The sequence below is a fragment of the Anthonomus grandis genome, chromosome 9 (assembly GCF_022605725.1).
Source record: "Anthonomus grandis grandis chromosome 9, icAntGran1.3, whole genome shotgun sequence".
Taxonomy (NCBI): Eukaryota; Metazoa; Arthropoda; class Insecta; order Coleoptera; family Curculionidae; genus Anthonomus; species Anthonomus grandis.
In genome coordinates, this window is record NC_065554.1 from 8,768,248 (window position 1) to 8,912,426 (window position 144,179).

At 31.7% G+C, this 144,179-nt stretch overlaps 3 protein-coding genes and 1 long non-coding RNA gene across 5 annotated transcripts; 1 reads left to right on the plus strand and 3 right to left on the minus strand.

Moving 5' to 3' along the window:
• Window positions 1–1,631: 1,631 nt before the first annotated feature.
• On the minus strand, window positions 1,632–2,872 carry LOC126740791 (uncharacterized). The gene is made up of 2 exons (XR_007662001.1): window positions 2,505–2,872; window positions 1,632–2,108 (listed from the first exon to the last, which is right to left on the minus strand). It is a non-coding gene; the product is annotated as an uncharacterized LOC126740791 (long non-coding RNA).
• Window positions 2,873–16,589: 13,717 nt separating this feature from the next.
• On the minus strand, window positions 16,590–31,811 carry LOC126740462 (enhancer of rudimentary homolog). The gene is made up of 3 exons (XM_050446493.1): window positions 31,601–31,811; window positions 26,170–26,355; window positions 16,590–17,244 (listed from the first exon to the last, which is right to left on the minus strand). The coding sequence occupies exons 1-3, from the start codon at window positions 31,601–31,603 to the stop codon at window positions 17,113–17,115; spliced, it is 321 nt and encodes a 106-aa protein (XP_050302450.1). The 5' UTR covers window positions 31,604–31,811; the 3' UTR covers window positions 16,590–17,112.
• Window positions 31,812–39,219: 7,408 nt separating this feature from the next.
• LOC126740363 (NADH-cytochrome b5 reductase-like) lies at window positions 39,220–40,934 on the minus strand. Of its 2 annotated transcripts, none has more exons than XR_007661880.1 (2): window positions 39,522–40,934; window positions 39,220–39,460 (listed from the first exon to the last, which is right to left on the minus strand). XR_007661880.1 is itself a non-coding variant. In XM_050446342.1 (2 exons), the coding sequence occupies exons 1-2, from the start codon at window positions 40,815–40,817 to the stop codon at window positions 39,908–39,910; spliced, it is 846 nt and encodes a 281-aa protein (XP_050302299.1). In that variant the 5' UTR covers window positions 40,818–40,934; the 3' UTR covers window positions 39,220–39,907. The 2 variants fall into 2 exon arrangements, 1 of the variants encoding a protein (XP_050302299.1); XM_050446342.1 differs by having other exon boundaries at window positions 39,220–39,937; window positions 40,002–40,934.
• Window positions 40,935–56,210: 15,276 nt separating this feature from the next.
• LOC126740694 (zinc finger MYM-type protein 1-like) lies at window positions 56,211–57,449 on the plus strand. The gene is made up of 3 exons (XM_050446822.1): window positions 56,211–56,237; window positions 56,369–56,643; window positions 56,723–57,449. The coding sequence occupies exons 1-3, from the start codon at window positions 56,211–56,213 to the stop codon at window positions 57,447–57,449; spliced, it is 1,029 nt and encodes a 342-aa protein (XP_050302779.1).
• The last annotated feature ends 86,730 nt before the right edge of the window (window positions 57,450–144,179 follow it).

A 144,179-nucleotide genomic window follows, 5' to 3' on the forward strand; every position in this document is an offset into this window, starting at 1 on the left:
CGAATAATCGCAATCGATCTTTTGTTAGGTCCTCTTTTATTTGGATACCCGTAGATTTCAACAATTTTCGCTGTTTGAGAACTGATGCCCGGGCTGCTTCAGATGCAAACTGCACTAGTGCTGCCGGCGGCTTATTGCTTTGCAATTTTGGTGCGATCCTATATCATTTTTTATGGCAGAATTTGGAATGTTCGCTTTTCATTTTGTCATTAAATAGTCTAGTTACTTTTTCCTGCAGGTTTTCATTCTGACCAGATTGAAATCCAAAAATGCGAATGTTGTTAATGCGCAGGGACTGTTCTTGGTCATCCAAACTGGATCTCTCGAATGTCACTGGATGAAAGAACCATGATGGCGGCAGATAAATAGACAGGAAGCAAAATATAAAAAAAGGGCCCTTCCGCTACCCTTAGATCACAACACTGGTACTAAAAACTCACTTTAAACCTAACTTTTTACAAAAATTGTAGAGCAACGAAGACTACGTGTTGTTCGTTAGCACGCCATCTTTACGGAAAAGGCCTTATATACTCTAAGATTTATCAGAACAGCGTTAATTTTGAAAATGGGTGGATGGTTTAAGTTATGTCCATTACCTAAAGTTTACCAACAGAATTAAAGTATTAAAGGAAGCATTAGCGTTTTTTACATATTCTAAAGCCTTTAATATAGCCAATGCTTCTGCTGTGAAAATGGAAGCATTTTCTTTACATCTAAAATTTATTTGAATCTTTAATTTAGAGATAGTAAATGCGCATCCTGTGCCTTTTTCAGTCTTAGAACCATCTGTGTAAACTTGCAAGTAGTTTGGAGACTTCTTAAGAGTATCCATTAATACATATATTTTTATTTGTAACACAATCTGTAAAGTTGGGTAATAAAATATGTGGTTCAAAATAATTGATTCCATATGGTAATCTATAAAACCCATACCCATTATTTATGTCTACAAGCTGATGCTTAAGATATGCTTAATATTTACGTAGGCTTCCGCTAATGGTGGACTATTTTTGTTAATTCAATATTTTATTATTAGATTGGATATTCCAAGCCTATGGATTTTTTCAACAAGGAAATTATTGGATAACTGTAAATTTTTAAACAAAAATTTTTCAGCCAAAATTTTTCTTGGTATATGTAGAGGTGGCTTGTAAGTCCTGTATTGGTGTAGAACGCAAAGCTCCTGTAACTATTCTTAACGCTTTAGATCGAATATGGACTTTATTTAATGTGGTTTCGGTAGCAGAACCAAAAAATATTGCTTCATTATCTAGTAAGGATCTAGTAAAAGTTCTATAAAACATAAGAGATGTTTTGGGATCTGAGCTCTTTTCCGTTTTTTTGAGAATGTAATCAATATAAGTTTCCCAGGTTAATTTTTGGTCTAGGTATACACCTAAGTATTTCGTTTGTTTTATCCATGGTATGTTTGTATTATCAAAATATTTTATATTACTTATTAATAAATGATGTCGAGTAAAAATTACAAAAGCTGATTTTTTTTCCGATACATTAAATCCATTATTTGGAAATTTTTTGTTAAACATATCTATACAATTACTAAGGGCATTTTTACAATTTTGTGGTTTTTTTGTCAAAGTTATAGAAATAAAAATCGTCCGCAAATTGAATTAGTTTACAATCATTTATTTTAAGCCTAGGTATACAGATTAAAAAGTAAAGGGCTAAACACTGAGCCTTGTAGATGGCCTAAAGAGGTTATTTCATATTCGGATATATTATTTCCTATTTTAATTGCTACATGTCTGTTAGTAAATAATCCAATGAGATTATATGCAAACCTCTCAGGCATGCCCAAACCAATGAGTTTTTCTAATAAGACATGTGGAAATACATTTTCATAGTGGCTCACCTAAGGATAAGGCTGCTTTGACTAAATACAAAAATCACAAGTGTTTTTAACTCAAATTCGGTACAGTTCCTAAATTTGTTATGCTTTATCCGCATAATAAAAGGAACGAGTTGCTGGTGGTTCCTAATCCACTCCCTAAATGAACCACATTCTCGACAAAAAATCTTGGGATATAAGAGCTTGGACACGCTGATAATGGTAGGGATAGAGACATTGCACTCTACATTCCACCAACCTGAAAAAGAAATTATTGTAGGACTAACAAACATAATAGACAACTTTTTAAGACATTTAAAAAATTACCGTCAGGGCTAATTTCCACCTTATTGTCGCTGAACGTGATGATGCGTCGCTTTACAAACACAAGTTATCTGAACAGTATTATTTAATTCATTAATTATGATTTAAAAGGGCCACGTCGCACAGTTTTGCTTGGCAACGCTTAGTTGGGTATCAGCCTTAATGCAGGCACGGATTATTACTTCTTATTTTTAAAGGATTTTTAAAAAATAAGTTAGGTTATGGTGATTTTATTAATTAATTTAAAAAATCCTGGATCCTCTCTTATATTAATCTGAGAATAGCAGTTATAAAATTGTAAAGTTAAAGGAAAATGATATGTATTACTTACTTAGGCTCTATGTATTTCCGAGAGCCTGGAAACAATTTGAATGCTCCTTGTTGGGTCTTTTTCAATTAAATTAAGTGCATCTTCCAAAATATGGTTTCCCTGAGATCTCCCCTGTCTATGATTACGTTCAAATGATCCATACTAATTAAATATCTATGGGTATTTCTAAAAACCCAATGATCAGGTACTGGACACTAAGGAAAAATTATACGATACTTCTGTACCACTTTCGCAGTCTCGTAGTTGCAAAAACATATACAAAATTAATCAATTTGTCAATTGTCTATTTGAAAATAAGTCCATAAGATTTAAATAGTTAATTTTAGTTAATAGAATTAAAAGTTATCAAATTATTGACATTAAGCTGTTATTTACCTAGCAATGCAAACAACCAAAACGCGTCATACACTTTTAAGGCTAACTATTTATTTGTATCTTGACTTGTAAACGGTAAAATTGAAAAAAGAATTTGTAATGACATTATCAAAATCATTTTTTGCGAAAAGAGCGAGTCCTGGCAAGGGGCATCAAAAGTACCTTATTCATTATGAAAATTTTAGATTTTCAAATTCTGTAGCCCAAATTATGAAACACTTTTATAACGTATATATTAATACGTGGTTAAAATATTCATATTGTTACAGGTTTAATCTCCAACAGATATATTAACTGATTTATTTTTTTTTTTGCCAGGATAAAGTAAATTTCAACCATAGTTTCATTAAATAATTTATTTAAAAATTATATATATATAAAATTATATATACTACACACACACTACTTCTGGAGGCCTCCTAACTGGTTGATCTGCTGCTGCCCTTTTGACCCAAACGTATAGCTACCAACAACGGAGCCCCATTCAGACCAGGTGAGCCCTGCTGCCAGTAGAAGAGACTCAGAACTTCAGGTACCCCCTTTTTGGCTTAGTTTCTTCAGGTACTGATTTATCGGCTGGCCGTAATTTATAGATAATTTTTTTTTTGAATTAATATGTAGAAATGGTCACAGATTTTAAATTCAATCTAGCAAAATTGTTTATATAGCAACCATCATTGATTTGATTTGAAATTGGGAACTGAGTATATACGTATATGCGAGGTATTATCAGATGTACAATATTCAATAAGTATTAAGTGCTAAATTTAACTTTATTTTCTTTCATAATCTTAAATTTCATAATTATAAATTAAGTATTAGCGTATTACTGTATTTTTTTAAAAATGAGGTTATACATTAAATTAGTTGTCAGTTATGACATTGATTAATCTTTCAATACTAAAGCTGGGGTTACCGATAAAAAGCTGCGTTTTCTTTGCGTGCCCTAATAAAGGCTAATAATATTAACCCTGGAACCCACATTTAGGCATTGTGCGAGAAACAGTGCAATAAATTTGGCGCCCAACGTGCGGTTAATTTCAGGATGCCCTGTATGAGTTTCAATCCCAGCACAGTTGCTGGGCGCCAAAAGTTCTCAGCGCTGATTTTAAATTAATTTATTAAAATCTTATTAACACATGTTTATTCAATTATTCCAAAACGTTCGCCAGTAGCTCTAAATTCAATGACAAAATATTCATTCAGTTAGAGTTCATGCAATTTGTAAATTTCAATTGATTAAAAAATAGTATTGAACGCAATTTTGATGTTTCATAAATATCATTTAAATTGATTTTTTTTTTTTAATTTAAGAGCAGTTAATTTATATACATAGTGTTTCAAATTCGGTGCAAATATTTCAAGAGCGTATTGTTGGGATAAAAATAAATCTTTTTTTCCTATAAGCATGTGTCCTAAAATTCTCCTCCTCAAAACTACAGCCTGCGGAAATTGTTTGAAGAAAATTAATAATTTGAAACCATGACTCCAGTTCTAGCCTCAAATCTAAAAATTTTCAGGTCCTCGTTTTTTGGGTGCTCTTTTAATTTTCCGTTCCAAAAATGGTCCAATTTCATGGAAGAATTCAGGGAGGCTTATCCTTCTGATGGTCCCTATTTTATGTTTTCGATCAGAAATTTAAAACTCTAGGAACACTATCTTTTTGAGATTTGAAGCCTAACTGCAGTTTTCAAAGTAATCGATTTTCCTCAAGCAATTTGTGCAGGCTATAGCTCTGAGGGGGTGCAATTTAGAACATATGTAGGACTTGGACATGAAAAACTCTTACTTTGACTCGAACAATACCTTCTTAAAATATTTTCACCGAATTTTGTAAGAAATACATTTTTTTAATATAATTTAAAATACAATATTATTATACATTAGAAGATATATTAAATTTTTATTATTTTTTTTCAATAATTTATATTTAAAAAAATCACAGGTAAAGGCATAAGTATAGTAGGTTCATTTTTACAAAATTGAAAAGTTATTTTTATAAAAAACTGATCCTAAATATGGGAATTCTATGACTTAATTTACTACAATGAAAAGCAATATAAATCACTTCATTTTTTAACTAATTTTATAAATTAAACAGCTTGTAAGTTTCTTTTAGCCAAATGTAAAAAAAATAAGCACATTTAAAAAAAAATACAAATAATATAAAAACTATTTTTTTTATTAAAATAATATATTAATATCTAGAAGGAAACCATCGAGATATTTTATTTTACAATTTATTGGTATTTTTTATTATTTTTATTAGGTGTGTTGAACGAAAAAAAAAAAGAAATCAGGTTTTTAAATATTTTTTTATTTAAGAATTATTTTTATTAATAACATAACAATTCTAGTGGTAATTTTCTTATTGAAAGGTAATTATACAATGTATGGATATTTTTGTTTTTTTTTTTAAATTAGTTATATATTGCAAAAAAAAATGCATTTTTTACATATAATCATGTATTTATGTACTAAAAAACATTTAATTTCACACATTTTTAGCAGCAGTTTGATCCCTGACCCCATATTGTACAACCTGTAAATATTATGGTAACAGTGAATAAATAACACTGATGTTGAATATAATTATTGGCGCCCAACAGCTGGGGTTCTTAAAATCTTGACGTAAATTAAAGCGAAAGCCAAAATCGGCTAAAATTTATAATGAAATGCTTTAAAAGGTTCATTTATTGAAACTTTTCCACTAATAAAAATCTGCCTAAAATTTGTTTCAAATAATAATATTATAATTTTTCTTCTAAAATTATTATCAAAATTGCCTTTTAATACCTAAAAAATTACATGTTATCTATAGTTCAGAACAATTTTTTAATACATTACTTAGAATTACATAATTTGAATAATAATTTCTTAAGAAAGCATTTACATTGGATAATAGAGTACCTCTTGCAGATTAATAAGTCTAACTACAACAACTCTTCACTTTTCACCTCACCTCACTTCACTTTTGCTTTGCACCTACTGCACTTTTTCACACTAATTACAATAAATACAATTTTTAATTAATACAATGGCAATTAAATAAAACTCTCGTATAATGGTACTTACATGCTTTAACGGGATACAGGGTGAGTCTCCAGGAGCCGCATCGATCTATAATTAGAAAAAAACTGGAAATATGATAATAAAGTGACTAAAGTCATTGGGGGCAACTCGGTGAAAATATTTTCAAGATGGCGATAATTCCGGTTGAGACGCAACTAGGGTTCTACATTAGAATCTAAATACTTTTTGTGTATTATTTATTACATTTAAGTTTTTTTTGTCAAAAATGAGGTTTGCAGATTATGTTTTATTACTAGAGTTTCTTGTAGAGGAGAGCCAATTATAATAGATTTTATATGAAATTTCAATAAATATTATTACAGGCTGCAAATTGGTTATAATCTTTCACTGTTTACTATTGGTTTATTCTTCTGCTCTCTTGTTCGTACGAATTTAAAATTTTTTGAATGTTGTATAATTTTCTTGAATTCAGTTTTTCACATGTCCTTAAAATAACTTTACCATATTCTGCATAAAGAATAAACAAAGATAGCCATAATAATAATAAATGATACAGTTGTTCATATTATTTCTTTGTTTTTTTATGCCAAAATTTCCAGAGAACAAAAATTTTAATTATTTCAATCTTATCTTGTATCCAGTTATTGCTTAGAGACAAATAAAAACTGTGTTAGTATCACATGAAATTCTAAATTGTAAGATGGTAACTGCCGACTGAAGATGGAATGAAGATCACTTGCTCTAAATCCACTGAAAAAAAAGCGAGTGTTACTAGTGGGATATTAGGAAGCCATACTATCTGATTGTAGAGTTTCCTTGTCCTTTTCCGCATTACGGTGATTTAACGGAGCTGGTTGAGATAAATAATTTTTATTTGCCTTATACTTAATTAGTTACCTAGTTTGTTGGCTATTACGTCACTATGTCAATAAATATTAATTAAAAAAATACTATTCAGCTTTTCTCTTTTTTACTAATCATTCCGCCTTATCAAGTGCAAAATGCAAAAATGTCATTAAAACTTGCCGGAATACCTAAATATGTTCCCTTCGGACTGTATAAAAGTAAGTATCCATGCGATGACTTTGATTTACAGCCATTACTTAAATTAGTCCCAGTAAATATATGTTCTGCCTTGCTGTATCATTAATTCCTAATGTCTATATACAGGGTATCCCAACTCTATTTACTCACGATTTTTTTTCGCCCCTGTAAATGATATGAAAAAAAAAGTTGATATAAAAAGTGCTTGTTCGGAAATACTACTTTTGTTGACCGTATTGGTAAATGTACAGAGTGTTTTAAAAACAGAGTTTTCATTGTCAAGTAAGTTTTCTTAAAACGCTGGAACGCCCTATAATGTTTGCAAATGCAATGCAATGCAAATTTTTACTATTCGTTTAATTCTACATACAAAATGTATAATACACTATAAGTCAAATATTGATGGTTCTTGAGATAATTACTCAGTATGATGATTTTATTTAATTCTTATTTAATCTACTATTAATACGGCTAAGAACGATTATAAAACTAGAATAAATTTTAAAAAAACTTATAATAAATGTTCAAACTACTGACAGTTCTCGGTTTGACAGACGTGTAATTTTGTTTTTTAAATCCTCAAAATTTCTTAGCTCTTCAGTATAAAATTGTCTCTTTAAATATTTCCACAAAAAAAAATCTAGCGATGTTAAGTCAGGTGACCGGCCTGCCCACCTGACAGAACCTCTTTTTCGGATCCAGTACCTTCCAAATCTGTTGACAAGGAAATTTGATACAATCTGCGAGTTATGAGTAAGGCACCATCTTATTGAAGCCACATATTACGTCGTTCTGCTAGAGAGTTCCAGCAGCATGCATATGTAGCGTAACTTATCTCGAAAACCACCAATATTTGACGTCTAGTGTATTATACTTTTTTGATGTAGAATTAAATAAAGAGTAAAAATTTGCAACTAAAAATAATCTAGAAACAAAATAAGAATAATTATTTTGTACCCTTATGGAGACTAGAAAATGTCTTACGCTATTCGCTAGTGGCTTAATATTTTCAATTTTTGACTAGTCCTCTTGCCCACTTGCACTTTTTCTTTTGCCTTTCTTTAATACCGGAAAATTAAAACAACACGTTTTTAACTTTAATCTTGCAAATATTTAAACAAACATCTAAGTGACACAGGCTATTTTAACAAGCAAAACTAGTTGTGGCTTAAATAACTACCGTAATCTACGAGCGAATGTGTCTATTATTTTTCGCAGTAATGGCGCAGTTACTAGAACATTAGCCATGGCACATAGACATAGACTCTATTAGCGATACAATCTTACAAAATTTCTCTAAAGCACCTTGATACTCCTAAATACTAGAAATAGCTAAAAATACAAAAAGGATATTCTCAATTTAGTTCCGTAAATGATACGGAAAATACCTAGATTATTGTCACACAGAATTACCATAAAGCATTTGGCTGTTTTTTATAACTTTCTCTCTATCTCACAAGGTCTATTGCTCTGCTAAAGTATAGCAATTCCCTAGGATTGTTAAAATAGTCATATTTTGCCACCACAAACGTTCATAACTTAGAAAAATAAAAAGCCAGTTAAAAGCCACCAAAGGGGGCTCAAGTGATATATCGTCTGCAATTTGCAATCTTTAAAATTTGGTCGACTTATGGTCAAATAATTTTTATGTCAATATTCAGTATTTGTTTTAAGAAAAAATTAATAATGCAGTTTCGAGTTTTTTTAACTGTGTCATTACCATCAACGATAATTTCATTTCTTTTATCGGAAGGGCATAGTTTGGACAATTTTTAGGTCCAGTATCTATTTATAATTTACATGTACCAAATTACCAATATTTTTACAATAATTCATTAAATATAATAATTCATATATATAAATCCTTACCGGACTAATATTCAGACTTTTTATTCTTATACATACAACTGTATACGTCAAAATGCCAAAAATTAGTAAAACATTTTTTTATTTAATTATTTTTTTAGCATTGAATTAATAATTATATTTTTTTATTGATAATATTAACATTTTACATTTTCGTCTTTATTTATATTTCTAAAATACAATAGTCAAATTATTGAATAATTATAAAACACTCAGGTTCTTTATCAACAAGCGTTCAGTAACGACCTAAATTGGAGCATATTCTCAATATTTTAAGAATATTTGCTGTTGGTTCCCAATTAAACATTTTCATTCTATTTAAGTAAAGCTGTGACTGTAACAAAAAACTTAATTAAAGTAAACAGTGAAAAATCTGTAATAAAAGAATAATGAAACTTTTTCCATTTGCTATACATTTTTTAAATGTTCGTTTTGGTTCGACAGTGAATTTGTATAAAAGTTGTCCTTCTAATAATAGAAAGAAATTAAGCTAGCTTAAAAAGCAATCATAAAATAATAGTAGTATTGATAATAATACTCCTTATTTCTTTCAACAAAAAGATAGAATTACAGTCACAATTACATATCTGCGAAACATAAGTAATACTTAGTGTTCATTAAAGTATTTTTCCACTCAACCCTTATAACTAATCTAATTAATTATAATAAATAATATTACAATTAAAACATATAATGTAAATTAACAGAAGTAGCTATTACTTATTACTAAACCTGGCAAAAATATATTTTTTTGTTAACAGAGAGAACAAAATACTTAAAAAATTAAAATTCAGAAATAAACTAATTAAAAAAAAGAGTTAACAGAAGACTAAGAACTAATTATTAGATTACTATTCATATAATAGTACCTACAGACAAATATTTTAAAAAAGAGAAGAAAAATGATCAAAAAACGTTTAGTCTTTTAAAATTTATATTCAATAATTGAAAAAGATGTTTTTAAAATTGTTACTAAATATAGATACAAGGTGAAGGGCGTGCATTATAAAAATGCAGTCTCTTATTGATGGGAGGGTCAGAGTTCCCATAAACCTAATATCAAAAGTATGCACATCAGCTCTAAATCTAATTTTTCCAAATAAATCAGCAGGATTTTTATTAACCAGAATTCTATGATATAGATTATTATAATGACCGGCTCCTTAAAAATATTTAACAATTTGGCCCCCTTAAGATTATGACACAGGTTGATGTCTTCTTATCCTATAATCTTAAGACAATAACTTTGTATGCTGTAGATACGTTGGGCTAGAGTTCCTGTAAGGCAAGGACTATAAACGATATCCGCATAGTCAAAGGTTGAAAGGATAAAAGTGTTAGAGTTTAGTATATTTTAAAGATTTAAGCTTAATGAAGAATTTGAATTATATATTATTTCAATTTAAACAACGCTTTTATAGACATTCGTCAACATGCTTCTTGAACTTGAACGAAATAGATGCATCTTTAATGAAAAGCGAAATTTATCTTAAAATTTTCTCCCACAATCTACATTAATCTGTAAGCACAATTTTCTTAATTTTAATTTTATACTATTTGGGAAAAAAACACTGAAACTCTCTTATCTATAGTATCTACTTAGGTTATTTTTTCGCACAAAATAATCAGACAAATACGCCTTATTAAAAGACTAATATAACTTATCCAACCAAAGATTCGAGCTAAAAACCCTACAATAACAGACGAACGCTCTAAAAAGCGGTAGTATAGCGCTTTTAAGATATGACCATCTCACATATATTAAACACAGGTATATGAAGAGAGTGCGAATTTTTGGTTCCCTGACTTTAAAACTTCATATTCAATATTTTTTGATAACATTAATGCTTAATATTAAAAAGTAAAAGGTTATTAAACCTATCTTGGGTAATTCGATTCCACTTTTTAAGTCCCCGCATTGTCGAAAAAGATCTTTCACACTTGATCCAATAGAAAGTATCAGTGCTTCTTGAAGCAGTCTGAATGTGTTAGAAAAAATTCCTTTCATCACAATAGATTTTACGTTTGAAAACTTATCGGTGCAGTTTTTAATTACCTACATCTTCGCGAATAGGAAATATTTGTCAGTATTAAATAATTTTTATAGTGTTAGTTTCACTTTCTACTGGATCCATTTCAAAAAAATTATCTGCTATAATAAGCTTTTGACTAATTTCAAAAAATCGTATTTTTATCTAATTGATAATACTGTCAAGCATACGATAATATCCAGAGAAGGATTAGCCAGAATTGTTTTATTTCATTAAAACTTGTTCCTGTACATGTAGCAATATATTAATTTTTAGCATGACCTATAGTCGATATTACTGCATATTGATTCAAATTGGTTGAAACAGACTTTTTTCTCTTGGATGATCTTTATTAATTCGATAAGAGAATATAATTTTCTTGTGCATTTTTTAAAATCTTTTCATAGTCCATTAAATGATTCTTCATTTCTTTTACTTTCCAGAGTTTTTATAGTTCCATTTATAATTTTTATGAATACTCCTAACGTATTTGCTTTGATCTGCATTTTGTTGCTAAAGATAATGACAATTGTCAAAATTTCGGTTAGTAAAAATAGATTTTCCAAAAATTCACATGGCTGGTTCTCATAGTTGATAAAGAGACCAAGGGCCTATACAGTTTTTCTATTTGAATTTTGTTTAATTTCGTTTTTTAAAACTAAAATAATTGAGGCATATTTTTTAAACGAATCACAGTTATTGGTTTAAAGCTCCATTTTGTCTGAAATCCTACTTAATTTAAGTATACTTGTTCCCAATTCTTTTTATATATCTTTCAATGCCTTATATGGTTCAATGAGTCCGGAAAGTGACCAAAAAAAGATTGTAAAATATTAAAAAACTATTTTGCTCCCTGAAAGTTATTACAAGTATCAACTACAACGAGATTAAGTCTATGGGCCATACAATAAACCGCCTCAGGATATTATTCTTTAATCTCTGCTTGTAAGCCATTAATACTTCCCAACATAACCCTTGCACCGTCAAAAGATTGTGCAATTATTGACATATCTTTTAGACCCACTTTATCCAAAAATGCTATAATTAAATTACACAAGCTTGATGCATCACGGTGTTGGTAACATTCGATGAATCCCAAAAAGCGTTCTTCTATTTCGACATTATTTATGAAACCTACTCAAACTGCTAATAATAATGCGGTAACTAATACCTATTTAATGTTCTTTTTTTGCTAATATTAAAATATGTGTGCCTATTAATTTCTCCATTTTTTTTGGGGGGTGCTAATATATATATATATATATATATATATATATATATATATATATATATTATAATCCCCCTAACTTCGCCACTAATTGTAGCAAAAGTTTTGTTATTTTATTGAAACGTACAATCGTTAAGAATTGTTTTTAACTTCTAAAATTTACTAACAATTTTGCTTTTTTGTGCTACAATATAATGAACCATAAATTGAATACAGTATTTGCACTGTCCTTACTAGCGATATTCTATTGATAAAGTAATCAATTTGAAATATATATACGTCCATTATTAATTTTACTTTCATTTACACTATTTAATTATTTGGAAAAATGTATAAAACAAGAACTGAATAATTAAATTCACTGCAATTTAAATTTCGAAAGTGAAGCTCTACAACCAACGGGACGAAAAGTATCAAAATAATTCGTTATTTATTACCAGAAAATAAAAATCATAAAGTGTGTAAGATTAGTTAATATAATTTAGATACATTTTTCCCTTCATGTATAATACTTTGTGGCAAAAGACATTACTATTAGATTATAAAAACCAACTACGTCAATGTAAATATCTAGGTGGACTAACCCTAACAAAAACAAGAATCATGGCAAAGCAACAGAGGGAAGTCAATAAAGCCATGGAGGAGTGGAACGCAAAAGCCTTATTATCATTTAAATGTCAATTTAATCTAGAAGCAAGCTAAAATTATAAAAAGATGTACTTACTATGGCGATTTCAAACAGTTTTATTAATTTCGATATTTATTCCAACGTTCTGTCTCAAACCTTTCACCATTATATCAAGAACTTTCAGGCAGTAATATAAAGACTAACAGCGTTGATTGAATTGGGTATATTCAATCCAAATATTCAATCAACGGTGACAGTTTAAAATCTTGAAATGGCCATACATTAGAAACGAATAAGTGAGTAAAAAAACACCGAAAACATTTTCTGTGAAACGAAGGGAGAAGAAAAACAAGCATTATCGCATTCTTATCTGCAACCCCTTGGATAGGGTGAGATAAACCCCTAAAATCTTAACTAGAAAGGAGGGTATGGGATACATCGTCTTGAAAAATGCTTTCCAATGATACCATAGAAAGTCAATTTCAGAAAATTCTTCTCTATTTATAAAGGAAAACAATAAAAAAAAAATTGAAATTTTTATTATAATTTAATCAAATGTTGAAAATGATTGTTATTTTGAAGACAATAATAAAGCCTATTTTCTTCACGTACATTTACAAGTTTTCTCTGGATATAGCAAGGCATTCAAGCAAGCAAGGAGTTGCTTTAGTGACTAGGTTGTGTTTTAAAAACCACAGGCAATCCCACAAAAAGAAGTCAAGGGGTGTTGGGTTCGGGGATCTAGGTGGCCATTCAATAGGACCTCTTCTTCCAATCCACTGGATAGGATAATGATCATCCAACCATTGCCTAACGGGAACTACATAATGAGGAGGTGCTCCATCCTGTTGAAAGTGTAGTAAGCGTTCTTCTAAAGATCCAGCCGAATATGGCGTTGGTTTGTACATCAGTCACGTATCGAGATTTAAAAAATGTTAATATGTTAGGCCATTATGATTCCTTAAAATCGATTTCCTCGCACAACATTTTTGATTTAGATAATATTGATGCTAAATTTAAAAAGAATAAGACTATTGAATCTCAGAATGATTATAAAAAACTTAGAAATAATATTACTAAGCCGATACGTAGAGAAAAATACATTTTTAGAGCAACATCTTAATAATGGAAATATTAAAATATTCTAAAAGCATTAAAGAAATTTAATACTTTTTCAAAGCAAAAAAAAAGCTATATAATTAGTATAGCTTATAATTTATCTGGTGCGTTATTTAATCCTAATGACATTAATAATTTTTTTGTAAATAACATACTACCAATCAACCGGGGTTATATCGGACAATATTTTTAATTATCTGTCTATATTTCTTTTATTATACAAAATTAAAGCTAACAAATTCATTCTATAATAAGAAGTCAACCTAGTAAACATATTTAAATAAAAAAATATTTTAAAAATTGTCAGGATTATTGTTTTTTTTTAATGCGTCCGATATAACCCCGGCTTTGGAGGAATATCGAACGATACCATTTTTAGATTGAAAAATTATAGATTTAATTAAAAATATTTATCGGACAATAAAAAAAAAATTACTATGTAGGGTTAAGGATACAGGGTGATGTAGGTATACCTACTTAATCCCTTAACTCTGTAACTGCAGACCTTCAAACACAAAAATACCGCGATGAATTTTAGGCGCAGTTAAAACACTGTGGACTTGTTCAAGTTTGATCTTCATCTTGTCTTCAACGCCCGGAAAAGCAAAAGAATCTTTGTGACCCTTATAGGATCTAACGCAATTCACATCAATATAACTTTCTGCAATCTTTTCAATTTGCGGAAGGAATTCTGTCTGTTTGAACAGAGAAATGCAAAACATTTTCTGAATGTTTCTTTCTTGGTCCCTTCATTTGCCAGCGGGGACGTTAATTTTTCGACTTACGTTTGGGTCTCTTATAGTACTTTTTACATAATATAAAAAAAGTAAATAAATCATCGTGAAGCGACTTGTGATTCTCACATCTACAGGCCTATTATAGTATATGTTCCTTCCAGCCGTTCGTATCAGCGCCAATAAGGTTTAAATGGCAATGGGAATCACATGCCGCTTCTCGCGGTGTCTATAATTCTTCCATGCTTGAGAATCATAGGGTACTTCACGCGGCTATAACAATCCATTTTCTGAGAATCACGTTATGATGCTCATGGCAGTTAACCTGTTAAGTCACCCATTTTGCTATTTATTGCTGAATTTGTCAAATTTTGCTTCCTGCCAAAATGATAAGCCTACAGTCGGCTTGGCTTTTTTGTTTCCGAGTACAACTAACGAAATTAGGTTGTATGCGTCGGGAAATATGTGAGGTGGAAGCCCGTTCCTCAAAGAAGATGTTCTCCAGATGAATGAGTCCCGATACAGCGACGTCCTTGGGGTAGGCAGGTGGACTCAATGTTGATGAGCCGCAACTGCTAGACACGTCCTTCTTGCCGGAACAGCCCTGGGTGGAATGAGTCTTGTATGCCGATTGAGGAGAGGTTGGTTAGTAGTCCCTCATGCCACACTCTATCAAATGCCTTGGAAATGTCAAGAGCGACTGAGCGGGACTCGCCGTGCTTCTCCATGGCCTCCATCCATAAGTGTGTGACGTAAGCCTGAAGATCGCCGGTGGATCTAAGCTTTCGGAAGCCGTATTAATGATCGCTGATTAGTCCAGATGATTTCAGATATCTTAACAGTTGTTGGTTGACTGCTTTCTCCATAATCTTCGATATTACTGGAACTAGTGCAATCGGGCGGTAATTGGAGGGCATCGTCTTCTTACCCTTTTTGGGTACAGCTTGCACTCGAGCAGTTTTCCAGCTTGTTGGAAATTGGCCCTGTTTATACGATGCCGTGAACAGTCTATATAAGGGAGGAGTCAATTCGTCTGCACAACGTTTTAGTATTAGGGCTGGAATTCCATCGGGTCCAGAAGCTTTGTTGGTGTCTGCGCTTTTAAGATTTTTTTTTATAATTCGTTGGGGAAACGAAATTTCTCCCATCGATGAATTCACCCTTGACAAATATGGCGGTGTTTTGCCTTGCGAGTGCAGAGTAGAATTGGACCCGAAGAGTTTACCCAGTAAGTTGGCTTTTTCCCTTGCTGTTACCGCGATAGCACCATCATCTGCTGTTAGGGGTGGCAAGGCCGACTTAGTAAATCCTTGACTAACGGCTTTCGATACCGACCAGAAAGATCTTGTTCCATTTGGGCAGTTTAGCAGTTTGTTTTTGATCCTGTTGTGACTCTCTTTGCATTCATCAATAATTCGCCTGCAGCTATTTCTGGAGGCTAAAAAGTTCCTCCGATTTTCGATGGAAGGATGTTGACGCCATTTGCGATATGCTGCGTTTTTAGTGTTTACTGCCTTTTTGCAATTCAGGTTGAACCATTGCTTGTTGTTTGATCCGCATTTAGTAGAAAATGGGATATAAGCTTCCATTCCTGCCAAGATCGTCTCTATAATTTGATTTGCACATTCTGAGATGTTATTGGTTCTAAAGCAGACCTCTTTCCAAGGGAATGAGCCAAAAAAATTCCCGAAGATGGTTCCACTCTGCCGATTTATAGTGCCATACCTTCCGCGGCATCGGAGGATCCTGCGTTTTAACCTCCAACTGGCAAGAGACTGTTATCAATTTGTGGTCCGATGTTCCTAGGGGGGCATGTACTGATACAGTGTACGAGTCAGGGTCTGAAGCCAAGACCAGATCTAGGAGACTCGCGAACTTTATAAAAACTATTATAAGATGTATATAAAAACATATTAAAAAATTCAAATAACTGCATTTCATTACCTATCTTAAAAAAAAAATCATAAAATAAATTTGTTCAAACCAGAATAGTCCCAAGGATAAATACCAAAAAAATTATCTAAGACACAAGTTTGAATAATATTTAATAGTTTTTATGAAAATAATGAAATATTCTTATTTATAAATAATAAACCATATTTGAGCCATAATGAGATACATAACAAATATTGTTTAACTTTATTTAAATTATAAAGTCACAAAAACCCCGCGAAAAAAAGGTTTATTCATTCAAAAAAATATATTTTAAAATGAAAACAAAAACACCGTTATGCATCTAAAAGTCATGATGATTTTAGTAAATAAACCAACAACAGTATTCCAATAATATTCTTAAATCTGATCAAGATTTAATTTTAAATATGGGAAAGTTGTTGCATAAGTTGGAGCGGTCACATACGTATATGTAAATTGATTTAAGTGCATTTTTTGATCCCATTAGTATTAAAAAAAAATTTATTTAAATAAAAACTGCCCCTAAATACTTTTACTCTTGGCTCACAAACTAATACTAAAAGATCCATTTCCAAAATCACACTAGAGCCCTAGAGAATTATGTATATGACAACAAGCAATATACATATAAGAAATCTTAAAAATTATAATCAGTATGGCCAGCAGCCTGTCGAAGCAAAATGTAGATTTTTTCTTTTATCCAGTCTTTGTTGTAGGGAGCATATGTGTTTGTTGATTTCTGGTATACTAAGCAGCTCAGGTCTGAAAGCTGAAAAAATACAAAATAATATTGTTTTGCTTATACTTACCTAAATTACTTGAAATAACAGTGGTAAATGTAAATGTATTTCTATTCTATAAATGTTGTTTTATTGGAAAAGAACACATTTTAAACGCAAATAGAAGTTATACAGGCAATTCTGATCATACACTGTTTGGAAACGTGGTATATTGTTAGATTTTTCTTGTCAGTAAAAACTGTTTAAATGCATAGTTTTAAAATGTTAATAAATTACAACACAAAGTGCAGCAGTAGTTAACCCTTTCTGTCCCAACGCCGCATATATATGTTTTTTAAAAAGTGGGTCTGTAGTCCCAGCCGCCGTATATATACGTGCAAGGTGTTATGATCTCAATTTACCAAAGCCGAAAATATGAATTGCTTATAAAAATTTAGACCCAATGCCGTAGAAATATGTCCGAAAATGTTAGATTATTGTCCTCAAAGCCGCAAAATGTTGGCACCTAAGACAGGTCATGCGGACCCACTGCCGTATATATTTGTTCACTTATTTTAGCACTGGTGGCAACACTGTTACATGCATAGTTCGAAGGTGAAGCTGCAGGTCGGTTGAACGATTTTGCGTGTTGAGAATTCAGTTTTAAAAATAATTTCGGGCACAACAGTCACAATCGCGCGCGTAATATGAGTAAAGCACGTGGTTCGAAGCGTAAAAGGTATGATGACTGTGGAGACTTTTGTGGGCTATCAAACCAGGTATATGACGATATGCTGGAGATGTTAGACTCCGATGAAGAGCCATATGTCTCTAGTGGCAGTGAGTATTATCCCGATTCGGATGAAGATGACGAGATAAATGAAGTTATATTTGATGAGGTCGAAAATAGCAATAATGAGTTATCTGACGAAGAAAATCCCGTTGATGGTGAGAACAGAAACACAAATAATAAGTCACCTGAAGCGATTCAAGATAATTTGGCCCTAAAACAAAATTTGGTTCTGAAATGGAATAAAACTCCGATTATTCCCGTAGTGCATGATTTTGATGATAGAGAGACCGGCACACACTTGGACTCCATATAAAATAAGTCAGATGCTTAAGGTTATTTTCTTTTATTTATGGACTCAGATATAGTTGAGATTATTGTCTCTGAAACCAACAAATATGCTTCCGAGGTTTATGCAAATAAAAATAATAAATGGCGCGAAACTGATATCAACGAATTTTATGTGTTTTTGGGTGTTATGTTCCTAGCCTCACGACATGGAAAAAATAGAGTAAAGGAAAACTGGTCAACTGATAAGTTGCTTCATACACCAATATTTTCCGAAATAATGTCAAGGAATCGTTTCCAAGCAATCCTTGGCATGCTACACTTTTCAGATAATGCTGAGCAAAAGAAGGTGATTTTCACAAACTGCGAACAGTGCTCAATAAAATTACAACACAGTTCCAAAAGTACTATACTCCATTTAAAAATCTTGCTTTTGACCAGAGCTTAGTTCTTTTCAAGGGGCGTTTGAGATTTAAACAGTACATAAAGACCAAACGCCATCGTTTTGGAATAAAACTTTTTCTAATATGTGACTGTGAGACAGGATATGTATTAGGTGTTATTGTCTATACTGGAAAATCGACAGATATAACTCTGTTCCAAGACCTTGGAATATCAGGCTCAGTAGTAGCAAATCTTATGGAACCATATTTGAATAAAGGCCATAAGGCGCGCAACATAAGACTAATTCCTGCGGGACAGTCCGTGCTAATCGTAAAGAGATGCCCAATTTAAATCAAAAATTATCTAAAGGCGAATCTATCTCGATGTGTGCTGAAAATCTGCTTTGCGTGAAATGGAAGGATAGGCGTGATGTTATGATGCTGACTACTTTTCATGAAGATCACATGGTAACGTTAGACAAAGTAGATTTCAAGACCAAAAAGTCCATACAAAAACCAGCGGTTATAAATTACAGCGAAAATATGGGTGCAATAGATCGATCAGATATGATGTTGAGGTCCACGGAATGTGTAAGAAAGACTACAAAATGGTATAAAAAGCTATTTTTCCACATGGTTGATCTGTCTCTTCTTAACGCACATGCACTCTATTTGACCCAATCTTCAGAAAGGCTACCTCTTGCAGATTATCAACTTACCATTATAGGGGCACTTTTTGATAGGTAAGTTTGTAATAATTTTTTTTTATTGTGTACTTATTTCTTCATCTTGTTTCAGACATAAACATGAAAAAAACAGAAGTATAAACCCTTTAAGAAAGAATCCTCAAAGGCTCAAAGGGCGACATTTTCCACAACACAAGTTCAGTTCCTGATAAGAATGTGAAGCGATCTGTCGTTTGTAGCCACAGAAAAGACCAGGAAAAAAGATGCGAATCGAGATACATGTGTGCAAGATGTGGAGTCGTCCTTTGTGTAGTGCCATGTTTTGAGGCCTACCACACAAAAGAAAAGTTTTAATGTTAAATTACATAACATTTTTTTTCAAGTTAGTTACATTTTTTAAGTTGTTTCTGCTCTCTGAGTACTTTTGAAAAGAAACCGTTTAAGTTTGTTAAGCTCATTAAAAAAAAGTTGTTTGGTCATTTATTTGTTTATTTATATGCGACGTATATATAAGGCAATAGGACTCTAAGCATGGAAAAACCTTTGGGATTGAGGGACCAACATACAAATTAAGGTCCGGGATAGAAAGGGTTAAACTGTAAGTTCCTTTTATCTATATTTTAAAGGCAGTGCACACTTTTATTTATTACCATCAAAAACTGAATGCATCTTGTTGATACAACAATAATATAACACAGAATGTTAATTTTTTTGCTCCTTGGGAGCATACCGGCCATGGTATCACATATTGGTAAATGAGATTTTCGAGCGAGACTGCCACATCGCATCGCAGCATTTCTTAAGATGAAAAATAATATACTAACATAAATCAATAAATAACAAAAACAAATTAACCGAGAAAACACAAGAGAAATATGTTTTCTGAAATTAATTTATTTATCATTCAACAACAAATGTAATGAACTTTAAATGCAGTTTGAGCAGAGTTTGAGTTTGCCTTGGAAACATTGATTTAAATGAGAATAAGTTCTTGGGAATAAGTCATGACAACAAATTGTTAAAAAGTTTGAAAGTCATATCAGAAGAGTTGGCGTCTAATTGTTATGCCCTTAACACGTTCGCTACGATACCACTCATATGTGTCTGGTAGTCTTGTTTATGTTCTGACGGTAATCATGCTGCCATCTATTACATTCCGACGGAAGCTGTATTTTTTGAACCGTTTGTCTGATATCGGTGTTACGAATAGCTTCTTGATGCTCACGACGAGTATAACGTTTTTAGGATGTGTAGTATTTACCAGACACAAATGACCGGTAACGCACTGAACAAAAATAGTTTTATCCCTGCGCGGTACCAGATATAATAATATGTGACTGGTAAAACTTGTTTACACGGTTTGTGCAGTATTGACTTTAATTTCTGTTAGTAATGACTTCACGAGTTCAAAAAATATTTGATTTATTAAGACAAAATGTCAGTGGTGATTGTTCAAGAAATAATGATGATGTATATGTCCCAGATACCAGATTGGAGGCAAGTTTTAGAATTTTATTTTTTCTCATAACTGCAATTCCCATATTTGCAAAATTTTCAATATAGAATTCGTTTGAGCCTGTAAGAAAAATCTAAAGATGTACCTCAAGTGATATCTAATTCGCCTGCTGCGGTCGAATTAGCTGAATCGTGTACTGAATTGCAGGTAAATTTTATAAATGTGTAAATATGTTAGATACCTTTAATATAAATGTTGGAAATTGATTTGTATAGCAGACGGTGGAATCAAACCCTTAGCCTCAACGAAGCACCAAGATCTAGCTAGTTCTATTGAGATACAAGAGACATCTGCTATAAATGCTTTGAGTAATTTGCAAGGCAGATACAGTTCAAGTGAAAATGAAGATTCTGAAAGTGAACAAGAAGATCCATTTGCTGGAACTCATTCAAGTTCAGATCCTGATTACGATCCTACGTCCCCCTCTAGCTCTTCAGATGATGATTCAGTGTCCTCTATTACCAACGCACATGATGGCAATGACTCTTTGTATGAGGTAAATAGCGAGGATGATCATATAAGCGAGGCTAATGAATTTCTAGGTAATTTATTTAAATCAGACTGTATAAATCAAATAAAAAATACTGTATTTATGGAAATTTACAAGTAATTAGCGCCTTTACTTTCGCAGAAAATCTTCAAACAGACGTATGGATACCAATGGACGTGAATAATGCACTGAATATGAATGAGTACTCTTTTCCACAAAGTATTAATGTAGCTTCTCAAGACTGCAGTAGTTCCTTAGCTACATTTAAACTATTTATAGATAAAGATGTGATCGGTTTAATAGTAGCTGAAACAAACAGGTATGCTTCACAGCAGATAAGTCCAACAAGCCATAATAAGTCTCGTCTCAAAGTTTGGATAGATACAGATAAGGAAGAGATCTGCATGAGGTTAGTTAGAATTCCAACCATTAACCAACCATACCCAAGATACTTAAGTTCTAATTTTGATAAATATTCATACAGGGTGTGTCATTAAAATAAGACATTTTTATTTTTATTATTATTATTTTTTTAACTAAAGACTTACGACGCCATTGGATAAACAACTGTTTTAGATCAACATAATAATCTATTTAAGTTTTCAGATAGCTTTCTTAGTTTTTAATTCTTCTAATGTTCGTGACATCACTTCGAACACTTTATTTTTGATAGAAGTTTACAGAAAAAAATCCAAACCTAGAAGGCCATGCTACAGAGAGACTCTTAGAACATTGAAAAGCTAGAATTTGCATTGTCATGGAACTATGGGCAGTTTGTTTGCTTGCTGTTAATATTTCTGAATTTGATAATATTATTTAAGCAGGTATATGTTACTATTATTAGTGATAGGTTGAAGTTCATTATGAACTAAATATTGATGAGCTTGATGTGCATACACACAGACACATTATGTCCATTGTATGCACATTACATCTCATAATAATTGTAAATTAATATGTAATTGATTGATTGAAAAATAAATAAAAATATTTAAACTTTAAAAAGCAACATCGAAATTTCTTTTTTGCTTGACATGAACCCTAATAGTGCATAATGCCAAGAAAAGTAACTAAAATTTTATAAAATTTAAAAATGAACTTCTCAAATTTTTTCTTCTAAAATTTTTCCTTAACTGGTCAATTATTGGAGATTTGACCCCAAACCGACATGGTTTCTGTGTACCAATTTTGTAGTGATAGGGCTTGTAGTGCAAAAGTGGAATGTAAAAGTAGATTCAACAACAAAAGATATAAATGTCTTATATATGCACTATATTCCAATTTAATGACAAATCCATGACAATAAGCTTATTAGACCTCATATTTTTCCAAATGAGCGAATTTTTTTTCATTTTATTCAAAATGTTTTATAGAGCAAATACGAGGGCGGGTCAATAAGTCCGTGACTTTTTGGATAAAAGACAGGTTTTTATATAAAAAGTTATTTTATTTTTCAACATAGTCTCCTTTGAGTTCTATACACTACCTCCAACGTTTCTCCGATTTTTTTATTCTTTCGGAAAAATACGATTTGTCGAGGTCATCAAAATAGGCATTTGTTTGAGAGATGATTTCGTCGTTGGAATCAAATCTCTTTCCGCCGAGCCATTTCTTTAAATTTGGGAATAGGAAATAGTCACTGGGGGCAAAATCTGGAGAATAGGGCGGATGAGGAAATAATTCGTAAACTAATTCATGGATTTTTGCCATGGAAACTGCACATGTGTGGACCCTTGCATTGTCCTGGTGGAAAAGAACTTTTTTTTTGGCCAAATGTGGTCTTTTTTCTTTCAGTTCCTCATTGAATCTATCCAATAAGTTGGTATAATATTCTCCATTGATTGTTTTCTCCTTTTGAAGATAGTCAATGTGGATTATACCGCGTGCATCTCAAAAAACGGTCGCCATGACTTTATTGGCTGACAAACCCACCTTTGCCTTCTTGGGCGCCGATTCACCCCGAGAAATCCACTGTTTTGACTGCTGTTTGGTCTCCGGCGTGTTGTGGTGGATCCACGTTTCGTCCACGCTGACGAAACGACGCAACAATTCGTCCATATTGCGGTTGAATAACGCCAAACACTCCTGGGAAATTGTCACACGGTTGCGTTTGTGGTCGATTGTGAGCAAACGCGGCACCCATGTTGCGGAAAGCTTTCTCATACCCAAATGATCATTCAAAATTGAAGCTACTGAACCATGTGAGATGCCTGCTTCCACAATCTCTCTCACTTTCAATCTCCGATCGGCTAAAACCATATCGTGAATTTTTTTGATTGTTTTGGATGTAGAGACCTCGACTGGGCATCCAGAACGTTCGGCATTTTCCGTGCTTGTACGGCCACATCGAAATTCAGTAAACCACTTCTTTACCATGGAAATGGATGGTGCAGAGTCACCATAATATTTATCAAGCTTAGCCTTGGTTTGAGTGATGGTTTTTTTCCATAAAAAATAATGCTTAATGAGCACACGAAATTCACTTTTTTCCATTTTCTTTACAAAACGAGTGGTAGTCTGCTATCAACAGCTGTCAAACACAAAATAAATGACGCAGCTTGTTCAAATTTTGACAGGCGACAACTGACAGTTCTCTGTTGACAGGAGCAGAGTTGCCATTTCCATTAAAGGGCGGGAAATTCAAAAAGTCACGGACTTATTGACCCGCCCTCGTAGTACCAGTCAGATGCAGCTTTTTCACCAAATAGAGGGAATACCCAAAAGAGCCAGAGATTTTTCAGCCTGTAAACCAAATTGTTTTTGAGAGCCAGTAAATGCACAGAGCAGAATGGTGGACATTTGGGCAGTTGTGATTTTTTCTTATCGAGTATTTAAGGACTCTAAAAGCGGCAAAAGACATTTACTATAACAGGAGACTGGCAAAGTCTGGTAATGTCGCTAAAGAATCATGGTCGATTGTTAATAATCTGAGAAATAAACCTTCTAATTCCAATACTATCTCTACCTCTCCTGAGAACCTCAACAATTATTTTGTAAATGTAGCGAAGAATCTAATGAGTACCATAGCTCCTACCCACGATCCACTTTCTTATCTTTCTAGTGCAGATGAGAATTTACAGTTTTTTCTTTACGCCAATTGTATTACCTGAGCTTCGCAGTACGATTAGGGAAATCAAAAATAAGAGCTGTTCTGGAACCGATGGACTCACATTGAACATGTTTCTAAATCTGTCAGAATGTACATTAAACCATCTTACAAATTTAATCATCCTGTCTTTTCAAAAAGGAGTTTTTCCCAACTGCCTTAAGAAGGCAATAATAATCCCTCTACATAAAGGAGGAGATAAAGATCAGTCGTCCAACTATCGCCCAAGTGCTCTTCTTCCCACACTATCAAAAATGATTGAAAGATTAGTAAAAAAAAGGCTCCTATCATTTCTACTAAAATTAAATTTTAAAATACTCACTCCTCAACAATTTGGATTTTTAAATAACAAATGCACAAATGATGCTATGTTTTCCCTTTTTAATAATGTATACTGTAGCTTAAACAACCAACATCTTACGGCAACAATCTTCTGTGATTTTCTAAAGCTTTTGATTGCGTAAACCATGATATCTTAATAAAAAAGTTGCAACACTACAGGTTTAGAGGTATGCCCCTTGAATGGTTTAAGTCATGTCTCAATAACAGGAATCAGTTTGTGAGGATTGATGTTATGATGTCTTCTTGCAACCCAATAGAATGTGGAGTGCCTCAAGGTTCAGTGCTTGGCCCTATTTTGTTTCTCATATTTATCAATGATATCGCTAGTCTGAATAATAAAGGAAGAACCTGCCTATTCGCGGATGATACTAGTTTTACCTGGAGTAATCCGGATATTGCCGAACTTCATAAAATCATATCAAGTGACTTAACTTCAAGTTAACTTAAGTAGTGTCACTCAATTTGACAAAATTTTCAGACTTCAAAAGAGAGCTTTGCGTTATACACTAAGACTTGAATGAATTAATTATAATTAATTCATTCATTAATTCATTCGTTTGTCTAATTCGCAAGCACGTTTCATTAAATTCAGATAGGCCATCCCATAATTATCCTCTCAGAAACGCGGAGTATGATTTATATCTGCCTACTCCACATTCAGAATTGGTAAAAAACTCTATATTGTACAAAGCAAAAAAAATGCACAATCATTTGCCATTGAACATCAAGTCCATCACATCTTTTCCTACTTTCCGTAAGGCATTAAAATCATTCCTACTGGAGAGAGCCTTTTACTCTGTAAACGATTTTTTTAATACTTAATTTTAACTTCACACACACAGACTGATTTATTGTTTTTATATGTACTGTTTTATGTAGCTATATCTATATCTTACTTTTCTTTTATACTTTTTTAATGAACACTTTTGTATATTTTTATATACATATATACTTTTTTGCTTTCTTAGATTTCCCTTTTTTTTTTCTTTTTTTGACATTGTATACATGCAATTGTATATTTTTTAATTGTGTTTTACTTATTTATTCATACTTTTGACCACATACAATTATTGATTTGTATAAATTTGTATATTTGTTTTACTAGTTTTATTTTATTTTTGTGTGTTTTGTTTGTCTTTTTGTTTACTTTAGTTATCAGCTTTGTCTAAAAATTGTAAAATTTTTTGACAATAAAGCGATTGATTGAATGATTGATTGATAAGTAAAGTGTAAGTTTGCTAAACCACCCTGTCAGCTATACAGGGTAATAGACCCATAAATTATGTGAACTTCCTGCCTCACTTCTATTTGCTTTAGTTCCTTATAAAATACCTATATATTATGAATTTCTGAATAAATGATTTAGCTAATTACCTGATCAACAAAATCAAAAAGCTGGGAGATATCATAAGTGATAGTTGGTGTATTTGGATTTCTTCTTTTTAGATGTTCTTCATATATCCTGCATACTCCTTCCATGCAGTCATTGACAGATTCATAGTCAGAATATGTTCTTGTTTCTGGGTTTGCTCCTGGTTGAACCAATAAGATTGTATGAGACTGAAAAAGATAATGTTGTAGATAACCAAGTTTGTGATCAAAATTATATGACATTGTTTTCTTATAATAATAATAAAATAAATATAATATTAACCTGTAGCTACTACTGATGGGTCCTGAGGACCCATCCTATTTTTAAATAGGGTATATTTTTTAAGTTTGGCAACATTGGATACTCGCTGTCTCTGTACTCCTCCGCAATACCATATGCGTGATTTCGCCGGCATAGATTCATACTTCAGTATTTATCTGTATTTTTTTTAATCGTATTTTTCAGGTATTTATCTATTTCACAAGAATAGGCCAATAACTAGTGGCCATAAGGTATAAGTTAATAGATATAAAATGTGTTTTTTTACTATCTTTCAGTAAGTGCAACACAATGGCGTCCAGTTCTAGGGCATTGTCAGAAGATGCGTTAAGAAATATTTTAGAGTCTGAAGACTTTTGGGAAAGTATGGAAGAGTCAAACCAAATAAGCTCGAGCAAGAAAAGTGTATCTGTTGGTGTTCCAAACAGAGAAGCTGTGTTAGAGGAACTAGAAAGATTGGCTAAAGAGAGTGACGAGAATGAAGAGGACAATGAAATACTGAGCAACCACAATTCCGAAACAGAGCAAGAAAACTCCAATTCAGAGGAAGAAGAGTTGCCCATCAGGAACAGTTGGTATGGGAAAAACAATACCAAATGGTCAAAAACAGCAGGTATTAGAGGTAGAACCCCTGCTCATAATTTGGTTACTATCTTGCCTGGCCTTATTGGCCCTGCTCATAATAATCCTCCACGTGAGCCTGTAATACAAAAGTTAGTTGATTTTACCAATTTGAAGATAACCTCCACCAGAGAAAACTATAAAAAGTCTAAAAGGTTTGCTTAGTCAGAAACTAAATTTTGGCCTTCATTTACTGAAAATACCAACATATGTGAAATCAAGGAGTTTTTTGGGTTGTTGTATCTTCAGTCCATCTTTAAATCTAATCATGAAGACGTCCGTTCTATGTGGGCAACAGATGGGACAGGAAGACCTATTTTTCGTGCTACTATGAGTCTGGCCAGATTTTCGTTTTTATTGAGCTGTCTCAGATTTGACAATGTAGAAACCCGAAAAGAAAGAGTAAAAACTGATAAGTTGGCCGCTGTGCCGGAATTATTTGATGAGTTTGTAGCTAGATCAAAGTCATGTTATTCACCGGGAATTTTACCTAACTGTAGACGAAATGCTTGTACCGTTTCGAGGAAGGTGTGGATTTTGGATGTATATTCCGAACAAACCTGCCAAATATGGAATTAAAGTGCAGGTTTTGGCTGACGCTAAAACGCATTATCTCGTAGATGCAGAGATTTATGCCGGTTCCGAAATAAAAGTTGATGGTGCAAAAAAGCCTACATTATCAAATCCAACAAGAGTGGTTCTTAGGCTTGTTGAGTGTGTTAAAGGCACCAACAGGAACATCACCGGGGACAACTGGTACAGTTCAGTGGAACTCGTCGACGAACTCAAGAAAAACAGTTTGACGTACGTGGGAACCTTACGAAAAAAAAAAATCTGTACCACCTGAATTTTTACCAAACCGAAAACGTGCAATTCATTCATCAACGTTTGGATTTACTTCTTCAACCACAATAGTGAGCTATGTGCCAAAAAAAATTATATTACTTATATTACTTTCTAGCATGCATCATGACAATTCTGTCAACGAAACAACCAAAAAGCCAGAGATAATTCATTTTTATAATGAAACAAAATCTGGAGTTAACGCATTAGATGCGAAATGTGCGTTGTATTCAGTATCCAGAAGAACTAACCGTTGGCCAATGACAATTTTTTTTGCTATATTGAACATTGCAGGTGTACATTTTCGAGTATTGTACCAATTTGCATCAAAAGGTAAAGAAATAAAACAATACCCATTTATCAAAACTCTTGGGAAGCAATTAATAGATGAACATTTGCGACTCAGAATGGCCAACAAGAAGGTGCACTCAAATGTACGAATCCTCATTGCTAAGCAGCCTCAAGTACCTCTTTAAAAAAGTAAAAGAAAAAGGTGTGCCATATGCCCCACCAACAAGGATAGGAAAACTGCTATCCAGTGTGACATATGTAAGTTGCCCATTGGCAATCAATGCTGCAAAAAATTGTGCCCTAAGTGTTCTGAAAAATAATTTTAGGTTTTTTTTTGGTTTATGTAGTGTAATATACCCAAGTAATTTTAAATTTTTGAATAAAAGTTTTTTTTTATTGATTTTATGGCAATTTTATTATTATGGGTCCTAAGGGCCCATCAGTAGTACATATGTAATAAAAATGTGTCGGTAGTAGTTCAGGGTTAAGAAACTAATCCCAGACTTTGATTGTTTTATGTAAAAGTATTAAATATGTATTTTAAATTCTTACACCTAGGCATCATAAAACAATATAGTTTTGTATTAGTAGGAAATAAGTAGCTTAATATTTATGCTCTTAAATACATTATACATTAATAAATGTGGCAGGGATACAGGGTTCTTGGTCCTTCAAAAAACCAATGTAAAATAAATGTATTGATAGGAATGTCTCTATCATAAAATAAATCACTATTACAACCTACCTATCAATAAAATGTAACAGATTAAAATGTAATTCAAAAGTGAAGTGAAAACCAATTTTTATAACTTTAAGATTCTTTAAATGAAAAAAGTTTGTTAAAATATAAAAAGGGTGTTAAAGGAATTTACTTAATAGTTAAAAAAAATGAAGAATAAAAATTTGTGTCTTAATTTAGAACAAGACTGGGTATTCAAAGTTAGAGTCCACTAATAAAGACAATCCAACCCAATCTGATTAGCAGCAGCCATTGATCTATTTACAAAAGTATTATCTGATTGTTTATTACCAAAAAAATAAAAACATGAACTACAATTAAGTAATCAGTACAACACTCAACAAAATTACCTGCTGAGGCTACCAATTCCTCACTCTTATATAAATGGGGCTCTATTATTCGTCCAACACTATATTACCTTCATCGCATAACTACAACGCGCCGTCAAATTATCAATCGTTACAGAGTATGATGTTTATAAATCATTTTCGCAGATTAAATCAAAATGTATGGGTATTGATGGGTTAAGTTACGATATGCTTCTGTTTAGCATTGATTTCTTGGCTCCTGTGATAACATCTATTTACAATAAGAATGGCGAATATCCTATCATGTGGAAAACGGCATTAGTAAAGCCACTGCCCAAGACTACGCATGTCGGTAGTCTGGATGAATTACGACCAATTAGCCTCTTGACGATCCTTGGGAAAATGCTTGAATGACTGGTTTCCGACATGATAAACAACTTTGTTTACTCTCAACACATACTGCCGGATGTTCAGTCTGGATTTAGAGCTTGTCATAGCACAGCAACGGCACTTAGCAGGGTTACTAGCTGCATATCTAAAAACATGGATGAATCAAAGGTCTCCTGTCTAGTACTTTTAGATTATAAAGATTACAAATAGGGGAAGTCTTTATGTCCAATAAAAATGCATGTAGGTCACTCAGGTAAATGTATTATGCATTTCGGCTGTGTAAACAGTCATCATCAGATACAGAACATTACAAAAAACATATATGTTCACCAAAAATTTTTTTGTAATCTTTATATATACATTCCCCTACAAAATACGGACTTCTATTCAACTTTTAGATTATAGTAAGGCATTTGACCTTATTAACCATGATATGCTGATTGCTAAGCTGCACTTTTTTGGATTTTCTGATCAAGCTTGTGGCTGGTTCTCATCACATCTAAGTAAAGCATAGAAGGCAGGTTGCGGACCTTGATGGGGCTAAGTCTGACATTCAATATCTTCAACATGCAGTGCCTCAGGGGTCCATTATTGGTCCCATACTTGTTGCCCTTTTTACCACTGACTTACCATCTCAAATTCATCAATGCTCATCACATCTATAAGCTAATGACACTCAGCTTCTATGTTCATTTTATCCTGAAGATTCTTTCGAGGGACTTGCTGGTGTCAATGTTGATCTGAACAATGTCTCCGACTGGTCTTCTGGGCATGATGTATTGCTTAATGCCAAAAAAAGTGTACACCTGATACCCAACCCAACCCAAGCCAACCCAACCCAATGGGTCCGAGGCCGTCAGAGCTAAGTTCATTAGGTTCAATTTTACAACCATTCATATAAAAGGAGTAATTATCCTGTCTGTTGAATAAGCTAGAAATCTGGGCCTTGTAATGGAAGTTGCGATGAATTTTCGGCAGCATGTTTTAAAAAGCTGTGCTCTGTTTACTTAAAATTGAGAAGCCTTTATTATTTTCAATATGTTCTTCCTGACCATATTAAATACCTCTTGGGAATCTAGAATCCTTAATCCTGCCACTGCTAGGCTACTGTAACTCAGTTTACTACAGCTACCTTACAGAAGAGTATAAAACTAAAATACAATTGGCTCAAAATATGTGTATGAAAATATATTTTTCATTAATGGCATATCTCCATTTTAAGTGCCAGTTTGACTAACATTATTAGATTTGATTGTCATAAATGCCAGAGGTAAATTTGGCATATTCACCATTGTTTAAAGTCGATTAGGCATAAGCACCATTTTTTCAGTTTTTTATCTATTTTAAATAATATGATAAGCTGACATTATAATATTGTTAAAACTAATAAAAAAAATCACTAATTATTTTGAGCTACTCAACATCTAAAAAGAACTGCTATTAACCAAACTAATAAGTTTTTGTGTTTTCTGAAAAACAAAGGAAATGTCGTTTATGCCGTTCTGGCTTGGCAGCGTCGATGTACTGTGTAAACCCAGTAATTGAGACAAACTAATTAAAAAAATAATAAATCTTGCCACCCAAACTGCCATGAGTACCAAAAGTTAAGTTAAATTAAGTTTGGAGTTATGGAAACATTAAATGAAATTTTAAATTTCTGAGTGTTATTAAAGAGTTAATGATATTATTGTCTTGCTTGCTATAAGATGTTTCAATAGTTCCATTTTTGAACCAGAAACTTAGAATATGAAACAAGGTATTGCTAAAACTATAATAATTGTAAATCTGGGAAATACCTAGTAATTATTACATAGAACTTCCAAGAGAAAAAGTACATCATAATATATTATTTTACAGAAATTTTACAGTCAAATAAACATTGGTCACATTTTTAAGTTAGGATTCTTTTATTAGGCCTTGTTTTGTTTTACTTATTTGGATGGGAATGCCATTATAACTTACCATTTCTAATGAATATTTCAATTTTATGAGAATAAGGCGTAAGAGGCTTCTTAATTGTTAAAGGCTATACCTAACAATAATGGATATATTCCTTCTAAAATAAAAATATCCTGGAATCGGAACCACCCTAACTCAGAAAAATAACCAAATCAGAAAAACGAAGAAATTGGTGCTTAGAAAACCCACACTTATAGTTACAAATGTCAATGTCACTTATGTGTCACTTGTCGTCACTTGAACACGGCGTCTTCGCACTTACACAATCCCGACTCAGGAGCAAGAAGTCTGGAGGATGGAGAGATATCTTGCCTGTCTAGGTGGGCCAAATCCTGTATATAGTCGCCTTCGCTTTTATCGTGCGGGTTCAAAGGTCACCACGTAATATAAATCAAATTGAAAAATCAGTGGCTGCCAAAATGTTATTTCCTTGAGAGTTTGACAATACCATAGAGAAATGAATATTTTATATACTTTTAATTACTCTATGACAATACATTGAACGCCGTCATGTGACATATTAAAGCCGCGTATACACCTTAGATCATAATTATTAACTGACGTGATGCCTTTAGGTTTGTTCTCACAGCAGTAAGAAACAAGTTTTCGACAAATACACATGCGCAATAGAGTAAAATGCGTTCGCACAGGAACTTCTGATCGGTTTCAAATCAAAAGTTTGATGTTCTTACACAAATTTCTGATCGTCATCTGATAGTCAGACTTGTTTTCGGATTTATTTCAAGCAAAGTGTCAGAGAATTCGTGTAGCCAGTCAACGCCGATCTTCGGAATATGAACATAACCTCTAAATTGTTGTTTCTATTTTGTCGTTTTGTATAGTCCTTGATATTCGTTTTGAAAATTGTATTTTATATTTTTGGATTAGTCTAAAAATAAACATTAAGGAAACAAGTGCTTTTGAATTGTCGGAAGAATCTGATCAGAATTATGTTGATTCCGACACAAACTTTTAAAGAAGATTTAATTGAAGAATGGATAAAGCCCAAAAGTGAAAATTATTTTCATGAAACTGTCTCCCAATTTAATAGAATAGAATTTCTCGAGCATTTTAATTGTATATATAACATTATGAGTAAGTCTTGAAGTAGCAAATAATCACACAATCTTAAACTCTAATAATAATATACAGCTATTTCAAGGTTGTAGTATAATTTTTGTTTTGTTTATGTTTTATTTATTTTCCCATTTCCCACTGGGATAAAAAAGTGAGGTTATTTTTCTTCTCCACTCAAGTTGTAATATTTTACACATACGCATCAAGAATGGTTTGGAAACAGTTTCAAACTTGTAAGAAATTTGCAGTGAGAACAAACCTTTTAACGCCGTAAAAATGTCTGCGGAATACTACGTATCCGAGATTCGACATGTAAAACATACGTTAGTTATTTCCTTTCATGACGTGAAAAAGCCCATAAGTATAAAGCCCGTTGGGTATACGCCTCATCGGTATATGCCTAGAATCCCCGATATTCTGCTAAGTTGCCAGACATAATATTTACTTTTCTTTTTTGAAAAATTGTCCGAAATAGACGGAATTCTCAATAACAATTTTTCTTTACGCAATAATATCTAAATCTAAGCATTTTATATTTTTTATGAGAGCAAAAATGCCTCCCTAGCCTTTGGTTGTTACCTAAATTTTTGAGAAATTAGTATACGATTTAGCATGACCCTATGTATGTGCATAACATACTAATTTGTCGATTTCAGGGCACAGCGTCTAATTTTTAACGATTATTTAAACTTGTCTTCTTCTTTGTTTATGTGTGATTGTGTTTTTTTGTAATAATTATTGGGAAACTATACATTTTGGTATAATGACAAACAATTAATTTGTATTGTGTGTGATGCAGTGCTGTCAGAGACCAGAAAACTGCTTTTTTTGTTTAAAGGCAAGTTCATTGCAAGTTCATGCAAGTTCAAGTTAAAGTTCTCACTTTTAAAATGACATTTTAATTTTATTATTTATTTGTCGTTCGAACCAATCTATACGTTGATGCACAGAAAATTAAAAAAGTTGTGTTATCTTTTCTTTTATATCAGTTAAAAGTCAAAAAAAGATAAAAAATAACTAAAAAAAAAACTGGTGGATGCGGCGGGCATTTCTATCTCCCAGCGCACTCACCAATTCATTTATTTAACTTTGTTTAAAAAAATAAATAAGAGGCGAGCTACGACAGTTCTTTAAAATGTCGTTTTCTTATGAATATTTATTTATTTACACATTACAAGGCAAAAAAGATTGAAAATAACTATTAAAAAAATGGAGAATGCGCCGGGCATATTTATCTCCCAGCGCATTCACCAATTTATTTACTTAGCTTTGTTTAAAAAAAAAAATTGTACTTTTTAATCATACCTAAATAATAAACGAAATGCAAAAAGAAAACTAATTATTTTAATAAGGAAAAAGAAAATAAGGGATTGCTTAGAATGTACAAGAAGAAGTAGCTAAAGCGCTTGGAATTAGTTTAAGGATGGTGCAAAAGGTTGTATATGAAAACAAGAACAATCTTATTTCCAAGCAGGAAACAAAGTGTAAAAGGAAGAAGCCGAAGACTGAAGATTTAAGTGAATGTGTAAAAATGAAGTAACAAATTTGACTTAAAAAAGAAACTAATTATAACTATCATTATCACTAACAGATTCGGAAAACTCTTCGTCATTTTCCGAATCTTCTTCAAATGGAGCAATGATCAATGGTTCAACTTGGATATCGAGTACTTTTTCTCCCTTCCACCAGGTTCTAATAATGTTTTCTGTGTGATCCACTGATTTCCGCCAATACTCCTTTGTGATGCGATTCAATGCCTCATTCCAAACAGCTTCAACCTGGTCAGATCTAAGCCCAGCACCCACTTGCTTCTCATAATAAGATTTTGACCCTGCTCATATTAGCTCAATGGCATTAAACTGACAATGGTATGGTGACAATCTTAAAACTTCATGGCCATATTCACGTACTATTTCGTCAACAGCATATATTTTTGGTCTTTTTAGCGATTTTGCAATTGAAAGAAGTTCGGATTTTAGCATATATGGCAAGGGATTCTGATTTTCTTTTACTAACCATTCATAAATTTCGCTTTTTCTCCAACTTCCATTTGGTTGTTTATTCAAAATTCTTGAATGATACGACGCATTGTCTAATACTATTAAGGAAGGTTCTTGCAAGTTCGGTATTAACTGTTCCTTTAACCATTTTTCAAACATTTCGCAATTCATATTGTCATGATAATCCATACTTTTAGACTTAGAAGAAAAAATTAAACTTGCACCTGGAACGAATCCCGTTGAAGACCCGGCATATAAAATAATAAATCGTTTTCCCTGACCACATCCTTTTTTTCTTTTCACGCTTTTCACAGATTCATCTTGCCAAGATTTTATTCCACTCCCGTTTGAAAATATCCAAGTTTCATCTAAGAATACCACTTTCCTTAACTTTGATTTTTCATTTTGTGTATATTGTCTTAAAAATCCTATTCGTTGGCTCACAATATTTGGTAGTTCACACAAATATCTTCTATTGCAGTCTTTTTTATAGCGAAAACCTATGCTTTTAATTAATTTTGATAAAGCAGAAAGTCCAATTTCCAAAGTGCCGCGTTACTTTAAAACATCCCTCAGAAATGGCAGCGTTATATTTGTTTTTAGCCTATGTAGTTCATAAATCCTATCCCTTACTTCCATTTTTACACATTCACTTAAATCTTCAGTCTTCGGCTTCTTCCTTTTACACTTTTTTTCCTTCTTGGGAATAAGATTGTTCTTGTTTCCATATACAACCTTTTACACCATTCTTAAACTAATTCCAAGCACTTTAGCTACTTCTTCTTGTACCTTAGGCAACCCTTTATTTTCTTTTTCGTTCTCGAAGTAATTAATAACCTTAAGTACCATTTTTTTGGCTTGAGGATTTAGAAATCCACAAAAAGGCTTTTTCTTTTCCATAATTTAAAATTTAAATTATCTTGTGACAAATAATGTCATCCGTCAATCGAAACGAGACAAGCATGTTTGTTATGAAAGTAATTGTTTTAGAACCACTGACATTTATCATTTTATCTTCTTTTAATACATTAACGCTGCATATATCTGTTTCGTTTATCTGACGCGTTGTAGTTAAAAAACGTTGTTGCGCAAATTGAAATGAAACGTAACTACAAAAGTTTGTCGTTGATAATCTGATACACCCGCACGATAGGAACGATTTTGACTATAGCAAATTCGCTATTTCTACAATGTTATTCTCAGACCGGCGGTTCCGCAGTAGCGTAGTGCGCAACGCTCGCACGGCCTATATAAATAAAAATTAGCACGTAATCAAGCGCAAAACGTGCGGACGAAGACCAGATAATAGCAATAGATATCTCTCCTCCATGCAGTCTTCTTGCTCCCAAGTATAAATTTATCTTAACACAGTACCAAGGAGACTGGATGTAAGGAGACTGATCACCGCGCTTTTCAAATAAGGTTACGCGTACCCAAAATTGAACGATAACTGGATGAGCAGAATAGCCACCTCGGCGCTGTTGGTCAGAAGTGTACCTCTCTCTGATTAGTTACTCTGCGCGTTGTTTTTTATTTTCATTCACGTCAATTTCAAGTTTTCATAAAAAAATTATTGATAAACAATCGTTTTAAACTCATTTCCATTGGGGATAACGTTCGCGGTTGCACGATCGGCTCCCGTTCGTGATTTGTCAGAAGAATTTCTATCAGTTTGTACGCAACCACCACTTCTCTATATTTTTAGGTTTTGTGTTTCAATTTAGGTTATATTATTATAAAGCTTTGTAGTATTGTTACATTGTAGTTAACATTTTTTAGATTTTGTATACTTACTTGCCTTGCCTATCATTTTAGTATTCTCTTGAAATTATTTGTCTCCATCGACCAAAACAATGTAAAAAATTCTATATTGGTCCATGCCTTTAAAAGCACTCACGTTTGTTGACATTTAAATCAGTTTTTCCCCTTAAAGAATTAAAATATAGTCATGTCAGGTTAGAGTTTTTATTGTTGTCAATCAAAGTGTGATCTCAATTTCGTTTCAATATTACTAAAATAACAAAGTCAATAAAATTACAAGATCCATCAATATCTTTTACATTTTTTTAACCCTCCGTTAATAAGGTGGGGTATATCGTACCCCAACCTACTTCATATCTCTATAATTTTGTCCGTTGCAAAATACGTAGCGCCATCTCGTAAGTACCTTTAAATATAATGTCAAGTGTTTTGGAGCGCGTCACTCACGCGTCAGTCGCGTGTGAGCTTTGATCGATGCAAATAAAGTGATTTGGGGTATATCATACCCCAGCTTACCATTCTCGTAAGTTTTTTTTCTTAAATTCTTTGATTCTTTTAGAGGTAAGTACGACATATTATATATAAATTATTATTTTTATTATTATTATTATTATTATATAATATAATAATTACGTATAATATTAATATGTTATAAACCTATAATGATAATTATTATTATTACTATATTGATATTTTTTGTTTACCTTGAATTTCATTTGTAGATATTATGTCTGCTCGATGGTCATATGAAAAAGAGCAAGAAAAGTTGTTGAGGCTTTGGGAAATTTCGAATAATTCCTTAGAGGTACCCGAAATACTTGATGAGGAGCCCATTGAATCCGGCTCTGAGGGCGAGTTTGACGACCACGTTAGCCAGCGTTCTGAGGAGTCTGATTCTGCGCAAGAAATATTAGAATATTACATTGTTGAGGAGTTTTCGCCTGAAGTAAAGTCAAGGTATTTATGGGGAGTTGACAAAAAACTAAATGGGTAGCTAATCCAGGAAATAAGGCTGTGCGTACACGTCAGGAAAATATTATCCATCGTCCGGGACTAAAAGGTGTTGCTAAAGAATCCAAAACCCCTTTTGATTGTTGGAATATTTTTATAGACGAACTCACTCTATAGTTGAATGTACTAATCGGTTAATTCAAACGAAATCTGAAAACTATAATGACAAATCGATCGTACAACAAACAACAGCTTTAGAAATGAAAGCCCTTATTGGACTACTATATATGTGTGAGGTGGTTTTAGGGCTAGTAGGTTAAATTTAGATGAGCTTTGGGCTAGCGTTGGATCCGGTATAGACATGTTTAGAGCAACGATGCCCCTAAAGACTTAAAATTGATAAACTAGCTCCAATTCGGGCAATATTTGATCGGTTTGTAAAAAACTCTCAAGCAGCTTATGTACCTTCGTAATATTTAACAATAGACGAAAAACTTGAGTCTTTCCGCGGTAGGTGCGGATTTCGGCAGTACATATCAAACAAGCCAGCTAAATATGGCCTCAAGGTATTTGCACTTGTAGACTCAAAAACATTTTATGTAGGGTATCAAACTTAGAAGCATATGTAGGCCAGCAGCCCGAAGGTCCGTACGCCCTTAGCAACAAACCGGCTGACATAGTTCTGCGATTGGTAGAACCAATTAGGGAAACAAGGCGAAACATAACGTTTGATAATTGGTTTACAAGTTATGACTTGGTAATAAAGTTACTAAAAGAATATAAACTTACTTTAGTAGGGACGCTGAGAAAAAATAAAAGAGAAATTCCTGGCGAATTACTCACAACAAAGCGAAAAGAAAGAAGTTCCAAATTTGAATTTCAATCAGACGTAACATTGGTCTCTTATATTCCAAAAAAAAAATGGAAATGTTCTCCTTTTATCAACTCTCCATCATGACAACACAATTGATCCCGATTCTAGGGACCAAAATAAACCAGAAATAATAATGTTTTACAACATGACAAAAGGAGGAGTAGATACGATAGATCAATTGTCTGCCACTTATAGTGTATCAAGGAATAGCCGCAGGTGGCCACTAACTCTATTCTTTTCCTTACTAAACTCAGCTGCTATAAACTCTTTTGTAATTTTTTATTGCAATACGAATGAAAATCTAAAACGGCGCTTTTTTCTAAAAGATTTATCTTTGAGTTTAGTAAAACCGTTCCAAATGAGTAGACTGCAAAATCCGCGAATAAGTCTAGCAGTGCAACGTAAGATTCCGATATACATATATGTACAATATACATTTCCGATATAAAGATCGCAAATCTTTTTACACTTGTAGGGCCTGTAATAAATTTGTTTGCCTGAGTCATGCAGCGCAAACATGCGACAACTGTAGCTCTATAGATAGTACATAAAACAATGTATTAGTTTATATTTTTCTTTAGTTATTTGTAGCTTATACTTAATCAAAAATTAATTTTTAAGTAAATATTTTCAAAATAATATATTTTTAATACCTGGTTGTGTCTTGTTCGAAATTTTTGTAAAAATGTGGGTCTTTTGAAAATAAACTTTTAATTTTTTTTTGGTTGGTTATTTGTCATGTGTTTTATTTTTATTTACTTTCAGACCAATACAAAAACATTATTTATTGATAATATTTAAAAAATGTTTAGTTTATATTCAAAACGTGTTTGTTTTTTTATTGGGGTATGCTATACCCCAGCTTACCAATCTTGTGACAATTACCAACCTTACCAACGGAGGGTTAAAGTAATTGTGAATAAATGAGTGAAAAGATAGATGAATAAAAACAAAGTTAATTATAATACCAATGTACATTATTTATTTACTCATATACACTTGTTTTTAAAAATATTAATACTTAAAATATATATATTTATAGTTATATATATTGGTTTTATATCACATTTAATAAAATAAAAAGTAAATTTTTATTTTATTACTGTTGCATCATTCCTTGTTTAGTTGACTTCTTTCCTGAGGTGGTTCAACAATTAAGTATAATGTGAACTTGCAGAGTCAAAATGTTGGTTTGGCATCCTGAAGTCAGTATTAATAGCAATAGAGTTACAAATATTTAATCTTTTTTTTTTGTTCTCACATAATATATTCCTCTCACAGCTCCTATTTTGTTTTCTGGTTTCATTTTCTTTAATTTAATACATTATAGTAAAATTTTTTTTTATGAAGCCGAAATGCGTTGGGTTTTGTTTTTTAGTCTAGTTGGTTCACTTTAATTTGTATCAGTTTAATCAATTTATTTTTACGAAAAAAAAGACAGTGTGTCAAACTTAATTTAGAAGTAGTAGAAAGTGACAAAATTTTTACTATAAATTGAGCCATTTTAACAAAAATATCTCACTAAATTAAATTAGCTTTAATAAAAGATATAGGAATGATTGCATGCAAACAAACAAAACAAAAGGTAAATATTTGGTGATTATAGTAACCAAATGAATATTAAAAATCCATAATATTAAAAAATTATTATATCATCAGACATGACATTACAGGACTCTAAAATAAATTTAATATTTTCACTAAAAGAATCACTTCCACATACCAACACTTTTAAACTTACATTTTTCTGAAGCATTACTTTATTCAAAAACTGTTTAATATCAGCGATCCCTAGTCGAGAACCTTTTACAACTTCATGGTATTTTTTAGTAAATGCTTGCATATTTAACTTCGAAATAAATAGCTCATAACTAAAATTCCAATAATCTCTCAATTTATATAATTCATCTCTAAGCAATATATTGTCTTGGTCACAACAGAAATATAAAGTTAAAAAACTCAAACAATCCTCATTTAGTAACATCTTTGATATAATTGTATAAAATGGGGCAATGCCTGTTCCTTGGGCAATAAATAGTATATGTTTACATTTATAATCGATTTTGAATTTGCCATAGGGTCCCCGCCATAAGGTCTTAGAACCTATGGTTAATTCCTTAAAAAGCTTTGACATTCGGCCATTATTATATAACTTTACTAATATGGTGAAGCAGTGTTGGTCTAGGTCCTCTACATACAATGGAGTATATGCTTTTTGAAAAATATCCCCTTGTACTTCTCCTTTTAATAACAAATACTGACCTGGTTCATATTGAACAGACAACTGATCAATGTTGTGTTCAAGACTTGAGTTTTGAAACTGTATAAATCTGAATGTATTTAAATTACAATCTTTGGTATGCTTTTTAACATCTATTAACTTAAATAAGCTAAAAGTTGTAGGAGATAAGCAGGTATTAAAGGAATTCTTTAGTTCTTGGTTTTTTGAGGCATTGTATTTCTTCAACTGCTCTTCATAAACATCTAATATGCAGGGATTACAGCCCGAGCCACAACAGTCTGATTCACTGGGTTTTACTGGTTCTTGCATGATCATGATGTGATCGAATTCTTATTTTATTTATATCATTATAATATTCTTTATTTCTGCTTTTATTAAATTTGTTTATATTTTATATTTTCCTAACCTAGATTAAAACTAACCTAAAACTTTAAAACGGCAGTGTATACCAATTAAACTATTTCATGTGTGTGTAAAGCTAGCGTGCGAGAAATTTACCGTAATCAAGAACGCAGCATATATCGTTTGACACCAACCTATTAATAGTCTGCGCCCGCTTTTATTTTTTTGTTATAATGCCCATATTTCCTAAAAGTCCCTAGAAATTTTAATAATTTTTTGTCCAGATATTAACAATGAATAACTAAATCGATTTGAGATGGTTGCATATATGAAGACTGGAGGTGGAAGACATACCTTTGATACAGGTCAGTGCTGCCAACCGTACGGTAATTACCGTACTTGTACGGTATTTTCAGCTAAAATACGGTATACAGTCCAAACATGCTTACCGTACGCAGTTGTACGGTAATTTAACATTATGAAAAATGTACCTATATTTTTACTATTTATTTATAATTTTATACAATATCGAAATGACAAAAAAGGCCTTTTTAGGCCATGAAACCAAAAATTATTGAGTAATTATTTTTCCTTATAAATTATAAATATGACAACACCGATTTAATGTGGCAACATCTTATTTGTTTCTGACGCTCACGTATAATATTGATGACTTCGGGGAAATACCAAAACCAAACCTAATAAAGAAAACTTGACCCTTTAAGTTTTCGGCGCATATAAGGTCTAAGTAGTTAGTCTGGCTTGTCATTTGTGTGTTACCTCTTTTTATTTATGTCTGATAGTGATTCAAGTGATGGAAGTGAATCTATCCAATCAAAAAAGCCGAAAACTCAACACCGTGCTCAGGTACATTTTAAAATAAAAATTAATGTAGTGTGTAGTATTAAAATGTCATGTTTTTTGTTATAGCAATTTAAGAACTCGTGGATTGCATTGCCTGAGTTTAGTTCTTGGCTTCGTTCTGTACAGGGTAATACCTTTAAGGGTAAATGTGTTTTATGCAATGTGCAATTCGTTAGTGAATTGCCCACCATTAAAAAACATGAAAAATCTGCCAAACAAAAGTAATACTTTAATTAAAAATAAATCTAGTGCAAACATTTTAACCCAGTTTGTACAGTCAGCCAGTACATCATCAACTCATGAAAATAATGTTAAAAGTGCAGAAATTCAGCTTTGTGGGTTTTTAGCTGAGCATAATATTTCTTTTGCAACAATGGATCATCTATTTCTATTGTTGAAAAAAATGTTTTCGGACTCAAAAATTGCAAAAGATTTGGCTGTTCGAAGAACTACATCTAGGGCAATTATAACAAATGTTATTAGTTCAAGCCACAAAAGTATATTAACAAATAAATTAAAAACCGTAAAATTTAGCATTTTAACCGATGAATCAACCGATATTGCAGCTGTAAAATCGGCATGTGTAGTAGTTCGGTATTTTAATGAGGAGGGTGGAAAAATTATAACATCATTATGGAAACTAACTTCTGTATTTAATAACAAAACAGAACACAATAATGGACACATTTTATAAATATGAAATACCGCCAAGTAACATTATTGGATTTGCATCAGATGGTTGTAATGTTATGATGGGCCAATACAACTCGGTTGCATCAAGATATAAACTCTGTCCAGGAATTTTCGTTTTCAAATGTATATGCCATTCTCTGCATTTGTGCAGCAGCGAAGCATGCAAAAGTTTACCAAGATCGGTTGAGGATCTTGCCCGAAACGTTTACGCTTTTTTTAAGGTAGGACAGGTCTTTTACAATACTCTTTTTACAAGTTGTATTTATACATTTATTCTTTATAGTCGAGCAGCAAACGACAGTGTGAATTCAGGTAATTTCAGATCTTTGCCGAAGTCGATGTACATAAAATTTTGCATCCTTCACAAACCCGATGGCTTTCGGTTGCCGCAGTAGTGCAAAGAATGTTAGAACAATCGTCAGCTCCTTAATTGTTTTTTACATCGAAGCTATTAGATCAACGTTTACTGGCAGTCGAGCAAGTACACCAGGCTCTGCATGATCCATTTACAAAATTGTATTTTATGTTTTTAAAGCATGTTTTGCCCAAAGTTAATACCTTAAACCAATACTTTCGGTCCGAAAAAGTGTTGGTATATAAAATGCATGAAGTTATGACTAACACTTATTAAGAATTCCTGCTTTGTTTTATGGTACGTTACGTCACAACAACCGATCTTTCATTAATTGATCCAACAAACAAAACCTATTTTATGCCTTCAAATCAATTGTACCTCGGGGTAGAAGTTTTACATGAAATAAAAAAGAAGGAAATTTCAGATAGGCCTTATTTGCTAGAGCACTTTTTCGAACGATGTCAACAATTTTATAGTGTCCTTTGTACCGAAATTAAAAAAAGATACGATTTCGATGATTCATCCTATCAAAAATGTATATCTTTTCTCCAAATAATGCCATATCCCATAAAATTCGGGAACAATTTCCATCTTTAACAGGCATATTAACACAAATATACAGTTCTATATTTGTGTTCTGTGTACATCACTATAAAGGGGCGCAGTAAGAGGTTCTAAAGTAAGAAAATGACCTAGGATTAATGCAGATAAATCATTGGGCGCTGTGCTGATTGAGGTTAAAGGGCGCGAGTTCAAATTTGCCTCAACTTGGTTTAAAACTTTCATAAACTCTTCATAAGTTAAGAGTTGAGTTCCGATAACCATATTTAAATGCGTGTTTTAACGGATTATACTCCAGTCTCCCACAATCCACCAAAATTTGGACTGGCAGGTAGAATAAAATGCCAGTTTACAGGTTGATCACAATTAATTTGAATTAACTTATTATTTGTCCAATTAAAAATGGCCTCATTGTCGGAGTATAAATTATTACACCGATCGCGCTGAGGTACAAAGCGGCGTAGAGCAACTATAAAGATTTAAGTCACTTTAGCTTTTAACAAATTCTTTCACTTTATATATGGAATCTACTTAACATTCTGAATCAACGAAAGTTGTGTAATCTGTCAAAAGCATGACTGTCAGTTTACAGAATACTGCTGTGGCTGCTAAGCTCAAGTAATATATTTCTCTGATATTGCTTAATCATTTTCTATAAAGTACAAAGAGCAGTACATCATCAGATAAGCATCATTTCTAATGGTGTACTTCAAAAGTCTGTATGCCTGATGATGTCCCAGCACAATAGTCATATGACAAAATAGATCTGTAAAACCTTATAACTGTGGATATCAAAATAAGACCAAGATTTGGTGTGTTGAAATTACCCCCTTAAGCATGGGTTGAATTAAATAGACCTTAAAATATTGTATTATTCCTTGGTGAGGAATAGTTTCGAGTACTCTAGCTATCAACGTAGTCTTAACTCCAAAATACTAGTATCTCTCAGATACTTATGCAGAAATTATGGTTCAAAATAATTTTTTACGTTTTGCATCTTATTTTGTTAAAAAAAAAAAACATTTGTAAGAAGGCTTAGTATGCGAAGACCCGAAACTATAAGCCCAATGTATTTGATTTAACCCTACAATGCATGATTTTTTAAATTTATTTCAAAAAAATATTTTTGGTTAGGTGTTAGTGCTGTGAATGGGTAAAAAATATTTAAAAAAATCTTTTGTTTTTTTATTATATATTTTTTTAATTTTGTTTAAATGTATCACATATGCTACAACACGCACTTATGATACAAAAAAAAGGAAAAATGGTCTTAACAGTTTATTGATAGAAGTTACCAAAACAATTTTTATTTTTATTCAAACATAGGTGAACTTTGCATTTTTCACAAAAAATTAAAGAAAATCCTTTGCAGCCGGGTATTTTACATCGTTGCCTGGTATTACTCCAGTTCGGAATGTGACCAAAGTTGTCAGTTCTTACATCTTTTGGAGGAATTGCGGTTGAAGATGATTTTTTCTTTTTCTGTTCTAAATTTCGGTCAAGTGAAGAAAATGGCCTTCCCCTCTTTTTTGAATCATTCTGCCCAACGTTGCACAGACAATTGGCGATTTCAGCACGAAATTTTTCCATTGACATTGTGGCTGTGGTTCCTATTTTCCTCCGATAGAGAAGCCATGCGTTGATGATGGTAATGTCAACTAAATGATAAAAAATTCTGCAGTACCATTTTCTGGTTCTCATTGAGATTTTGTAACGCCCTAAAATACTATCTAAAAGATCCACTCCGCCCATATGTTTGTTATATTCTAACACTAAGTTTGGACATGGTACTTCCACTCGTTTTTTCTCTTTTTTATCAAACCGTTTCACTTCTTGAACTGGAGAAGAACCCATGTATGTAGAAAGTAATGTGACTGCTTTATTATCCAGCCATAAAACTGAGGCAAAAGGAGTATTTTGAAAAGAAGTTACATATTCTTCGAAAGAACCTCGCGTTTTTTTTTTGAAAACAGTATCACTAGAAAATTTGCAGTTGGGCAAACGATTCCTTCTCACTGTTCCTAGCGAAAGAATGCCATTTGAGAATAAATATGACATCAGAGGAATTCCTGTATAATAATTTTCAAAATAGACAATGTAATTGCAGTTTTTGGGAATTGACCGGCACAAGCGTATAACAACGTTTGCTGAAGCCCCAAGGTCAGGCTCATTTGGAAAACGGTATTTCTCAGAATGTTCTTGGCCCGAGTATATTTCAAATTGGTACGCATATCCCGTAACACCAGATAAAACATATAATTTATAGCCCCACTTGTGAGGCTTTAGTGGCATGCTATATATTTGTGTTCTGTGGTGGCATGTACTGTTTCATGTAGTGTCGGGCCTTTGTAGCACACATTTGCTCATCTACAGATAGACACTTTTCAAATGGAACAGTTTGGAACGTTGTGTTCAAAGAGTCGATAACTGGCCTCAATTTATGCAGACGATCATGATCCGCATGATCTTTAGGAAGCATTTTCGTGTTATCATTGAAATGTAGCATTTCACAAATTTTTTCAAATCGATTGATACTCATGGTGTTTTTTATTTTTTCGAATCCATATTCCTCAGACCAGTATCTTCTGATATTTGACATATTTATTACCGACATATAAATGCAGATACCAATGTACTTCTTTATTTCTCCAGTCGTTATATTTGCCGGTTTCGAAATATTTTTTTGATTGCTGTAGAGGTTCGATTCTTCAGTGATTTTCTCAAATAGCTCATCGGTAAAAAAGTATCTGAAAAAAAAATCAACAAATTACATACTAAACTGCAAAAGGAATAATTGACTTATTAGGTTTTACCTGAAGAACTGATAGGGTGTTGATGACTCCATTATATTTGTTGGAAGATTTTCATTACCTCTAAATGTTGTACCTTGAACATTTTGTTCAAAAGATGCTTGCTTCCAGCAAATAGATTTGAATGCGTCTTTATCCAGTGTAAAATTATTTTCTTCTGTACCGTTCGCGTCTTCATTCTCAGATATTATTTCGTCGACAATATCTGCCTCATTATTATTTTCAGCGTTCGAATTGGTTAGTTCTACACCATCTAGTTCATGCTCAAAAATAATTGGAGTATTTTCAATGTCCAAATTGGCGTAATCCACAGGATCTTGAAACTTTTGAGCAGCCAATTCTAAGCAATTATCAACGTTTTCACTTAAATTATCTTCGTCCAATTCTTCCAGATCATCGTCACTTTCAAGAAAACGTTCTGCCAACTTTTCCAACTCCTGGATTGTCCATCGCCCTGAGATTAAAAAAAAAAATCATAAAATGCCTGTTGTAGCATATTTGCTACATTTTATTAGAATACCCGGTAATTTATTTTTATGAATTCTGGATACGCACTGATATAACAAATAGTTTGAATACTTACCTAATTTACCAAATTTATCGAGTTTGCCTGCCAAAACCGCTTCAAATGTTCAAAAAAACACAAATTTACTACGTCAGACACACACACCAACCGCCAAAACAACACAGCTGACATTAGAATTAAAATTCTGTACTTGCTGCGCCATCTAATGCCAGCAAAGCGAAACCCGATTTAAAGTGCGTATATAGTATGCTACACTATGCATTTAGGTGTATCATAAAACATTTAATGAAAATAGAATTCTTCAATATTTTATATGTAGCAGATATGCTACATGATGCATTGTAGGGTTAATTTTTTTGTATAAATTCATAAATGTTATAAATGGAATCATTTGCAGATCTAATTTGCTGTCAGGTCTATACTTCTATAATCTATAATCTATAATCTACTAAATCGTAGGCTGCGATATTTCGATTTGCAATAGAATTTTCCAAAAATGTTTTGGTTTCAATGATTTATTTGGCTAAAGTATGATAAAAAAATGTCAAGTTTTCCGCTCGCTTGAGTTTATAACATTTTTATTATGCCTAAATATGAAATCACCGTACATACTACATTTTGTAATAAATAAATCATAAATGTGAGTTTTACTAGTTTTGGACAAGTCTATTGCAGATTTCTGTATAAGTTAGGACGATACCCACGAGAGGGCGCAACAGGTTATGCTTGGGTTATGTTACGTCCCACTTGAAATAGAGTTGATCCTATAATCGAGTTGAGTAGTAAAAGTTGAATATTTGGGTTATATTCCCAAATATTCAATTAACGCCATGATTATGATTTTATTTCTGGCTAAATGTATAGGCAACTTGTCTAGGTTAGGACGATTTGCACAAGAGGGCGACATAAGTTCTATTTTCGGTAATAAGGGTATATTTCTATATTTTTCATAAATAGAAATAGAGGTTAACACTAAACTAACTTATCAGTATCAGTTGCTAAATAGCGCAAATATTATGTAATTACCAATTCTACACTTACGAGTTCTAAAACTAACGCAGAGACTGTAATTTTATTCATTTCATGCAACTATTTTACAGATGTCTGTACTCTGTTTACGTTTAACGGTGGATTCAAGAGGGCGTAACCGGTCGTGTTTTGGTAATTAACCATAAGTTTATATTCTATAAATGGAAATGAGAGTTTTTTTTTTTTTAACTGGTAACGAGTTACACTATTACACTGACTTATTTTTTTAGAAATTCTACCATTATAACTTATGGCTAAAATTAATTATCTAAACTATTTTTGGGGTAAATACTTATTAATGATTAGATTTTCATTAAAAAATTCCCTTTTTTTTAGCCAACTTCAACGTGCGGCCATTTCAATTAAACGAATATACTTTCGAAATACGTCAAATTCCGTGGCCCTATATATATTAAAATTGATGACGTGACGTTTATTATCATAGATTGATGCTATTTAGATACCAGTGAACCGTCGGCTGAAGAGCGCCCTCTGAATGTCGAGAAATAGTACTAACCAGAAGTGAAAATTGATTATGGCGCCAAATTTTATTTTCGCTCTACTATACCGTGCGCCTAAAATTAGTGAAAAATGTGCATGTGGTTCTTTCGAAAACTACAGTAGGCAGATTGGAAAAATAATAAACTGGGACTTTTTTTTATAAGGACTTTATTTATTTAATCTCCATATTAAGTCCTTGGCTTATCACTTTTTCCATTTGCGTAAAATAATTTGTGAAAAACCCATAATATTTCCCACTAGATACGTTAGTCTGGGTTTTAGAAATTAAAAAATATTTGTCTAAACAAATATAAAATATATATAAACCCTCAACTTAAATTAATTAGAATATTTATTGTATCAAAAACCAAAGTTTGTACAGTAGAGTTTATAATAAGTGTTACAAAAGGTTATAGTAAATGTAAGAAGTTAAATAAAAATTTAATAAAATCATCAAGGAATTACCCCCTACTCAATTCAACAGTAATGTTCCTTAGTAAATGTTATAACAAATTAGCATTGAAAAAAAATTACATAAGACAATATAAAAGGATATAGTAAATGTACAAAGATCTGAGAGAGAAAATTACCTTTTAATAAATTTATGTAATATCTTTTTTTTAAAACCTTTTTTCTTATTTACTCCATAAAAGATCTTGGCTATTTCATTGTTTCTTGTACAACATAAAAAAAATAAAACACATAAATAAATTCCTAATGAAAAAATCATAATACAATAGTTATATATTGCAAAATCAAAAAATTACCTAAGCAAAATATTTATCTATATCCTCAGCTATTCTCAACTCTCTAGCTTTTAGAGACCGTAATGTATCACCTTGCACTTTATTAGAATTTTCATCTAGAAAGTAGTTGGATAAAAAAGCATACAAGCAAAGTTTTATTGACGGGTTAAAAATACATTTTAATAACAAAAAATTACATGAACAGAATATTTACCTCTACCTAACACCTTCAAATTTTCAGCAACATTCTCAAGATTATCGATTTGTTTGTAGTGTTGTCAATCGTTTTGATTCTAAAAATAAACCTTTTAAAAAAAACATTAAACAATGGAAAGATATAAAATAACAGGTAAGTCTAAAACTATAGAGATACATACAAATGTTAATATACAAAGAAATACAGTTTCATTACTACCCAATATTTCAAACTAATCTTAGCTTAAAAACTACCAATAGATATTTGAAAAATATATATTTGTGGTCAAACGTAAGCCTGTTTTCAAATTAAGAACTTAATCAAGAAAAAATTGAAGTGGGTTAATAGCTTTCCTTTCTCCTTAAATTACTTAATGTAATCAAAAATGAAAAAACACATTTTTAAATGGAATGTTCTATACATCTTTGACTGAAATAGTAGGATATAATTATTTTCATTCCAATTATATTATACAAGATATCACACAAGAGTGGTGTCAGTTTAAGCGGCACACTACTAAGTTAACTGTAATATTTTTTTACAATGATAAAAAAACTCGTAAATTTACAGCCAGAAACGCAGCAGTTTGTTCTTCTCATCCATTTCTCACTTTTGTTGTTTAGATTTGCACTGGTCATTTTCACAAAAAATTATTGCAATACCTACTCATGCAAATGCAATATGTCCCCAATGTCTATATTGAATTTAAGGTTTTTACTATTTATTTCTCAGTTATAATAATTATTATAATATAATTCATTTTTAAATAAAAAAAAACAGGAAACTACAGAACACCACACTGAACTAAACACCCGGACAAATTTTGTGCAAAATATGAGCACGAATCAATGTTGTTACGATTTTTCGCAAAATTTGATTAATGAAAGTTGGTTTGTAAAAGTAAAAAGAAAGCTTCTGCAAAATTCTAGAAGCTAAAAGGCTAGGAAGAATGGCCGTATTTTATATGACACATGAGATGCTTCACAGTCAGTGTAGTCTCGAGGCGGCAGTTTCGCTTTCTTACGCCATCTATATATCGAGGAATAGAAGCTTTTTTGGCATTATCCCGATCGCCTGAGCCTTAAAGCTCTGGTTTATTACTGGTATGAGCTATATCTGCTATAGGCACGGTACTTACACAATCATTTTTAGAAGTATTCATGGTCGAAAATTTAAACCACCCTGACTAATGGTTTAAAGGCTCGGTGGTTCAAAAAATAGACCATATTTTGATGTTGCTTTGCAATGCGCTGCCGAAGCACAAAATTTAAACCAACTATTGAAGCTCGCTCCGTGGACATTTTAACGTTTTTTTTTACTTTGGCGGTTAGATTTCTTATTCGGTGGATAGCAGCATTGATGAAACACCTGTTACGAATTAAATTTGAGGTTAAAATAAACAAAAATTAGTGTGTCTAAATTGATAAATACTATTAGATCTTGCAAAAAGTGATAGCTTACATCATTCCAGCAAGTATAGATATTTAATTTACATATATTTATTAGTATGTTGTAAAAAAAAACATTGTTTTTATGTGGTCTTTTTTTACTACCACCACTCCACTTAGAATATTGAGTTTCACTAATTATAAAATACCTATACAATATTTTCTTGCAGGTATACTAAGGCTAACCTAGTAAGGATGGATTGGGTATGTTCCATATGTAAAGTCCATTTGTGCTTGGGAAAACGTAAAGAGTGTTTCCAAAGTTATCATGCAACGTAATTTTTAGTACCCAAGTTTGTATGAGTTTTTAAATAAATTTGTTATCTTACTCTTAGTTTTTTTATTTTGTGTCGCGGTGGTCCACAATATGATCCACCGAATTATTCAAACTTAACAAAAAACTGATTGGCAGATTTTCATTTTTTTATTTTTTTATTATTACTAATGTATTAAATTACTACAATTTTACAAAAAATATAAAAATTCATAAAAAAAATATTTTGGCTCCACTAGGTATTTTTTTACCAACTAAATTAGGCGCCGCTAAGAGTTAACATACTATTCAATTATTACTCACTTGATTTAAAAAAAAGTAAAGTCTTTTCTTTTTAGAAAAACAATTTATGTGTTTTAGAAATTATCCAAACAAGTAGCTATGCAATTATTTTTGATTTATGGAAGTCATTGTGTTTAATGTAGGTATTATATTCATTTATTCTTGTTGTTAATGGTCTACAGATTTTTACCTTAATAGTCATGCAACAGTATATACAATTACTACAATCATAATTTTTTTAATATAAAACGTTTTTATATAATTTATTTTCATCAAAATATTTAGTGTACAAATAATTTTTCCACGATTTTTAATAATTAAAATTGAAATTGATATATATTTGTATTGATTTAATATTGATTTGGTGTAAATTGTGGTTTTAAAATGTTATAAATTTTATTTAAATATCCAGAAAAGGATGTTGATTATCGTTCATTAAAATGAATGTATATTTCGGTATAGTTGTATATTTAGAAAATTCCATTATAATAAAGCCACTATATTTCTTTTTATCAAAAGTATTTGCAATTTCTAATGCTAGCCGTAACTGTACCTGTTTTGTTGGTAAAAAATACTTTTATGTTTGAATTAAGTAGTTTTTACCTGGTAATAAGTTAAAAGTTCCAGAAGTCTTAAGACATGAATAAACTAATTTTTTCTTTTCTAAAATATAATATTTTTGTATAAATACAAATAAGCCATCTACATTCTGTATATATGCATCTGAATTTTTTTTATATTAAACTTGAAGCTCATAAAGAAAATGTGGACTTTCCGCGACTGAATGACATTACCAAGAAAGACTATTATCCCTTACAAAGAATTGACGACACCCTGGATACACTATCAGGTTCACAATGCTTTTTAACGCTAGATCTAAAGAGTGGATACCGGCACATAAAAATGCAACCAAAAGATAAGGAAAAGACTGCATTCTATACTGAAACAGGACTTTGGTAGTTTACAGTCATGCGCTTTGAACTATGTACAGGGTGAGTTTTTCAAAGCGCGGAGTAGTATTATGCATTGATGATATTATTTATCGATGACGTGCTCCTGGACTATTATTTGGTTAAGCATTCTTCACATTTTAAAAATATTTTGGACTATACAGGGTGTTCCGAAAAAGCAGGGCACTACAAAAGTTAATTTTTTTAAATGGAACACCCTGTATTGCAAAACATTTTTGAATTCTTTGCGTAATTACCAATCTTTTAATCAGTCTATGCAACAAAACCAACTACAAGGGAGGATATGATTATTAGAATTAGGGATGCCTGTCAAACCGTAACACCAGGAATGTTATACCATGTTCGACAAAATATAATTAAAAGAATTAATATTTGTATCGAACAAGAAGGACATATCTTTGAACATTTGTTGAACAGAAATTAACTTTTATTATATAAAAATAAGTGAATTTAATAAAAAGAAACGTCCATAAATTTGTTTCATTTTATAAGAAAAAAATAACACGAAATGAAGAAATATAAGTATATTTCAAAAACTATTAGAGATAGGGATAGAATATTATTAATAAAATTTATAGGCTCTTAGGTAAGCTATTAGATGACATGAAAATATACAGGGTGTTTCATTTAAAATAAGAGAGATTTTTATATTTAAAGTTGGGCAAGTTTGGCCTTTCAAAAAAAACACCCTGTATAACAAAATGAATAATTTTACATAGCACGCATATCAAAGTAACTTTATTTTACTTCTGATAATAAAAATTAAGTCTGTATTCAAAATTTAGGTGCTAAATTTTAATATTAAAGAGATGCGTGCAAATTCTAAATTTTTAACAAAATTTGATTTATCTCCTAAACTATTAGTTTTTGGCATATTAAACCATTATCAAAAAAGATTGGTAATTACCCAAAGAATTCAAAAATGTTTTGCAATACAGGGTGTTCCATTTAAAAAAATTAACTTTTGTAGTGCCCTGCTTTTTCGGAACACCCTGTATAATCCAAAATATTTTTAAAATGTGAAGAATGCTTAACCAAATAATAGTCCAGGAGCACGTCATCGATAAATAATATCATCAATGCATAATACTACTCCGCGCTTTGAAAAACTCACCCTGTAATGGTCCAGGCACCTTTGAAAAACTTATGAAAACTTTGTTACGTGGAATGACTTGGGAATCATGCTTGGTTAGTCTGAATAACGTCATATTACTGGGAAAGACATTCGAAGATCATTTACAGAATATTCAAGAGGTATTCGTTAAGCTCCGAGACGCCAATTTAGTTCTAAAAAATTTTGTTTATTTCAAAAAGAAGCTCAATACCTCGGGCATGTAATATCAGAAAATTGTGTCAAGACTGACTGATTGACCAAAATTGGCAACGACCTAATAACAAATACCAGTTAAGAAGCTTTATATATATCTTTGTACATATTACAGAAGATTTGCAAGAAATTTTGCTAACCTTGCAGAACCTCTACATAAGTTCACAAAGGACAAGGTGGTATTTAGTTAGTTAGCAAACTGTGAACAAGCGCTTCAATGGCTAAAACGAGCACTGTGCACATCTTCAATTTTAACGTATTAGATTCCTGGACAAACTTTAATTCTGGACACAGATGTAAGCAATGTTGGAATTGGAGCCGTTCTTTCACGGAAATATGAAGATGGCAAGCAAGTGACAGCTTATTTCAGTAAAACGCTATTAAAGCGAGAAATAAACTATTGGGTAACCAATGGCAGCAGTAAAAGCTCTTGAAAATGTCCATACATATTTGTATGGTCAACGCTTCATTCTTAGGCTGTCCATGCTTATTTAAATGGCTTTTTTAGTTTAAAATCCCTAAAGGAAAAATAGCAACGAGGCTTTAACGGCTACAAAAGTATCACTTTACAATAGAACATAGGAAAGGCAAACATCATTAAAATGCTGTTGCTATATCCAGATGATCTTATATGGAAACATGTCAACACTATCTTAAAAAGGAATTGAAGCAAAAGCCAGAGATATTTGCTTATCCTGGATTGTTGATCCTATTGATAATCCTGGTATTGGCATTAACAGTTCTGAATTCTAAGCAAATCAACTGAGATACTTGTATATAATCTTTTCTATTGACATATCGTTCTTCTAACAATGAGTCTACTAGAAAAAGCTCGGCAACAGTTATCGTCGATGATGAACTTCGTTTACCTTCGAGACCCGACAAGGCTGAAACCCTTGAGGAGAAGTTCGTCGACTATCTACAAGAGCATTTGCAAATGGTCCATGAGCACGAGATAAACTTTACCTAGAAAGCAACAGAATCGAATCACGTTATGACATAAAATCGAATTCTACCGGCTCTAATCCTGGGAACAGAATCTAGTTATATAATCCATAGCAAGTCACCAAAGCTCCAGAAGAATTGGGAAGGTCCGTTTTATGTGGTAACCAGAGTCAACGGCGTGGTATACCGGATTCAGCGACGTCTGGTAACGAAGATGAAAATCATAAACATCAATAGGCTAGCGCCTTATCATGATTCAAGTGGCTCCCTTCCTTTTGTTTGACCCTGTGGGTGTGGATTAAGGCAGTGTTCTGAAAATATAAATATGTTAATTATTCTCATAGTTTTTTACTATTTTGTTCTTATTTTGTAGTTTAAGCTGATTAGTTAAGTTTATTTAGGGTTCTACTTACGCTTTGTTTATTAGTTACACCTATAGTATTTAGTTTTTTAGTTCATTTTGTTTAAAGGCCCCATTTCGGCCCCAATTTAGGTGATTTTATTGTAAATCCTGGTAGTTTAAATTTTCTAGAAATTGTATACCTGAATACTTCAACCATCAGTATTCTTGTAAAATGATTGGTCTCCATCGACAAAAACAATGTTGAAAATTCTAAGCATTTCCAAATTGGTCCATTAATAGGGGTTGCGTTTCGTAACATTTTAATCCGCTTTGTTGTCTATCTTGGAAACAATTAGACGACAGTCAACGAGGCTCAGGTAAAAGTTTTGACGTTGTCAATAAAAAAGAATGAATTCCAGACATAAAAGAGTATTCCTAGAGTAAGTGTGTTCCTGAATTAAGTTACAATATTGGAACGAAATTCGGGAACACACTTTTATTGTCAACGTCAAAATCACTAACTTAACTCGCTTTGACTGTCGTTTAATTGTTTCCAAGGTAAAAACTGACTAAATAATTAACTGAATGAAATGTCATGAAGCGCGTACTTTTTAAAGCCCGATGAAACAGTTTCGAAATATTTAGAATTATTTTATGTGTTTTTGCCGGAAGAGACCAAAAATTTTAGGAGAATACTGACAGTCAAAGCGTACTTACGGCGGGATAAGGAGGATATATCCCTTATAAAAATATAAAATTAAAAAAAATCAAAAAACTTAAATTATAACAAAAAATTAGATTATTCTCTACATGTTCTTTTTTTTTTAATAAAAAATTATGCAATTAAAAAAAACACAAATTTTCTTTGCTTGCATCAGCTGCAAGAAGACGGACGCGATAAAAATTTTCCGTCTCCGATTGCGATTGCGTAATATGTGGCAGTGGCTGTGAGTGCCTTCACTGCCTTCGTTCGCGCGATGCGGGCACATGGCTTAATTTTGTTATTTAAAACGCAGAGTGTGCGCTCTCGTATCTTGCGCAACACGTGACACGTGAAAGCAAAAAAATGAAGCAAGGAAACCTATTAAGTTTTTTTAAAAGAAAAATTAACGTGGATGATGAAGAGGAGGCCTCTACATCACGATTGGATTCATCTATCAATGTGAAGAAACATTTTAAAGGTAATTCTGAATCTGCCTTATCTTCGGAAATAAATTATCCGCACCCGCAGGATATTGCAAATTTTCTGAATTCTGGTTCCGTATCAGATAAAATAAAAATAATTGAAACACTTTGGATCCCGCCACCATCATACACTTTCCCTTTAATAGATAGATTTAAAGACCAAAAGTTCAAACTGAGATTCCAACACAAGTGGCTCACATAATTTAATTGGCTTTGTTATTCCGCAAAAGAACAGGCCGCTTTTTGTAAATTTTGCATATTTTTTGCTATTACTGGAGGGCAAACATTAGGTGCATTAGTGAATGTAAAAATGGACAATTGGAAAAAGGCAAAAGAGGTACGTGAGTATTAACGGATTATACAGGGGGTCACGTCGCTTAAATAATATTTTATAATATCATTATTTGTCAAATAATTCATACCAGTCAAACATAATAAGATAATAATACAGTACTTTTTTGCTTACAGATATTTGTTGCCCATGAGTCTGCAAGATATCACAAAGATTGTATATGTGCCTACGAAAATTTGGAGAAAATACAAAAAGGGGTTCAAGAAGAAGTTATAGATTTACTGGATGAAAAAAGACAAGACACAACAAAATCGGAAAAAAGACAAGAACAAGCAAAGCAAAATCGGAATAAAATTCGGCCGATTATAGAAGCAATTATATTATGTGGTCGTCAAGAAATGTCGTTAAGAGGACGCACAGCTACGGGAAACTCTGAAAAAGTCAAAAAAAAGTGAAACTTACATTAGCCTGAGAATCCAAAATGAAATTATTAGCAGTGTAAATGTCATTATAAAACAACTTGTTTGCAGAATAAACAAGGCAGAGGCGTTTGCTATTCTTGCCGACGAAACAACAGATATTTCTGCAGTCGAACAAGTTAGCATATGTGTAAGATACGTGAGTGATAATAACAACATAAATGAAGATTTTTTACAGTTTATTCCAGCTGATAGTTTGACAGGTGAAAATTTATCAAACACAATCTTAAATAGCCTGGAAAGTTTTGGCGTGGATTTAAACTACTCGGTGGGGCAAGGGTACGATGGAGCCAGTAACATGTCTGGAAAATTTAATGGAGTGCAAAAATGTATTCGACAAAGATGTCTAAAGGCTATTTATATACATTGTGCTGCACATTTATTAAATCTGGCCATTTCCAAAGCATGTGAGGTTCAACAAATAAGAAATTGTCTTGGAGTTATTGAAAAACTATATACTTTTTTTAATACTCCAAGGCGCAAAAATGTGGTTTTAAGTAAAATCAAAGAATCAAATGAACATCCATCTGCAAAAACCCTAAAGAGATTATGCGCAACTCGATGGATATCCAAATATGAAGCAGTGCAAGACTTCATGGAACTTCACAAATACGTCGTTGAAAGCTTGGAAGATATATCTGCTTGGAGGGATTCTGGGGATGCACCAGTTTTGCGTAATAGTCTTTTTGATTCCGACTATTTAATAGGCCTCCAAGTAGTTAACCAGATCTTTAGTTTTGGTTTGCCACTGTCGGGTTCTGCAAAAAGTGGACATTGATTTAAAAGAGGCTGTAATGGTGACTGAAAATGTAATTTTATGCTTAAGGAAGCTGCGACTAGATGCTGACAAACAATTTGAAGGGCTTTTTAACAAAGCAGTGGTAAATTTTGTATCCTTTTTTTTTAATTTGAGATTATTTCACTTTTGTATTTATTTTTAAGGAAGTGGCGTCGAGTGTGGGCGCCGAAATTAAAGTAAAACGAATAACGCACAAACAAAAAAATCGAGCAAATCCCAATATCAATCCAAATGCCGAAAATTACGCGGTCGACTATTTTTGAACTACTATGTATTTGCCATTCTTGGAGTTTTTTATTAACCAGCTGGAAGAAAGATTTACGTCTCATAAAGAAATTTTCCAGAGATTTATGTGCCTATTATGACCTTTATCTGTTGGAGAATCAACTGATTCAAGCAATAAGTTTAACAATTTGCTTGATTTATATTTACCCGATGTTCCAAAAATTATCACAAAATCTGAAATAAAACTGTGGCATGAGCATTTAAACAATTTCCCAGAAATAAAAAACAAACGCCAAGCATTGTTTGGAAGTTTGTAGTCAGCATGCCTATTCAATGTACACAAACTTCTAAAAATTTTGTGTACATTGCCAGTGTCAACTTCGACGCCAGAGCGTACATTTTCTACGTTAAAATGGATAAAAACGTATTTGAGGAATACTACCACCCAAACGCGGCTTAATGGATTGGCCATGCTATCAATTCATCGAGAAGAAGTAATATCTGTTGAAGAAATTATTGATGATCTCGCTCTGAAGCCACGGCGTTTAGATTTTGTTTTGTAATTTCAAATTTAACGTAAAATAAATAAATTATTTTTATTCGTTTATTTTATATCCCCCCCCAAGCCCAAACTCTGGGTACGCCACTGGGTCAAAGCAAGCAAGTTAACAAATTCTAGAAAATTAAAACTACAGGGATTTACAATAAATAACCTAAATTGGGGCCAAAATGAGGCCCTCAAACATAATGAACTACTTAAAAACTAGACACTATAGATAAAAATATTAAACCAAACGTAGGTTGAACCCTAAATAAACCCTACGAATCAACTTTAACTACAGAGTACTAATAAAATAGTACAAAAACTAGGAGAATAATTAAGGTATTTACATTTTCATAATATTATGTTCAAATTTGTTTTTGAAACTCTGTCCAGCTATAATTTTTGTTAAAAAAAATTGTAAATTTACAATCTAACAACCCTTAATACCTATATAGGCAAATCTATTATTGACATTTTACAAAGCCCTTACAGTTTCTAATAGTATCTAATAGAGTTTAATGTTTGATTGTTTAAAATTTTAATTTAAAATTAAATAATTTATAAGCCACGGATTTAAATAAAATTTTTAGAGAATATGTTATGACACTTAATAATGATAGAAATTTCTAATGTTAAACATAATTTATCAACAAGGATTAAAATCCCGCATTTTGAACAATTCCTAATGTCCTGTGCGAAGTTTTAATTATATCCGGTTTATTATTTGTCCGGTAGTCCTGTTCTTTTCAACCCGTTAGATGAAGATTTTTTTTTAAATTAAGAATCAACGTGTGGTCATGGCCAATAATCTAAATACAAAAAGGGATCTGACGAGTGGTTACCCGATGATAGCCATCATGATAAGCAGACGAGGCAGTCCACTGTACCTGGCGATGACTTGTATTATTCCGGAGATATAAGTACTAATTACTGAGGCTGATCTGATAAGCACCTCATTTGTACAGAAATGTTAATAATGCGTTAATTGGACAAAGGAAGCAGCGAAAGACATCGATTTAGTTTGGTACATTGGATGTGCGGTTATGTGTTTTTTTTTTTGTTAACTTTTATAGTAAATTTAGGATTTGATAATAGTAAGTTTACGATTTTTTTAAAATTTATAAAATATAAAAAAATATTCAAACACTATTTTGACATTTTAGGTCTTTTCTTTCCGTTATTTATGTAAACGATCCTCCATACTTCAAATTCAAAATACCTTACTTGGCTATAAAAAGAAAAATAAATCTTGCTAAAAGAATGGTGACAAAACTAAAAAAAAAAGATATAAAAATAGGCGAAAAATTTGGATTAAGAAAAGAAAGAAACAACAATAAAAAGGCGCTGGGCAAGGGAAGACTGATTTGCAGCGCCTAAGACGGCCTTCGGGAACACTGAGAGACTCTCGTGTGCACGTTTTGCATTTCAAAAATTTATATTTTAAAAACCTCTGCGTTTTATTAAGATTCTTTTTTATTTTTTTTACAGAATCAACTGAATTGTAGTAACTGTAGACTGTATTGAGTAATGGTATTGATAAAATAGAATCAGCTCCGCCACCTTCCTTCTATGCGCTAAACTGTCCAAGCTTCTAGTTATCTCTGGATGTTCTATAAAATGTATAGCTCTTTTTTAAATGGAATCAAGCAGGTGAAAAGTGTATTTGGGTTCAGAGCTCCATATGTGAGAGTTATATTCAAGAGATGGACCAATCTGAGCCTTATAAAGCAATAACAGCTGTTGCAGTGTAAACAGCCTTTTCATTTTAAAAAGAGCCCCAAGCTTTTGAGAAGTCGCTTTAGCTATTGTCAATATTGATCTTAATATATATTACTTGTAACCTCCACACCTAACTGACTGAATGCAAACTGACGAAGTCAGCGGCAAAATAAATCTAAACATAATAAAGCTTAAGTTTTAGCTGCATTATATTAAACTCAATCAGATTGCACTCATCTTACTTCAAAATGATGTTCAGGTTGGTATTAGTAGTTGTTATCTGGTGACGCCTATGGCACTGGGTGTCAGCTGAAGTCATCTGGTTGGGAGACTTGACGGAAGACTAATCATCAAGAAAGCTGTAAATTGAATTAGAAGTCTTGTCGAGAAGGTCGTTGATAGATAACAGGAAGAGGGTCGGGGACAAGATGCATCCAGAGATGAGGGATGAGCATAAGGGATACCAGCATTTATTTGTGACCTCTGCGAGGTATGTTCATCAACGACAACGTGGATAGATCGGTTATCGGTTTTGATAACTTTATGCGTAAAAAGATACATGGCCGATAGATACATTCGCCTATTTGACATATTGAAAATTTGTTTGTCTTTCTGATATGTGATGTCGCAAACCGCATGCACGAGTTCTGTAACTGTCAAATTTTTCTACCATATGCACCAGAAATAGAATTAGGATAAACAACATCTCCATAATTAAAGAGCGAAATTACAAGGGATTCGCAAAGTAAATATTTCATTTTTGAGGAAAGATATTATTTTAAGTATGAAATACTTCTTAATATCTCAAAGTCGTTGTATTTTATTTGTCGTATTGATAGTACCATAAAATGGTTTATGATCTTATGGAAAAGGTACTCATAATATTATTGAGCTAGGGAGATCAAGAGTTGAACTTACATTACAAGGTTACATCATAGGGTACTTTACTATTCTAAGAAAAGGATTTGTTATAAACAAACATATATAGAGGGTGTCGAGAGTGTTTTGAGTTAAAATTTCCCAGCCACCTAGAAGCATCTAGTTAATTCTTAGGCTAGATCTAGGCTGGATCTAGATTTTCCGTCTAGCGATTATAAATGATAATATTATCAAGAACACATTTGAACGACATTAGTTTGGTTTTAAAATTTATCTGAAATTTAAATTTTAAGGGTGAAAAGAATAGAAGTATGCTTAATCTGTATCTAAAAATAATATTCAATTATTATTAAAAAATATCTAATTAAGGAACATGAGGGATCAAAGATTGCTGCTGACTAACTGTCTGAACTCATTGAAAGATAAGTTAAATATATTACATAAGTTTTTAAAAATAACTTATTGAATCTTGCTCTTGGTTCGATGTAAGCGATCTAGAGTAATCAGTAAACTTGCACGCACCCTTATCATTAAGTAAATGAGAGTGGAAACGGTTCAAAAAAAATTGATAGTCGGAATCCCTATTGGAGTAGATACCATCCTTTCGTAAAAAATTCTTAAACTTATTCTCAACGTTAAGCAGATTTAAGTCTGGTAAGTAGCAATAGTAGTTACAATTTAACCAATGCACCAAAAAGAACTTCTTTACTAGATATGTTAGTAAACCAGTTGTTGATCTTATGATAAAATCAAGAGTTTATAAGATATATCTAAAAACTAAGCTTTTCATCGGTTATAACCCTTAAGTCCCGGACCAGTCATAATTTGCAATAGGTGTTATGGGACTATGCACAGTGCATACTTAATTAACATGGTTCAAAACGGAGTAGACAGCTTTTTATACATTTGTATGTTTAGAGGTATTTAATAACGCATTCATCAATCAAAGATTATAGACTAACTTATGTAATTTTCGTGAAAGAAAAGTCTAGTCTATCCCATTAAAGGCTTTGGGAAAATCTGTGTATATAACATCCAACTGCTGCGACTCATACGCAGATTAAAGAAAGTTTTTTGACCATCTTAATAGTTTACAGGCGTTGGCCTGAAGTCCTGAAGATGATGCGGAACAAATGTGGTATTTCGGAACAAATGTGGTATTTTCTGCCATAAAAGTATGTGTCCCTAAATATTAGGAGCAGTGAGATTACTTACATAAAGTAAAAAAATATGGTCAAAAAGTGCCAGCAATTCAAGAAGCAATGATTACATCTACTAATACTAGTAGAGCAATACTTCTGAGTAAGTTCTGAGCAAACATTTTAGTAGAAAAAACTATCTTGATCAGCTTAGTTTTTATATTAAAAAAAGGAGATATAGTATAACTTCAAGTTAGACTTAATGCTAAAATTTAATATTAATATTTAGCAGGCTGTTATCGAGATGTTCTATGTTGCATTGGACTTCATTGGACAAATTAAGTCTTTTTTGTTGGATAGAGTCAAATAATTTCGAGTTGTATTAAGCCATCCTCAAGACGCTAGATCACTAGATACAAAATAACATACAGATTTTTTCGTATTTTTTTATATTCTAGTTTTTTGATTACTGTCAGATATCTATTAAAATATCTTATTTTTTTACCAAAAATGCTTTTTATGGATAAAAGAAGACTTCTATTTTCAGATTTATAGATGCAATAAGGTTCAAGCGTTGACATATGGAGGTTATTATGGAATACATAGACATTTATTAAAGTATATGTATTTTACGCATCAAAGTTTACCCCATATACATTTAAAGTTTAAGCTTAATTATTGTGAAAAATGGAAAAAGACACACTCTTAAGTATATCATGTTCTAATCAATTTTAATGTTTGAAACTAAATGTTGGTAAAAAGGGTAAGTGAGGTTAAGTAGAGGATTAGTGAATTAGAAAATCCTCAAATATGCAATTATAAAAGAAAAACAAAAAAAACTTATTCACATATTTAAAGGAATTATGAACTTAAAGCTTATTATACAGGGTGAGTCGGGAGGAACGCACCAGTCCAGCAAGTCCGCAAGTCCAAATGAGTATTGTACACGTAAAAATAATAAAAAAAAACTCATCTTTTCCTGTTCTCATTTGTTCTTAAATAATTTTATTTATTTACATCTAAATATTGAGTGTAAAGGAAAAAGACAATAAAAAATATTTATGATATAACTCAAAAACTATCGATAGAGGAAAAGAAGAGCTCCATATAAAAAAAAGATCTTAATTAGAAAAAATTACTTTTTGAATAGCTGCAACACTACAGGTAAAAATATCACATCGAACTTAAAGCAAAATTATATGTGTTGCATGCTCTACGCAGTGGAGAAAATTTATTGATGCTTGTTCAAAATCTTGATAGAATAAATAGTTTTTCACTTCTTATCACAAATGCTGTAGGTACCGATTGATTGGTCCGTTTTGTTGTTCTGACGTATGTTAGTGTCAGTGTGTTTGATGCATTTATTTTTTAGTTATAAGTATTAGAACTATTTTTTTATCTAATATTTGGTTGAAGAGTTTCCAGGAGCATGGATTGGTCGCGGTAGTTCTATTAGTTGGCCCCCAAGATCTCTAGACCTGACACCACTGAACTATTGTTTGTAGAGCTTGTTTAAAAATGAGGCATATAAAGTCGATACTCGGGAGAACCTAATTTGACGCATTAGAAATGCGGATGTGTTTGTTTCAAAGAAAGATATGAATCATTTAGAAAAGCAACAAGGATCTTTTGCAGACCAAAGTAGAATGTGTTTAGTGGTTAATGGCGGTATTTTTGTGTTTAACAGTGCTATAATTAAAACCATGCTAATGTAGGAAATTTTGCTTGTTTGTAATTACACTACATTTTGAAAACAAATGAAAATCGCATAAGAATATTTGGGGTTTTTAAAATTATTTTCACGTGTACAAAACTGACAATTGCAGACCCATATCAATCGTCCAAATTATATCTAAAATTTTAAAATGGCATTTAAAATAAAAATAAATAACTACTTTGAATGAAATAGTTTATTTAATCCTAGTCAGTTTGGCTTAAGATCCTTAATGTCAACCACAATGGCAATAAATAAGCTTTTTGAAATTTTAAATTCAGGCTTTAAATATGGAGAATACACGGGTGCCTTATTTTTCGACGACACAACTGTCACCAGGAAAAGTAAGACACTGAGCGATTTGGAAGCAATCATGAGGGAGATAGAGTCAAAGGTTGCAGAATGGTTTATTACTAATCAATTAAATCTTAATCGTTCTGAAACAGAACTGCTTTATTTTTCCTTACGTTCTGGCTCAGCTTTAGATTAGAGTGCAAGAGCCGTAAAATCTCTTGGTGTTCATGTTGACACGAAACTTCAGCGGAATGTACATACTAATTAACTATATGAAAAAATGGCTTCTCGTGTGTATGCACTGAGAACTTTGGTTGACGTAGTTTCTAAAAATGCACTTGCAACTGCATACTATACATGCTTTGAATTGAGGCTTGTCTATGCTCTTCTAGCTTGGGGCCACTCACCAAATATTAAAAGAATTTTTAGTCTTCAACGAAAGGCTATAAGAATGATTGCAAAAATTCATTATAGAGTAGACTGCAGACAATCTTTTATTAACCTAAATATCTTAACGGTCCCCTGTCTTTACATATGTTAGTTCCTATGCTCTGTAAAAAATAACCTAACTTCATATGATACTCACAGAGATATTCATGAGCATTTCACTAAAAAAAGAAATACCTTATGCACCTAATTTCACAGAATTATTAAAATTAAAACCGCTATAAGTTACTATGCTCCAAAATCTTTTAACTTGCTGTCGCCTTCCATAAAATTACTAAATATAAATTAATTTAAATCTGTTATTAAAAAGTATCTAATTAAAAAATGTTTTTATTCACCAGATGAGTTCTTCAGCATTAATTTCTCAGACATGGTGTAATTGTATTTCTTTGCTCACTTAAATTATGTATCTACTTATTCCTTCATCTATCTATCTACGTATTTACTGAATTTTCATGTGTGTACTATTTCATTGACGTGTGTAAAAATTTTTTGTATGTATATAACACTAATAAAAATCTATTCTATTCTATTCTATATTCACCTGGAAATTGGTGCGTTCCTTTCGACTCACCTTGTATACAAAAAGAATATAACGATATATTTTGTTATTTGATTTAATCTAGGTTTAATAGTTTTTAATATAAAATTTGTTTAATTAGTGACGTAGTAAATAGATAACTTGGATGTAGATAATAAATTTTATTAAACTATAAAAATAAAATGTAAACGTTATTATGTAGAATTATTTCTTGGATATATTCCTATTTCCTACATATTTTACCCTTTAATTTGTGTAATAACATTTTTCTTCTTAGAAGCTCCGAATTAAAAAAAAAACACTTATCATTTATAGTTAAAATTTAAATATTTTAATTTAAAAACTATAAAATTAATAAATTTAAAATTTAATATTAAAGAAATAAATATAAGCATTTTAAAACACTATAAAATAATTTTTCAAAATTATATAAAAATGTATTAAAATACAATAAAATCTCGTTAATCGGAACTGAAGAAAATCAGGATTAGTGAAAAATTGGGAATAGCGAACAAGTTTATTTTAAACAACAACTGTTTATTAAATACAACTACTGTTTATTAAATAAAACTCCCACTGAATGCTTTATGGTCCTAGAATATTAAGTCGTATTACATAAAAAAAGTCCAGAGATGTAAGATCGGGTAAACTGGCTGGTCACTCGGTAGGCCCTCGACGACCAATCCACTGATTAGGGTAAGTATAAGTCAAATATTCTCTAACATTGCTGCTTAAAAAGAAATATTTTAACGCTCCTAAATCATGCCTGCTTTAGAACTTCGCAATCCAAACCTTAGTAGCCACAAAATCATCTTTTCCATAATTTTGAGGTATAGAACTGCTTTGCTTTTGCCGCCAAAGTTTAGTATGATATAGGAATATACCTTAATCTTTTACAGTTTACAAAACCAATCATACAACAATTTTTTCATTTCAGTACGCAATGTTTTTCTTTTTACCGGGCCAGCGAAGCAATTCTCGACAAATCTATAAAAACAAATCTATATTGAAAAAAATTGTTACTACTATATAAATAATCTTAGAACATTAAAAGGCTAGAATTAGTAAGCAACAACTTTGTTTGAGTTCAATATGTGCACAGGGGCAAGAGGGATCTTTCGGTTATAAACATATTCATCGATTCTCTGTTGTCAAGTTTACACGCATTTTCAAAAGAGGAAATTTTCAGCTATATATCAACACATATAGTAATTTTAATTTAACTTATTGATGTTAGATTTTGCATTAAAAATAAAAAGTAAAAATAGATAGATGTTATTCTAAGCGCAAAAATAACATGTTCAAAGCAAAAAAAAAATTGTCATTCTAATACCTAAAACCGTTTCTAAAAAATCTGAAATGACAACACAGCAGGCAAAAGCTGATATCATCTTGCAAAAAGTCATCTTGACAAATGGTTTTCCGTTTACATTCGGCGTTTGTGAAGTCTATAAAACTGCTTTTTATTAGATAAGTACCTTACTCTAATGAAGTACGTATAAAAATTAATATTAAGGTAATATTGCTTATAATTTAAAGCATAATCTATTAATAATAAATATTTATCATGTAAATATTTTTTGACCACGTCACTGGTAAAGGCTACTTGTGTCGGTGGAATCAACAATGCGATCGAGCGGCGTTGCGTTGTTGTTGCCTTTTTCTCTAATATCCGTTATCTACATTAATTTAACTTTCAATGTTGACTTCTTTATAGAGTATCTTATCATATTCATATTTTATTAAAGAGGAATAGTATTGTTTGGCAAAATAGTGTTTTTTTGCCATTTCTATATAAGCATTTGGCATCATTGTATCAGAGATAATGCAAGCAAACAAAGTGCCCATAGTTCCACGGCAATGCTAATTCTACCCTTTTAATGTTAAGTAAATAATACATACTGCACATAAACAACTACAAAAAATACTTACAGCCCAATTTTTTCTTTGCGCTTCTTGATGTTACATATTATCGTCACACCAATTATGTACTCTACAGCTAAAAGTTTTCCATTAAATCCACGACGTCCAATATTTCAGACTTTTGTTTTAAAGATAATGTCACATGTCTGCCTTTTTGAGAATAATATTTATACACCCCGACAAGTATGTCATTCAAAGGTTAAAAGACATGTATGCTTACATCTAAAATGCTTGTAACCAACCTGTTCAAACTACTGTTCTATATAGCTTAAACTGGTTAAAGACATTCGGATTACAGCATACTTGAAAATTTGGATTACAAGATACATTATTGGTTTTTTCACTTGGGATTACTGAAGGTTCCGATTAAATTTAATTTATAAAATTAAACTTAACTTCGAATTTCTTCTATTGGAATATTTTTATTTTTATTACACATTTTATTTTATATATTTTTATAGAGCATTTAGGAGTAAGTTTAAATTTTGTTTTGAAATTAAAGAGTCTTTTACTATTCACTTTTTTGTTTATTTTACATTTATCAATTTTATACCAGAACACTTTAATTTTCAATTTTAAAATTCTTTTTTCAAAGAAAAATAATCTTATTATTTTACCTTTTAAGCTTCATATGACAATAATAGGATAATTTCTTTATATTTTATTTTCTTTTTTTTTGCCTGATTTATTAGAAATTCTTTGATAGTGTAACTTACGAATGTGCTTGTTGAGTTACTTCATATTTTGATTATTATTCTGTTATATAATAATATATAAATAAACTTTTTAACATTTAAGGAGGTACTTAAATAGAAGAGAAAAGAAAAAAAAACTTATATTTATTCGCGTTCCCATGAAATCTTTTATAACCACTTCTAATTAACCCTTCTCGCCCTTTTGTACCTAAACACTTAAAACCTGTGGGAATACGGAAATCCCGACAGCAGACGATTTTTCCGCGTCCCGCTGAAGGCATCTGAGCGATTTCATTAAGAGCCCTTGTGCGTTAATGTCACATTGTACGCTGGGTTTATACACTATTTTGTTAAAAATAAATTATTGATTTCTTTTTGATCGTTGGTAAACATCATAGCATTTATTAAAAAAGTTTAGGGATTTTTTTTTGGAGGAAGAAGTCTTTAGCAAATAAATAATATTTTTTTAAGAATTACTTAACATTTACATAGCCATAAACCATAATTAAATGCATAATAAATAAATATTTATCAAGAAAAAAAATATTGGTAAACAAAAAAAGGGTTAAAAGGCTTGGTTGCCATCTGTTAAAACATACTTTACAAACTACTAAATATTTTTTTAATTTTAATGAAATAAACGAATTAGTGTTTTAAGTCGGCAAAAAAAAATTATAAGGAAATACTATATATCTTACACAATAAAAACTAAACCACAAATATTATTTTAAGAACAATAAAACAACGAATAACATTAAGCAGAATAAACGGTAAAGTGCATAAAAAGTTATAAATTAAATCTCTAAATTAGACTAAATCTTAACACTATTGCAAATTTGTCTGCTAAGCATTTTGTAATATTAAATTTTAAAAAAATCGTAGCAATACTCTTTGGTAATAAAAAAAATTGCAAGCTGAGGGAAGGGAATGTTCAGCTAACTATTAATGATAAACAAATCAAAATTGCAAGGAAATTAGGTTTAATTTTAAATCAGAATATGCGATTTCGAGAACATGTCACATTATACATAAAGAGAGCCTATGGAGCATTCAAAATTTTCACGAAAAAGTCACCGGAATTTCTTAACTATTACTATTAAAAAAAATTTATGTGACACTTTGATCCTGTCTCAATTCAGTTATTGTGCATCTCTTTATGGGCCTTACCTTGATGCAGAGACTAAAAACAGAATTCAAAGGGTACAAAATTCTTGTATCAGATTTGTTTATGTAATCAGGAAATATTAACATGTTTCACATAAATTACCTGAATAGAAGATAGATTCTAAAATCAAAATGTATGCTCTTTGTTTTTATCATATCTGTATGATAAGTGACCATTTCGGACAGATGTGCATAATATTAACTTAAAAAGAAAGGATATCTTAACACCTTCTATGCATAAAACTGCTTTTTTTTAAATAGGCTTTCAATATAATAAATGTAACCTGTACAATCTTTTACCAAATTATATCAAGGCCTTCAAGTATGTTCGATTTACCAAAGAAATTAGATCTTTGTTATTAAATTATATTATATAACTCACAGGACAAAGGTAATGTTTGTTTGACCTAAAACTAATAAAGTCAAAATAAAAATTAAGAAAAATAAATAAACTTATAAATTTATATTTGTGTATAAATTAAGAACTAGGTAAGGTAGTTTGTAAGTTAGTTTAAGTTAAAAAAATAACTATTCATATTGTATTTTCATAAAAACAAGGATTTAGTGAAAGAGCACCATCCTAGGTGAACTACTCCTTGGAGTTTCCTGCAAATTTTGTTTTTTTCTTTCATTTATTACATTATAAATGATATTTGGAAATAAAGTCGTTTATTAAATATTAAATTAAACAAAAAAAAATAAACCAAAAAGCTATTTTATTATTTTAAATATTTTTTAAGTAAATTAAACTAAACTAAATAGATGTATTGATTGTAAGCCAAAATATTCCCTATTTTTTTTTAAATGTTTCAATTCAATTGACTCGAAAAAGTCATTACTGAGAAAAAGAGTATGTGTATTATAACATGATATTAATTTTAATTTAAGTATTTTAAATATATTAAGTAAAATATTTCCCTATCTTGCCATTTTCTTAAAATACGTTTTTTGAAACATTATTAGGCTTAGTTTACTTTATTAATTCTTACTATATTTTTGACAATTAAACTTTTATTTTACTATCTTGCAATAAATATAAGGGGGCTTTAATAAGAATACTAGTTTATAACTTTACAAAGTAATACTATTTACATTCTCGTTGTACACCTTAACTATTTCAGGAATAGTTTTTAATATGGAACGAAAAATAAACTTCATCTAAACCAATATTTGCCACTTATTTTATTAAATTATTTAATTTCTTATTCTAAAAATATGTTTCTGTTAATATATAAAATTAATCCAAAGAAATCCGTATTATATAAATTATCTAGATAAAATTAGTCGAAAGTTTTAATTAGTCAGGGTCTAATTTCTGTAAAATCTGAACTTTAATAATTTGAAAAATGTTCATCGATTCCTTAGCATGTTCATTTAAAAAAAACTCATATTAAATTTTTTTTTTATCAAAAAGTTTGCCATCTTTGACATTTTTAACTGTGAATTTAACACCAACAGTTTTAATTTTTGAATATAAAATTAAAATTAAAAATTTATAAAAATATATTAAATATACAGCTATTTTAAAACTCATATAATATGAACTTTATATTATAGAGATATAAAGTGCTCATTAAGATTCAAAAGTTAAAAAGTATCATTTAAAGCGCCAACAACAACCATTTTGATCATGTACCTTTGTACAAAATTGCATTGGTAGCCTTAATGTCACATAGAATCTCTAACCCTTACACTTTAATCCGTATAGTGGTGGCAAAAAAAAGGGCTAAGACGCGACGTTTCCTCAAAAGACAAAAACTGTGCACCCCTGCCTAAACATATGTTTCTGTATTTTGAGATGTATGTTTCCCTTTTTTTACGGATAACAAAAAGTGCTGCGTAATTCCATATCCATTTGCAACCCTTTTAGATAAATACAGCTGGTTAAGTAAAGATTTATGAACCGTTTGTCGTTGGATTGTTGAGTAAGATCGTATATTTTTATACGATCGTATTTTTCTGTAGCCGGGATTGATGTTTGGGAGGCACACTAGAAGTTAAGCACTATATGAGATGTATATATAAACATACATCTTAACCATGAGTATGAGACTTGGTTTGTACTATAAGTACATGCCTATCAAGCGTCAATTTTGGGAGACTTATACAGAGCAGTGCTTCGAAACAGAAACAGGAAATTACGGGCAGTCCATTAACTTTTTTCAAAACATCAAAGTGCTTCCCTAGATTTTATTTATACTCATAATAATAATAATAATATTCTTTCTTCAAAAATAGACAATAATTGTTATTAATTTTAGCCATTCCATGCAAAAAAATGCACGTAGTATTCTTCCATTTAACCTTTCGATAACTAGCACACAAAAGCAATCAATAAATCTTAATACTTTAGCGAAATATAAAAATTTAAATAAAATACCAACATACATATATACTTAATGACATATAAAATCCAAAACAAAATACAATATAAAATAAGACATTTAAAAAATAAAAAAGGAAATAAAATTATAGCCCTAAATAATGCTACTATATTTTAAAGATATTTAACCCTTAAATGCATAACTTTTTCGTTTTGGGTAAAAAAATTTTTTTGCTTAAAACATGGTTAGAAAACTGGGAAAAATAATTAAAAAAATATATTTTTTTAAATATGTCTTAAATACATTTTTTCCAAATTTTTTATTGTTGCAATTTTGCAATATTGGGCATTTACAGGCAAATTAGATTATTTATTCATGAAATTTTTTAAAACAATTTTTATTTTTTTTTAAGCATAATACCACTCCACATTTTTCGCACGCGATGTCGGTGTATCCGTTACAACCAGGAAGTTTGCATCTGACACTTGATCACATCGCATGTCTTTTGGTGCTACGTGCTGGGCATTTCCTCGCTGTACCTTAGCTTGAATTTCCCGATCTAATGAACTTGATGATCTACCTCTTTTGGCCGTACATTTTTCTACATTACAAAGACAGTTAGCAACTATGCTTCTAAATTTTGATTGTTGCAGTATTTCCAACTATTTTCCTTTTGCGTTCATAACCTTTTGATATAAAATCCATGCATTTACCATAGTTAAATCCAACAAATGGTAAAAAATTCGTAGATACCATTTTCTACTCTTTAGTTTTATTCGATATCTTCCTATAAAGCTGTCCATTAGGTCAACCTCTCCCATGTGGCGATTGTATTCGTGAATAATATTGGGGCACTCGATTTCAATGTTTTTGCATTCTTTTTTGTCGTATCTTTTGACAGTACCAAAAGGCTGCTGGCCAGCATAAGTTGACAGGAGAGTTACGCATCTATTGTCCTTCCAAATAACAAAGGAAAATTCAACCCCTTCGATGGTGGTAGCATCTTGAACTGAGCTACCACACTTTCCTTTTTTTAATTCATTATCAGTTGGTAGTTTACAATCTGGAATTCTATTACGACGAACAGTTCCAAGAGAATATGTTCCCCTTTTAGCAAGATATATCATTACCTCTAGAGTAGTGTAATAATTATCACAATATAGTCTATAATTCTGCATAGTAGGTATTATCCGAGATAAACGAATTACGATATTTGAAGACGCTCCAATATCATGTTCACCGTCCGTTCTTGTTTGATAATTTTCACTCCCAGAATAAATTTCAAATCGGTAGGCAAATCCACTTATACCCGCCAAGACAAAAAATTTAAAACCTCAACCCCATTTGTGAGGTTTGATGGGCATATACTGCTTCATGAAGTGTCGCACTTTAGTTGAACACATTTGTCCATCTACAGATAGGGCTGGTACCAGAGGGATGCTTGAAAAATTTTCATTTAGATGCTCAATAAGTGGTCGCAACTTGTGAAGTCTATCATGGTTATGATCGTCTTTAGGTAAATGCTTATTATTGTCGTTAAAATTAATGTAACGTCTTATTTTTTAAAATTTATTTATAGGCATGACATTTCGAACAGGGTCGTAACCTATATCCGTATTCCAGTATGATCGTACATTTAGCAAGTTTACTATGAATTTCCTTATGTCAGTGGCACAAAAGCTAACTTGGTTGCTTGGGTTCTTTTGAACGCAATACAAATTAGTTTCGTTAATGATTTTATCGATTAGTTCATCGTTTAAAGAATATTTTAAAAAACTATATAGTCTCCAACGCCATTACTTTTTGAGAAAGGACTTCATCGCCATGAAATGTTAATTGAAGATCGTTCAAATAAAGATTGTACTGCTTCCAAGTTACGTTTTACGGATTTTTTTGTACCTGTTTTGGAATCATTCTTTACTTTATTAGATGGCCCAACCTCACACTCTTTCATTTCAGCCCCGTCGTATATCGCCTTCATTTGCACTTCATCACCTAATTCCTCCACAAATACCCTAAGATCTTCTTGATCCTTATCGCCTTCATCTGAATCACTCAAAATGTAATTTGGGTCTGCTTCGCTGTTAGTATCCGAAAAATCCATTCCATCTTCACTATCTGACCAGTTTTCCCATATGAATTGCAACTCCTTATCACTAAGGTGGATGTCGGCTCATTTTATGTCTCAAACTCTGAAAATGCAAAATTTTTCTATATTTACTACATTGGATTATGTTGCAAAAACGCAACATAATCAAAACTAATTTTTTTTGCATCTGCACAAAAAATAAAAATTTTTGACTGAATAAAAATAAAATACATACCTTTCTTATAATAGTTTTATATATAAGAAAGTTGTTGAGTGAAAGTTGTTGTTTTATATAATCTTTCACAAAAGTATAAACAAATATGCGGGTTTTCCAGCAAGAGCAAAATATATTACAACCACAACACTGACGAGCAGGCGACAACTAAGAATATTATTTCTAAATATAAGTATGTAGCATCATCTATGAGTAACTCTTTGTATTACACTCTTTAAGATACTGCTGTAAATATACAACGATATGCACTCGCAAAATAAAATATTTCGTTAGCAGTTTGGGATAGGTGAAATAAGTATGTGACATTTTTGCAACATAATGCATTTAAGGGTTAATAAACACAAACGAGCACATGAAACAATAAAACCATGCTCCACAACTAATTCTGAAATCTGTCATACATTAACAATCGACCCTAACCTGTCGAAAGGAAGAGACAGAGAGAGATTTGAGTGACAGGGGAAAGACTTTGCTGATTTAATATGTAATGGATTTATTACACATTCTTATACATTTCTTGTAAATTGCCGATCCATGTACAAGAGAAGTCAAAGTACCCTTAAAATGTATATTTAGGTAATGATCTGTTTGAAACTGAATATAGCGGAGTAAAAAAGACAATAAAAGTAGCTCCCTTCTTAAAAAAACTAAAATCGGCTTAGAACCAGATTAAACCTTTACCAAATCATTAATTAGGTTATTGTACATACGAAATGGGCATTTACGACTTTTTTTAGTGGTACCGAGTTTTATAAAATGGAGAATATTGCAAAAGGCAGGAATTTAAAAAAAGTGCTTTTTAACCTTAACCTTTTAATATCTCTGGAACTTTTGAACATATTCAAAAGATCTTTTTTTTGTTTTAATGAGAATACATAAGCGCTGAAAACTGCGATAAAATAATTTCAAAAAACGTTTCTTTTTATTAATATAACATTTAAAAATCATTAAAATTATATTTTCTGCAATGAATTTTTGAGCAAGCGAGAAACTTTTTTATTTAAAAACATTTTTCCATACAATCTGCGAATAAAAGGTAGACAAAACTGTTACGGAGTTTTTAAAAGTAGCTGCAATCGGATATATTAGCTAGATTGCGAGAAATCCACCTGCAAAGTTGTGCCAGATTAGCGACGGCCAGAACAGTCGCCGACGTTCGCGGAAGACGCGTGACTAATCATATCATAACCCCTAAAGCTGTGTCATAATGCTCTTGATTTTTGTGCGTTAAAACACGTTTTTATTGCGTTATCCTTCGTCAATGTTTTATGAAGATGGTTCGATGCGGAAAACTGCCAAGTCTGAATTATGCAATAGATTAGAGCCAATTGCAGACACAATAGTTTCTCCAAATAGTGTAGAATCATATATTATTGATGGTATAGTTATAATCCAAGAATTAAAACCAACTTCCTCTTTGACTTTTAACGGTTAAGCACAAATATTCTTAAATCGAATGCTAAGTTGCGGATGGAAACACAATGCTAAGAGAATAACAGTTGTTTTTGACACTTACACATGTAATTCATTAAAATCTGCTGAGAGATTCAGACGTGGTGATTCATCTAATAAAACAGAATACAAAATTTTTGGGTCTCGAAAAGTTCCAATTTTTAATGATTTTCTCAATCCATTCAACAATAAGAAGGCCTTATTAGTTTTTACTGTAAGTTATCTTTTGGAATTTGCAGCAAAATCTCTAAATAAGAATGAAACTTTAATAGTAGCAGGAGGATCTGAAAATTCCGAAAATGTCTATATTATAACCACCGATAAAGAGCCACAAATTTGGGAAGAATACAAAAGTAATCAGGAAGAAGCAGATACTCGAATTATTCTTCACGTCCTGGCAGAGCGAGAGCATAGTAATTCTATTCTTATCAAATCTGTGGATACCGACGTACTACTTTTACTTTTACACCATTTCATTATTACAAAACAAATAAAGGGCTGTAAATTACTTATGGAATTAGGGCATTCAAAAAATCAACGCTTCTTAGCAATTCAGGATGTAGTTCAAAAATTGGGAAAAGCAGTTTTAAGAAACATTTTGGCAGTTCATTGCCTCACGGGATGCGACACAACTAGTTCGTTTTTCAAAATTGGTAAAAAAAACAGCCTTTGATGTACTAATAAAAAATATCAAGAGGCTAAAAGAACTATATGATCTGCCATTTGTATCGGATACAGAAGCAGTTAAACGGAGTACACAATTTATTTTACTTCTATATAGAAACAAGGACAATGATATTTCTACCCTAAATGCACTACGATTGCATTTAACTACAAATGCAAATAAATCTGCCGTGGAACTGCCACCAACTGACAATGCATTCAAACAGCATTTAAAAAGGTAGGTTTGTACTTACATTTTGTCTTTATTTCTAGTCTTTCTGTCTTCTTTCTTTCTGTCTAGGTATGAAAACATAAAAAAAATCATATTTTACAGGTTACAGTTTAGATAATAACAAAAAAAGGAAATTTGGATGGTTATGGCTTTTCTTATTTTAGGTGCATATATCAACTAAAAATTTAGTATAACAGTCACATACCATATATGAATTTTGAAGACCCAAGAAAATATGGATGGACAAATGATATAGAGTCTAATATATGGACTCCAATATTTGCGACACAGGATCCCGTTCCAAAGGAACTACGGAAAATTTTAGTTCTTCGATGTTCCGATAGAAACTGCAACACTTAAAAGTGTATATGTGTATCCCAGGGCTTGAAGTGTTATAACGAATGTAACTGTAAATTTTGTGGCAACAAAGACATTATAGACACACCAGATTCATTGGAATCACAAAATGATGATGACTATTAAAAATTAAAGTTCGTTTAATTAAAATATTCAAATAAATTATTTTTTTAAGTTTACTTAAAAATCTGCAAAGTTATTATTATTCACCAACTTCGATTTATAAATTATTCGTAGATGGTTAATAAATGGCGGCAGTTGGAAGTACGTTCGGTCGGCAACGGTATAGAGCGCGGCAATTTCCACCTACGCGTTATTTTAAAAATTCATATTTCAAAAACTATTTCGAATAGAAACCTGTGGCTTTTTTTAAAAATTTTCTTATGGTTTTTTCTACATTTCATTCGTAGCATGTATGGCAAAATTCATCATAATAAAAAAGTTTATCGCTTGCTAAAAAATTCAATACCAACAATATAAATTTTATGATTTTCATGTTTTTTATTAACAAGAATAGAAGTTTTCTGCAATTATTTTACTGCAGTTGTTAGCGCTTATATATGCCCTTTAAGCAAAAAAAAAAAGAAAATTTGGCTATATGAATTAGTTTCGGAGATATTGGCAGTTTAATGTATAATGGTAACATTTTTGAATTAAACCATTTTTTTTTAAATTCTGATTTTAAAAAACTCGGTACCATTAAAAAAAGTCGTAATTACTTAATTCGTAGATGCAATAACCAAACTAATGATTTGGTAAAGGTTTCAAACAAAACATTTTAACCCGTTATTTACTCCGCTATATTCCGATAAAGATAAATGGGAATATGAAAATTTTTTCGACCAGCCATATTTAACCAGTTGACAATTTTAAGCTTATAAGACTTACTGGATTACGCCGTTTGATGCCAAAAATTAACCTTAAGCAACAGTTTTGAACTTTCCGAATTCTCAGTCTCAAAGACGATATACTACATCACAATAATTAAATACGGATAATACCAAAGAACCACAACGTAATTTTTAAAGTGAATGCTTAAAATGTTTTTATTATTGTACAATAAAGTTAATTTATTTATACATGATCTTCCTTATTGACCGTGAAATTTACTTTTCAAACTCAGCTGGTAGTCAACCATCAATCCTAAATTTTTTACCTCATCACCAAACTCAAGCTGTGTTCCATTTATCCTAAGATTCAAGTCAAAACGTGATCCTGACTCTTTGCTTACAAAATAACATCGCCGCAGTTTTCTTTGCGTTAAGTCGAAGGCAGTGTATCCTATAAAATTGGTCTATGACAAGCTCCTGATTAAATTCAGGCAGGACGGATTTATGGGTCTAATATCAATATAGGTCTTACATAATTTATAGTACACATCCACTACCGTAAATATTCTGGAAGTTTTTGTCTTGGTATTTGCAATATTTACCATATAACCTAGATCCTTAATGTCAGTTATTTTCCACTGCCGCAGCTCAGTACTGCGGCAAACGCGAGTAACTGCTAAATTTTTCTTTTTACTTTCAATATGAATATTATCATTTAGTGCCAACGTGGTTTTTAGCATGGAATAATACGCCTAAAGCCAAGATGATTTATATTTATGGAAAAGCTATTCAAAATGTACTAAATTATGTTTTTCGAAAATTAATTTATATTTTGTATGTTTCTCCAGTTCATAAAGTTTTGATAGACAGCAGTGCTTTTGCCTTGCAACTTTTTTGGTAGCAAGTGGTTGCTTATTAAGGTTGCTGCTTCTGCTATTTTTTAAGTGGAGAGCCAATATGCACTTCGGTTTTACTATACTCAGCCATAATTTTTTTACTCAGAAACTGAAATCACTTATTTTAGAATACACAAATCTTTCTAAATTTTAATACTCGTATGATTTATACTAACAGTATAACTTGTTAAGTTGTAAAGTAACGTATCAACAACATCTAACTGGCAATTATTTTAACAGTTTTGGCACACTTTACAATCTTTCTGTTTGGCTTTCTGCCTAATTTTTTTTAGTAAAATACAAAATTTGCATGATAACCAAACCCTTGAGTAATGAATATTATTGGGTAAATAATAAATATTATGATCTATTCAAACTGCGTGAATGATAAGCCAATTACCATATTACAACGTACGTCAAAAAATCTGATTAAATCTTTTATTTTCCTGATTTCGATACTTTATAAAAATTACATGAAGTGGAATATGATAAGCTGGCTGCTCCTAAAGCTGAAAGTATTATTTCCTTCATTGAATACCAAAATGTCAAGCTTCCAATAAAGTTTGTTAATTCTTTTGTAGTCGAAGCTTTAAGAAATTTTAGTCGTATACCACACTCTCAAGATACTGCTGATTTTATAAACATTATGACCATATGGTGGTAAAAGTAAATGTAGAATTCAAAGGCAAATATCAAGGTGACATATATCAAATATCTATTGTAAGGAAACCAGTGACAAACTTCGAGTTAGATCCTAAAATTGACTTCTTAGAAAAATTGCTTGTTTTGCTCAATTCTTGGCAACTCAGCAGTTTTCCAAAGACTTTAACGCGAGCTCTTTTAAGTCATTCTCTTCATGGGATGTATGAAAATACCAAATACTGTTTTGCTGAACTGGATATGAGATATGTTCTCTTAAGAAAATTTCAAACAGACCCTTTTGAAGAGAGATTTGGTAAATATAAGCAATTGCCAGGCGATAATTATCATAATTCTATATACATCAGTTATATAAGGCAGACAAGGTGCTTAGAATTCAATTTATGTTAACACTTAAGTCTCGCAGTTTTGGTCCTATTAATGTCTTTAAATTCTATGAACTATCTGATTATGACACAAGTGAACGTATTTCTAGAAACATTTAATAAAAGATCTTTCATTATTCACTTAATTTTACTATATTATATGGAATAAAAATATGTCCCAAATTTTGATGGATGCGCCAACCATCCAACAATCATTTTTGAAAAATTATTGCTCTAGAAATAGTTACCATGTAAAAAAAGTAAAAACCAGTAAAAAAACTCGATACCTTAACAAATTAGACCTAAAGTTCAAAAGGATATTTTTTATTTACAATTTTGTATTATTATAAGACATTATACAGTGCGAGTCTGTAACTTGGAATAAATCCGATAACAAAAGTAAGTTGCGCATTTTTTACAATAAATTTTTTTTATACAGAGTAGGCCATGTAGGCGGGGCTAATATTAACTTTCTTATTTTAAATAAGACATCCTATATGTTATTATATTTTTAAATTGTTCACAAAATCACCTTTTATTCACCTTTTACGTTTTGATTTTTTATTTTAAAAATGTTTTAAATTAAAAAAATATGCGTTTCAGTAAACAGTTTTTTTATAAATATCCTATAAATATATGGCATTTTTATAATTTTAACATTTTATAAATTTTGACATTGCTACAAGACGTGCCTTTACTGTCGGATAATCACATTTAAGTTTCTTTTAATTTTTGTACGAAATGGGCTATTTAAGTGAAAAGCACAAGATTGAAATCTTAATGATAATTGGGTAATAGAACAAAAACCCAAAATGAAGTTTTGCATTTATTTATACAGAAGTATCGTGATTTACCACCCATATCTCAAAGTACTATAAGCAATATTGAAAAACAGTTTCGGAAAAATGGTCACGTAAGAACAATAACTATTTCTCGTCGATCTGTGCTTAATGAAGACACCAAAATTAATGTGTTATTAGCTGTTGAAGAAAATCTTAATACTCCCACTAGGCAGATAGCGCGCGAATTGGAAGTGAGCTAGTCTTCAGTAGTAAGGGTTCTTAAAGCAGAAACATTTCATCTCTATAAACTAACAATTCTCCAGGAACTCAATGAAGAGGATGCAGATAGAATAATTGAATTTTGTGAACAATTTATGAAATTAATGCAGAATAATAATCTTATTACAGAAAACATTCTTTTTTCCGATGAGTCGACAGTAAAGTACAGTCGAGAAGTAAATCGTCAAAACTGCCGTTATTGAGCACAAGAAAATCTATGTTGGATGAGGCAAGGCCACACTCAACACCCAGAAAAAGTAAATGTTTGGGCAGGAATTCTAGGTCAGTAAGTTATAGGCCCAATTTTCTTCAAAGAAAATTTAAATGGAGCAAGGTACCTACACTTACAGTTTTTACAAGAAGAACTAATTCCAAATCTAGCTGTTCTAGTCCCTGTTCCAATAAAAGCTGATATGTCGAATAGAAACATCTGGTTTTAGCAAGATGGTGCGCTTCCCCATTTTGCAAGTCCTGTTCAAAACTATATGGATACTATTTTTCCAGGCAGATGGATTGGCAGGAGAGGACCTTTTGAATGGCCACCAAGATCGCCCGATTTGATTCCGCTGGATTTTTTCCTATGGGGATATTTGAAATCCAACGTTTATGTGACCAAGCCGGCAAATATTGAGAAGTTGAAAACTAGAATAAGGCAAGAGTGTCGAAACGTTTTTCCAGAATGCAAAAGAAACGTTCAAAATGAATTTGTAGTACGTTTAGGGCATTGCCAAATAGTTAATGGTTTACTTTTTGAACACTTATTAAAAAAAAAAGATTTAAAAGAACCCTTTTTAAGTTTATGAAATACGTTTCCTTTAACCCTCTTTATCTTAAAAACAATCGAATAAAGGTATGGCATGTGATACATCAAAATGTTTGGAATCTTGTATAATATAATAACATATAGGGTATCCCACATAAAATAAGAAAGTATTAGCCCCGCCTACATGGCACACCCTGTATAAGAACTTTTTATTATAAAAAATGTGCAACTTACAATCTTAATTGAGGTGTCCGAGCGTTTTTTCGAACACACCTTCATTTAATTATTATCGAATTTTTTCCAAGTTACAGACTCACACTGTATATAATGCAAGTTGAGGCATAACTTGGCTTATGGGTTTGGGGGCCTACATTTAATTCTACCCCCAGTAGATATTAGATCAAAACTCAAAAATAACCTTTTAAATTTGTCAGTATAATATTGCGCATGTTGCATGCACAAAAAAAATACTTAACGATAGGTTTTAATAATATAAGTCGATTTATCCCTATATACTAATAAAATAGGTTAGTCAATGATGAATTGAATGAACTGAATTGATGAGGCTCAATTGGGCCACTCAGTAATTGTCCGGCTTTTATTTAAAAATCTTTTAATACCATTTACAGTTTTTATAACATTAGATACTACAGAAACCTGAAATATTGAAGAAACACATGTAGTGTTTCTTCAATAATTATCGTATTATTATGCCTTTCTATCTCCATCAGCGCTCTCACATCTGACAAATTAAAAATTCCAGAACTTTTATTCGTATTTCAGATGAAGGCAGATAGAATTTTAAAATAAATTTATTTAATTTGTTTGATGCGTTTATCAGATTTTGATGGGAGGAAGTGGAATGGCCGCGACTTGAATTACGCAATCAATCTTTTTTTATGGTGCCTCATCGGAGAAACGGGTCGAGCGACGCAACAGTTTTGTTAACTTCTTGGACAATTTGTATCAAAGTTAGTTGTAATATATCATTCTACATCTGTAACGGTTTTAGAAATATATACATTCTAATAATTAGTAATAATATAAAATATATTTTTTTTTACATAATTATGTTCTTTTTATATTATTTCTGTTATATAACTATAAAGCAGGGTATATATTGGTGGAAAAACAGAATACCAAACAAATTGTTACAATAGTTAAACTACTGTACGGCAATATAATAATATACTTCCAGTTCCAGACAAACTCGCTGCCGTTCATTCAAAGACTGGGGAACTTTTCCCGGTAAATTGTTTTCGCCGGGTTTATAGATAGCCTCTCCAAACTGCTTTATCACATCTTGTGTTCAGGGCATCTTGCATTCATTCTGCAATCGTCCGTGCGCGGTTGCTTCTGAATATTACGGAGATATTATCTGCATAATTGATAGTCTTGTGCCCTTTCCAGTCAAGAAGCGTGATCAGGTCATCCTCCAATACAGACCATAGAGGGTAAGATGGTACCACGCCTTTTGGGCATCCCCTAACCGCAGTGATACTGAGATCCATGGATTCAAGTCAGACCCTAATCGACCGTTGCTTCAGCATGCTGCTAACCCGTGTTACTATGGCTAAGTGCAAAGTGAAAACACACGGCCGCAAAATAATAAATCATCCATCATTATCATCATAAGGCTTATTATTATCATAAGTTTTAAGATATAAAAATTACCTTAAATAGTTTCCTCAACTTCTTGATTCGAACACCATTCTATACTAATAACACGTTCTTAAATGTTGTCAATATATTCTTTTTCTGAGTCTTTTTACCCTTTGAATGGTGTAGTGATGCTATCCTATCTTGTGCTAGATATATTGCTTCATGCATTAAGTATCCCGTCATTTCATTTAATCTGTTGGTCCACCTTATTTAAGACTGTTCTCTAGGTCTTTTTTCCTTAACTTCTTCCTCAACCACTAAACCTAGTGGTGACATCTCACCTGTTCTTCTTTCTATGTAGCCAAAGTAACTAAAATATGTTCGTTGATTTTTAATTGTAGAACAGAGGCATTTATTCTGTGTTCCACCCATGAAAATCTTAGGATTCATTTGCGCACTAGTCATTTTCGATATGTTTTCTTTAATTCCATGTTTCAGCAAAATTAGCAGCAATTGGGAAGATCAAAGAGTTGACCAGCATTACTTTCACTGTTTTTGTAATAGTTAGATTTTTTCATATTTTTATGAGTTTAGTTATTGCTGATCTGGCCATTGCCAATCTCCTCTTTATTTCCTCTAAAGAGTCCCTATCTTTGGTTATCAACGATCCCAGGTATACAAACTTGTCCACCATATCTCGCTCCGGTCTTGATACTGGATGTGTCATTGGATCAATCGATGATCATTACTTTGGTGTTTGTTTGGCTGTTATTATAAACCATATCTTCTACTATAGTTCATTAATTTGTTTATTATATAATTATTGTCTATTGTCAATCTATTGCCATTTAAATAGCCATTATCCATAGGGTTACACTTGGAGGAAATATTAGACCAACCTACGAATACTGGGTCCATCTGCATGATTTCGGAAAAATTTCCCCTTGCTAAATTTTGTGTGTTTAATTTAAGGTGACGATGTAAATATATAAATTACTTCTTATATTAGCATAAAAATAAACAACAATATCTTACAAAAATTGTTTTAGGTCGACGATATGCAGGCATTTTTAAAATGAAGCAGTTTGTTGCACGAGGGCCGGTCATTGTTCGACCCAGAGTGACGTCAGAATTTGTGGTGAATTTCACCCGGAGAAACCGATAACAGCAACAACTGTTTCCGAACTCATTTTTTTTTTGCATGCATAGCAAAGGGTGGTTTCGACAAGTATTAGAAGAACATATTGCATTCATCAAATCTAAGGGCAAAAAAACCGTTAAAGGTGTTTAGAAATACACCTAAATATAGAGCAAGTAGTCGAAGCCTTGGCTTTTACCAAAATGATTGGATTACATAGAGTCTGCAGGAGTCCAGGTAGAAGTTATTTTTTATCAAGGCGAATCACTGATTTTTTTGAGGGGAACATAATGTATAGTCGTCGTACACCAGTTATTCTTATAATAGGAACAATGACAGGTGCCATATACGCTACTTATTAAAGCAATTATTCAATCTTTACGTAACGAATTTGGAAATAATTTAATTTTTCGTCAGATCACATCGCACGCAAAGGTTAGAAAACTTGACGCGGGAGGGCAATATCCATAGAATGAACTGGCCAGCGAACTCTCTAGACATAAATTCTATTGAAGTATGGGATTATCTTGATGGTGCAATATCCAATCGAGGCAATCCTCCTTTGACGCTTCAAGACTTGATGGTAGCTGTTTAACAAGGATGAAACAATATGCCAGAGCACTTTATCAATAACTTCATTTGTGGAAAGCCCAGGTGTATTGGTTTATTGATTGACAGATAACGCAATAATAGAGGCTGCTAAAGTTATGTTTTTATTGCTTATCACATTTTTACCTTTTTACAATATTTTTTTTATAAAATTTAATTTGTTTACTTTTTAATTAATCTTAGGAACCAAAACTTTTCTAGATGTGTTTATGTATAAGAAAAACATCGAAGAAGATCCGGAGAACTACAAAAATATGCCACACCTGGACTGCCTTCAAATATAGGAAAATAGGCCTACTATCAATAAGTAAACCTGATTACTTAATGGACAGTACAATGCCCTAATCCTTTGTGGGTTGTTTGGAGTGAAATAGGAGAACTATTTAAATCAGAGACAACGGAACATCTTCGTCAGGGCTTGATAGTGGTTGATAGCTTGGCCAGAGGTCCATAATTTCTGTGGAGTGTATAAATCTGTAATATACTAAGAATAAACTAAGTCTTAATGTCCCTTAGACCAAGCTCCTTGCCTTTTTCACAAAAAGATCCAACTTCTAAGTTCGAGTTCGCTATTTAACTAAACTAGAACGTTTACATCTATTTCTAATTTGGACATTTTGATTGTTGTGGCAATAAATCATTGGGAGTACTTTATACCCTAGAGCCCAATTTACATATAAATTCGTCTACTTATGTAATGTGTAGTAACGCAAATACAATCTTCCAATGTTATACTTTCGCATTATTATTATCATTAAATTTTCTATACAAGAGGTCTACTATAAAAACCGCCAAACTTTAAGAGGTGTTTAAACAAGTCATTTGCAACAAAAAAGTCGTATAACGTTTTTTCGAAAAGTTGTTCTGGTATTTAACATTTTTGATTTTATCAAATTTATTTGTTTTTTTTTCATATTAATAAGAATATCTCCGTTATTCTTACTACCTTATAAAATTTAGATATACCGTCTGAAAGAGAATTAAATTTGCTATACAGGGTGTCTTACGACGAATAAACGCGACCGATATTTTGGAAACTAATTTTTTAAAAAACTTGAAAATTTGGCAAAACTTGAAATTAGTACAGTCGATGGGGGCCACACAACTAAAATATTTTGACAGTTGTGACATTTCCGGTTATACCGGAAGTAGGTGTCAACTTCGTTATTTTAAATGGAACACCCTGTATATTTTTACATATTTGGCTTCCACGTGAAATTCTAGGTATATTTTGTTTATAATGTCCTATATATTAGGGTAACCGTTTTTGACATATTTTGAATTTCATGTGAAAAATTATGTTTATAAGCCCTAACATAATTACCGATAACTCCCTTTTAGTAGCTTTTATTTATTGGTTAGTTTAGGTTTTACTTTAAAGGAAGAACCACTTCAAGAGACTATTTTAATATTAAGCTAAAAAAAGATACAGGGATGTCAAAAACTAGCATTAAAAATTAAAATGACAAACATTATTAAAAGTCAATTTTTTTAAATGGAAACCCCCCATTTTTACTATTTTCTCATAAAGATATTTAAAAATAAGGTTAACTTGGTATAAGATTATCTAGTCCAAAAATTCATAGTTTTCGAAATATTGGCAGTTTAAATTTGGCCTAATATGAAAGACCGCACAGTAACACAGCTTAAGGACTGACGGTTGTCATAGTAACCGCTAGAAGCGGCAGTAAGACAATGGATTATAACACAAATATCAGCATTGCTTGTAATTTCGTAATTTTTTAAAAACTTATATCTTGGGGCGATTAAATTATACACACGAAGATTATTTAAATTTGTTTATTATCTATGGAAAATGTAACAAAGTTTTATCGAGAACATGCCAAATATTTGCCGATAGATTCCCAGAAAAACAGAAACCATCATGTTGCGGCGCTGTTGGGCGAATAATATAAAATTTTAAAATTTCGGCACTGTTAAGGCGATAGCGGAAAAAAGGAAACGACTTGTTGACAATGAAAATATTGAAATTGCAATTTTGGGATATTTTGCAGCGTATCGTATGACGTCCTTAAGACAAGTAGCTTCACAAAGAGGAGACACTAGATTCTCCAAAGACACAATACATAGGATTTTGTTGAAACATAACTTCCACCCTTTTTTAATATTTTAGGTTCAGCATCTTGAAATCATCAGAGAAACAGATTTGCCTAAAATAATTTAGTTTTGTGAATTTATCTTAACAATTGTAAACGAAAATCTTCCATTTTTGAATGACGTAATTTGGACTGATGATGCAAAATTTTCAAAAAATTATATTTTTAACATACATAATTCCCATGTTTGGAGTGATTCAAATCCTCATGCTGTAAGATCACAAAATTATTAAGAAATCTGGCAGTGTAATATTATTTGTGCTATCAGAAATGATCGAATCATTAAATTACACTATTACGAAGAAAACTTAAAAGTCACTTATAAGTTTAATGCATATTACGTTTAAATTTTTAATTCTGTATCAGTTTTTACAGGAGAAGGATATTTAAATATTCTAGAGGGCTTGGATACAGAATATTTAATGAATTTACCATTGGCAGAACACAGAAACATTTATTACCAACATGACGGTGCACCACCCTTTCTGTAATGAGTTTCTTAGACGCATCATTTAATGACAAGTGGATTGCCAATAACGGACCTATTTTGTGGCCTCCTCGTTCTCCGGATTTAACTGCCCTAGATTATTTTATTTGGAAAATAATAAAGAATATTGCTTGTTTTAATCTATTAACAATGCAGCAGGATTGTATGGAAACCCTTTCCAGACAAGCAATTGAAAGTTTATCTTCAGAGTCAATTAGAGCGGCAACCCATGACGAGCTAATTAGCAGATGGGAAAAATGTTTAGAAGTTCGAGGAGGAAATTTTGAACATTTGTTAAAATAACTTGTTACTCAGCCAAAATTTGTAGAATTTTCTGTTATTCGCCTAACAACATGATGGATTCTGTTTTTCTGAGAATCTATCGGCAAATATTTGGCATGTTGTCGATAAAACTGAATACTGACATTTGTGTTATAATCCATTGTCTTACTGCCGCTTCTAGCGGTTACTATAACAACCGTGAGTCCTTGAGCTGTGTTACTATGCGGTTTTTGATATTAGGCCAAATTTAAACTGCCAATATTTCGAAAACTATGAATTTTTGGACTAGATAACTTTATACAAAGTTAACCTTATTTTTAAATATCTTTATGAGAAAATAGTAAAAATAGGGGGTTTCCATTTAAAAAAAATTGACTTTTAATAATGTTTGTCATTTTCATTTTTAATGCTAGTTTTTGACCTCCCTGTATCTTTTTTTAGCCAAATATTAAAATAGTCTCTTGAAGTGGTTCTTCCTTTAAAATAAAACCTAAACTAACCAATAAATAAAAGCTACTAAAAGGGAGTAATCGGTAATTATGTTAGGGCTTATAAACATAATTTTTCACATGAAATTCAAAATATGTCAAAAAACGAAAACGAAAAAACGAAACAAATTACACTTAGATATAGGACATTATACACAAAATATACCTAGAATTTCACGTGGAAGCCAAATATGTAAAAATATACAGGGTGTGTAAAAATATGTTAGTTGTGTGGCCATTGGAGAGCATATTAAATGCAGTAGTTTTTGCTGAAAAAAAAACATGTCCCTATTTACCAAATTTTAGAAAAACGATAACGAAGAAGATTCCACTAATTTTGCACATTTCCCAACTATTACATTTAACTTCTGATAACGCCCGGTATAAAAAAATGGTTCAAAAACTTAAATATATCTATCTTACAGCAAATTTAATTCTCTTTCAGATGGTATATCTAAATTTTATGTAGTAGTAAGAATAACGGAGATATTCTTGTTTATATGAAAAAAAAACAAAAACATTTAATAAAATCAAAAAATGTTAAATACCAGAAGAACTAAACAACTTTTCGAAAAAATGTTATATGACTTTCTTGCTGCAAATGACTTGTTTAATCACTTCTTAAAGTTTGGCGGTTTTTATAGTAGACACCCTGTATATTATAGAACTATTTAATTGATTGACTTGATAATTTTATTTTTTTATCACTATAGAAATTACTGGGATTACCTTGTTTAATACTATTAATTTTATCTTTTATCTCTAGTTTAAAAAATTATAAACATAAAAAAATTATTTTTTTACATTCTTAGGTTAGTATGTTTAATAATATTTATACTTAAAAAATATAAAAAACTTAAAAAATACACAATCTCTACAACTAATTTAACTTTATTAGTTGTAATGTATTAATTTTGTTCTGTCTTTAAATGTATATTCAGTTGGGCTCTACTGTTTTAAATAAATAAATAAATACATTTCATTTTCGGCAAAAAAAAACACAAGGAACGGTATCCATAGAATCCAGGATAATTCAGTATAACAAGTATAGACGTTCCTAAAATATAGCGATCTCGTTCTACCATGTTTCTGTGGATTATGACCGAAGGCATTCACGTTTGGCTTTGACTTAGGCACATCATTACTCACATTATATGAGCCTGTAAACTGAAGGTAATGCTTAATAACGCTTGAAAATACTTACCAATCAAAATGTTGTTTTAAATTTTTTTCAAAAGTTAAGACAATGCAAGCTCGACAATTTAGTAATATTCCATTTTCTACCACCTTTAAAAACAGATCTAAATAAATCAGCCTCTAACAGCAAAAACTAAGATCTGATGTCAATCGACTGTAATTGTTTGTAACGACTCTAAATTTATTGACATGACATAAGCCTAAGTTATCACTTTAAATGTTCACCATCAAACCAACTCAATAAGCAAGTTTCTATTTTATCTGAAGTCATTACTGAGAAATTTACACATTTTGCGTACGCTCGACTCATTAGGGCGTGTAAACGCTGGTCAAATGGTCGTTAAAGCAATTAAAAAAGTGAAAATGAGTGGAAATAGAGGTTTATCAGTTGAAATGTAAATTTAACGGGTCCGCGGAGTAAATTGTTCGCGGAAAGAGACTGTTTAGGCACTTTATTTCAGTTGATTTGATTGGCGCGAAAGATATTGGACCACCGACGCGAAGCGAAGCAACTGGTCGGGCTTTAACCTCAGAGAACTTTAATTAACAAGTTAAATTTTAATATTTTCTTCAATGCGTAATCGTCATTTTTATTTTTTAAGCTATTTGTCAAGCTAAAGTTTGGAAAGCACAACTGTTAAATTGTTTGAGTACAAAATAAAAAATCGGTTCATTAGTATAAACTTAAATGTTGTTAACAAAACCGTAAAAAGAGAAATACATAAAAATAGTGACATTATAGAAAAAAAACAGTATATCACTTTCAATATTTCTTAAATAAAGAGAAAAATTAGTAGAAGGCTTTATACCACCGCATATAAAAGAAGTTCTTATTAACATATTCAGGAACCAAAAAAAACCAAGATGGTACATGCCGATACATGTTTCTGTCTATTAACTTCTTCAGCTACTAACTAAACCTCTTTTTTAGAATGCACTAATAAATGTAAAAAACTTCTTAAAAAAAGTAGAGGTTTCGAAAGGTGGTTTCTTGCGATGTGCCATTTTTTTTTTAAGTTAATTTGATGAAATTGATATTGAAAAGAAAAGTCTTAATTAGAAAAAGGTGTGATATTTTGACACAAAAAATATATGGTTAACAGAGTGATCTACCCATTTGTAACACTCTATATAGTATTTGCCAACTGACAGAAATAAGGTAAAAATAGTAAGCTATATACCAAAAACATTACTGCTTACTTCGAGCCAAGAAATACAATTTAAATTATAACATTTCAAATATAAATCACAAAACAGCTTAAATTAATGTATTTATTTAACATTACTTTCATAAAAATGCACCATCTCCATCTAGCCTTCCACAAAATATGTCGAAATTAGAAACCAGTCAACCCATCCGTTGAAAATTATATCAAGAGGTGCATTTTCCGGCTATTAACTCTGCGTGAAATTAAGCTTAAAATCAAAAAACACGTTCGCAGGAATTAGTCTTCTCTTAAATATTTTAAATTTTGAATATTAATAGGAACTCTTAAGTAATTTGTTTTAGCACAGTGCGTGATACAATAATCATGATTCTTGAGTGCCTCGCCCAAATAACCTACAAAAAAATATTTTTGCACATTTCTTGTAGTCATATATAGCCGAGTTTTGGTAGGCTTAAATTTAATCTTAAAATCAGCCTAACTGTAATTTTAACTGTCTATTATTTCTAAGGCATCTTTCAATGCCAAGTTCAGATAATGAACTTTACCAACTGACAGATTGCGTAAACATAGTAAAATTGTTATTTCCATATAAAATACGTTCTCTCAATCTAACGATGTTTGTTTTACCAGCTGCAGTGTCGATTTAAGACTATTTAACTCAAAGTTACTGACAGTTTGTTTGTTTTTACTTGTCTGCCATATCTATATAGTGCCATTAAGGTCGTAAAATCTGTTAAAAACTAGCAAATCTATTTAGAAAAAGGGTAAAATGTAAGATGTATGATCTGAACATACGAGTTCAATTATTATGGTTTAATTTTACGTAGAACTAGAAATAAAATGAAAAAGACCTTTGACTTAATTATTGGTATTTTTAAACGCATGTGAATGAAACGAACAGGGCATTAAAAAATATATGCGCGACATAAGAAATAAAAAACAATTATCGTAAAAATAAAAGTAAAAAGCCAGAACACATGTTTCTGTAAATTCATATTTCATTTTGGGAGCATTCTCTCCCCTTCTTTGGGATTTGAGATCTAAGAGAGTTTTGGCAGACCCGTACTCTATATAAATATAAATTTTGAAGAATGTTTTTATAGTTAAGCATATATTTTTTCAATTAAACCACATCGAATAAAAGAATACCTATTTCTTACAATACGTTCAATAAAATAATAAGTTTATTGTTCATGTGACATTCTTGCTACATCTCCAGCCTAACTCCACTTCAGGCAAGCCATTTGCTCTACTGCATCAAAAACACCGGTTCTCTATGTTATTGTTTCATTGAGAACCCTATCCCCTATTGTAATTCTCAATAGAGAACGTTCCATTGCACATTATGTAATTCTAACTTTATTTACTGATTTCTTTGTTAACGTTAAAGTCTGTGAACCGTAATCCATGACAGGTAGTATTCATTGATCAGAAACCTTGGGTTTAAGGCAAACGGAATCTTTGACGTAAATATGTGTTTAGGTTTACCATAACCTGCTCATATTACTCCAATTCTTCGCTCGATTCTGCATGCTTGATGATCTCTGCTTATTCTGATCTAGATAATTATAGGATGCCACTTGGACAATCTCTTGTCCCTATGGCAGAAGGCATGGTGGCAAGGACCAGGTTCGTCCTGAATTCCGTTTTTGTTGCATTGATTTTGAGACTAACTTTGTGTAAGGCAAATGTTAGTTTTGACAGAATCCATCGATATTTTTATTTAGACCCTGTCTCCTTATCGAACTCAAAAGAAATGGTGTATAATGGCAGAGTGTTTATTGTCAGTCGGCAGTCACAAACAATTCGATGGACTTTTCTATTAAGTTTTACTACCTTGCAGATGATCACTAGCTTGTACCCAGCTCAAAAACCTGCCTGTTCTGAATATTGTTAAGAGTTAAGTTTAGATTCAAGATGCCTAGTAATACTTTTCGGAAATATTTTTTAGAGATGTGACAGTAAGCTAATGGCCTATAGTTGCTTTGGTTGGCAATATTTTTCTTTTTGTTCATGATAAGTGTTAGGGCACTATTCCAGTCTGTAGGAGTGGTTGGTTCTATAAAACATTTATTAGAATGTTATTGCCTTCAGTAATATCTCTTCCCCTTTCGTGACTGCCTCGATTACAATACCATCTTCCTCAATAGATTTACCATTCTTTATCTCTTATAGTGATTTCTTAACTTTCTATGTAGTTATTTCCGTCAGCTCTTCTGATCCCTGATTAAGGATATGACGGATTGTCTGAAAATTTTTTTCTTCTAGTCTTTCGCTCTACAAGTTTGAATAAAACCCTTTTAGGATTTTTTTATCAGTGATGGGTTACCTGTCTTTATTCTCCAGTTTATTAATATATGTTCTTCTTTTCGAGAGTTTTTTCTGGAGTACTTTTATGCTTTTATACTCTTTAATAGTCCTCGTTATCGATTTGTTGTTATGATTCTTCACATCTTTTCAAACTGCCGTTGATTTGTTTGTTCATTTTGTAGATGTTTCTGTATCATTTCTCGCCTCTGTTTCATAGAAAGTTTTGTACTTCTTGATAGTTTGTCACCTTAGTTACTTACCCTTGAAAAGTGTTCTTGTAATTCAATCGAATTTATTATGGAGGAATGTAGTGTTTCTATATACATTTAATTTATATTTCCTAGGTGATTGCTTATGTTGGTATCATTGGTATTCAATACTCTTTTCAACTGTGATATATCTATTGATATTCGTTATAGTAAGTATTGCCCTCTCTCTTCTTATCTTCATTCTCATTGTTGCCCTGACCATTTTATGGTAACTACCTATAGAAAGCCGATTTAGTACTGTAACATCTTGTACAAGTCGCTTTTTGTCGGTGATGAAATAATTGATCTCATTTTTTGTATTTCCCTCAGGGCTGTTGTCTTAAAGAAGGTATTTTTAGCGTACAAACCACGTTTCAGAAGAAACTGTAGTAGGGTATTTTTTCTTTTATTTCTCTCCCCTATTCCATGTTGTTTCAACTCGCTTTGGTCCTCCTTCTTAAAACTTATACCCTCGCTATGATAGAAAAATATGTGGAAACTTTAGAAAAGGTCATTTTAACATCTTTATAGAACGTCTTAACTTCCTTCTGAACTTTCTTCATTTCCTCTGTAATACAACGTATTTCCTGACTTTTGTTCTTCTCCTGTTCTGCGTACTTCACTTAAGCCAACTATATCCCAATGGATCTGCTGTAGCTTTTCTTTGAGCTCAAAAATCTCTAGGTCGTTCAATAACGTGCTCATATTTTATGGAGATGAACATTTTAGCGTAAATATTGATACTAAAATTTAACGTTGACTGAGTTGTGTCATTGGTTTCTTTGGCGGTAAAAACGAGTTTATGATATCATAATGTATAAACTAAGCTCTGTATCTAAAACGCTGCTGTATATAAATGACATTAATAAAATAGCAGTATTCAGGAACAAATATAAGTGTATTGAAAGAAACCAAATGTACCAAATGTATTACAGCAATAATCATGAAACACCAGTTATAACAGACAAAGAAATGATAACAAACAACAAAAATACTCAAAGCCCATCTTAAAGAAAGTCAAATAACAACCCTCACTCGTTCTCTATGCCAACAGTACCAAAAGGAGAATCTTTGGTACTTTGAAGAAGAACTTTTTGAAATAGACTTAAAAATGAAAAGCGGGATCTTAGAAAACTAAAAAACTGGTCTGCCAGTTCTGCGGCTATTTTAGTTGGACTTTTTAGCCAAGGTCAGTATTGAGGCAATTGAAAATTAAATTTATTTTAATATACTTTCTGGTCCATATAGCTTAAGCATTAACGCATTTCTAGCTAAAAACGCTATCCATACAGAGATTAATATACTTAACATACTGTATTGTATGGACGCCGAATCTGACTTGACATTTTTTGGAATATATATCTATAAAACTTTAAGTGTCAATATCAGATAAAATAGTGTATACCTATAACACATATACACTATTTTATATGTTAAAGCAAAATCATGTTATATATCTTCTTTTATATATTCTACTAAGTTCTTCTAAACGTATTGAAATAAATTAGTACAATACTAAGAATTGAAAGAAATATGGTTGGATCCAAGGTTAAGCACTATGGTAAGGCACGTTTAATATTCAAACTATGGCTGTTGTTAACAAAGACAAACTTTTTTTCTGTTGCTAAGATAGTTTCTATCATTCAGCAAAATTTTTTTGTGGTCGACTGTATAAAATGCCTTCCGCAAGTCAAGAAGCATCACCGCTGCCTTCTTTTTCTCATTAAGCTAGCTTGTATATCGGAGAACAAATTAATTCTACGCTGTGTCTCCAGTCCTACAAAAGCCATAGTGATAAATGGACAGAAAGTCTTGACAATTTACAAAGCTTGACTTATTTCAAGTGACTTGAATATTAGAATATTTAAAAAACAACAGAAATACGATGACTTGACCTTAGGTATTTGATCAAATATAAGGAAGAGGTAGGAACACTGAGACGCAAAACTTTTAATATTAATAACTTTTTTATTAAACGCTATTTTAAGCTCATATTTTATCTCTACATTTGGCATATAAATAGGAACTGAAAAACGATATTGTTTTTTGACGAAAACTAAAGGTAACATTTCAAAGAAACTAAAACTAAAAAATACCAGATGTCTCACTGTACCTATCCATGTTGGAACACTGAGATGCAACACTTATTATTATTTTAGGTTAAAACTGTCAAAGTTGACCTCAAATTTCAAAAGCGACTTTTGGCGCTTGGTTAACCCTTGCGTTAAAGGAGCCGGTAAAATCATTTTAATATCTTTTTTTAATACATGTGAGATATCTGGGACCATTGGAAATAAGAACCTGTTTCCACGTTTAATGTTTTTCCTTAAAAACGATATTTCAAAATCATATTCTTTTATTTGAGATAGGACTTTGCCCACATAGTATGTTTTTTGCTTAGAGTTAAATTCAACAAGCACGTATTCCTCGATATTAAGATAGCGATCAAGATATTCGAAACTAATTGGGGGCTCGGGATCTTCACCAATATAATCTTCTTCTCCAGTAGAATCCTGTAATTCCATTTCCTTTTTCATCTCGTTCATCAGAATCACTATCTAATACGCGCTTTTTTACTTTTTTTCTTTTGGTGTTTTTTCTCTAGATTTAATAAATTCCATTTTCTCCGGGGTATCGATAGCAATATTCATCATCTTTCATTTGCATTTTTTGTTGCTCTCGCCTGATTTTCTTGGCGGAGCTTTAGGATAACCTTTGAAAACACTTGGGCTAACAAAAGTTTTCGTGGCAGTATCAATGCAATAAGCGGCCTATCCGTCACAGAACTCGACAAAAAATCTTCTTCCGTAAAAATATGCCGATCGAATGGAAATATTCCGGTTTTCCGAAAAGCACTTGTGATGTTAATGGGCGTCATTGCTCGTGGATATGCTAAGCCCACTCACGCAGCTACGTCATAAATTGTAAATGTCTGACCGGGATAGTTCATCATCCATGCATCTACTGCCGCATTATAGAAAGTTTGAAATGGTTTAAGTAAGTCTACGTCTAATGGCTGTAACTTATTAGTGCAGTGCGGCGGTATAGTTAGGATCGTGACACCACTATTTTTACACAAATCGATTGCTTCAATCGATAAATGACTTTGGTGATTATCCATTAGCAACAAGAAAGGGTTTTCCTTGGTGCTACCAGTGTGCTTAATGAAATGTTTAACAACCTGCACAGTTCCGTTGGGCGCCCCATTTATCATAAAGTCTTTAAAGTGTACTCTCGGGAATACCATAGCAGGAGGAATAGCTACTCCCGATACTCCAAAAATGCAACAGGTTGTAACGAGCGTTCCACGTTCGGCACTTGTGGTCTTACTAACCTGTCGTATACCCCTTTGTGCAAACACTTTTTGGGACTTTTGAACGGTAATGGTTCCTGTCTCATTTAAAATATAGATACGACTAACACTGGGAAATGCTTTAAAACAGCTTTAAGTTTTGTGAAAAAAATGTCAACCATAAACCTATTGAAACTGGTTGCCCTTGAAAGTCTACAACCTTCTGGGGTCCGAAGAGACAGGTCGGAATGACGCTTCAGAAATCCTTTTATCCAGGCAAGTGAAGCACTTTTTGATGCATGCCAGTTTGCTGGAACGACTATATTATTATAAACTGCAGATTCATATGACAATCTTCGGGTATCGTCTCTTGACTATCTATGGACCGTTTGGAAGATAGTCCTTTCATTCGTGCAGCTTGACGTAAAGAAGTGCCTCCTTGAACTAATTCGAGAGCCTGCCTCATCTGGTCTTCAGAGAATCGGCCTATTTGTAGATTGGTTTTGTTTTTTCGTGGAATTTTCTATCTGTAAGAGAAGATATTTTGCAAAGGACCTGTTTTATAAAATCCGTAAAGGAACAGTGAGATCTATCCATTCTTACGGTTCTGAGACACTGTGTGTATGAACTGTATTAGAATAAATTGTTGGTACAGTTAATAATTTTAGTTTACAAAAATAATTTTTTTTACCTTTCAATATAGATAATGTGTATTTTTCTATACAGTGCTTTCATTTCAAAACGATCCACCCTTAATAACTTTCTTATAAAAAAAAAAAAAAAAAAAAAAAAAAAACACGTCAAATTAGATATACAGGGGGACGTTTAAATATGCATTTACTGATGTTCGGTCAATCACCTCCTCACCTTCAGCTAACCTCACTTTAATATTTTAATATGTCAAATGGAAACCCCCATCGTGTGATACATCATAGTAAGGAGCGTAAAATTCTCTATTCAACGGTACCAAAAAAAATGAAATCGGTAAATGTGTAAGCAAATAGTTAGCGAAAATGTCTAGAAATAATAAATATTTTATTTACGCCAAACTTTGGTATGTCAAATGGCTACCCCATGGTGTGAACATTATTTTAAAGGACGTTCATTACGCTATCAATGGTTGTAAAAAAAAAATTGATTGATCAAGAAGCAATTAAAGTGTAAATCGGTAGGGTAGAAAAACAAATTTAATTAGCTTAACAAATTTATTTTATTAAATGTTAAAAATGCGCGCCGTTATTAGCAAGACAATAAAAAAGCCTATTTTTAAACTCCTTACGAACATTGGCGAGGGTCTGCCCGCTAATTTCTCTGCATTCTTGAAATATTCTATTTTTTAAATTTTCAATACTCTCAGGTGGAGTTTTATAAACTTTGTTTTTTAAATAGCCCCAAAGAAAAAAGTCTAGTGAAGTTAGGTCCAGAGCCCGCGCAGGTCATTCGATTGTACCACGTCTGCCAATCCACTTTTCTCGAAAATTTTCATCAAGCCACTCTCGAACTACCAAAGTGTAGTGCGCGGGAGCTCCATCCTGCTGAAAATGTATATTATTTTCATTCAATAATATAGCACCATGTTGATCTACTTGATTTTCCATAGATTGGATGATGGAAGGGTATATTGCATTTTCTAAAAGGTTTAAATAAATTTCGCCAGTCAAATTTTCTTCCAAAAAAATGCCCCGAATATTTCATTCCCATAAATTCCTGTCCAAACATTAATTTTTTGGGGATATTGGGTATGGCCTTCCCGAAAAACGTGCGGATTTTCATTATCCTAGTATCTACAGTTATGTCTGTTCACCAGGCCATTTAAAAAAAAGGTCGATTCGTCACTGAAGCAAATGTTCTTCAATCAATGGGGATCGTCGTCAATTCGCTGGCACATCACTTCACAAAATGAATTCTCCAATCAAAATCATCTTCTCCGAGTTCATGAAGAATATGATGTTTATAAGGAAAGAACTTATTTTTTTAAAAACTTTATGTACGGAACCAGTGGAAATATTTGTTAGTTTTGCGGCCTTTGGTATAGACAAAGTTGGATCCATAGCAAATTGTCCTAGTACTTCAACTTGGCATGCTTCATTGACAACTCTATTTTCATATTTTTTCTTATTGCAAATCGATCCCGTCTCTTCAAATTTATGTATCAATTCTAATACGTATTTATGGCTCAGGTTTTTATCTTGATACCTTTCATTAAATGCTCTCGCGGTTCTGCGAGCACAGCGATCTTGAGCTCCATAAAGGAAAATTATTTCTATTCTTTCTGCTAGCGTATACACCATTTTATTAACTCACTGTTTTAACTAAAATTGAAAATAAAATTGCACGCGTCAAACTGACAGTTTTAACAATAATAAATCGCCTGCTTTTTAAACGCCTTAAAAATGTAAGGTATTGCAGTGTTTTTTTGTACCTATTAGATAGGTTTCGCAAAAAATATAAGTGAAATAAATACACATACAAAGGTATAAGACTGCAAAGATTTTTGCAAAAAATTTGAAGACATTTTTTTTTCTCGCAAATAACGGTACACATTCTTTACTTAAACAAAATAAATAATTTTCTTGAACTAAATGTAATGTTTGTTACCACACATTTTAACTTCTAAATTGCTTGTATTTTTTTTGATGATCTATTATAAAAATGTAAGAATTTTAAAATGATGTAGGTACCACACTAAAAGTATTCATTTAAAATACCAAAGTTTGACGTAAATAAAATATTCATTATTTCTAGACATTTTCGCTAACTATTTGCTTACACATTTACCGATTTCATTTTTTTTAGTACCGTTGAATAGAGAATTTTACGCTGCTTACTATGATGTATCACACCATGGGGGTTCCCATTTGACATATTAATTTGAGGTTAGCTGGAGGTGAGGAGGTGATTGACAGAACTTCAGTAAATGCATAGTTAAACGTCCCCCTGTATATCTAATTTGACGTGTTTTTTTTTTTAAGTTAATAAAAATGGGTGGATCGTTTTGAAGTGAAAGCACTGTATAGAAGGCTACTGTGTAGCCAAAATTAAGTGAAAGTTTATGAGTTTTGTATATACTCAAAATTTAAATTTAATGATTTTATCATAACTTTTATCAATCAAATATCTAATATACTTAATACGAACAGTGAGACAGTAAAGACACATAAGAACAGTGAGACGTGTCTCACTGTTCCATCTGTTGTGCTGTGTCACTGTTCCATAATAATTATTTAATAAAAGACGACTTAAAAACTAATAACTTTTTTGAAATAATCAATTATTTTAATGTAATTGTTTTGTAAAATGGTTTCCCTTATACATAAAATAATTTACCTTATTTAAAAAAGTTTAGTTTTCGCGAAAATTATTATTAACGATAACTGTTTTTTTTCTATTGACTTTAATAGTTTTACCAACAATATATCACATCTTACAAATTTATTAAACGCAAATCACTGTCTAAAGTAAAATGTATAAAGCGGTTTGTAAATTTTAACGACGAATATTATTAGTAGGTTACCTACTAAAATATTAGCAATACCTATCTATATTTAAAAATAGTTGCAAATGCTATAAATTACAAAATTTAAGCCGTCAACGCTGTAAAAGCAGGAAGGTCTAATACGACTAGGGATTCAGAATGTAGAACAGACTACGTTTAAAGTCTCTTCACAGCATATGCGGATCATCTTCGTAAGTTCAAGGTTCAAGTAAAGAGTTCTGCAAATACCTGCTACTTTTTTGCTGCTACTTACTACAGTTTTGAGTCTTAAATATATTAAACTTTTAAATATAGTAGACAGTTTCAGTGATTGCTTAAAAGAGTAGCTAATCATATTTTGTGTATAATTTAATATTTAGTAAAACTATTCATTACTGTAGGACCTGCCAAGCGAGCAGCCTCTTTAATGATATGATGATTATGTAACTACTTATTACTTTAGAAATGCGTACTATTTATTAAAAGCTTTGAATTAATGAGAGTCGTAAATAAGTACTACGAGAGATAATGCAAATGGTTTAAACTTTAGCTTATGCTTAGTTTCTAATGGATAACTCGTCTCCTAATTAATATTCGTTGGTCACTGTTATCATTCTGATCATTGAAAATCTACTTACCCCATTCTAATACAGAAAATCTATTCAGCGAAGCATTTTTACTTGTATATTTTTTAAAATTTCATCATAATTTTGTAATATATGTTAGTATGTATGTATGATGAATGATATTCACCCTTTATAAAAGAAATGATTCCCGTGAAAGTCAGTAATATATATGCGGATGGTAAGTGCCAATTTGAGAGAACTATAAATATAAGGACCGAATCCAACTAAATCATCTTCTGCTCGCTCTTTTATCTTTATTTTCTGGTTCAGAAGAATAAGAATTGTTAATCCATATAATTTTTTTAGTTTCTAACAAGATCTTAGTATAGTGTTGTCCAACTTTCCTGTCATTATTTTGAAGGTCTCCTAAATAGTCTTAATATATGTGTATCTTCATTACTCCATTCTCTGTATCCTTACCTGGCCTATATTATAATATTTTCGGCTTCACATGATCCGCTTACATGCTCATTTTTTCTCGGTTCCCAAGCAGTTCAAAATTAGAAAATACAAGTGGCTTTAGACAGATTCCGGAAAAATAAAATAAATGTGATAGATCCAAAAAAGTCATCCATGGTTCTCTAAGATACTGATTTTTAATCCATGTTAAAATAAAAACTGTAAATCTGAAGTATCAATTAATGTCTTTAATGTACTTATGATAACCTGTTTTGCCTTAAAGGCATCATCAGACTTATAACAGAAAACCTCATTTTTCTCCCAAAATTAGAGGACCTAAAAAGGTCACTTATCGGACGTTCAACATAACATTTACATATTAAATATTTAATGATTAACAAAAAACCAACATTTATTAAAATATATGAGAATCACAGATTACTCACCTAAGGTTGAACATTAATTCTATGTTAAAATAAGAAAAATTGATGGCATTCGTTATTCTAAAATACACGGCACCACATAATAAAGTTATTGGCTACTATATTGTTAAAAATAAAGTGCGAACTATGCGGCTGTTGATCACTTACACAAATAAAATCAGGACTTTTAAGGGCTTTGCTTAAGAAATTCTATTCTTTGATCTTTAAGAAATTCTAAAAGATCTGTACTAATTTTATGCCATACTCCGGTGGAAATAATGTCTTTCGACCAACAATTGATTGGCAAAAGCAGATTTGGAAACAGTTATGTTGGTATATAGGTATTTAAGAGACGATTTTTTTGATGTTTTTTGATGTTTGGGTTCTTTAATTCTCTGCGAAATTTTTTGACCAGATCCGAAATTTTTCGACCCATCTAGACTATTGGGCACCCCGGGTATTTAATTTCGTAAACACCGGAAGATGAAAGGGCTTAATTTGTCTTCAATTTTAGCTAAATGCTTTTTAAAAATAATGGTGGTCAAGAAAGCAAATATGACATTTAACGGCGCAAAGATTCCTACTAGCCGAGACGACATTTTGTCAAAGTATGACATAAGCCTATACGTACTCGCAGATTTTACTATTGCCTGAATTATATTATATGATAATTTGTACCTATTAACAAAATCGGTATTATTGACTTTATTGGGTACAAATTATTTATTATACTCTCTTCATGGCTGAACAATATCCTTAGGGAATTTTCGGGTTTCTACGCTACTTGGTCCACTAAAAATATTTGTTGTATTTCAAAATTAGCCTGTTAAAAAGTTTATTTATTATCTTGATGATTTCCGGGACTAAAGTAAAATCGCAGGGTAATTGATTTTTTTCCTTTTTTGAGTATCGGTTGAATCCGCGCATGGTTCAATTTTGCAAGGAAGGGACTTCTTCTGTATTAAATAGAAAACAGTTTGCACAACGGTGGTGTCAGCATGAACGGCATATTTTCTAGCATTATTGGCGGTATTCCGTTAGGGCTGGTTACCTTGTTACCATTTAAGTCTTTGAGAACCTGTCAAGATCTTTGTGATGGAAGACTATCTCTGGCATCGAAGAAGCCTTTCTTGGGAAAGTCGGTGGTGTTTTAACTTGTGGGTCTACGGTCGAGATTGATGCGAACATTTAACCCAGAAAATCTACGTTTTTGACTGCGGTCATTGCAATGCACCATTTTTATTATTGACTGTTCTGGAGTAACTTTTATCGAACCACGGTTTGCTGTCTGGTGATTTTCAAGGTGTTCGGAATATAAGCCTCCTTACTTGTCAAAATAGCCTCTGAAATCTCGCTCGCTTACGCTGAAGGAGCATTTGTGTTGAAACATAAATCATTCCAAGGAAACGAAGAGAGGAACTGTTTTAAATGCCTCCAGTTAGGGGATCCTCCTGATCGTGAGTTTTCATTTCTACTTCACATGTTGCCGTTATTAATTTGATGTGATCCCAAGGATGCAAACACTAGCAATGTGTTTTACATTTATTAAACACTTTTTTTAGTACTTTGCTAGGATTTAGAATTTCTTAGGAAGTAAACAAGACGGAGCTTTTAAATAAATTAGAAAGACATTTTCGTTTAATTTTTATTTAAATTTTTTTTTCTGTATCTTACATATTTATTAAATATAATTTACTCCTCATTACCTCAATAACAAAGTTTCAACAATAGCAAAACCAGTCTACCTATTTATTGGTAAATGTCGTGCCGCCTAAAAAATGTCCTAAAACAAATAGTCACAGCCTACTACTTAATATTATCTGTTTAAATTTTAATTATTACGTTATTGGTAGCCTTTTATTAATCGGTCATTTTCTCAAAAACTATTCGTATTATCAAAAAAATGCAAGAGATATAAAATTTAGATTTTTGTATGGCCCATATTCTGGTGTAGCTTAATTTAAAAAAAAAATTATGCGTACATAAAATTTTAGCCGTCAAAAGTGTGCACCCCCTCAGTTTGCCCCTTAAAATTAGTTTTACGTCTTTTTTAAGATAAAGAGTAAATAGACCATCTAAGATTAAAAAAGACAGGGGTATTCTAAATTTCGTTAAATTTGATGCAAAACTGTAGACACAGTTTTAAAAAATCGATTTTTTTTACACTTCTTGCGATGGCTGTAGCTTGAAGGGGGTGCAATTTAGGACCCATGTTTATAGGAAAAAAAAGTCTTATTTTGACCTCAGGAATACACCCTTAAAATATATGTAGTGAATTTTGAAACACCCTGTATACCAAAGATATTAAAGAACTGAGACAGGGATATTTCCGAAAAAGTCGAAATTTTGACTCTCCTAACACATATATCCTGGACGCAGTTTAAAAATAAGAAAATACATATTATAAAATGAGTGCATACGTCTGTGATTCACTTTGCTGCCGTAGATAAAAACCTTGAATGTTGCAAAAACTCCTCCCGTATTAAAACATCGGCTGAAAGAACCCTGGAACTATTAAGGCAACCTTTCAACTTCCGGCAAGTAAGACACCAAATAAATGATTTTTAAAATCTTACTTTCCTAAAATCATTTATGCAGGTTAATTCACAATTTTTCAGCGTCCTTTTATACGAGGGGACTAACACATTAGTAAGACTATTAATCTTGCTTTTTACTGGTTAAGATATATAAATACAAAAATAATCTTTTTACCGGAAAAGAAACAAGGAAACAAAATTTTAGGGTAGCTTCTGTTTTTATAAGAACACTGATTTAAGACTTGGCTCTCAATACAAACCGTTACAGAGTCCTTAAAGGGTAATACTTTTTTTCAGATTTAACTGACCTCTTAATAAACTTTCATATACTTTTTTTTTAATAAGTTTTAATTTTTTATTATAAAGAAAGCCGAAAGCCCAATATATATATATATATATATTGGGCTTTGGCCTCAATTTGTTGAGTTTTGGGCTCAATATATGACATATAGTCAACAGATATAAAATCATATATTATTTTATTAAGTATAGCACCCTATATCTCGGATATTATCAAACTTTATACTAAGAGAAGATTAGTTAAATCGACTTTTAACTTATATTATATTGTATCTTAGCATTTTTTATACTCTCTGAAGACACTTAATATTTATATGTATAATATTTCTCGTAATTTAAATCTATTGCGTCTGCATGCATATTATTTTTAGGGAAATTTTTAAATGAGCATCAAATATTATGGATGTATAACAAAATGCGGTAACTATTTCAACTAACATGGCAACTTTTATATTTCTGTATATCAAATAAATTTATCGGTGAACAAACTTAAGGCATCATTATATTTTCAATCTGCCAACGAAAGCAGGCACCAAAAAATACAAGCTTACAAAAAATCTAAATGAGCTTCTATTTTTCAAAACCAGTTTACCAAAATACCAACTAAACTTCAAAAACTCTAAATGAGCATCTAATTTTCAAATTCATTTCAACTAAAATATTATATATTCATCAATTTTTTTTTTAAGTTTTTATTTTGCATTCGGCAACAGCTTTCGTTAATGAATTACAAAAAAATCCGGCAACGTGCGTTTATACTGGAGCGACAGTTAACTGCGTTTGGGATTCCCATATACGTTTATTGGTTATGGTGTATATAATATTTCAGTAGTATAAACAGTTGTTTTATGCACCGTTTTGTTCGTTTTAAACATTAAATAATTATGGAACTCGATACTGTTTTACCCGGGAATAGTTCTGATGACAATATTCAAATGGAAAATGAAATAAAAATTCTTTCATATCGTTCGGACAGTGATTCGAAAATTGAAGAATTAGAAACAAAAAAAAACGTAGCGAGAGTAAGCAGTGGCTCTTTGTAAGAAAATTTGCATGTGTTAAAGAAGCGGAGGAAGTTGTTCGTGCAGAAAATACTTGGTCTATTTTAATAACACATATGACTGAAGAAGGAAAGAAAAGGTTTTATCGCTGTAACAAAGTAAAACGTCGTGGCCCTCAGTGTGCGGCACAAATTTATTTACTGTTTGAAGCTACATCATATGCTGTTTTGCTCTATCGTGTAGAGGCTGCCCATAACCACGAGTCGATTGGAATTCGTTCTGATTACGGAATAAGTCAGGAAGTTAAGACAGAAATAAACAAACTATTTCATTTACATTTGAAGCCTAAAGCTATTTTAAAAAGTCTTAGTAAGATGGAGGGAGTAAAATTACCATCAATGAAACAATTGAACAATTATCTATCAAGTCGTAGACGTGTTAAATACGGTTCCTCAACTATAAGTCTAGGAGAACTGGAGCGATGGATATTAAATCATACAGCAGTTCCCGAGGACATACACCAAATGTTTGTACTTTCTTATTATATATTCGAGGATGAACCAATGTCCTTTCGCTTTGCATTGTCGACAAAACATTTACTGGGGTTAGCAGAACGTCATGCAAATATTATCCATGCTGATGCGACATACAAGTTGATTTGGCAAGGGTTCCCGGTATTAGTTGTAGGAACTACAGATAAACATAGAAAATTTCATCCGATATGTCTAGGAGTTTTGACAAACGAGCGTCAGGAAGATTTTACCATGTTATTTAATAGTTTAAAAGAATAGGTTTTGTTTGTATACGAACATTCTCTACAACCGTCGGTATTAGTTTGTGATGCCGCAAAGAGCATCCAAAGTGCTTTTACAGAAGTCTTTGGTCCTGAATCCATTGTGAGAATGTGTTGGGCACATGCAAAAACAAAAATGCAAATCAGAATTGAACAAACTTGCTCAGACAAAAACGCCCGAAAGAATATATTACAAGACATTGATGCTTTACAGTCCGTTACTTCTCCTGAACATTTTACTAGCGCATCACAGCTTTTTATGAGGAAATGGAAAACCCAAACTAATTTTATTAAATACTTCAAAGAAGAGTGGTTAACTCAAAATCGCAATTGGTACTTAGGTGCTGCCCCAGGATCACCAGCAACAAACAACGCACTGGAATCGTTTAATAGAACCATAAAAGATAGCAATACATTAAGCATGGTCCTGCAAAACTACAAAGGAGTCCTTTTCAATTACTCCGCTTATTAAACTTCCTGATTGGACAAAAGCATATCAATGGGCAAAATTAGACAAAAAATACAGGTGTTAGATGCTGACACGATGAACAATGTCTATATAGTACCAGGAGGTCAAGTATTGGATGTTCAGGCTGAAAAACTTTGGGAAACTTTTGATGAATTCAAAGAATTTTTTTTTCCACTTGGAGAGTAACAATTCCTAAAGAAAAAGATGATTGGATGAATGGTAGCTGCAATTGTCCACAGTTTTTTAAGATGTATATGTGCAAACATCTTCTGGGCCTAGCAATTAGATTAAAATATACAGTTCCGCCTGTAGAGGCAAAAAATATCCATATTGGACAAAAAAGAAAGCGTGGACCTCCATCAAAATCCAAACCTGCTTTGGTAATTCAGTGATGTTTTTAATTTCTTACAGTCTTATTAATAATTTGTTTAATGTTCACTCTTTTTTGTTTTGTGGTTCAAATACTATTTAAAAAATGACATTTTTTGTTCTTTCTGTTTTATAAATAGAAGAAAATAAAGTATATTTGTAATGCCTATTTTTGTTTTATTTTATGCTCACTAGCTTTTGTCATATTATAAAGTATGAAGTTAAAACAGTTTTTAGAAGCTTTATTATTTAAATAGCTCCAGATTAGTATAAAACAGTTGACAATATTAACTTTATTAGATGCTCAATAAGTATTTTTGTTGCTCCACCCAGTTTTTAAACGCGCTAAAAAGTATAAAAACTGATGTTCGATTAAATACTACCCTTATTTTTATACTTGTGTGAAAGGTGCACAGTTTGCCGCTTCAAAATATATTTAAAAAAAAAAATTTTTTTTGTAGGATAAAAGGGTTGTACACCTTTCTACTAAATTAAGAAGGGTAGCATAAAAATAAACCGGGAAATCAACGCAAAGATGGATGAGATGAGACATTTGGGGATAGTTATAAAAAGGTTTCTATTTTGAATATCATTTTAAAAACGAAAACATGATAATAGTTGGTGCAGCTGCTATATTTATTGTGACAGTCTACAGAGAATATTATTTTATGAGAATTAAAAAGAATTTGGTTTAATTTTAAATATAAAGTATCGAATGTATCTATCTATGTATATTTTAAAACCATTTTTAAAAGTCATAAAAGCCTATAAATTTCATTACACATCTTTCTAGTAAAATCCTTTTACAAAGCGAGTTGTTCAATTTTTAAAACAAGGATTTTGGAAGTTGTGTTTAAATATTAATTTTAGTTTAGCTAGTTTAGCTCAACCAAATACACTTTAGAAGAAACAAAACTGCTTTTTATATGCAGATGTACACTGAACTACACAGTTATGCTCAACAGGACAAAGGACTTATTTAGATAAATTACAGCAAATTTAAATCTAGGAATTGAGCAAAGATAAATAGGTGTGATCAAATAGTTAAAATATAAAAAAGTTAGTGAGATAATGGAAAATCTGAAAACACCGAAAAAAAAAACAGCGAAGTTCTCGACTAGGAGAACTCGATATACTGTTAAGTAAGGTATGCGTAACCACTATTAAGCTAAGGTCACAAAAATTGATAGGATATTAACATAAATCCTAAAAGCATTGGACCTATCATCTTTGCCAAAGAATATAGATAAATTCCATTCTTAGCCCGAAGACTAGTCTAAGTCTGCAAAGAGCGCATAACATTCTCAAGACATCTGTTTTATGTCCATATTAGGTCTAAGCATCTTCTGATTTAAATCAGAGGTCTTTAAATGATCACAATGTATAAATTGGTATTACCTATATACGGTAAACTGCTACACTACGGCTACTTGTACATTTTCCAATTTACCGCGGTACATTGTAACTTTACAACTTTCAAAAAATTCTGTTGTACCGACTTATTCAAGGGCTACCAATTACTAGTGTGAACATTGGAGGTATTCAGCCATATATCCTAAAAAATAGTTTCTGGCATGGTTGGGACAACTTGAACATCCATGATGAGAAAAAATGCTTATAAATTGCATTATAAAGCCTTAGTTATATGAAGAAAAAAACAGAGAACCTATTTTATAACAAGAGCCATCGTTCAATCAAACAAATTAAAAACCAATATTTTCAAAGAAATATTTTTTTTATTAAAATACATGCAACTTAAAAACAAATTTTGTATAAATGCCTACAAATATTAACAACAAGTTATACAATAAACAAACCCTCTTTTACTAAAACTTTGGTAAAATAAGGCGCATTCTTTGAAAAAAATACGATTGTAACGAAAAAAACGATGGCTAATTATTGTCAACGTTAAGTCCTTGTTAGCATCAATGTCATTAAATGGAGATTCATTGTCTTTCAAATACTCACACCATTCGTACTCAAAATAAAGGTCTTTATTACAAGGTCCACAAATCCATGCGCTACATTTCGTGCATTGCATCCAATCAATTGCGCCTCTGTACTCGTTATAATCACAAATACCACATTGGGGGTTGATTTTCCTTTCCCTCTTGCTCCTCCTGATTGGGAGTTGTTGTGTGTATGGCAAAACGCTAGACTTTGATTTGATTTGATCTTTAGATTTGTGTAACTGTTCTTCGGCTGTATTTTGAGATTCCTCAGGAATGTTTGGAGGATTTTCAGGAACATTAGAGTCTGTAACAATGCGAGACACATCACTTCTAGGTCCAACAAAAATTTTTTCTCTTTTACGTTTTCTCTTAACTCCTATTCCACAGTCCTCTTTAAACAAATCAACCCAGTTGCATTCTAAAACTCTTTCGACGTCTATGTCTTCTAGTCCACCAGGAATTCGTTTTAAAACTTTGTCAGGATCTTAGGATATTGACTAGACTAGAATTAGTACAAAACAACTTTGTTTGAGTTCAACATGTGCACAGGGCCAGGGAGGGTGCTTTGTTTACAAACATACTCACCGATTTTCTGTTGTCAAGTTACACACATTTTCAAATAAAGCAGTTTTGTTTTGTCCCTTAAATTGTATTTAAAAAAAATTTTATAACGTAGATGTATGTACAACGCAGCACTTCATAATGTTTGCTTATGTCATCACTGGACATAGGCTGACTTTTTAAATAGAAATAGGTATGTACATCTTAACAATATCTTTTAGCTAACAAGCATATTTTAAATTTTAAGACAAGAAAAAAATTCTCAGTATCATTAGTATTATCCATTTTAAATCACTGTTTTATCGTTTATTATCTTTGTCTCGGGAAAATAACCCAGCAGAAACTGCAACGTGTACAAAATACGTGTTATCTATTTGTGTGTAATTTAAAAAAATTTGATCATGTGTCCATAAATATCTATTGATTGCAGTGCCGAAAAAAGTCATTTCTTTTTAAGTTTTATTTTCTTACATTTATGGATCGGCTCTATAAAATCCAAAAGCCAAAATATCTCTTAGAGAAATGAATTCCAAGAAATGCGATTCATAATAGAGATATAATATATAAGACTTTGACATTGCCACACCATAACACAGCTTTTTTCTCACGTATTTATACTTACAATGCCCTAACAATTTATAATCGATTTAGACCTAATTTTTCAATTGCAATATTTCGTTCTAAAAATGATTATAACATTTTGTTCTTGGAGGAACAATTGCACAATTAGTTTTTTTTCTCCGCGAATTTACCAATGTATATGCTTTATTTCCAAAAAATTACAAAATTTTGTAGACAAAGCTAATAAAAAAACATATAAAAACAAAACAAAAAAACACACAAAAGAAAAAAATAAAAATAAATATACAAACAAAAACAATGTACCTGGTCAATATACATCATGATGTATAAAATGTCAATAAAAATAAACACAATAGTCAGTAATAAGAGTAAATTAATTAAATACAGAACGAAAGTGCAATTTACTTACTAAGAAAAAAAAAACTAACATATTCTCTATTTTAAGATATAAAAAGAGCCAGTGTGTGTGTGATACCCAAAAAGTTATCCTAGAAAAAAATCCTCCACTGCGTACAAGGCTTTTTCCAGAAAGTACGCCTTCAAACCATTATGAAATCGAGGAAAAGAATTAATTGATTTAATTTCCAAAAGCAAATGATTATGCATCTTTTTGGCTCTGTATAGAATAGAGCTTCTTACTAACTCGGACCGAGGATTTTCCAGATAAAGATCATGCACTGCGTTGCGAAGTGAATAATTGTGAGACGGCCTACTTGGCATGTCTGACTTATGTTTGCGTATTAAGCAAATAGATTTCAATATGAATAAAGAGGGAAGAGTAAGTATCTTATATTTTTTAAAGATTTCTTGACAGTGAGCTCTGCTATTAAGTCCAAGCAGATACCGAACTGCTCTCTTTTGGAGTTTAAAGATGGGCTCAAATTGAGTCACACCGCATGTGCCCCAGAATGGAAGGGCGTAACGTAGATGTGACTCAAAAAGGGCACAATAAACTGTTCTTGATGTTTGAAAACTTAATTCCCTGGAAACTGATCTTAAGGCAAAACATATTGAACTTAATTTTTTATATAAGGCATCAATATGCAAGTCCCATTTTAGGGAGTAGTCAACATTAAGTCCCAAGAACTTCACAGATTCAACGATGTCCAAACTGGTGTTGTTAAGTACAAAGGGTTGAATAGTAGTTTTACTTTAGTTTTTGAGACGTTTAGGCACAGAAGATTAGAATCGCACCACGATTTAATGGTAATTAAGTAATTAAAAATAGTAGCATGTAGTGCCCCAGCATCCGGATTGCTCCATGTAAAGCTAGTATCGTCAGCAAAAAGACAGATTTTGCCACTGATGTTAAGATTGGCCATGTCATTTATAAAGATCAGAAACAAAATAGGGCCCAGGACTGAACCTTGAGGTACCCCACATTCTATTGGTTTGCAAGAAGACTTCGTCGTATCAACCTTTACAAGCTGATTTCTGTAACTGAGATACGATTTAAACCACTCAAGAGGCATTCCTCTGAACCCATAGTGATTCAATTTGTCAATTAAGATGTTATGGTCAACACAATCAAAGGCCTTGGAGAAATCACAAAAAATTGTGAATGATTATTATTTATACTGGTGTAAACACTATTAAAGAGAAAAAACATAGCATCATTTGTGCACTTGTTACTGAATAATCCAAATTGGTGAGGAGTAAGAATTTTATATTTAAACAGAAACGATAAGAGCTTTTTTTTAACCAATCGTTTAATGGTCTTTGATAAAGTGGGAAGGAGTGCGATTGGGCGATAGTTTGAAGCTTGTTGTTTATCTCCTCCCTTATGCAAAGGAATAATTATTGCAGTCTTAAGGTAGGTAGGAAAGACTCCATTTTGGAATGACTTGTTAATTAAGTTTGTTAGACGGATTAAGGTGCAATTTGGCAGATTGGAAAACATTTTGAGAGTGAGCCCATCTGTACCAGATGATAATTTGTTTTTTATTTCATTTATTGCAGTTTGAAGCTCTGTTGATACAATGGGGGTAAAAAAGAAGCTGTGTAAATTTTCATTTGGGAGATATGAATGAAGATCGTGAGAAGGTGTTATGGTAGCCATTAGATTTTTAGCTACATTAACAAAGTAGTGATTAAGGTCCTCAGGTGCAGTAGGGATAGTGCTAGATGAAGAAGTCTTTTTTTTTAATTCATTTACAATAGACCATGTTTCTTTGGCAACATTACTTGATTCGATCATTCTTTTATTATAATAATTATCTTTTGCAGCTTTTATAGTCTTATGGTACATTTTTCTATAAAGCTTGACATAGTTTTGAACAAATACGCTGTCTGTAAATTTTTTCAGGTGTGATAATAAGCGCATGTTTTTTGCAGAAACACGTAAGCGTTTAGTGGTCCATGGCTTATGATGTTTAATTTTGATAGGTCTAAGAGGAAACGACTTATCTGCAATACTTGATAAAGACTTTATAAAACTAGAAAATTCACTATCTATATCGTCAGAAAGAAAATCCCAATCAGCCGTTTGGCATAAGTTAAGTAATAGTAGTACTTAAAGTAAGAAATTATTTTTGCAAAAAACACGGCCTAATTTACGTAACGTGTTTTTGCCTTTAGAATTTATGGAAAATTTAGTTAATGCAGCTTCATGATCAGAAAATCCGGAATTAAAAACCGTACAATCTACGAATTGAGGAGCAAAAGATGACACGACATGGTCGATGGTACTAGAACTATTTCTAGTTATTCTGGTAGGAAAGTTAATATGCATTACTATACCCATTGAGGCGAAAATAGTGTGAAGAGATTCTTGAGCAGCACACACACTGGAAAAATCAATATTAAGGTCGCCACACAAAATTAATTTACCTTTTAAGGGCAAGGATTCTAGTAAGCTTAGTAGTTTTTGAAGGAAAGTCTGTAAGTCAGCGTCAGGTATTCTATATACACAAATAATATAAAGGTCGTATGTATTATGGCAAACTATGGAAAATTCAAATACTTTTTTTGATAAAAAGTTATCAAACTTAGTTACCGGTGAAAAATCGTTGTTTATAGACATAATCATAGTGCCCCCATGAGATAAATTAGTTCTATTAAATCTTGCTATTGTAGTGTAATTTTGAACAAAAACAGGTTCATCAATGTTTAATCAGTATTCGGTTATAGCAACTATTTCTGGAAAATTTAGCTCTTCTAATAAAAGAAATAATTCATTAGTTTTATGTCTTAAGGACTGAATGTTAAGAAGAAATACGCTAAGCTTGCTATCATCCGATTTATCAGAGGGTACTTGATCCTCTGGTCGCGTCACGTTAATTAAAAATTTTTGTTCCTAGATGAGGAACCACTGGAAAAATGATTAGATTGACTTTCTCGTATTTTTTGAAGCCTTAAAATTTTTCCTGAAGAAAAAAAAAAGCCGAGAGGTCCTCTTCCACTTCGGCTGCACAAATTCCATAGACGTCGTGGAAACGGATATACAAGCGTCGGAGGGAGTCTATGTTAGTAGGTAGGCCCTCTGAAGCTAGCATTAGCTTGACACTGGTCTTGGTGTGGCCTTCGAGACAGACGTTGGAAGGCTGGTCATAGAGGTGCCAAGTAGAGCCTAAGAGTTTTTAAGATGGTGGGGTCTCTCAGTCTAGCCAACAGGTACCGTCCATTTTCCGCATCAGATTTTTGGGATAGTCGCACTACTGGAGGAGTCATCGGGTCCATATTATGCAGTCCATCATCATCGTTGGCCTTCTCCACAAGTTTGAAGCTGACATTTTCTTGTCCAAATGACTTAGATGCAGCTATCGCATCTTTATATGAACCAATTTGAAGCATATTGAGCTGATTTGAGACAGGTTTGGGAGTTAAGGTTTTATTAGCTGCCGGTGGAGAATTTAACGGTGGTAATGAACCCATCTATTTGTATTTAATTAGTTTTTTTTCTCAATTTGTTTTTTGGTTAATTTTTATATTACTATTACTGCTTGTTTGTCAAAATATTTGTAATTATTATTATTATTAAGGTTAAGAGATAAAAGTAGCATTAGCTAATTCTCGGCTTTTTGGGCAAATGTAATGTAATGTGCATTGGATATCAAATAAAGACATATTTATTTATTTATCAAAGAAGTGTTTAGTAAAGTAATTATGTCACTTCCTTATGTACTTACATGGAGGAGAATTCCACCCACTCTCTGCAACTTGATTGAGGCTAGCCTAAGACAAAGGAAAGATGCATCGAACCCAATTGACAAGTGGTATGCAGATGATGGCTTGTTCCGCTTAAAAATTCCTTTGCCTGGAAGAATTAAAGAAACTAAAAAAAACAAGAATTATCATTCTCAAAAGAAGTTACATACCTAGGAGTAATTTCTAGCCAAAGAATCACCTGGAGGATACGCATTACCAAGGTCATCCTCAAGGCAAAAACTGGTATAGACAGATGCAGGACACTGGCCGGCAGAAATTGGGGTCTTAGCCTAAAAATGAATTTATGGGTGTACAACATGGTAGTAAGAGCCTTGTTGCTATACAGTTCAATCTCCTTGGGAGGAACGATTACACAAACCACAGCAATAAGATGATTGCAGGCGGTGCAAAAACTAGCATGCTTGTGCCTCATCGAAACATAAAAATCCTACATCGACAATAGAGGCACTGCTGGGTGTATCGCCAATCCACATATTCATAAAAGCATAACATAAATAAAAGGGATTTAATATAGACTCCAACAAGGCCATTAGGCAAAAAAGGTGTAAGTTGAAAAATAGAAGAAGATCAAGAGGTCAAGTCAATCTATGTCATCCTATTAAACAAGATAATTCCTCAATACTATTTCAACAGACATTTTTCTGTAAAAATCATAGACAAGCAGGGACTGGAACGGTGGCCCTCCAATGAAAGAGACCTAGTCTGATACATAGACGGCCTAATGATCAATCAAAGATTAGATGCCGGCATATATAAGCCAAAGAATAATATTACAATGAGTTTGAGAAGGATCTTAGAAGGAGAACCCTCTGGACTTTCTGCAAGACGTTTTGCGGGCTTAAATTTGAGAGTTTACCAGATTGACCAGCCAGTGTCATGCTTTTGAAATCGAATCAAAAAGACGGTCCTAGATAAAGAGCTCTAACAGAGTTAGGAGGTGCTACAATAAATCTCTATAGGTTGCGGTAGCCTAGGACTTTTATCTATAAAGCCTACTACAACCCTCAAATCCATCCATTTATGTGCTAGATTGATAAAGTGAAAGTAAAATGTTCTATTTAATAGAATCCTTATAAGGAATAAATGTAATTAAAAAATTGCGGGTTATACAATAATAAAAATATATAATTTTTTGGATGTCATAAAAATTACGCTTTTCTTTTCTTTTTCTTTTTTCGCCATTTCTGCTAGTTGGTACCACTTGTGGTTTTATTACCCTTACCTATAAAATCATTGTAAAAAATAGTTAATTAATTATCCAAAATATATACTAAATGCCTTATACAATGCGGCTCTTAATTGTTCCCTTATCTTTTGAATGCGTTTATATAAAAATTGAAATTTGGCACACATCATTAGAAACCTAAATACTATCCTTTGGTCCCTAGCTCATTTTGCAAAACTTCAAAATAAAATAATGCTGCAAATAAAAATGAAGTTAAATAGAAAAGTGGGTCATGCGATACATCGTTTGAAAGCTCCCACTGATTGCTTTATGATCCTAAAATAATAACTCATTACTTGTACCCATAGCAAAATGGCAGCCTTTCAAAATGTTATTTTTCGCATTTTTATTTATTTTTATTTTCTTTTCTACACTTGTTCAGGTGTAATTTATTTGTAGGTGTATTGTTGTTTGTAGAGTTTGTAATTTTTGTCAATGTCTAAAAGTTACTGTTCCACACAAAAATTTATTTCGCTTACCTTTAAAAGCGAATAATACCGAAAGGAGAGAATATTTTTGCTATTTCGTTCAGTGCAATTTTAGCTGTACGTCGATTTAATCCAGAATACCTAATCCATATCCCTTGCTGAAAAAATTGACATTATTTTCATGTCTGGTGGAAATCGTTTTTATCTTTCTATTTAATTTAATTTAATTGTTCAAAATGGCCTCTCGCTGCTATTTTGAAGTTTTTTCTAAATGAGCTAGGGACCAAAATGTAATAATTAGGTTGCTAATAATGTGTGCCAAATTTCAAATTTTTATATAAACGCATTTAAAAGTTAAGAGCGGGGGGGGGGGGGGGGGGAGGCAATTAAAAGCCGCACTGTATATTTAAGACTATTTCTTATTTTAATATTAACTTAACCGTAACTATAAGAATGTCTATTTGAGAAATTGTGGAAAAAATGTCAGATTATTTTACTATAACTGCTCAAATGTTTGAAATACTACTGCTACAGTTTACAAGATTCCTCCTATAAACATCGAAAAAACTTACCTTGTACATACCTCATATACCTACAATTCATTTAAAAAAATGCCAAGCATACAAATATTAATTTTTCTTGCAATTTGATTGATCACATATAACGTTCACAGAAATTCATTTCGAATAAAAATAATTGTTATTTCAGTCTACAGTCGGTAAAAAACGATTAATATCCTCTACCGACATTCGCACATTTACATTCTCTTAAGATCCATAAAGCGTTGCTAATTTTTTAGACCCTTTTTGCATTCGGCCTGGTGCATTTTAACCCTTTTTAATGCATTTTCCCATAAGAGATTTTTTTAATGATTTCGTATTTTTGCGTTACATCATTAATTTTACAATATGTCGAACGGCGAATATATAAGGTTAAAGTCCGTAAAAATAATTTGTACTTTTTTTTAACAAAGGGATATTATTTTATCTTAAATAATATAAATCTTGAACTCGCCTAAAAAAAATAATTAATTTAGTCCTTTTAGTTGAAAGTATCGGGTATCGAGAAGTTTAAAGTTTATAATAGCTCCGAAAACCCACACAATATGACGATGATAAAACTAATGTTTTGTGATATCGGTGACTAGATGAATCTTGGGTCTTTCGCGGTCGATTTTTTATACAAATCTCTCAATCTGGGTTTGTCCTCCAACCGGGTACCCCGGTCAATTTATCATCAGCGTGGAAAAAAGTTCCACCGAAATATGTAAAAAAGCCGAGCTTAAAATTTCTTCTAAATAAGATTAATCGTCTTGATTTTTGACAGCTCGAAATGCATTTTAAACTTCGTCTCCGGCCACCGTCTGGCATCGTACGACGAGCAATAGTGTTTAGAGTAGGTAATAATTTTATTATTGTAGCATATTTATATATCTGTAGGCAGTAAAGATTTTTTAAATGAATTCAATATTGTCGTCAGCTAGAAGAGAGTTTTAGCAAACATTTCGCAGATACAGAATAACAAAAACATGTAACTTTTAATGATAATTTTAATATTAAAAAAAACTTTTGACTGCTTTTATTCATCTTGGTATACACTTGCAATTTTTTTAACAACACTCAAGAAGTCATCTGTTCAGTAAAAGTTAGAGTAAGCAAGGGCAAAGGGTTATCAATAATTCAATTAAAAATTTTAATGTTTGATTCTTTCGAGACTTTGGCAAGGCATTCAAAAACTTATATTCAAACTCGAATACTCTACTGTGTGAACAAGAGTGTCTCCAGTATGGTGCCACTAAAGAGTTGCCAACCTCTTGTAAAATTTTGGTTTTCAAAGATACACAATAAAGATGCTTGGAATGTCATTATAAAACGACGCTGCAGTGCAAATATTTTAATAATAGCCAGATAACACAGGATATTCCAAAAACATACCATTCATGACCATTATTTTCGGATATTTACAGTAGATTTTAGTGATAATTTTAGTAAAACATTGCTGGTATGATTCTCATACGATGTTAGAAACACATTACTAATTAATTTTTGCTTTGTGAAAGCTTTGGCTGTCATAAAATAAAAAATCAAAATGTTTGACATCAAATGTTTTTGAGTTATAATTAAAAAAAAACAGGAAAAATTCGCGAGTGCGAACAATAATTGTATACCTTATAATTGTATAATAATTGTATTATTTGCTGCATATTATATATATATATGTATATATAATATGCAGCAAATAATTGATTTCAAGTATTCAGTTTCTGAATAATAGTCACTCAACAAAGTGGTGCAAGCGTATTCTAAAACTTTTGATGCGTTTTAATATCAGAAGAATACCGGAGAAAAAATATAGAATGAAAGTATTAATCTATGGTTTATTATTTCAGATGTTAACGGTATAATTTCCTGTTCTTGAATTTGTCGCGTTTGAAATTAATTATGCAAATGAAATTAATTATAGTAGTTATAAGGGCTTAAAATTCCTTTATTGCTTATGCAAGTATGTAGTATTTTTTATACACCTTGTTCTAAGATTAAAAATTTATATTTACGTAAGATAAGTGTCATTTTTGTTCTCTGTTATATTATAAAAGTATGTATTAAATACATTTAATACTTTCAACTAAATAATGATGTTTCTTTTAATAAAATCTAAATTATATATGGCTATATATAGCTATAAATGGTTTAAATCAAACATTTGTGGTATATTTCCATAGTAAATATATCATGTACTAAAAACATACATACAAATATCCCACATAAGATGTCATACAGCCATTAAAAAAAGGAGACATAGACGCTGCCAGAAACATTTCTGGTATATCTGAATGTTTCGGGCATGTTTCTGTGTTATTAGGTAAATGACCCAATTGAATAGATTGAATATTGTCAAGGAGTACATAATATATCAAAAATATTAGATACATAACGTAGATACTATAGCCTCTTCACATGACATTTCGATGTCAAACATTTATCTAACACTCAAAAAGTCACCGTAGCATTACCACATCTCGAATATTAGCATCACAAAGGGAAAAAACTATGCTTCAAGTCATTAAGTAATTCAAATCCAATCCATTAAAAATAGCCCAATTTTTACGAGCAACAGTTGACTGGTGTGTGCTAAGACCGACTTTTGTATCTGAAATCAGGGAAGTAGTATCATCAGCATAGAAATAAAAGATGGAATCATCAATAAAAGATGACAGTTGGGTAGATCGTTAGCATAAACTCATAATAGATTTTTTCAATTAAATGCCATAGATTATCAAGATTGTTCGAGCGTTTTCTTTTTAGATTTCCAGGAGGAAATATTTATTTATTTCAACCTCAAAAAATTTAAGTGGAATAATGGATCGAGTTATACCTTGTCTGAAAAGTCTCTCTATTTTCTCAGCTATACCTAGTTTAGAGGATTTTACTTCAGCGGTTCTCAAACTATTGACTATTTTAACATTGAATACAGTTTTTGGAAGATAATCCCATTTCTTTGTCAAGCTAATAATCTATAACAATCATACATAACCACTAACTCAACAAATACTAAAAATGACCAACGTTAACCACCATGCAATAATATAGATTTTGTTTTAATCGACGTCGCACATTTCGTAGCACATCAGGAGTTATCTGTTGGCATTCAAATGTAATTCTTTCGCGCAATTCTTCTATTAAAGCTGGTTGGGTAGCATAGATTTTACTATTTAGGTGACCTCCAAAAAAATCCAGAGATACAAGATCAAGCGACCGCGCGGGCCATTCAACAGAGCCTCTCCGTCCAATTCTGCGACCAGGATAGTTCTCATTTAAATAATTGCGGACAGCTATTGCGGAATGAGGGAGCGCACCATCCTGCTGAAATATCATCTCGCCTTCAACATATTGATTGTTATTTTCATTTTCAATAATGTTCGTTATTGCCGGATTGATAGTTTCTTGTAATAACCTAAGGTACATATTCCTATCAAAATTACCGGATATAAAAAATGGTCCAATAATATGATCGACGTAAATGCCATACCAAACGTTTAATTTTTGGGGAGTTAAGTATGTGCTTCGTTATAAATATCTGGATTGTGGTCCGACGGATAACGACAACTATGACGATTTACAGTACAGTTACACATAATTGGAATTATTTATATTTAATTAATTGGAATTATTTAATTATGCTCTTTCACTAGTTATTTAACAGAACTCCAAGCGCCGATCCTCATCGTCTTCATTTATTTCATGTACCAGGTTGATGGAAATCATGAGTTTCTAGAATCCCTTGTATACTTTTCCGATTGATCCCAGATACAGAAGCTAACTGTCGATTGCTTAGTGTAGGATCCATATTAACATGTCCCAAAACCACAACCTCTACAACTTCGTTCCTTACCGGTTTCTCAATATTGCTTTTTTTATTGGCCACCGATCCTGTTTCCCTGAATTTTGTGATTATTTCTATGACATACTTTCTTTGCACGTTTCTATTTTCTTCACGTTCATTGAAAACTTCTTCTGTTCGAAATGCATTTTGATTGTTAGCAAAAAATAACCACTATCTTTATTCTCTTTTGTTTTTTGTTTAACATGATAAACTAAAAATCAATGATCCGGTTTCACTCTGACCAAGTTGAACTGACCTCATTATTTATTGTGACATTATTATTTATTGTTTCTTTGTATTTTGACGTTCTTATTTGTTTCCTCCTTAGCGTCGATTTGAAAAAAATCTGTATTATTGCATGGAGTTTAATGGTGGCAATTTTCAGCATTTGTTGGACTAGTGTATATGTATGATTGTTATATTTAATAGTTTAACAAATAATTGCAATTAAATACAGTTTTTGCAAAAACCCAACATTTAATATAGGTTTTCCAAAAAACTGTGTTCAATGTTAAAATAGCCCAAACAGGATCATGCGTCCTAGGTACGTAATTTTTATGTCATACTGATGTCCATACGTGCATTGTTATAAAATTAACGTATTTAATAAGTACTTTTGGATACATCGTTAGTACTTACATTAAATCAGATACGTTCCGCGGACTAGCGTTTTAGCTTCTATGAATTATACAGGAATAAAAAAAACATAATTTTTTTTAATACTAGGTTCTACTTTAAATTTCTAATTTCAGTGAGGTAAATAGAAAAACACGATTTGCATGCTTCTTTAGTTTAATAGAAAAAGGCAACAAATTCGGTATAAATTTAACAACTTTTAAATCGCGCTGCCTTCTTTCCAAAGGACTAACTTACCCTATAAATTTAGTTAATTTACATGTTGATCCAGTAGAAAAGTAATTAGGTTTAAAATTTTTAAAATATCTAAAAACTATAGATAACGGAGTATTTTATCATAATAATATATTACCATTATCAAGATCGATCACAAAAGCAACCTAAAGTTTTTGTTGCCATCACTGTCTATCAAATAAGTAGTTGGCAACATGAGAAAGCAAAGTTTACATTGTTGACAATGACAGTGTTTAAGACAAGCGGCAGATGCGAGAACGAATGCTCTTCTTGCAGTCGGCTTAGCTATTGCCAATATTGGTATGGATTGTCTCTTTGTAACTTGTAAAAAAAAGTATTTGGCGTAAAATAAAATTTTCTTATTACATTTGAATTTAGTTTTACTGTTCACTCAGTGATAGGAACGATCTACTACGATTCATGGTAGGGTCAATTCATGGAAAGAGCATATTTTGTAATTTGAGTAGTAATGAATTATTATTGTATTGTAATTATATTGAATTATAATTATAATATTCACTTGATTATTTCAAAAAATTAGTTTAAGGTGCAGCACTACAAGGAAGTTTTTTTTTGTATTTTCTGATGCGATTACTTTTTGTTTCGTTTTTATAATCAATATATTTTCAGTTTTTCTAAATGAGCTAATTTTTCTTCCGAAAATATTTTACCACATAAGAAAAGAAGTCGTGTCAACAGCCTAGATACGTCATATTATATCCAATACATGACGTAAAATGTCCTAAAAGTACGTACAAATGACGTAGAATCCTGCGGAAAGTGGACGTCCTATATACGTCCATAGTACGTAATACGTCTTTTGTGGTATGTACTGTGTACGTACATTATATCGTGGAGTACGTACAAAATACATCTTCAGTACAGTGCTGTTTGGGAATCAATAGTTTGAGAACCGCTGAAATAATAGTCTTTAAACTAGGTGTAGCCGTAAAAAGAATCGAAAGACGTTTCAAACAGGGTATAACTCAACCCACTATTCCATTTAAAATTTTTGAAGTTAGTTCCACTCTGGGTAAGGGATGACAGACGGGGCGGTATTATACTCTGAAAATGTTTCTCCCTGGTAATCTAAATTGACGTATCCGAGCGTTTTCTTTTTAAAATCTTTACGAGCCCGACATGACCGCTGTTTCATTTTTGTTTATCCACCCTATATATTTGTTATGCATTTTTTACATTTTCATTTGGCTCCGAAACACTAGACGCACATACTGCGGAATATTGCTATTCAAATTATAGGGGATACTCCATTTAAGGATTATTGCAGACCACTTTTTGTTCGCTTACAGTTTTCTTTCCCTAAAGCTTATTGAAAATGTATAAAACCAATCACTTATTGTCAACTCACTCAAACTTTTACCAGTCCTAGGCTTGCAAGGAAGTAGTTCTACATCACTAAACTTATATAATAAGCTGAGAGCAACAACTAGGAAACTAAACGTAATCTTTAAATTAAGCAAACCTAATATCTCATAGATTTTGGAAGTGTCGAGAAATACTTGAACGAGAAAAGAATACAAAAATATCTGATCTTTCTTTTGCATAACAATTTGTGTTACATATTAAATAAGCAATAAATTTTTAGTATTAACTTTAATATACTGTATCTCTAATTCTTAACTATTTTATTCAAATAATTTATAGTATCTGTTACATTTATAGACTTGTATTAAACCTATATCAAATGACGTAATATACTGCAATACAAACTTAATTGCTCTATATAGAAAACTCAACTAAATTAAGCCTAAAATAATAATAATAATAATAATAATAATAATAAGCCTTTATTTCCAACAGGCAACTTGCCCAATAACAGGAAACAGTTGCAAAATAATGAAAAATATAGTTAAAAAGACACACACAAACAAACCTAAAGGAATGAAAAGAAAAGAAAAAAAGTAAAGTAAAGAAACAATCTCAAAAGTTATCCAAAAAATTAGAACAAATAACTATTAATATGATATAAAAACCCAATTATAAAAGTTTAACAAGATGATCACATATTCAACAAAATTAAATTAAATTAACTACAATATATCTACTAACTATAACTTAAACACATGGGTCCTAATCCCAAGAGTAATGATCCACCAAGATATCGACAATCACATGAACCGGAGAGAAATTTATATCGCACATGTAACAGATCCGATTAAATATAGCGCATATTGTATATAGTGGCGATTTCAACAGGATGTTAGTATAAAGCCTTGGCAGAAATAATGTTAGGGGATGTCTAGCATTAAGCCTAGGCACCATGAAATGTACACCAGAAAGAAGTACAGGACTATCAATGAATCCATTCAGTAACCCATGCAGGAATTTTACAGAGAAGATCAATCTTCTGAGATGTAATGGATGTAGATTGAAGCATTCCAATAGTTGCCGATGATCAAAGCCTCTTACCGGATATATGTCATCCTGCCTGAAGGCCAAAAACTTAGCAAATATACGCTGAACAGATTCAAGGAGACCAACATGATTCTGATAGAGCGGGTTTCATATAATGCAGCCCAAACTCCAGTTTTGATCTCACAAAGTAACAGAAAAGCAGTCTTAATGTAGATTCCAAAGTAAAAGTCTGAGAGCTTCTAATTATGAACCCAAGCCTTCTCAGGGCTGACTTGACTATGTTGTTGAAGTGTGGAACGAATGTAAATTCAGAGTCAAAGGTGATACCAAGATCAGTAATTTGCTCTAATCTACTCAAAATAGTATCATTAATAAAGTAATTAAAATTTAAGGGTGTTTTTGATCTAGAGTAACTGACCACACTACATTTAGCCGCATTCAAGCCTAACCTGTTAACAGCGCACCATACCTCCAATGTATTTAGACAGTTCTGAAGAAAAACACAATCCTCCAAACCATATACATTTAAACATAGCTTCAAATCATCGGCAAAAGCCAGCCTATGACAAGTGAGTGACTCAATCAAGTCATTTATAAAAAAAACTAAATAGGAGCGGACCCAGGTTCGAGCCCTGTGGCACACCCGACGTTACGTTAAAAAGTTTCGATTTAAAGCCAATATTCATATTCAACATATTGAGATCTATCAATCAAGTAGGAATGAAATAAATTAAATAATCTTCCTGAAAAACCATACTGAGTTAATTTATGCAGCAAAATATAGTGATCTATCCGACCAAAGGCTTTTTGGAAGTCGGTATAAATAACATCGACTTGAGTATTAACTTCAAATGATTCACAGATGTGGCTAGACAGACAGGATAAGTTAGTAACACAAGATCGCCCGCTAAAAAATCCATGCTGGTCTACAGAGATGAGTTCTTTTGCGTGACTAAATAGCGCCCGATTCAGGATAATGTCGAAAATTTTTGAGAAGTTACAGAGTAATGAGATTGGCCTGTAGTTAACGATTTGATCAGAGTCCCCAGCTTTTAAAATAGGTATTATTTTAGGAGTCTTCCAAATTTCGGGAATTTGTTCTGTTGACAGTATTAAGTTGAAAATGTAGGTAAAATAATCTGGGAAGCATCAACGTTGGAAATGTCAAAGTGGAGCACATTATCAGACGTCGACGAATGGTTAATGAAATTTGATTGTATAAATGCCTCACCAAAGAACAATGCAAAAGCATCAACTATGTCTTGCGGGTCTTTAACTACCACGTCATCCAAATTCCAAAAGCTAGATGGGTCAAAAGAAATATTCCTTTCGGTGTTTGATATATACAACTTATATTCATTGCGTATTTATAGTTTGATAAGGCGTCTAAGAGAATGTAAAATGTAAAATAAAGCCTAAATGTAAAGATCCAGCCTTCTCAGGAGTAGCCTCATAATTTAACGATAGTGGCAGTCTGTAATTAGACGATCACATCACTTTCAGGATAGGCTTAATCGATTTTAGGATAGAAAATCTCATACTTTAAGGCTGTTTGAAGAACTAATTTTTTATTTCGTTCATTTAGTGGTTCTAAAAATCTTTAAGTAATTCTTGGAGCCTCCAGTGTATATTCCCATGCATCTATACCGTAGTATTCTATTGGTGTCTGTTACCTTTTGTATAGAATCTAACTAGCTAATTCTCTTATTAAATCTAGGTCAGAGTGAAGATAGTTGGATGTCTCGGTAGTTGGTGAAAATTAGTTATAGGAGTCTAAGCAGTGCCAAAAGCAATCTACTATGATTCGAAGTAATTTGCTTTCTACTTGTCAAGAGTCTTCCGAAGAGTTTAAGATCGAAAATGATGAGAATTACACTGAACTTTAACTGTATTTTCCTTGTTATGGCCTCTACTATCTACTATATCATCAGGTCGCATATCTAGAGATGGGATTGGAGCCTGGATTTAATTATTTTTTTTTTACAAAACCTTAAAATATCGGTAGAAATCAAAAAATTATATTTAAGTAAGAATGGAAATGTTTCAGTTACGTCTAAGCCCTTAGCAGTTGTCATATCAACGTCGAGTGGTGACTTAAAAGAACTATCTAGAGGTTCAACCGGGATAGTTGATCGAATGATGAGTATCAGTAGCAGGAACAGCCTAGTGCTTAATGAGTCAGAAACTGAAATTATATTTTTTAGTCTTGCCGATTTGAATAAAACCTTGCTTGTTATAATGCATAACAAAACCATAGAACAAAATAAAGTGGTCAAGTTCTTGGGAATATTAATCGATGAACATCTTAGTTAACATGTAGATATGGTTTTAAAGAAATTATCAATTTATGACTATGTGATCTGGCAGTTTCGTAATAAAATCGATATTGGTCTGATACTTCTTTATTACTATGGTTATGTTCAGTCATTTTTGTCATATGGCATAATGTGTTGGGGTAACTGTTCTAGAAGTGGTGAAGTTCTTACAGCCCAGAAAAAAATAATTAGAATTATTTTATTCAAGCCTTATACATTCACTTATCGAACACTCTTTCCACACTTGAAAATTATGCCATTTCCTTGCCTATTTATTTTTAACTCGGTCATGCATATAAAACGTAACCTGTCTGACTATTCTTTGTCTAAAGGTACCCACTGTGAACTCAGTGTTAACTTAAATTTGGACTTACCCAAACATAAATTAACCAAAGTGGCAAACAGCTTATTATTTTTACCAATTAAATTATTATACAATAATTTTCCCATCGAAATAAAAAAAAAATGAGAATTGATTTTGATTAAAAATTCCTTTTATACGGTAACAGAATATTTAAATTGCAGTGTCTCGTCTCTACTCCAATAATTCGTATTTGTTTGTTTGCTAAAAGCTGTAGTTCTTTTATATTCTTAGTTTTTAGTTAATTGTAGATTTTTTATTGTTTTTCTTAAGGCTTTTTAGAAGTTGTATGTGTAGGTCTTATAGTTTTATTTTTTGACATTATCCGATACTTATTTGTATGAGTCTACGGAAATAAATATTTGAGTATTGATTATTTAATATTGAGTAAGATAATTTCAATGTTATTCTTACATTATTATTTATTAATTATTTTACATATTTTATTATTATTATTTTACATATATTATTTATTAATTTTTTAATGAATCAGGCCAATATATCTTAATTTCTAATTATTAGTCCGCCGATCTCTAAATTTAGAAACTTACCGTCCGCTTGATTTTAAATTTAAAATGGGTTGGCCCGATAGCTTAGAAATATTATTCATTTTTTGATTTTTATTAGTGATAGTAGATACTTTTAAGTAAACTAGTTTAGGAACTTTAGAGATACATGTATAATATTTTCATTATAAAACCAGTTTTTTTAATAAACAAGAGCATATTAAAACCAGTATTTTTACCTATTGAAAAATAGATTTATTTGTTGAATGATGACGAATGGCTTTAAAATTGTCTAAATTGATATGCTATAATTTTTTAGACATAATTTAATTAATTTTCTAATTGATTAGTTGTTAATTAATTTTATTTTTATCGTATGATTACACAATAATTAATTACACTTGCAGTTCTTACTTATCAGAAGAATTATTTCATGACCATAAATAAGAGATTATTGAAGGATAATAATTTGCGTTTTTTAACACATTTATTTCCATTTCTTCAAGTTTCTGATTTTAAAGAGCTTTAATTGAGTCAAGTAAAAATTGTATAATTAATATTCTTTATGTGCATCTATTTCAAGAGAACATTGCTAAAATGTTGGTAATGGAATAATAAAATCTATAAAATCATAAATAGAAAAAAAACCTTTAGGGTGTTAGTAGTTTATGAGAATCTATTAACCAGGAGTATTTAGACCACAAAATATCATGTAGTATCTGGCTATCCAATCCTTGAAAAAAAGGCTACCTTAGATCGTTACGACACCCATAGTCAACGCACTACTGCCAATTGAGGATGTAGTTGACAAAGAAGGCCATGAGGCATGATCGGAGAAGCTGTTAAAACTATTTGGGTCATTTACAAGGTCATTAGCTTACCTAGCAACAGAAGGTATTAGATTAGATTAGGTTGAAATAAGGGTAAAGTAACACTGCGACCTATAAGATATATTGTGTTCCGTTTTAATTACTACTTGATGTGAGTCTCAAGTCGAATAATTTCGTACAATCTTACTGATTTAATAAAGACTTAGTGATGGGATGATTCCTTGTAAAACTTCATAGCTACCAAGATGTATACCACGATTTCCGGCAACGGTTATCATATTGCATTTATTTGTCTCTTCTAGTTTTAATTTTCTGCAGTGTTCTCAAAGGTGACAATACCCCGTTAAAAAATCGGTGAGAATGCGTAGCTTAGTTTTAGTTAAACTTACTAAAGCTTTACATCTTGCCTCCAATGGCGCAAAGTCTGCATCACTGTAAACGTCGGGATTATATAGATATATTCCTGTGCAGCTAAAAGATTTTTCACAAATTTGGATAGTAGCTGCCTTGGAAGAAAAAACCCGCCATTTCTTTGAATGTAATAGCACGTCCAGGGTTGGTAACCATCCATTTAAAACATTTATTTGAAAAAGCTCTTTTTAAAGGAAATAAAAAATCCCCTATCCAATGGTTGAATCTTATAACTCGCATGGGGCGGTAGGGTTGTAGGTCGATGGTTCCAAGGAACATTTTACATTGCCTCAAACCCGGGTGATCGTCCCAGAGGCGTTTTCTCAGTTCCATTTTTGAAAGCTCATATAGATAAGTGCTCTTGCCTATTCCTCAGAAAGATTTCGATTCCACAAACTGACAGGTGGAACCCTGTCTTGCTGAAATAATGGCTTCTTCATTATCCTGCATGCCTGTTTGCCCAGGTACTCAAAATATTGTAACTTCATGTTTCTTTCCTAGCTCATTCAGTTTTCCTGAACAGTCTCTTCCCATTCTAGAACTCGTGAAATGTGAGCTCAGTGCTGCTATGGCCGCTTGACTATCGGTGAAAATTGCGATATCCTCCTTGAGGTAGCATTTGTCCAGAATTAATTTAGCGCATCTTTTAATAGCGTGTTTTCTGCTTAAAAGACATGCTATAAAAAAAGTGTGTTTACCGAGCGACTCTGAGTATTTGGTGCCAGACTGGAAAGGCCTTTCCTGTGCCTCTTTCGGTTTTGGAACCATCTGTGTACCATTTGATTTGAGTGACTGGGCCACTTTTCCATTTTCCTGTGACTTTTGCTATGTATTTTTCTAGCTAAATTCCTCACAAAGTGATATTTTCTAGTTATATAATTCTTGGGAAGATCGGATGGGTTTTTAGCAGTACCTTCTACCACATGATAAAAAGGTTCTAGATCAACTTTAACCTCCAATGGTATCCACAGCAGTACTGGAGGTTATAGTTAGAAGCCTAAGCATTGTTCCATAATACTTAGTCTCTATCAGATCGGACAATGTGCCCTCATACCTGTCTGCCCTCATACTATACTAGGGAATAATCAAACTAGAAAAAAATGTGATTTTTTTTAAATATTTAATGTAGTAATATTAAAGTTAAACCTAAAGATAGAGGAATAAAATGTACTCAGTTGTCAGCTACGCACAGGTGTTCCATGTAGTAAGAAAAACAATTTCACAAATTAAAATGATTTTTAAAAATATTTAAGATTACATACAACACACATGAAATTCAGGAGGACATACAACGATAAAATAGATTAGAGTTATCCTATCCTGTCAACTTCAAAATCAGCGTCAAAACTGTCGAAATATAGTGGCGACAAATTGGTCCAGAATCAAAATCTCACCTAAATTCTTTAAACAAGGTCCTAAAATCTATTATTAGCAAAATAAAAAATCATAATCTAATTATCTCTAAAGCAGATAAAGACAATTGCTTAGTCATGATGGAAAAAGCGCTTTAAATCTCCAAAATTAAAACCTTTTGACTGGAAATAATTTTAATGTATTAAACTCCAGTTCTTCTAACAGCTTTGTCAGGAAAAGTTCCAGTCTTATAAAACAGTCTCATCAATTTCTAGAAGAACACAATGCTCCATATACCCTTACATCCAGCAACCCTAGAACCCATGTCTTCACGGTTTACTCAGGTTACATAAAATCGACGTTCTAATAAGACTATAGTTAGTTTTACCAACACTCCAATTTCCTTTTTATTCAACTTCATTTTTAAATTAATAACTAATTTACCAGCTTTCCGCCCTAAATTTGGTGTTAAAAATTCTACTGACCTTGTAAGTAAACTAACAAACTTGCAATTGCCTAATAGCTATCTGTTAGTTTTTTTTGATGTAACTAATCTTTTTACCATAGTACCTAAATCTGAAAGTTTAAATATTATTGAAAACATCTTAAAGGACAAAATTAATAGCAATAATCTTATTTTCTTAATAACATTACTTAACCATTGCCTTTCCCAAGATTTTTTTTTCAGTATTAAGTTTTACCAACAGCCACATGGCTTGTCTATAGGCAACTGCTTATTGCCATTCTTGGCGGATGTTTTCATGGATCATTTAGAATCAAATGTTAAAATAACTGACAAAAACAAAGAAATTTTAAATTAGTATAGATGCGTTGACGAGTGTCTCTGTTTTTTAAATTGTAATATTTTGGGACCCAGTACTTCTTAAACAAATTCACCCTAAAATTTCTTTTACCTACAAATAAAAAATAATAATAATTTAAATTTTTAGACTTTATTATACATAAACTACCAAATAATTTAGAATTTTCAATATATCGGAAACCTACTCAAACAGACCACATAATTTCAAATCATTCCAACTACCCCCACCTTATCTTTTAAGCATTTGTCTACCTCCCCCTAACTTTCAAAACGAACTAAACAGTCTCAAATAAATTGGTTATAATACCAACCATGATCCCAACATAATTAATACATTAATCAATAAAATGAAACTAGCTAATTTTAAAATAGAAACGTATCATCCATTTTTCTCCAAGAGACCAAACGAAAACAAAACAAAGGTAAGAACACAAAGTCACGGTCTCATCAAATCCATATAATTTTTTCAAAGCTACACGTGTTTCGCTCTTATCGGAGCATCATCAGGCCTAAAAAATACATTAAGATATTTTTCACAAAAAGAACGCTTATAAATTATGATAAAACTCATTACCTAGACCTACACCGATCACATTACAACTAACAACAAAAGAAACGCTAGGTTAAGTTCACAATTCCCACCATAGATAAAAATGTATGCTTAAAAAATAAAAAAGTAAAAATGTAAAATATCACCAGTGGGGAACTGGATCGTTCCAACCTTTAGATTCATAGGCGCGCGTCTAGTCCATAGGCCACCAAGTAACATAATCAAACATGGGGAACAATCCGAACTATATTAATAAGTATGAATATAAGTAAACAATCTTAACAATAAAAACCAAAATATACAGAATCGAAAAGGAAAATACTTTTTAAATTCTTTGAGACAGGTTGTTAATTTTAAAAAACAAATTTTGCCTGACGTTAAAAAAGATAAGATCTCTATCTAAAAGCAATATCTTCATTAAACGCCAGTCAGAATTACATATTTCTTATAAAACCAAAAACAATTCGACTTTGGTTAATACTAGGGATAGAATTGATACACTGTCAAAAAGTGGTATTTAGTGGCGACAGTTTGATTCGTGTAACTATTCATACGTGGGACGTACTTGTAGCTTCTTAAAAACACGCAAAGCTAAGCACTTAAGTAAACCTTTTTTTGCATTTGGTATCATGTTACCAAGATCTGGTAACCATAATTTCAGTACTAAGTCTAATTCTAAAAGCCTTCAACAAGTTACTTCTAAAAATTACAATCGACTGGATTTTCTTGAAGATATCTATATCACTAATAAGCTCAATAATAATCCATCATAGTAAAATATACAAGTAAACTTTAATAGACCTTACGTTTCGTTACATAGGAGAGTGCATTAATAATTTTATAATTAATTTTTTTTCTGACTAATGCTATTTCAAGTTTGCCTTTACACCTTTAAATAAATTACAACCTATTATCAAGCTTTTTAACCAAACACACAAATTCACTCTTAAAGTTCAATTTGTTCTACAATTTTGTTTTATCATTCAACTTTTATAAAAATTTTGCACTCAATGTTTCTGTCGTCAGCTCTTGTCGCCACTAAATTTCGACAGTTTTCACGCTGATTTTGAAGTTGATAGTAGAATCAACTGTAAGTAAAGTAGTCAGAAAGAAAAGAGTCAAAATAATTTTCCAGAATCTCCAAACCGAAAAATTCAAATTGAGAGAAAAACTAAAGTCGTAAGCAAAAAGTTTAATATGATGTTGGAAGTTGATGCTACCACGTACGCAGTGTTTATTAAAAAAGAGAAGATGAACATTGGCTGGAACTGTTGTCCTGTCTTCAATGAATATAGTATTCGAAGGTGTTTTAAGTGCTGTCGGTATGGTCATTTGCTGAAAGAGTGCAAAGAAAATAAAGTGTGTGCAAAATGTAGCCGACCCCATGATGCTAAAGAATATAATGTAAGTAGCGTTAAGTGTATCAATTGTGTAGTATCTAATGAAAAGTATGATCTTAGGCTAAGCGTCAATCACGTTTCATGGGATGTAACTAGTTGTGGTTCCTATAAGCGAATTGAAGAGTGACAAAGGGATAAATATATCAAGTAGCAATTAGATCTAAATATTGCACTTAACACCAAAATTGTTTATCTTAATTGCCAAGGTTATCTAAACAACAAAGATAACATTATTTTACTGGTAAATGATTGAAGGCCTGAGATCTTGCTTTGAGTGAGACTTAATAACGCCGGCTCTTGAACCATGTGAGTTAATTATTGATGGGTACAATTTGGAGCAATGCACTAGTAACAACAGTAGAACAGGCGGGCTCTTGGTCCTTATTAGAAACGATATTAGATATAAGGTCTGTATTGTCCATTGATGATTATATCTGGTTGTTGTCTTTTGAGCTATCTATGGGTGGAGGTAAATATATGTGCTCTGTATTGTATCATTCGCCTCAGAAATAAGATGCCAAATTTTGATTGATGCCAAGATGATAAAGTTTGAAAATAAAACCATTACACAGGAGGAAGATATTGCACCTAGACTTAATAATTATTTCTTGAATAATATTGACATTATTCTTGAAGATATTTCACCAGCAGCAAATGGGCAAACATATTTCATTGCACTACCAACAGTCCAGAGTACCTTGACACAATTTAATAAAGTTTCTATGACTAAAATACTTAAAAATCCAAAAAACGTTGGTGGTGGGGAGAGTGGCATTTCTAAGTAGGTTCTTTGCGATGTTGCTTATGTTGTAGGTGATCGTCTTTTGGATATTATCAATACATCCTTAAGTACTAGGATTTTTCCGCAATCCTGGAAACATTCTACTGTTGTTCCCGTTCCAAAAGTGCAAAACACTAAATTGCGTAATGAATTTCGGCCAATTAACACCGTACCTATTTATGAGAAGCTCCTTGAAGTATGCGTTAAGGAACAGCTACTCGAACACTGTAATATAAATAAAATAGTTGTACCTAACCAATCGGGGTTCCGTGAGAATCATTCATGTGAGTCTGTCATTATTAATAAAGTTGATAATTTTCTCTTGACTCTGATAATTTAGTACTTGCTGTGTTTTTGGATTTTCAGAGAGCGTTTGAAACCGTAAGTTGAACATAATGTATTGAAGTGGTTTCAATCTTATCTAAGTGGTAGAGTTTAGCGAGTCATGTATAAAAATAGTTCATCTAAAAGTGTTAATGTAAAGCATGGTGTGCCGCAGGGAACTGTCTTTAGCTCCTTGCTATTTTTATTATACATATCAATGATATGGTGGAGGTAGTGCGGGGGTGTAAACGTTAAACTCAATAACTTATTCATCTGGCTTTGTAGTAATAAACTAAGTTTAATTGTCTTAATTGTCTTAATTTTAGAACACCTCAAATCAGTACAGCAGTTTTTAACGTTCATTTAGCTTTGTTGCTGCATAAATATGGAATAGTTTGCCAGAATCTATCAAAGAACATTTGTATTTATTGATTTATTTTTTGGTTAAGGATTCTGATAGTTTGGAATATATCAACTAACTATAAATCTACCATTCAAAAAAAATATATTTCTTTTTAATAACTTAAACAATAATTTTATACGCTTCTAATATTAATACTTTTCTCCCTCCCGCACGTTTTTGAACTATTGTATTGCATATATTTCCGGAGTAGTAATTTCAAAGATGCATTACACGTAACTCCTTACCAAGGTGTTACTGTGAAACGGTTATCTCGACTTATAAACGGGATGCACTCATATTTGCCTCTTTTATTAAATTAAATTAAGTCGAATATGGTAATCTGTAACTTTTTTCTTTTGGCAGCTAGACGTTTCTTCTTCCTTAAAGAAATGAAATCAGTAGTAAAAAGGAACAAGAATAAATTAAGGTTACAAGATAGCGAATCTATACCTGACATAAATGAGAAACCATATGAAATACGACGCAATAATTTTATGCTATATGTATTCGACAGCATAAATTGGAAGAAGGAATTATGCTTCTAAGGAATACTTTGCTAATATGCTACTAAGGAATACTTGAAATATGTAATGAGAAAAAACCACATTTAGTAAAGCCCAAACACACAGGCTATTTTATTAAGGGTGGCGACAAATCATATATCAACAATGAATAATCCGGAAGGTTTGGTAGGAAATTCGGTTAATAAAAGTGGCAAAAAAATTATTCGATGATTAAGTTGTCAAAAAAAGAACCATTTTTAAATAACGTCCTTTAGCAGGGATCACGGAAATCGATGTCAGGTAGCGGTAATTTACTTTTAATTGACAAATTAAAAATACTTTTATTAATTAACTTTTCCAATCCCCTCCTCTTCTTCTGCTCTAATTTGATATTTTATAGCAATAAGTATTAGACTAAAAAGGTGTAGATTTATAGAGAAATTATTGTTTATTATTAATTATTATTAAGTAATATTTTCTTGTCAAAAATTTTTTTCTTAAAGGCAGTGCTAGAAACTTAAAAACTATTTTCAGCAATTTCTTTTGACCACTTTTATCACAGGATATTTTTCCCAAAGTTCTTGAATTACTGATTGCTGAGAAATGCTACCTTGCCATCCTTGAATAAATCACCCTGTACTAGCCAAAATACGCTATATACTATATTAAATTATACTTGCTGATTTTCGACTGAACTAATTAATACCGTCATAATTAAAAATAATAATTAAGGGCAAAAAAATCTAGCATACAGAGAATACTTCTCGAAAAGATCAACAATACCTAAAGTACTAAGCCACTTACCAAACCAAGTAAGTAATTTTATTTTGCTTAAAGTGGTAAAAATGTGTATATATGAAGTACGGAAACACACATGAAAGGAATAAATTATATAAAATTTTGCTTATAGAAATCAGTCATAAAATGTGATAACAATAATTGTTTAAATAAAATAAAAAAATACTTGAAATATTAATTAAAAAGAAAAAACAGAAGGCACTCAAACACAGGATAAAAACTTAATAAAAAGAAAATAAATAAACGATAAAGAACAACCAGTGCAAATTAAATTTAAATGATTCAAGGTGCTGAAGGTCGCAAGAATAAAATAAACGAAAAACAAAGTCTAGAAAACTTAATAATAAACTACAAGTAGTATACCTATCTAGTGGATATTTTAGTATAAGGTAGGATTTTAAATTGGTATAGTTTTTAGTGAAATGAGCAATATAATAGTAAAGAAACATAACCAAAGAAAACCTCGAGATAGAAACGTATCAGTCTTAACCACCAAGTACATCTAGCAAATGGATCTTAATAATGACTTTTTGTTAATGTTTTTGAATATAATTTCAGTTGTTGGTGATGTTTTTTCTAACTATATTAACGTTAATTTAATGATTATTTGATATTCTGAATAGTAATTAAACCTAAGTCAACTCAGATCGCTATTATTTTACTATAATCAACTATTCTTTAATAATCAATTAACTATAAAGCAATATGAATCATTATCAATAAAACTTTTTATTATAACAACTAATAAACTTAGAAAGAAAGATGTTTGAATGTTTAATAGTTGGGACACGCAGGAAAAACTGGAATTATCTACAAAATGAGTTACACAAACAAATTCTTTAAAACATAAGACTAGGTTTGAATAAAAACCTCCAATTTTTATTATTATAAATATAGGGTCCATTACAAGTATAGGACCGGCTAAGCTATGGCAAAATGGTGTAATGCTGGTATAACATTTCTGGAGGCATTTAAAAACCTTACGTTAATACACTCTTTAGACCTTAGTATTATCCAGATTTTAATGTTGGATCCTGTATCTTACACTGACGATTTTTTTTTCAAATATTTAGCCTTATGCTCCAAGACTTTATTTAATATTCAAGCAATCAATTTTGTTATGAAAAGACTCCGAAGCAAAAAAAACACTATAATTATAATTTGGATCTCCATTCACAAAGATTGCCCAAAAAAAAATGTCACTGACTCGAATGAATGAATGGACTTTCGCATTTCTCGTTTTGTGGTGCTTTTGATTATTTTTGGGACTGTAATTTAAAAATTCGATTTTGTGTAATTTTTGGTTTGTACCAGCGAGTACCCTATATTTTAAATATTATTAGGGTATCCCCAATAAGACGAAACGGTCACTACGTGACCGTATGGTTCGTCCAATTTCGAGTATCGAATCGTATTCTCGGGATTTCGCAAATAGGAATCTTTTGTAGCAAATTATTTTAAATTAGACTAGATGATGATGTAGCAGAAATTGACCATGGGGAATGGAGAAAAAGTATGCGAGCTGATATTTGACTATGTAAGTATCAGTCTTAATATTAATGTATTTATATATTTTTTAATAATAATTATATTAAGCATTTATTTTTCAACAGGTTAAAGTCCAGATATAGGAAAATCAAAGTAATGTACAATTGCATAAAAAAAATGTATAGGAATGTATCTTAAAGATAAAATTTAAATAAATATATATATTAGATAGGATAAAATATAATAATAAAAATAACTTAATAACTAAAAATTAAAACTAAATACACACTGATCATTTTCAATTTCCAAACATATTCAAGCCCTCTGCCAGCGCACAGAACATAACAATTATATGATAAATATAGACGAATTTGCACATATATTTACGTTTTAAGTTGCGATAAACTACAATTGTTTATGTCACCTTCATTAGAGATGAGATTATAATTTTTAATATGAAAATGGGATCATGCATCATAATATTTGAGCGTGGTCGGGGGCCAAAATAGACTTATACCTTGCTTTGCAATCGGGGTCTATGAAAAGATAGTTGTTCCAGAAGAAAGAGGCTCTCAATTCGGTTGTTAATAAGAAAATTCCATAGAAAACTGATTGAGTGTAACATTTGACGTTTAGCTAAGGGCACTCCTTTAAATCTAGATAACCGTAAACCTCTTTCTGGATAAACACCATCGTCTCGATATGCGAAATATCCAAAAAAATGCCTCTAAACTAGCTTCAAGAGTCTTTACATGCCAAATATAGTGGAGATTCTAAATTAAAGAGCCATACTCAGGTTTTGACTCGACAAAAGTGTAGAAAAGTATTTAAGTCGTTGAAGGGTTATTAAATAGTGAGGCTCTAGAGTAAGTTTCCTGTCAAATTTTATACCTAGATCAGAAATTTTTGATTTTTTTATTAGGGAAACACTTGATAGTCAAATATTTTTAGTCAATGGATTTTTATTTATATAGTATGATATAACAAAGCATTTGGATATATTTAAACTAAGACTAATTAAATCACACTACTTACTCAAGTTGATATTATGCTACAAGACGGAACCAGACTTCGAGAGTGGTAATTTTCCAGAAAATCTTCAATCTTCTTATCTGCATAGGATAATTTATGATATATAAAATAAATAAAAGTAGTGGTCCAAAGTTAGAAACTTGGGGTACTAACAGACCTAAGTCTCTCAATCTCTATAAATTGTTTTCAGTTTATCAAGTAGGAAACCAGAAACTTTATAAGAATCTCTGAAAATCCATACGTACCCATCAATTTGTTTATTTATTATTTAGTTGGCATCTTTCCTTAATAGTTGCACACAACTGCCAAGAAAATAACAAAGATTTAATACAGGCTCGACCTGCGAAAACTCGGCTTTTGAACGAACTAAAAAAAATATATCACGATAGAAAATGGTTTTAACTAATTTGAGGAAATTGCATAGGATCGAGATAGGAGAGTCGATAGTTTTCAATGAAACTGAAATCACCCCTTTTAAATACAGGACATACTCCTGCGGTCTCCTACCTTTAGGAAATGTGCCAGTATGTATTATTAGATCTACTAGCACTAATAATGTCTTTTGTGGTGATAATAGGACAAATGTGAACATAGTCAGAGTCACATGGCAGATAAGTGTTCTGTTGATGTGATAGTATAGACTCCCTTTACACATTTTTAAGGAAATGGGCAAATACTAATATAATTTCTAGCGGGCCTTCATATGAACCAAGTGACTACTTCATAAGTGCAGGAATCCATACCCTTTTTACTATGAGTACAGGACCAAAAGATTGAGGGATCAGTATGTATATATTTCTCTGCATGCTGGTGATCTCAATAAGCTAAATCCACTTGATACTTTATCCTGCAACGTAAAGAGGTATCTTGAATAATAAAAATGAGTGTTATGGGATTTAAAGCTTCTAAAGGTTTTTTTCTTCTAAATAATATTATTTATTATATCCTCAGTAAATCAAGGAGGAAAACGTCATCGTCTTTATTGCTTAAGGGCTGTAATTAAAATAAAAATGCCTTGAAGCATATCACAAAGGACACAGCAAGCATCTGAAAAATGAGAAGAACCTACTATCGAAGACCAGTTACAGAAATTCAAAAGACTCTGGTATTTTCCCGTAGGTCGATAAATAGTTCCATACGTGAAGATTTTAAAAAGACCTAGAATAGTTATGTGCTCACTAAGTATGGGATTGAGTGAAGATAAGGATTCTAAAAAGGTAAACACATCTGTATTGCTGACTGTGGGTGAAGAACTGACTGTAGAACATGGTAAAATATTGAACATTAAAATTACAACCTACTACATTAATAATTGGTGTCATGCAAGTTACATCTTATAAATTTACGCGCTGAGAGCAGAACTTGGTTGACAGGCCCAGCAGAACTGCACCACCACATGATACCCTCAAAAGATCCACCTTTACATGTGATCGGTATATCGTGTAAGAATCTGAAAACAACTCCGAATTTTGTGGATGCATGCATTAGGATTGAGCACAATAGTCTCTTAAAGAGCTAGCTTTACTAACAAATCCTCAACTGCAGTCTTAAACTTTCCAACTGATACAATTTTTTCATGTGTTCTGGTAGGGAGTGAAATAGTTTTATACATGCATAATGTGGAGATTTTTCTGTTAGTGAAAGTTTAGGAACTAGATACCTAAAGTTTAATGTCCTTGTGTTATATTTATGCTCCGTTTTTGATTGGAAAAGATGTTTGTTTTTGAAAAGAAACATTAAACATTCAAATATATATAAGACGTATATGGTCATAATACCCAAATCTCTAAAGACTAACCTACAACTTTGAAAAAAAACCCTTTTTTTTTTCAAATTCTTATTAACCTTTTTTAAACAATAAACACATTTTGTAACACGCTATCGTTTCCCCAAAAAATTATACTATATTTAACAATAGATTCAAAGTAAGCGAAGTACAGAATTCTTAAGGTTCATTCATTCATGTATTTTCCAACTATAATTAAGAATATAAGAATTTAGCTTTTTTATTAGCTGGTTTATATGGTATGACCAGTTAAGGCGTTCATTTATATATAAACCTAACATCATGGCATTTTCGTTTACATTTAAATCATTATTGCCAAATTCCATTTGCAAAGGCTTTTGTATGTTACATTGTTTTGTTCGAAACATTAAAATATTTGTTTTTTCTTTGTTTAAAATTAACCTATTTGTATTAAAGCAATATGTGATCATGTCAAAGAATTCTTCTGTTTTATTTAATAACTCTTTTAATGATTTACCAGTAATAATAATGTTAGTGTCATCAGCATATTTAACAATCTTCTGGCTAGGTGAATTTATTAGGAGACCAAGATCATTAATAAATATTATGAATAATACCGGACCAAGTATGCTGCCTTGTGCAATTCCTATATCATTAGATACACATTTTGAATAACCTATTTTCCCATTCTTTGATATTTTTACTATTTGTTTTCTGTTATTAATGTAGGACCTAAACCACTCTATTACATTTCCCCTTATGCCATATTTCTCTAATTTTTTATTAATACGTCCTTACGTACTTACGCTTTGGTTAGATCTAAAAGCATTCCAAAGACCAACTTCACCATTTTCCAAATGTTCTATAATGTTTTTAATGAATGCAAATATAGCGGTTTGTGTTTATTTGTCTTTTAAGAAACCGTGTTGATTTTCACTAAACAGGTTATTGGAAGTAAAAAAAATAATCTTGTGCTCATAGGCTTATAGGCCTATAATTATTAAAATTATCAGAATCTCCTTTTTTAAAGCATGGATTTATTTGGGCATTTTAGCATGGATTTATTGGAATATTTAAAAAATTGTTAATGACATAGCACAGGATATTATTGATTTCAGGAGTCCCTATTTTAATAATACTTGTAGGGATTTCATCTATTCCACTGCTATTTTTATTTTTTAACCTATGCGCTATGTCACTAATTTCTTCTAATGTAACGGGACTTAAAAACATTGATCTAGAATTTTCTTCAATTAAAGAATTAAATGGAATTTTAGTTAGAGAACTTAGTAGATCTGGAATAACAGAAATTAAAAATTTATTATACATATTTGCAATTTCTTCTGATTCACCCTCTAATTTAACAATATTGTCTCCCATACTGTTAATTATTTTCTCGCAAATAGACCACATACATTTTGATTTGTTGTCCGAGTTTATTAGATATTATTTAAGTTTTCCGACTCTATACGATTGTTGCTTTTTTTCTTTTAACGAAGTTCATGGTCCATGCTTAAAAGCTCTTACAAAACCTTTGTAGATTAGATCTAGTAATTATTTGCAATTTATCATGTGCATGCTTTAAATGATGTATGGCTTGTATATCTTGATCTGTACCCGAAGAACTCTTGTTGATTTAACAAAATTGTTATAAATCTTTGCAAATGTTGGATAATATGAGCATTGGTCGATACTTTTCAACTATATTCTTCTAGTTTATTAACTTAAAAATGGGTCAAGTCCTTGATTGTTTCCAAACTTTTAATTAAATAACATAATATATCAAAGGCTTTATGCTCAAGTAGCAATGATATAATATTATTAAGCGAAACGTGGTTAAATAAAGACTTTGAGAATGCTGATATAGGTTTGTTAAATTGTAGTGTATACAAGAAAAAATTAGGTAGAGGCGTGATTATTGCAGTCAAAATATTTTAATCAAAGCTATTAGATGTTAATAGTAGCACTGTTGAGCAGGCATGCGTTGAAGTAAAAAATAATAAGCTTTTTATTGTTTTGGTTTATGTTTATATATCTGCTCAATCTAAATTAGAAGTTTATGAATTACATTGAAGTATAATAGATTTTAAATTTAGAAGTATTCAAATAAAAATATAGGGTAATTATAACAAGATATTACAATATTTTGTACCCTGGAAAGGTAGGCAAACTCTTTTAGAATTATTGAAAGAAGTCGTCCATATTCTCAAAGAGACCTTGGTATAAATAAATCAAAAGACCGCAACACAAAGTCTCGGTTTCAAAAACTTTCATTTATTAGTCAAAGCGTATTTCACTCCTAAGAGCATCATCAGACCTTAAAAAGGTTAAAACACGACCGACTGGGTCAATTATACACATACACCATTCTTTTAGAATTAGTTTCCTCAAATATTATAGTAAAAATAATCCTATTTCAAGATTATTAAGAAATGCAAATCCTATAAAACATACTGCAGATTTTCTCAACACTTGGGAGGTTAGTTTTAAGAGGTCAGTAAAGCAGGTAGTCTTGTGATGTAACTTATATAAATTATTGTGAATTTAAATACTCTAAGTAGTTTAACTTTAATAGTGATTGTGTGATTTTTTCTATAATTTTTACATATACCAAACATATTCAAAACAAAATGCCATTCTTCGCTCTTCATCTCCTTCCTGCAGCTCTTGATGTTTTTCGAATTTATACGAATAATATTTGTGTTTTTTAAAGTGCGCAATACCGTTTCCTCTTACTCTCTTCAATACTCTTTTTTCGGCTCTATTTTCGATATCATGAGTTGAACATTTACAATTATTTATTACGGTACCTTTGGACTCGAACTTATTGACAATAATAACGTTTAATAGTTGAAATGGACGGAATGGGCTTAGTGGGGAAATAAACTGAAAACATTTCAGATACTGCTCTAAAACTGTTTCCCGCATAATGCCACTTAATTATGGCTATTTTTTCGACGACTGAATAATTCATACTTGTTTTCAAATATTGACTGTCACTGATTTATTGACGCTTTTCCTCACGTCAGTGACAATATTCATTTTACTGGTGCCCGCTTGGAACGTACTGAACTACTGAAGTATCTGAACCGAAAATTTGCTAATTTTGCAATTACATTTAATTGAATAATTTTGACCAGATTGGTCTCTTCAAAAAGTTATCTTACATTTTTTCTGTAAAATGTACAGGGAAGCTAATAATTGACCCCCTTAAAATTTACATAGGATTTTCTATATTCCGCTCGGCGACGCACCACCCGGTATAAGGATTTATCAGATTTTTATTACTAAAAAATATTGATTTTTGAAGAAAATGTTATTAAAAATTATCACGTATCAAGTAAATAATATAATACCATCAAAATCGTAACACTTTTTTTTACAAAACTTCTGATTTTAAACACCTCAACACCTAACGCCAAAGCTAAAATGATTCCCACCAACTCGTTTTTATCCCTTTAAGAGGAAGTAATGTTAAAAAAGTCAAAACCCGATAAAAAAGCGGTATTCCCAGGGGGCGAAAGAACTGGCTCCTAAATAAATCTGATTTTATTAGAGACTTTACGCTATTTTCAAAACATCTCGTAAATGAGGGGGTGGATAACATAAAAGTGGAATTTTAAGACTTGTAAAGATATAAAAACAAACATCGTCTTGAGATTTATGTGTGAATGTCGTAAAAACGGGGTTTTACCTGCTTTATTTTAAACAGAAGGGTGATGGATATTTGTACTATTTTTAGAAAGCATACAAAATTGTAAAAAGGAGTTTGAAAAGTAATTACCTTTAAATTCTTGTTTTGTATTAAATTAACAGTTAAAACATATCTTTTTCTCAATTCTTAAGTCGATTTAAAATAAACTCAACACAAACACACAGTTCTAAAAATAACAGCCGAAGACGTAAATGTTCATTTTCTTAATGAAAAAATAGCATGGCAACTGAGCTGAGAGAGCGCCTTAAGTCCCAAAACACCTCATCAAGAAACAAAACCCCGTAAATCTTCTTAATTTAAACCCCTCATATTTCTTAAATTCATATTTTCGTTATGCATCGTTTCGGCATTAACATTTTTTTCATCTCAGAAAAATCGTGTTTCTGACTTTTTTGCACTTTTTTTGGCCGCGGCGGCTTACATGCACCGCGGCCTTTTAAACCAGTTTTTTTATTTAGTTTAGTATTTCGGCTATACGAATTTTTAGGGGCATAATTCAAAATTTGAAATAGAATTATTAAGAAAGGGTATCAGCGGTGGAAGGCCCATTACGTTTATACCAGGCCTGAATATGTTTAAAAATTTTAATATTAGTAATAATATTAGTTTACTTATTCTTATAATTATGACAATAAAAAAATTTCGAATAACAAGTATAATATTAAAGACAATTTTGCATCTATAGCAATAACAAGCTAAGTTATATGATTGGTGCTAATATTAATTTATTTGGTTTCTCACCACACCTAACGCCTATATGACCCCTGGATGTTCACAGTTTATCTAGGTTTCCCTCATATACCCTCTGCATACAGGGTGTTCCGAAACTAGTGTGCCAAAATGTAAGGGTGGGTAGATCTCGCCAAAACAAACGCAAAACAAACGCCAAAACACAAAAAAACTTTTTTTATTAATTAAACCATAGGAGCATGCGCATTATTTCGGTACTATATAGGTATCACAATAAAACAGTTTAACATATGTACATACACAACTAATATCGCTATTAAGTACCCACCTCTACCGATTTTGACGTTCGAGACCAATCTCATTTATTATTCCGTCGTGCACATTGCCGCATAAATATAAAATAAATAATTTTATAGCGTTTTGTAGTTTTTTTGTGAAACTTCCGGTATCATGGGTTGATGAATTATTTTATAAGTGTGAAAACATCAAATCGTTGCTGAGCAACACAGAGCCGAGGACAGGTAAATTTTTCAACATAAGTAAGGGTTTTGTAATAATGTTGAGATCTATTTTGATGTATTATCATTTTTCAAGGTATAATTATAGATTCAATCCTATTTTGGACATATCTATATGACAGTTCTCAATTCTTACTATTCAATTTTAATTTTTGGACCTCCATATTTCACCGATCAAAAAAAAATTCCGGTATTTCCCTTTCCTGGTCTTTATCTAGATTAAGATATTTGTGCAAATATTCTTTATGCACGTCAGTAATTGCCCAGATAGTCACAGAAATTATAGATGTTTTGAATTGAAATCCAAAATGAGCATAATGACTCAAAGGCTCCTAATGAAAAAAAAGTCCTATTTGCGACCCAGTCCCAAAGTGTGCCTGTGTATTCAATGATGGTGCTCAAATTGAGAGAGAATATCTTTATTCAGTTAATGAAGAAGCTCTAAGTTCATTTAAAGAACAAAATCGTCAAAAATTATGGTTGCACAGTTTAAGTTCACTAAACATCTCACTTGACAGACCTTGATACTGTGAATCTGGTTAGTACAAAAGTTTGAAAATTAAAAAGGTTAGAAACCAGTTTGAAAACTAACACAGGACAGTGATAAAAACTCTTTTCTTCTTAAGAATAAAACGGGCTTGATCTGTTTTATTATGTTTCATGTTCCATACTTACCGGAGACAACCCTACTAGCCCACCATGTATAGGCATTTGGAGATAGTGCAAACTTTTAAAATTGAATTTATACATAATTTTATACATTTATACATTTTTTTTTGTAAGAATTAATATTTTGCTTTCATTGATTTCTGTCAGAAAAAAAAATGCATATTGATTTGTATATATCTATTTGGGTTATATCTAGTCATTATTAATTAATTTATTAACCATGAAAAGATAGGTTTAATTTAAGAAAAAGGTTTGATTATGTTTAATTTTTTTTTTAATTTAAAATTTGCTTCCATACCTAAAGTGCTACTTTTAATTATTGGTAAGTATCTATATCTAAATATCTTTAAAATAAAGCAATTCTTGAGAACTAAATTGACCTCAAATAATATATTAGTCGATGTGTT

What these genes read in the sequence shown, in the direction of transcription:
- LOC126740363 (XM_050446342.1), bottom strand. Translation starts at nt 40,817, where the DNA reads ATGATCATGCAAGAACCAGTAAAACCCAGTGAATCAGACTGTTGTGGC. An exon ending in AAGTAATGCTTCAGAAAAAT is followed by an intron (nt 39,938 to 40,001) that starts GTAAGTTTAAAA and finishes AATTTATTTTAG; the next exon opens with AGTCCTGTAATGTCATGTCT.
- LOC126740462 (XM_050446493.1), bottom strand. An exon ending in TTTTTGATTTTGTTGATCAG is followed by an intron (nt 17,245 to 26,169) that starts GTAATTAGCTAA and finishes GTATTTTTTCAG; the next exon opens with CTTTCAGACCTGAGCTGCTT.
- LOC126740694 (XM_050446822.1), top strand. Translation starts at nt 56,211, where the DNA reads ATGGACAATTGGAAAAAGGCAAAAGAG. An exon ending in ATTGGAAAAAGGCAAAAGAG is followed by an intron (nt 56,238 to 56,368) that starts GTACGTGAGTAT and finishes TTTTGCTTACAG; the next exon opens with ATATTTGTTGCCCATGAGTC. An exon ending in TCTGAAAAAGTCAAAAAAAA is followed by an intron (nt 56,644 to 56,722) that starts GTGAAACTTACA and finishes ACTTGTTTGCAG; the next exon opens with AATAAACAAGGCAGAGGCGT.